The sequence below is a fragment of the Ciconia boyciana genome, chromosome 6 (genome assembly GCF_034638445.1).
Source record: "Ciconia boyciana chromosome 6, ASM3463844v1, whole genome shotgun sequence".
NCBI classification, from domain to species: domain Eukaryota; kingdom Metazoa; phylum Chordata; class Aves; order Ciconiiformes; family Ciconiidae; genus Ciconia; species Ciconia boyciana.
In genome coordinates, this window is record NC_132939.1 from 67,147,206 (window position 1) to 67,291,384 (window position 144,179).

The window sequence follows — 144,179 nt, forward strand, 5'->3', positions numbered from 1 at the left end:
ATTTCTCGTGGATCCGGCACAGCCCAGGTCAAATAGGCAGTGTAGAAAGGACTTACTTGTCCAAGAAAATCCGTATAAGCTCCCGACAGCTAGATCAAACTCCTTACCAGCTTTTCAAAGTAAGGGGGAAATTGAGCTGCCTGCACAAATTCTGCCCCTAGGATTATTCCAGGCTGGACAAACCCGGAGAGGATAGAAAAGCAGGAAAACCAGTCCATTTTCTCTGCCTGGACAACCCCCATCTGCATCCCGTGGAGCTCCTGGATGGATCCCCCATGTCCCCCCATGCCCAAATACGTCCCTGGAGGATTTGGAGGATCCTCTGGAGGATTTCCCCCATCTGCAGTGGAAAAGAGAGAGGTTGCTCTCTCAGCAGACAAATTATCCACAAATAGTACAAGCCACAGAGGTTGCTTCAGTTACTAAATGATTAAAGCGTCTAATCTCTGGAGTGATGAGGGTGAATATGGTTTGAAAAACGGGATATTTGGGGAGGAGAGAGGGCTCCTCCAGCATCTCTCGGGGGGCTGGGCCATAGAAGCCCTCCAAAAGAGCCCCAGATAAGTAAGACATCATTAATAAATCAATGACAGGGAAATGAAAATGGAAGTAGATGAATCAGCGAGCTGATCGGGTCACAGATGAAAAATAGCACATCTGCTGCTGCTTTCAGTGCATTAACAAATAAGGCCACTGGCTCAGACACACTAATGCTTGGAATAATGAAGCTTCAAGAACGATTAGAGCATAAATCACTTTTTTAAAATGTAGCCGGTCCCTCCCCGGCCATCGGGAGACATGTTTGCTGTATCCCACACGTTCCCAGCAGCTGCCGGCTGGTGCAGCAGGCAACGCCACTGCCCTGTTCTGCTCCCAGTTTCTATAGGGTTGACTCCCACCAGCTGAACGCATCGAGCCACGGCTAAGCCATACGTTAAATCCACGCCAGCGAATGCCTGCGACCTCCACGCTGACCCGCTCACCGGCTGGACGGGACCCAAGTGCCTTCATCTCTTCCCGCTCGCACTGATTTGGGGTCTTATTTGGATTGAAGAGGGCAGCAACCGCAGGCTGCAAAATAATCTGCTCTGTGTTATCAGCTTGGATTTGGGGAAGGGAGATGAAGTGACTTTTCCCTGGCTACATAAAAAAGCAGAGAGCTGGGAACAGCCCCAGCATTAACCCACAGGATTTCCCTGGGGATCTTGGGTTTGGGTGCGGGGACACGAGGGCGAAAGCGTTGCAGGTGGACCCACGCCACGTACTGCACATGGCGAGCTGACACTGCACAGCCACAGCTCACCAACTCCTGCGTTTGTCATCCTTCTCCCTATTCATATTTCCCCATCTCCCCGCTATCGATCACGGTGACACAGCCCGGCACGGCACCCCAAACGCTCCCGCTCATCCTTCAGCTCCATGCCAGCTGCCCTGCCGAAAACCAGCCTCCAAGGGCATTTTGGGGACACAAACCCAGAGATGCTGGCACCGTCCAGGCACCCACACCACGACCCACGGATGCAGGCGGGGGTCTCCCCTCCTGGCTGCTCCCCAATTTCTCCCCACCTCCTCCATCCCCTTCCCCGGACACCACGGTCACTCGCACGTAAACAAGGAGATCTATAAGCTAATCAAGCTACTTCCCCTCCAGGCTTGATAGAGAGACAGATCGTTATTGGTGTTTCTATTTTTAAATACACGAGAAGTGCCTGGATATTATAGCAATAGGGTCATCTGCGTCCCCGGCTTCACTGAGTCGTCACCCCCATTACCAGCGACTGGGGTGCGTAAAGGGAGGCACAGCCTGCAATTCAGCACCCAAAATATCAATGGGAAGAGGCAGTTCTTCAGCCCCCGAGGACAACTGGCCTGGACAACTGCTCAGGCTGTAAAAAAAAAAAGGGGGGAAAAGAGAAAAAGAGAAGCCCCAGGCTCCTGGCATGGGGACTACGGCGTGGACCACCGAGCCGCATCGCCCTCCATCCTGTCTGGGGACACGCCGGGGCTGGCCCTGGGGCTCATCCTGACACCGAGCTCCTCCGCTCAGCTCCGGAGCAACGTTCCCCAAAATGATTATTATGCCGCAGCATCGGCCGCACCGCCTGCCTGTAAAAACCAGAGCAATCAGAGCTTGCTCTTCCAGCCTCGTTAAATCACATTTAAACGAGGGCAGTGCTCTGCTCGGGGGTCGGGGGGAGCCGCGCTCTGCAGCCGCGTGCGGGATTATTGTACGACAAGATTACAGAGCCATTACGATTTTATACGCCGCCGCTATCCAATTACTTAAGTACAAATGCCTCTCCCGCATGCCGAGCGAGTCAGCCCGCTCACTCCCGTGCTCAGTTGCTACCCCTGCTCCTACCAGCAAATACGATTCTCCAGGCCGATTGCTGCGTGTTGAAAGCAAACTGGAATTATCAATTTGCAGGGAGGGCTGGAAGGGCCAACATCGCTGTCGCAAGTCAGCGGTGACGGGAGGATGCTGGGCTGGGGGTTTGCAAGGGGATGGTTTAAGATCAGGCGGCAGCGAAGAGCTGCTGGGGAATATCGGGGAGTTCCTGATCCCGAATGAAGAGGTCTGCTCTCGCTGCGAGATGCTGTATTTATTCCGGCGGCAGCTGCCTCCGTTTGTATTCATACTAAAAGGCAAAGGACCAGCCAGCTACATTCATTCATTAGGAAAAGCATCACGAAGGAGCCTGCTCGGGCTGCGATTACCTGTTCGCAAGCGATATTAATCACTGAAGCAAAAACTAATTATGTGGTTCACTAGTTTTCCCTTTCCCTTCGACGGCTCGGCCGTGAAACCCCAGACCTGATGGGCAGGGAGATGCGCTCTGCCATTGCGATGGCACGAAATGCCTCCTCCTTCCAAAAAGAAGAAGTCTGAGTGATTTAAGATGAGCCTGGAAGAGCTGCGGGAACACGACGGGGTTTGTATGTCAAACCCAAACCTCAGCTGCGATCGACCGGGAGATTTGCGCCCGGAGCCGAGCAGGGTTTGCACGTCACGAGCCTCCAAGGTGAAGCCCCACGTTGGTGTGAGCCGTCGGGGCTGTGCAAAGGGGTTTGGGGGGGGGAAGCCCCAGCTGACCCCTGTGGCCCTTCCCCACCGCTGGCTCCCCTGAGGGGGGACCCCTGAAACCTCCTCCATGCATCCGCTGCACAAAGCGGAGGGCGTACAGCTTACACGTACCCCAAGGCAACAGCCCTGGCAGCCCCGCAGCAGCCGGACACACACGGTTTTGGAGGAGAAAAAGTAAAATTCATATTTTTTTAAAGGTAATTACAGACACCCACCCCAAGGCAACGTGACCGCACTTCTGAATTTTTTTAAAGGCGCACTTTCATGTTGGGAAGTGTTTAAAAATGTAAATTTTGACGTAAAAAGAGCGCCTTGGGTGTGCTTTCAAAAAACGTCTGTCCTTGGAGTCCGAAAGGCTCCTCTGCTTGCCTGGTGAGGCAGGGCAGGGTGCTTCCAGCGGAGCGGGGGGCTGCTGAAGTGGAGCCCCGGCAAAGCAAGGGAAAGGGAAAAAAGGGAAAGGAAAGGGAAAGGGCAAAAAGGGAAAGGAAAAAAGGGAAAGGGAAGAAAAGGAAAGGAAAGGGCAAAAAGGAAAAAGAGAAAAGGAAAAGGAGAAATGGATAGGGAAAAAAGGAAAAAGGAAAAGGAAATCAGGAAAAGGGAATGGGGAAAAAAGAAAAGGGGAAAAGAAAAAGGAGAAAAGGAAAAGGGGAAAAGGAAAAGGGGAAAAGGAAATCAGGAAAAGGGAAAGGGAAAAAAGGAAAAGGAGAAAAGGAAAAGGAAAAGGGGAAAAAGAAAAGGAAAAGGAAAAGGGGAAAAGGAAAAGGAAAAGGAAAAAAAGGAAAAGGAAAAAAAGGAAAAGGAAAAAAAGGAAAAGGTCCAAACATTTTGCAATCCTGGAAACAAGGCAAGGATGGGAGCAGCAACAGGGACTGCCGAGGCGGCGCAGGAGCAGCGCAGCTCAGCTCACCTGCGAGCACTCGCTGAGGAGCCAACCAAGAGTGCCGCGGGGTGAGCGCGTTCATTCCACCCCTAAATGATTATTTTATCGCAGGAACGCTGCTCAGCGAGGCAGGGGCCCTGCCTCTGCCGCCTGCTCCCCAGCCCGCCTGTGCCAGCGACAGCCTTCCCCCGAAGAGCTCCCGATGTAGGTCAGAGCCGTGCATTAAACGCCTTTCAATATTAAACAAAACTAAGGCGCTGCGGATAACACATCTGGGGGGGGTTCTGCTCCCATCCATCAGCTTTGTGGGAAAGGCAGCCTTGAAAAAACACGGATAAAAGGCTACCGGGGCCTCAAATCTGGCAGAGTCTGAAGCAATACCAATCTGCCCTGCTGGTATTTGAAGGCGCTCGCAAGATATATTGCTCAGCCTTGTTCCATAGGATGGTGGGTTTGTGTCAATGCTGGAAAAACCCAAGACTTTGCTTTCTGCTGGAGCTCCGTGGGTTGAACGAGGGGTCCGTGTTTTCCCCGGCGAGGGAGGGTGCAGAGTCCTCTCCCCGTGCGATGTGTTACGCCGCTGCTTTCCCATTAACGCAAGTGCGATGGGTCCAGCGCTGCCAAAGCCCCAGGCATCGCGGGCAGGATGAATCCCCGTGTCTCCAGGGTGCCCAGGGGATTTGGGGAGCATTGACCAAGGGGAAAAGCAGCAGTGCCTTGTATCCACAAGCAATTGCTCTGAAATTGCCATCGAAGGGCTGCTGGCGAGCGCGGTCGGGGTCTCTGAGGTTGGGCTTTGCGAAGGAGAAGGCACTTTGTTCGGCTGCCGCCCGGTTTCGCCGCTCCATGCCCGCTCTCTTTCATTCCAGCTGCAAAAGCGCCTGTCGAAAGGGGTTTCAGACCCGATAAATCCAACCTCAATTTAGTGCCTGTTACACTCCGCAGGGAGAAGGACGCCCCCGTCCAGAAAAATGCACTCGCTGATTTTCATCCTTTTGATTTATAGAGCTTCTAGTTTAAGAGATGTTCCTCTCCTCTCCAAACGAAGCAGACACTGACAGCTCCATCCATCACCCAGGCTGTCAGAGGCCCAGTGCTTTAAATAAGCTATTAAAGTGAGATCTAGCTGGTTAACAGTCATAACAGACCAGAAATCAGAGACTTTACTTACTTCAGTGCCCAGTGAAATTAATTTCCTTTTAATGACCAGGGACCGGAGCGAGAGATCGCTCTGGTCTGGGAGATGCAAAGGTATTTCTGACCCCGGAGGTGGCCGGAGCATCGGCTATAAGCATCTGCCTGTGCTTGCTCTGGAGGGGGAATCTGTCTTCGTTACTGATGGCAAAGCCTAATTAACGGTCTCAAACACCCACGGAGCCTGGCCGGGTGAAGGAGGTGGCAGCACTTTCCCTGGCAGCTCTTGGGGACCCCTCCGTGACCCACCGGGGATGCGCTAGGATGAGAAACAGGGATGAATTGAAATGAGACGCGTACAACTTCACAACTTTAAATAACTTTCCTTATCTATTAACATTACCCATTCGGCTTTTTGTTTCCCTAAAGTAGATGCTCATTGCTTATCAAACGAGTGATTTTAAAGATGAAAGTTTTCTTGTGTAATTAAGCCGTGAACTTGTTTTGGTAAGCCTTAAAATTAGAGTGCTAAAATAATTAGTGCTGTTATCCAAAGTTTATTGCATACGTATGGCTAAAGAAAGAAACATGATCTAAGCGTGATTATCTAAGGAAAAGTCCTACAGAAGATTGAAATTGAACGTAGTAACTGTAATTATCTAAAAGGAAGTCTATTACTGTATGATAAAACTGTCAAAACAATGATGGGGGCTCCTACAAGTCATGCAGAAGATCAATAAAGCTAATCCTACGTCATAGCTTGAGAATTTACAAATTGTATTTTGACCTTAATTCATGATGGAGCCATTCAAAACATATTTAATAAATGGGTTGTAGTACTTCTTCTTAATTAAAAATTGAAACTATTCCTGCTGGGTGGGGACAAGTCCCACAGCGCTCTGCCCGGCAAAGCCCATCAAATCCCAAAAGCAACCAACATTGGCAGCAACATAACGCATTCCTCAGCATTTTGTTTTTCTCCCAGCTCCCCGCAGGAAAATCCCAGCACTTTGTCTTTTTTAGTGAGCCGGGCGTCCTTGTCATCTTTTCCCTTTCGATTTCCACCAGCCCATTTCATCCCTTCCCACCCCACCATCTGTCTTGTCCACCTTCGGTCCTTAATCCAATCTCCCCGCTCCTATCACCTTGCCTCCGCATCGCGGCTGATTTATTTCGGAGCGGCCGGTTTCTGCGCCGGGTGGGTCGGGACACCTGGAAATTGCTCGGATTTAATTTCCAGACCCGGGAGGGGAGCCGGGGGGGGGTTGCTGGAGATTTCCGGCAGGAATAGCTCCATGGGTCCCACCAAGACAGACCACGAGGGGGAAATCGGGACCCCAACCATGTCCCCATGCTTTTGCCTCTGGATAATTAATGGCCACCTTGGGGAAAATGCCTTGGGGGGAAAACCTGCTCTAAACCCCTTGCTTGGCTTTAAGCCACCCACCAAAACAAACTGCTTTGCCTTTATAGCATTTTTTTTACCTCAGGCCGACTGGTAAGTGTTGGTTCCCAGGCATTAAAACACTGCTTTTCAGCAGCAGAGACAGCTCGCTCACTGCTCGGTGAAGGTTTAATTCCTGCAGAGCAGCAAAGCCTCGTCTGAGCTGGTCCATCGGCCACAGGTACGTTGGTGCGTTGGGGCAGGGATGCCATCACCCCTCAGCTAAATGCACGAGTGGTGCCGAGTCCCCAGCCCAAACCCCCCTGAGGTTTGGTTTCATGGGCACAGACCCACCAAAGTTCCTGTCTTGATATCCACAGGCGAATATTAGGCTCCGCAGCCTCCGTTACCAGCCCAGCAGCAGGTGGAGGGCATGGAGCTGTGGGATGCTGCCTCCTCCTTGGACTACACACGGGAGAAAGCCCTCGTGTCCCCTCTCTGGGGACCCGCCATGCTGCCGCAGGGATGGGGGAGCACGCCGGGCTGCGGGGGCGATGCTAATACAAATTTATTAAGCTCAGAAGAGGTTATTTTTGGCAACCACCGAGGGCTGCGTTATCTCCCAGTTGCTCACTTGCATTGCCATCAGGGCACGGCCCCCCTCCTGCCGCTCCCCACGCTCACGGGAACAAGGCCACGGTGACCACGGGTGGGGCTGCTGGCTGAGCCCCCCTTTGGGGGGGATTTCTGCCTTCAGATGAATTTACGAAGCATCGCTGCGGTGAGCAGAGACACTGGGGAAGGACGTGGCCGAGGGACCCCCTTCTGCACGCTGACCCCATGGGCCAAGGCACAGCCGTGCCACAGGCGGGGATCAGCTCTTGCCCTCAAAGCAGCCTCCATCTCCATCAAACCAACTGCGACAAAAGGCATCCGGGACTTACACCGTCGATTGTACCCAAAGCAGAGCCTGCCCGGAGCTGCTCGCCTCCGAGAGCCATCCCTCCACGGGCAACAGGCTGGAGCAGCAGCCGCTTTATGATCAACTGGTGTGAAATGCGTAAATCATCCCGTGGGATTCTCCCTCTCGTGCAGGCAGGAGCGGTCCGGGCTCCTGCAATCCCCCCTGCTTTGGCAAAGCTAAACACCATGATCCCTGCAAAAAGGAGTGGTGAAACCAAGCACCGGGAAGAATTTGGGAGGAAGGACATGGCCAGGCCTGCAGTGGTAAATTCACCCTCCCTTTGCCCCGCGTTGGGCAACAATATTTGTTAATACGTGTATTGCACCCCCCCGCCCCCCGGCATTAATTACGTCGTTATCTATTGCGCGCTTCCTCGGCAGCTGGTTTTGCAGCGAGCGAGGGAAATCACATCCTTGCCGGAATTAAACAAGACACAGGGCCCTTGCCCGCCTTGAAATGAGTTTGTAAACAGGGATTTGGCTGGCATTTGCTCTCATCCAAGTAACGCTTCTGGGCAAAGAGTCAAGCCCAGACCCGCTGGGTCACACCAGCATCCCAGTCCCTTTAATACCCAAAAAAGCAGTTTTCCTCCCTCTGTTCCCACCACCGCTTATTCCCCTCCCGTACACGACCGATGCCATCCTGCAGACGCATACTGTCAGATCAGGGAGCTCATCTGGATTAAAACCAGCCTGCAAAGAAAAGAGAAAAGGGTTGGTTTAATTCGGATGAGTTCCCAGATCAGGTTTACAGTGCGGCCCCGGGAAGGTTTGCACCGGCACAAGGAGGCTGGTGCTGGGCAGCGGCCCAGGGCAAGGACAGCTCTGCTAGGCTTAGTTCAAAGCAATTGCAAAAATACAGCTTGATTTACCCGAGCGCTAAAGGTCGCCCAAGATTAGGGAAGAAACAAGATGTGAGGATAATCCAAGTCTACCAATATCTCTCATTAGAATTATGGAAATCTAATTAGAGGTGAGCAGGAGTATCGCGGGTGCCTGGACCGCATCCCGCCCGTTCCCATCTCCGTGGGACCTTCTGCCAGGGGAGACGCGGAGCGAGCTGTTCTCAGGGGCTCCTTCTTGCTCTGCTGTTTGCTGCGTCAAAAAGAATCATAATATAATAATAATAATAATAATAATAATAATAATAATAATAATAATAATAATAATAATAATAATATAAAAATAATCAAGGTCACAGCATGAGGGCAAACGGCTCCTTTTGGGCAAGGAGACAGGGCAAAGAGAGGGCTCAAGTGTGGCGATGGGGAGCGCACCCGGCACCGAGGGAAGCTCAGCCAGACAGTGATGAATGGGCAGGACGATGAAAAGATACAGCCATATTTATTACCACTGGTCATTTCTGACAGCAGAATGTTAATAAGAATACTAATAGTCAATATTTCTGCGGGAGAGGCTTCATCCATTTTTAGCAGCTTGCTGGAGCACAGTAGATGAGTTTCTTATGGGCTGTTTCTTGCGGCTGCCGACATGATGTGATGAAATCTGAGCTCCTCGAGCTACGGTACAGTGCAGTGGCACAACTTTATTGGGCTTTCAGAAATCCAATTTTACTGTGTCCAATATTGTGAGTTGATTAAACCTGATTTGAATCGACAAACGTCTGGGTGGGTGGGTGGTAGCTTACTGTGAAAGAAGGGAGAGAGTTTAATAAACAGGCTTGGGAGATAAAAATCTACTTTTATTCCAATAAAACTCCCGTGTCAGAAAGCTGATGGTAGCATGAAGGGTAAGAGAGAGAGAGAGGAAAAAAATAAGACGTCTCCAAGCCAATGAAGTCTTGATGATACTGAGAGTACAAGAGATTAAAATGGAAAAGCAGACACGAAGGCGATGTCTGGGCGCAGGACTCGTGGGCAGAGTTTGGGGACGAGGCGCAGAGCAGGGGGCTGCAGGGAAGTCCCCACCAGCCCTAACCGAAGCGGCGTGCCAGTATTTCAGTGTGGTCGGGGAAGGGTTGGTCCCGGGAGGGAACAGCCTCTGTGGAGCTCAGGACAAGATCAACCCTTCCTTCCACCTGCCAAAACCCAGCTGGGCTCAAAAATGGGCTGCTTTTTTGGTTTAAGGTGATGGACCACAGCACCCAGGGCACCGCCGATGCTGTGGAAGAGCCTGGGACGGCAAAAGGGAAACACAGGTGCCCTCCGCTCCTGTCCTGCACCTTCATCCAGGCTCGGACGGGGTCGGGATGCAGCTCTCGGAGTTCTGGGCATCAAATCCCACCCCCAAAATCCAGCTCATCTCTCACCTTCATCCCAGTGCAGCTGTCTGGCATCAGAAAATGGTGCATCGCCCCCAGACGTGCCCTCCCCTGTCCCCAGGAGAGCACAGGGTGCCCGACCATCCCTCCCGGCAATCCCCATTCCCCCGCGTCAGCCCTAAAATCCTTCGGTCCTGCAGGTTAAACTGCCTGAGCTGGGAAGATCCCCAGCCGGCTCCTGCCTTACATTTGTACTCCCCTTCCGATAAACCCAGAAATCCTTCACCGCTCGGAGCCTCGCCTGCATATTAACCGGCAGCAGTCGGTGCGCTATAAATTCCCCGCATCCCTCTCCAGTAGAGCCGTTCAGCTCTGTCAGAACTGGATATAAAACCTTCCCCCATGATTTAGGTAGGGGGAGGAGATTAAACACAAACTGAGCGCTCTGTGATAGAGTCTCTTCCAACAGCTGCCCAAAAATTGTGGGGTCCAGGCGAGCCCCTGCTCCGCATCACTCGCGCCTCGAAAACCGCTGCGAGGACGGGATATCGGGAATGTGCTGTGCCGAGCCGCGGCGCGGGGCTGAAACCATGAAATGCCGTACCTGGAGGCGAGGAGGGAGCAGATCAGAGCCCCAGCTCCTGCCAGAGCCTGGCATCGAGCGGGTTTTACTGCCCTGCAAAAATATATTGTCCTGTTCTCTGCAGCCGCGGGAGTCCTTATTATTCAGCCTGCATCCGTGCCGATGGCTCTCTCCCAGGCAGCTGAAGATCACAGCCAGGGCTGCTCGAGACGGTCGCTGTGACTTTTTCCATAAGGAGTATGTTGTCAAAACCTACAGGCTTTTTGCAAAAGGTTTAAAAGAATTTTACAGCCAGGGAGTGAAGATGTGAGCTGTTCTCAGTCATCCTAGAGAGATGATGGGCAGAGACGAAATCGGTGTCCGCGACGATGCTCACTGCTGCTTGAACAAAAGCAGAGTGCTTTTGTTCAAACTTCAAACTTTTGTTCAAACTTCAAGCGGTGTCTCCCATCGGGCTGGGAAACATTTGGCTTTCCCCAAATTTCTCTGCCTCGACATCTGGTTTGAACAAAGAAGAGGGATTTGGCTGTCCCCCCACCCCGATCTCCAGGATTTGGGCATCCCGTACAAGTCCCCTCGGTGCGTTTGCTAAGGAAGCATTTTGTGGGTGCATGGGCATCCCGTCCCCACGGCACCTGGCCGATGGGCACACCTGCCCCCACCCAGTAAGCCCAGCACATCCCAGCCTGGCTGCTTGCAATCCCACCTCTGCCCAAATTTTAATTTAATGGGAACATTGAGTACCTTGCATCAACCACAAAAATCCTGGTTATGTTGGATTTCGGTCTGTTTTGAAAAAGATTGCAGCCTTAGCACAAGCAGGTAAGGCAAAGCCCGGTATTTGCTGTTAAACTTGGTTTTTGAGCGGCAACCAGCCCTCACCGTGCGGCTCCCCACCGTCACCTGCATCGGGGCAGCTACTGAGGAACCCGGGCTAGCATCGTGCTGCATCTTCTCATTCGATAAATGTTACGTTATCACATGCCCTCTATATAAGACACCCAAACACCCATCTGGACAGTGGGTGACACCCATCACCTTTCCTTTACCGCCTCCAGCCGATGAACTCGCGTGTCGGGCGAGGACAGGGATGCAGAGGCACAGGGACAGCTTTGCTCAGCATCCCTGGACCCTCTGCGGTCTGAGCTTTTTATTTTTTTTTGCCCTTGACAGCCGAAGCAAAATAGCAACGTTATTCCGGGAGCTGGGGGTCGTTTATGCAGCCGTGACTCTGAGTTTGGAGAGACGCGATCAGCGCGAGCGCTTTTCATCGCCCCCCTCCCCACCTTTCCCCTTGGCTGGATGGGAGCCGGGCCACACACCCAAATGGGTGGACCAACCCCCGGGGAAAGAGATTACGGCCACGGGCTCCATCCCAGCCTCACACTTGTTTTATTGCCCTCGTGGCTATCATAACCTAAACATACAAAAGGATCAGCCTGTCCCTCCTTTTCCATCCTCCCCCACCCATTTCCCTCAACATCATATTTTCCCTCCATCACTTCCAGCTCTCTCCCTTTCTCCCACGAAGCCAGGAACGTTTCCGAAGCCATCAGCCCAGGAGGCTGTCCCCGACGGGCTTCGACGTGCATGGTATCGCTGCGTATCTCGTGACTACACGTGCATCCCCTGCAAGTGCAAATCCACCCGCGTCCAGGGTTCGGGGCACTCACGCCAACGTGAAACAGGAGCAGTTATTGCCAGGACCTAAAAACCGCGGCCCCGGCAGGGTTAAACGTACATGTGCAAACCCTCCCTGTCCCGTTGACGCTGTGGGTCTCTGAGTTACAGGAATAGGGATGACACGGATGCACCACACAAAAATCCCACTTGGGCTAAAGCATCTCTGAATTCGCGCGGGCAGCAGCAGGCAGGGCCCACAGGCAGCGCCGGGCTGCCCCGAGCCACCGGCCAAGGGATTCGCTCCCCAAAAACCAGCACAGGTGGTGAACAGCCCCAGATCTGTGTGTGGTTTTTAAGCATTTTCAAAATAAAACCATTTTATGCCAGGATGACTCAGAGCAACGGCCCATCTCCAGGACAAACGGTCGGCAAAAGACGTTTTCAACCCGACTTTTCAAAGTAACCAGGCTTTCCTCAGTGGCTCGTAGCTGAGGAATGGAAATCTTAAAACTGGACCCCCCGCGTTCGCTGTAAGGTGAGTGTTAAGCAAAACATTTAATTGCTGAGGGATAAAGTTCTATATTGGTATCATTTTGCTGCTTTAAGTGTTGCATTTTGGAGGGTCCATACTCAAATCCCTGGCAGGGAAGGGAAAACTAAATGAATCCCCCAAAATTTTGACCATGAATGCTCCAGGGCTCAGGTTTTCACCTCATCTGAGAACCTCATCTGAAACACATTGGGTTTTCCTGGGAAAGCTGCATCTTTCCAGGCACCGGCGAGCCAGCGGCCCCCGGCCCTTCGCAGCAACCCCAAATCCCTGCAGCAAACAGAGATTTTGCTCTGCCAGGGACAATTTTACACAATTAACAACTCTTCTGGCAAGAAGGAGCCGTGCTTATTGAAGGAATGGAAAAGCATCCCTGGCTCCAGCACAGGCACGGGATCGTGCCGAACCAGGCACTGCTCATCCGTGGCCAAAATCCCTGCCCCGATGGCAGCACCCCCTTTCCCCCCAGCATCCCGCTCTTTGCCGAGTCCTGCCCGCACAGGAGGTCACTCGCTTCAGTTTTTGTTTATTCCCTTATTCTGTTTTCCTGTCCCCAAATCCCTCAGCATTTTTTAAGCCAAATCAAAGCCCTGTTTTGGGGTTGGGTTTTTTTAATTACTCATAATTAAGTGATTCTTGGCAGGGAAGGCCATGGAAACAGCATTATCCCACAGACAGGAATTCAGCTAGGAATTTCCTCTCAGCCTCCTAGCCCTAAATCCATCTGGAAAAATATATAATCACTTTATTTATTACAACAAGTATTTCCTTGCAAATACAGCCCTCTCGCAGCACCCTGGGACCTTTATCACAACAGCCTCCAGCAAAACCTTGAGCTGCGCCTTCGTTCCGTTATTTGTTGAGCTCCACTTTTCCTCCTGCCACAGTCACCGGGAAAAACCCTCCGGATTTTTTTGGGGGGGTCTATTTTTCAGTGCGTTGGCTGGGGCTAGACAGCGAGAGCATCGCCTGCGCCCGCACAGGGCTATATATTGCAGGAGCTGAACATCTGCTGAAAGCTCAGTGCTTTCGGCCGCCATCTCCATCGTGCTGCTGCTCTCCTGTGAGTTACAGCTCGGCAGCGACAAAGCCCTCGCAGCCCTCGCTGTAAAAGCAAAGCGGCTTTGGCGAGGGGAGGAAAACAGTAAATCTCTGATGAAAATAACTAGGTGCGTTTCTTCTTCTGCCTGGGCTGACGAGGACCTGCAGAGCCGGGGACGCTCAGATGCTGTGGTGGCTCCGGCCGAAGGATGCTGCTCCGATGGTCTTGCAGCACCTCATGTGCCACGGCACAGGGTCTGGGGCTGCCTCGGAGCCCCGTTTCTCTCTAGGTGGGTGCAATGGCATTTGAGGTTACGGCAGGGTGCATTGGAGGGCACCCACTAGCACGTGCCCAAGGGTGTGCAGCGGGTGCAGCAGCCCCACAATATAAGGGCTGGTCCCACGCAGTGTCTTGACCGGGCTGTGTGTCCCCGTAGCTCACCGAGCCGCTCAAAGGTGCCCCAGTATGAGCTTTGCAAAGCAGCGCAGCATACCGAGAGGGGAGAAGCACAAAATCACTGGGTAGCCCATGCACGAGCCAACGAGTGCCCGTGGACTCAAACAGCCGCAAGCCCTCCCGCACCTTGACACCCACCCGTGGCCCCAGCATTTGGTCTCTGCACACACTGTGTGTTCTACACTCATGGTAGAGGTTCAGCCTTAAAAAAAGAATGATTTTAAAAGTTCACCAGCGATGCCTTTGGCTGTATTCCTACCAGCAGCTTAATCCTAGCGGAGTTTACACAACAATCATCATCCACACGGATGATCTCCACAGCTGCCTCCTACACCAACCCCAGGCCATGTGTTGGACCCAAAAACTGGAGATATGCAGGGAAACAGGGAAATCCAGCCTGTTCATCAGCAATCTCCTCCTCCCCTTCCTTTTTATTAAGACCTGCCTACAGTCCTGGGTCTCCAAAGCACCAAACCCTTTGAAAGCAGCAGCATCCTTCCCCCATGCTCCAAAGGGGAAATAAACCCCAAGGCTGCTCTTTTCTCACATCTCACAGCATTTTAGGAAGACCACATGGGTCTCCTGGGGCAGGTGAGGATGCAGCCAAGGCTAAAACAGCCCCAACGTCCCCTTTCCAAGCTCAGGACTATTACCCAGAAATGCTCAAAGGACCAGTGGAGCAGGTTTAAGCGGGTGGGCTGCTTCCCCAAACCCCAGCACATCTCGGGGAAACATCACCCTCCTGCTAAACCCACAAAACTAAAGAAACCGTGTTCATGTAGCTCCAACATGTCCCGCTGGGCCAGGTTGCTTTGAGCTCATCACACTCTCAGCTTTGCACTTGAGTTTAGCTCCACTTTTCCAAATAAGCTCAAGGAAAAGCCTGTATCCAGGACTGTCAGCTCTAAATATTCATAAGTCATGAGACTGGCTTCAAAGTCGGCAGATTTTTTAGAAACTCACTCATACATTGCTATTATTCAAAATTGTCTTAATTTTTTTTTTTTTAATGTTCTATATTTGGCTTTCTTTTGATGTATCTTTTCTTCGGGTTTGTGTTTCTCCCTGCAACCATATGGGCTTTAAAAAAGAAAAAGAAGAAGAAAAGATAGCTGTAATTCTGATACATTCACACAGCTCCAGATGTTAATCCTTAAAACAAAGCAGATGGGGGGGGAATCAGGATGAAGCCACAATAGCTGGTGGGAAGCTGCAGGAATCTGCCTCCCCACCATCTGGTACCCAGGGCCTCTGGGAGGTCCACGTCCTATGCTCAAGAGCGGTGGCAGGGACCGAGATGGGGTGCGTGTCGGGTACCTTATTGCTCTGCTGGATTTGCTAGAAAAGCAGGAGATGGCCACAAACCTGCGGGTAAAATCCTAGAAAAAAGCACTCTTAGGCAACAGGGATGCCTGTTGAATGAGTCAGTGCTGCTCCCACGAGCTGGCTGGGGAGACGGGGTGAATCCCCATTTCCCATGGCTGCATCCTGCACCCGGGACTGGGTAGAAGGAAAAGAAACTCTCTGGTTCCTGCTCCTGCTGAGGAAATCAGAGGAAAACCCCATGCAGCGACCCGGTGAGCATCCCCGGCGAGCGTACCGCTGTCCCCCCGCAGCACCCAGCCCTGTCCATAAGCTTCTCCATCCCCAGCCAGCGCTTTGCAGCACTCCCCAAATCTGAGCGACAATGGAGATGATCCCAGCCGCTGTGCCGGGTGTCTGCCTCGTCCTGCCATTGCTCAGCAAAATGCTTTGCATAATCCGATTAAATAAAATGGATGTGTTGCTCGGCATAGCGTGGGGCCGGTGGGAGCACCCAGCGAATCATCGGGGAATAAAAGCTACCGGGACTTTGATTGCTGCTGTAGTATTCTCCAAGGAGCAGCTTTACCTTGTAGATCCTGGAGTACATAGTTTGACGTTATCGCTAGGGAACAAAAAAAAAAAAAAAAGATAAAAATAGGGAAGTAAAAAGCAAATGCCTGGGTGCAGAATGCTTGTGCATTAACAGACTGGGTGAAGACTGGCATTTCTTACTGGCAGTAGTGGAAGCAGCAGTCAGTCATCCCTGCACATCACAGCTCCGCTCCTGTAAAAACCAGAGGCGAGAAACCTCCCGGAGCCAAGCAGCGGCTGACACAGTGCAGCAAATAATATCTAATTAGTTGTGGATAGCAAGGAAATTCTAGAAAAATAGAAAGATGGTTTAGGATGGATCCAGGATGAAATAACGCAAGGGGGGTCACCACCAGATGTCTGTCCCAGGTGGAAAACCGTATGCATTTGTGCAGGATTCAACTCAAAGAATAAAGAAATGCAAAACCAACTGGTTCCACTGGGTGGTTGTGCAAGAAATAAGCAAACACACATGCTCTCATTCTTAATGAGATAATGCTCAGGTTTACTAACAGCCCAGCATGCTGTAGAGAATAGAGAGACTTCCAGGAGGCTTTTGACTTCGAACACCCTGACATTTGAAAGCAGGACCGCAAAATATCAATAAACACAGGCTAAGTGGCTTACGGCATGGTCAATACTGGGCTCTGGCTTGGGGGAGCTCCCCGGGGCGGCGCGGGGATCGGCGCTGAGCTGCTGCCTGGGGATCTTGCTAGGAATGAGCTGGAAGTCTACCTGAACATCTCTGCCGATGGCATGCAGGGTGTCCAGTAACAAGGAAGGCGGGACGGTTATCGGAGCAAATGGGTTTGTCTGGCAGGCTGAGCACAGCCCCGGGAGTGGGGCTGATGGCAAGGGGGGGCTTCGGGATGGGGGGAGGCTGCCAGCCCCACGGCGTGGGGGGGCTGCAGCCAGGGGACCCCCAATCCCGCCCGGTTCAGCTCAGCAAAACCAGTAACTCTCATTACTTACCAGCTGCCCGGAGCCTTGCGTGGATGAACAGGGTGGTTGCAAGGATGGGATATGATCTTACATCTCTGTATCCCACTGAGGAGCTCAGCGGGGAAATGCATGCACAGATCTAGTAGAGAAACCTGAAAAAGTACAGAAAAGCATAAAAATGGTTTTAAAGCCAGAGAAAATACCATGTAGAAAGGCTCATAAGGATCTCATCCTGCTTTAAGCTTATAGGAAAGAAGATTGACGGTGGCTTGACTATGTCTATGCACCTGAACAAGAAGAAAAATCTGAGAGCTAAAGGACTTGTAGCCTGTTTTGAAAGAGGATGGTTGAAAAGCAGGGCCAGACTCGACGAAATAAGGAGGTACACATCATTCATGAGGAGGGTGAGTAACAGCAGGACAGCCTCCAAAGGGAAGTTCAGGGATATTCCTCTCAAAAATGAAGATGAGATGCAATCTTGGGAGAGATGCGTTGGTTGGACTCAAGCTCAAACCAGGCTGGCATCCAGCAGCCTGGGCTGGGTTTTTGATCCCTCGTGTCTCGGACCTTTGGATCACAGGTGGCCCCTAAGACCCGAGCCCTCCTGGGCTCAGCTCCCAAGCGGGGTCCCCTGAGGAGGGAGGTTTGGGGAGCACCACCACAGCAGGAGTGGGCACCATTGTAGGTGCCACAGGCTCTCAGCAGCCATCTCCTTATCCATCTGCTTTCGGACACACTAGCAAGGCGTTGTCTAAATGTGCTCTGCCCCACAAGCCTCTAGAGCCACCAAAACCCCAGCAAAAAGCTGACGACAGTGGCTCATCCCCCCTGGGTTCCCATCCATGTGTCCAGCTCCCCTCATTCCCTCTGCCCGCAGCATCCTGCGGTGCCCGGCTGCCGGCACTGGGACAGTTACTGCTTTTTCCTTTCCATACGGCCCTTCAACACAGCCTGCACGTTGTTTTTTTGGGAAACCAGTAGATCACTAGAACCATATGGAGCAATTGCTGGAAGGTTGATGGCGCTTTGGGTTTTCGCCCTGCAGGGGCTCAGGACAGCTTACATGGAAAGCAGGAGGCAACTCAACACCGGTGCATAATCCTGCAGTGATACTCTGTCAACAGGAACAAAACCACAGCAGAAACTGCTGATTCTAGTAAAAAAACCAACCAAACAAACAAAAAACCCACTTAAACCTCAACCTTTGAGACACACGAGCCACCCCTTACACCCCAGTACAGCTTCACCAGCAGGTGAAGACATGAGAGTTCAACCCTCATCAAACCTTTCTTGAAAGAAGAGTTTTTACAAGCTCTGGGGCTGGAAGCCATTTGTTAGTGCTGCTCGATGCTCTGCAGATCAGGGTCCCGAAGGAAATCTGTGCATCGGGCAGGGCTGCCAGAGTGAACCCTGGGCTACGGCATCCGTCAGCTACTCTGGTTTCCCATTACGAATTTATTCTTTCCTTTAAAAGCAAGATACCTTTTTTTTTCAGAGAAATCCGTCAGTGCGAGCATGTCTTCAGTTCAGAAGGGCAGGACCAGGCTGCTTTTGATCCTTGCTTGTAGAGCACAGGAGATCCAGAGACACAGACAGGGCTGCCGTACGCATAGTGACATTAATGGAGCTTTATCCTCCCAGGCTAAATGCAGCCATGCTTCGGAGAACTCCTGCCAAACCCCTCCAGCTCTGTTTCCAAAAACTTCCCTTAAAAAAAAGCCAGCTCAAGAGAAGCGTAGCACAGTAGTTTCACCAGCCTCTGCAGGGCATTTAGCTACATTTGCTGAGATAAGGGACCAGGGCCATATTTCCTAGCAGGCTCCGTGTTTATTAATTGCAGACCTTGAATACAAAATACGCCAAGTCCTTCAAATCTGCAAACAGTGTCTTGGTTCTCTTCCCAGCCAGTCTGGCATCATGAATGACCTGAAAAGGCTTCGGACTTTCGAGGAAATTTCTGGTGTATTTGCTGCCACATGTTTCCATCAGTAACCAGAACCACTGTGGAGTCATTGGCTTGAACCTCTGAATCTTTCTAGAAGATTTTTCTGTCACCCTAAAGATGTTTTCAGTATTTTAATTGATTTTGTTGTTCGAGATAAAGTTTAAAATGCTGAGGGCTGCTGCAGAACAAACCGCTCCCAACACTTCTGTGTGGAAGCTGATGGAGGAGCGATGATGCTCATTGCAGAGTTTACTCACACCAAACTGGTTGAAGTTTTCAGAGTGGGGAAAACTTTATCCAGATCGGATGTTTTTCTGTTTAAATCAGTCTACAGCAGTGGGGCATTGCATTTGTGAGCAAAGACCAACAAAAACTTACCTTCCCGAGAAACTGGATGAGACAATGCTTAGGATGAAGGCAAGCAAGTTGCTCCTTTGCCTTAAATACAACACCCTTCCACTGAGGCTATAAGATACTGACTCTTGACTGTATTATATTATTTAAATTTTAATATAAATCTCCTCTTCCTCTGCCTGCAAATTCTATCCAAGTGAAAAAAAGAGGTTTGGATATTTGTGTGCTTCCATATGCTGCAAGCCCCATGCAGACAGCTGCTTGGCACGCACTTTCTGACCTGATGGCTTGCAGCGAGCCTGCTCTACCCAGGACACACCAGACCTACTGCTGCCGAGTGAGTTGAACCCTGCACGGACAGTCCAAACCCAAAGTTTCTCAGATTCCATGCATGTTCCTTGCCTGTCTGCCCAGGCAGCAGGTCCCTGCTGCTCCACACGCGTCCGAGTCCTTTCTGCATTTGCTGCACCTAAGCATGTCCCTGCCTGGGGAGCCTCACCTTGGGTAGGAGAGCAGGAGCCCAGCCCCGCTGCTTGCTGTCCACGCAGCTCAGGAGCCCGTGGATCACTGCAGCGACAGCGAGGCAGAACATCTGGCCCACACGTGTGTTGGGAAGGCAAGATTTCTCCTTGTGCGTCAGGGACTGCCTGTAAAACTTGCTGTTCTCTGCGCTGTAGGCTCCTGGCTGTCTAGACATGTTCAGTTACAAGCACTCAAATCCCCAGCCACTCCTGATCTGGCTTGAAGTGACCCTCCTGGCTCTCCTCCCAAGGAGGGGCTGACTCTCCCTGCCAGAAAGATTCTCCCCAGCCAAGGGAAAGGCAGGAGGATCTCGATACGAAGGGCCCGGCCAGCGGACTGCGGTGGTTTATCCTGATGGGAAGGGAGGGGAGGGAGAAAAATCTTACCAGAGGGACAGCACTCCTGGAAGCCCATGGAGGGTGAAGGAAAGAGACACATGAAGGAAGACACTGGTTTCTGCAGGGAACATTCCCATTAAAAAAGGGGAAACATTTATTTTATGCTTGCAGGGAGAGGGGGCTAAAACCTTTTAGTCAAAAGCCAGATTTCTTTCACAAAACCCTTAAGTCTTTGTTTCAACCCTCCAAGCAGGGCTGGGTACCCCTGTAGTTCCTATTCTTTAGATAGGAAAGGGGAAATGAAAAACGTCTAACCCAAGGGTGCAGCAGGGGAAAGGCAGCAGTCAGACCTGCCCTCCCTCTTGACTTGCCGCCTTCCCTTGGGCTCCTTTAATTTTGTTGTCTTCAGGTGCCCATACAGCCCCCATGGCAGAGCACGGCCGTGGCAGCACTCTCCGTGCCTTTCTGCATGGACCTGAAGATTGCAGTGGAGGTCAAGGTTTCCAAACAGGGCAAGAAAATACACGTGTACATGGGAGAGAAAAAGCAAAGCAGTTTTTCCAGGACTATGAAGCAGGACAGAGGTGTGCCCGGGGCTGGGGAACACACACACAGGCAGGGTTGGCTGAATCACATCTAACGCGAGAGGAGACTCCACTTTGTACAGGCACTGCTTGGACAAAGCTCAGCCCAGTCCTCGTCTGGACCCTTCTCGTCAGGAGAATTACTTGGGCCCCATTCTCCCTTCCTCCACCCCTTCCCTGGCTCCTCACTTCTGTTTAATCAGAGAGAAATAAGGAGGGGAGGGGATGCGCCACAGACCTGAGATTAGCCAGATGTTACGCATTGCTCTCCCGAGCCTGCTGAGCTGGATTTGTGGTCGTAGCTCAACAGGCGATTTGGCCCAAATCCCGCGTGGCCCTTGAGGCCGAGGCCAAGGCCCAGCTCCTCTCCTGGCTAACACCTGGCTGCGCAGCTGCTCCGCAGAGCCACAGCTGGATCGCGGCAGCCCCAGCGCTGCCCATGGCACAGCTCCCTCGCCTTCGCATGGTGACACACAGAAGGACTGCAGAGAAACCATCCGTGATGAAACCCACCAGCATCCCTTTTCTGGTCCGTGGGCTCAGCTTGCCCCGTGGCCGGCGCGGCTCCAACCCCGCTCCGCGGTTTAACCCCAGGCTGAGGAGGGGAGTCGCAGTTGCTTCTCTGGAAAGGGCAGCACCAGTCCCCAGCACCTCACCGTATTTTGAGGGAGTCCAAGTTTAGTTTTAGGCTGAAGTACAGCCGCCTTCCCTTCCCTGCCTCCCTCTGCTCCTCTTGCGGAGGACAATTTCTACCAGCAGTGGCAAATTCCCTGCTCAGTTCAAAGGCCAGGGCCGCTGCCTCTGCAGTCTGCTTTAGCTGGAGTTTTAAGAATATGGCATTTAAGGCAAATACTCCACAAAGTGTATTTCTTTACATATATAATTATACACATGCATATATATAATTTTAAGCACTGATGTAATTGGGGTTCTACTGAACTCCTTTCTGCTGTTAAGTATTTCCTTATCTTGAGCCCGCCTTCAGACACGAGTTTTCAGCGAGTTAAAAAGAAAAGAAAAATCAGGCTCAGAGACACCTATGTCAAACTTCTGTCTGCCTTAGTTTTACATGAAAGAGATTTCTTCAGTTCCTCCCAAAAATATGCATTCATACAGCAATACCTTGAAAGGGAAAGAAAAGCAGTAATCACAAATGCTCTGGAAACCTCTCACAAAGATCATTTCCCAGCAGCACAAGCTGCAGTAAGAAGTGGAGTTTCACAGCCAGGTAACACAGAGGCAGGAATACACGCTCTCTTCAGCCGGGAGTGGGAAAAAAAAAAAAAAAAAAAAGACCACAGCATCTTTAATCGGATAGTTGGAAGAATGAGGAGAAAAGTAGCAAGGGAAATAGAATCATTAGGATGGTGTTTGGTCCTGTTGTCTTGCATGAAATGAACTGAGAACAGACTGAAAGCTGTAGGTTTAAATTAAAAACCCAAACTCGGTGTTGTCTGATAGAACTTGATACAAACCCCACCATTTGCGTAAAAAGCCCACAAAAGGTTACTACCGAGGGGTACTGTAGGGTTGCTTTAGGATCTGAGAGGTGACACTTCTGCACCCAGGCCTTTGGGGAACACCACCATCCACCCCAGCTCTGAACCCTCCCTGGTCCTGCCTTGATGCTCATCTCCTCCTCCGAGGATTAGCAGAAACCTCTCCCCCACCCACGTCCCCAGCAGAACTACTTCTCTTGGCTTGCCTCCAACTGTTTTAAAGCAAATTGGATCATCCCTACCTTTGGTCAGGTACGAACGGCTGCTCTTCACCCAGGCGCTGCTTCTCTTCAAGCAGAGACTCCCCAGTGAGAAACCCACCGTGTCAGAGGCTGGTCTGACCACATCTACCCAGCGCCACTTTGAGCACACTGAAGACGTCCCGAAATGAAGCTGCTCCCTACGCAGACAGCGATGGTCCCAGAGGAAAGAGGTTTTACTCTTCCGTTGGGGGGTGGACACAGTTACATGTAAATAAAATAACCCAAAGCTGCTCCTGTTCGCCTGGGAGCATCTTCCCTCGAAAGTATTTAGCACTCTTCAATTACAAGCAAGCCCGATAGCCAGCTGGCAGACAACCACATCTAGAGAAAGTTGCAGATATCCTTATTTCCCTTTCCTGCGTTCACGCCAACATTTTTTTTTTCCCTACTTACAAAAAAAGGCAGACAATTCATTTTAGCTCATTTTCAAAAATGAAGCTTATGTACTCACAGGGACTGCATACAAAAAGGGACGAATACACAGATGCAAACAAAACACTGAATTACCATTATGGAAATTAATTTTAAGAGTCACAAAGCATATTATTCCTGGAAATTGCTTTTATTTAGCAATTATGTTAACACCGCAAGAAGGCAGTTGGCATTGAAAACAAACAGTTCAATTTAAAAATCAGGGAAGTGAATTAACTGAAATTTCAGGGCACTCACACCTGAATACACTCCACTACCTTGAATACTTAAGAATCCTCAGTCAAAGGCTTAGGTTTTTGTTTGTTGAGGAGTAGAAGAAAGAGGACGAAAGAGTAAGAGAAACTGTTTATTTTGGAAGTTTTTTATATGTTTTTGCAAATCAAAGTTAAACCCTGACAACCAACCAGCAGCGAAAAAAACCGAAGGAGTCAGTGACAATACCGAGATAATATTTTAATTTTTTTAAGTTTTTTTTTCCTGCAAAATGGCTTGTACTTCCACAGGTACAACAGCAAAGAAATTATTTCAGTCCATTTCACATGGTGTATAAAAGACCAATTTTACAAATATACCCAGAAGTTTTAACAGCTGCTACCACTGTTTAAACATCGCTTCTCCATTGTACAGGGCTCGCTGTGTGAACAAGACTCTTCCTGCGGCCGTGCCACAAGAAGGAGCCTTCCAGGGGCTCTCCATCACGTATTTGATCCAAGAGGAAAGCGATACCCATCCCTAATCACCATGACACAAACAGAAGGGACTTCCAGGTGACTCGAAGACTGCCTTGCCCACCAGGAAAGTATGAACACGCCCCGTTAAAAGGAAATCTTGACAGCCACCAGTTTCGTCTGTAGTTTGGTTGTCCAAGCAATTCATATTTGTGTTCCGCTGCCAATACATGGAAACTCTGATCAACACAGAAAGTAAAGCTCTATCTTTACTACCTGCCGAGGCTGACTCTACTGTTCTTTCAAGACCAAAGCGTCTGCTGCAGTCGATGGGACTTGGTTTGCACAGGGGCTGCAGAACTACTGCGACTTCATCCTAGAAACTACCCCCTCTCCACCCCCACCCCCCAAAAAACAGCCTTACCACCTAAGTTTTTCCTTTTAATTCACAACACCAAGTGTGAAGCCTTGTGAAGAGTGCTTATAAAAATCAGAATAATGAGAAAATCTGTAAAAGGCATTTGCAACTCCAATTTATATTTTCCTTGAAGAGATAAGCCTGAAGGTATCTTTTTAATTCTCTTCCTTGTTTGTTTTCTTTCCAAGCTATATTTACTTGTTTACCTGCAACTACATGGATAAATAGGAAATGAGAGGAGCCAAGAACTCACAAGAGGCTGAAAACTGAGCAGACAAGGAGGAGGAGGAATCCTTGGCCAGAATACCGCAGAAGAGCTGGGCTGTCCACACCTATTTGGCTCAAGCGCCTAACAGACTTCTGTTCCTACCTGTTCCGATCAACAGCTCTACCTGTCGATTCCACTTCGCGTCCAATGCATGTTAACAACAGTCTCAGGGAAAACAAGACCTAACCACCCGTGACAGAGCGTTCCTTTACGGAGAACAGACAAGCGCAGCTCGTTTCAAAAGCGTATTTGCAGCTCAACTTTAAGCAAGAATAGGAGTCAAGCCAGGTCAGTTTTCCCACCACACTAAAAATGCATTTAAATGCCTCTATCAGTCCTCATGATGGCCAGATCACTACCAACAGTTCTCTGACCCCAGAAAAGTGTCAAGACTACGAGCTGGATGAACAGAAACATGACGGTCTTGGAGAAGCTTCCTTCCGCTTCCAGAAGAATGAAAAAATGGTGAGGAAAGCAATCAGCTACTGCAAGAGCACTAAACGGAGTGATACCACAGTTCAAACCCACAGTTTCTTTTGCATGGTGTGTGGAATTAAAAAATAAGTTAAGTTCTTTTCAGAGACTATTGCAGTTTCTCACCATGATACACTCAGCACCTCTGCTCCCCAGTCAGGCTCTGAAGCACAACCCTCAAATTCCAGGAACTGCCACTAAAACACCGAAGTGTTTTGTTGGGAAGATCACAGCCCTTCCATTTCATCCCGGAGCTTCCTAACAAACTGAGGAGAATCCTTTTTAGAGCGTGAACCAGGTCTGAAAGCGGGAACAGCTACAGTCACATTTCTGATCAGTTCCTGGCATGCCTTTGCTTCAAGGTGGGCCTGTCCCTACTGGAACCAACGGCTTTCGTCTCTTCTGAGCCCTGTTCCCACCACCACAAAGAAAAAAATTCCTTAATTACTGTGCCAGTACAGTACTATTGCTGTACCCTGAGGCACAAAGTGACCACACTTGAAAAAGATTCGTGATTAATGCAGTATCAGGCTAACTCTTTCGTACAACTTGGACCACGATTCAAAATAACACTCAGTCATCTATTTAAGACTTCAGCACTCTATCAAGAAGCTGCCAGGAAAAAGGAAAGTGTTACAGCTCCAGTGTGCATGGGTATGACAGACTTTTTTTTTTTTTAAGATCAGACTAGAAAAATACTTTTAGCTGTAATTTATGCAGCCAAAGCTGGTTTTGGAGCACTCAAATAGAATCAACAGTAACAGGTGAAAAAAATCCTTACAGAATACATTGCCAGCATTTGAAATGGTATGCAAGAAATATCATAACGCTGAAATCATGAAATAAACTTTCAAAACAAAGTTTGAGGGTGGTTCTCAAGTTTGCTCACTCCAAATAGTACCGGTCTTATTTATCCAGGAACAGCTTTCTCCTATTGAGTTACCAGACCAGTGAAGGTGTGCGTTTACTGAGACGAGGGAAGGAGAGAAGGGCTAGGCAGCCAAACAGTCCATCATTTGATCAGAGCAGCGTATGTGGCAGTAGTGTTTGAGAAAAACAATGCTACAAACTCTTCTGCCTTCCCAGTAAATCCAGCCCTGCGGGACTCGCCCTAGATTTGAATACTGGTTAATGGCAAAGTACCTGGATTCATGCAAAGGAACCGTGGAAGTTTGTTTCCAGATAAGAGGAGAGTTTTCCTTCCTGCAGTATTTGTGTTATACAGAATTGCTGACAGTGAAAGAAACAAAAATGTTGCTCAAAACACAGTCTTTTCAAACAGACACTTCCCTCGGATACAAACCATTAGCCAGTCTTCCACTTCATGCAAGCCAAACACACCGCAACCAGACGGTGTGCTAGTGTTTCCAGTGAGGACTCCTCTAACGCTGTACATCCACTTTGCGCAGGGTGTAGCTATACAAAGCTCTGAAGCAGCAATTAAACTGCAACAGCAAAGGAAGAAAGTAAAGAAGCTCGATAACGGAGATGCCTGGGAACCTGCACATTTACAATCCGTTTACGCTCACAGGGAGACTACGCATGCAAGTCCTGTTCAGCTCAGCTCAGCAAAACAGCTGCCACCCCAGACCTGTGAAGCTGTCGTACGCGGAGCTCGAGACCTCTGGCCACCAGCTTTAACACACAGCTCGTGGCCTTAACTCAACAAGGAACATTTCCTGAAAGTATGTTTTCATAGCATCTCTTGTGAGAAACGAAGTTAAGTATTTCACAGAGTCCAATAAGAACGAGGTGGAGGTGAGACTGCCTCTCACGGATGAGGTATATGCTAAATAGAAATAATGCTGCAGTATGCATATGGGACCTGAGGAACTTGTACTGAATATAAACAAGGAAGAGGCACCTTCACGTTTATGACAGAAACCAGGACAAGGAATTGAAGGCCAAAGGCGTTTCTTCCCAATCTGGTTGGGCTGCCACTCTTGATGAAGATTAGCCACAAGGTTGTCTTGTGGGAGTAAGGACTCGGAATACGGAATCACAAGAGGATCTCATTGAAAAGGCACTAGGAAGAAGCATATAGTTTTAGGTTAACAAGAGTCATCCTATTTCCAATCACTGAGTGGGACAAAAACTGTACAGTTTGGGATTTTTAAAGAAAATGCTGCAGAAGTTTTTTTTTTAAACAGCAAAAGCATAAACAGAAAAGTAAAGCTATTTTCAAATTATTAAAATGCTGAACATTTATACAGCAAAATTATATTAAAAACAGCAGCAGACAAAGTACGTCCCACCACCATTGGCAAGGGACATGTAAAATGTTTATAAGGTTAACTATAAAACAATTTTACAACCAAAATATGAACAGGCCAATTCAAGTATATATATACAGAATATATTAAAATCATATAAATTATATATTTATACAAAGGGCACAAATATAGCAAAAAGCTATAGTTGATTAAACAGAACTGAGCTTGAATGATCAATTTCATCTAGAGATGTTCTAATTTTCTCCCAATTTTTTTTTTTTTTTTTAAACCTGGATAGATTGATACCTCAGATACCAAGAGTACAGAAAGCAAAAGGAAAAAAAAAATCACAAATCAAAGAGTTATCATTCTGTATGAAATGAAACTAACAGTGGGCGGGGTACATCTCATATGAAATTCTGATTTAATTATTTCCATAGTAAACATTTATCAGCTCTCTCAAAAAGTCAGGAATTTCAAGTGATCCACTTCAGATGTACCACCCTGGTGCATATATTTGATTACATTTGAATGTTGTTTGATTTGCAAACATTTGAAAAAAAAAATGGATACAAACACATCTCAATCTGCAAAAAAAGGTGACAGATGGCAGCAAGTTGAAAACTGAACAAAAATACTCAGCTGAACTAGAAACGATGCTCTCCTTACAGCATTTTGGCTAGTAAGTGAGCTTAAAAAAATAACTTATTTTTAATTGCTTTTTTTATTTCAAAACATAACAGCATATAACCACAATCCGTTGAAGCACTGGAGAATCTAAAGAGTCCCATCTGTGGGCTTATATTTAAACACGAACCAAGTGCTCTCCTGAATTCAGGTCTATGTAAATAAGTTCTGCATAAGTTGTACCTAAACCTTCTGTCTTGCTGCGGCACTACCCCTTCATTAATGCAGTTTTTAAAGGCTCGCTACATCTCAATTAACCCAATGGTCCTGGGCATGCAAGGAGCAGTTAGGGCAAGCTAAGTTAAGCAGAAATAAAAAGGCCAGACTACACATATACAGAATACTGGCTTAAAAACCAGAACTAAGTATGTAAAAAAAGTAAAGCAGTTTCACCAGATGGGAGGGGGGGGAAGAAAAAAAAAAAGTCAGCCATATACCATACATAATGAACAGTGGATATCTATTACACTGAAAGGAAATCAATGCAAACAGGATTTCCTCAGTTTCAAGTAATCCTTGATGCCTTTTTGGCCAGCTGTGTTCTACCGTAATAGATATTTTAATAGCTTTTATACTCTACAATTTAGGCAGCTAATTTTTCTCTTACATATCCAATTATCTCTAGTGAACATTCACCTATGGTTGTCCACACATTCTGTATTAGCTCCTTGAGACACTATTCAAGTTAAATTATATTGCAAATTAAAGAGTTACATTCTGTATGTTCCTTCTAGATTTGAAAAATAGGTTTTAAAGGCTTGTCAAAGTTTAGAAGAAAAAACCTTTCCATTAAAAAATCTTAGCTTAAAAAAATCATTAAGACACCTTTTTCTGATCCAGGGTACTAATAAAAAGATTAGAAATATACTACAATTTGACCAAGAAGACTTCATGAATATGCTGCTTTTGAGCATGCAACACCACTGATATCTGTCAAGTTCCAGGTATCAATGTATCCCAATTCCACCACAGTCCCTCACGATTTCCTTGACAGTTCCCCATCCCCACCCTACCACCCTATTAATAACATTACAAAAAAAGGTAAAATCTAGAGTTAGTGGCAAAATCTTCACAGTAAATTGTTAAAGAAAATGTTATTGTGGTCATTGCAAAGTGATATCAGTCAATTGGACCCTGAAAAATTAGCTTGATGCAGTTGTGTTCCCCAGACAGTTGTGTTGCACAAAAAGGGCAGGCAGCATGAAATGCATGAGTACCATGAGGCAGTGGGATTTGAGACCAGTATTTTGCAGACTTCTCAGAGCACACATGTCCACAAGGGGTGAAAGCATGAGTTGGAGGACCAGCATCCACATAAAAGCCTGCTTCACAACCAAGCCAAAGAGGCACATAGGGGCCAATGGTTCTGCACATAGGACATTCCCGCTCATTGGCTTCGGTGTCACTGCGATGTCCCCAGTTGTGATAGCCATGAACATGACCGCAGCTGAGGTATGCCCAAGGCTGCTTCTCTTCTACCACATCTTTACGGTTGATGCTGGGAAATGCTAAAGTGTTTAACCCAACAGGACACTGTGGTCTGGCAGCGTTTATCTCCTGTCGCAGAGCTTCAATGTGTTTCTGAGTTGGAGTGTGAAACAGTCCATCTGCCGTTCTCCACAGAAGGGTGGCTCCGCACAGGTCAATGAGAGAGCCATCTTGTAGGACGTTGGTCTCATTTTCTACCTAGTGGTAGAACACAAGGATAAGTAGTTAAGCCTGAGAGCTTTCACAGACAACTGAGTTAGTTCTGTAAACGTGTCGTCTTTTTCACCAAATCGTTACCCTCCCTAACATGCTACCTAATTTTGTCTTATTTCCTTGTGGCCCCCCGTTTGTCCAAATCCATCTCTTATCTCTTATCCTATATTTAAAGATTATAATGAGCATGGGTCTCTTATTCTGTGCTTGTACAGGAGGTCCTAGATTTGCAACTGTTACATGCTATAGCAATACTAATTACTACACCCAGTTTTCCTTCCTGTAATTCTTTGGGAGAGGTATTGCATTAGTAATCACTAACTTCTTCACAAATACCCCCTACCTCTGAGCATGCTACTTTTTCTCTCTAACGTTAATTCTCTGTATGCCTTTGTCATGTTTAAGGTAAGTCACGATAGGCTGAAGAAACTTGCCATTCCCTACGGGCTGTATTAGCAGATTGCTCTCCTGGAATTCTTTGCCCACGTAGACTGGCAGAGGCTGCTCATGTAGCAAATGGTCTTTTTTGGACTAAAAACTGCTACCCAGGACAGACCAGCTGTCCTGCTACTCAGGTATCTTTTTTTTTTTGGCTTGTGGTGAGTGTAAAGCGTTTTGCAGAAGCATGAACTCCCACAGCATACCTCATCAGCTGTGAAAAACTCTTCCACAGATAACATTAGGGATAAATGACAAATGCAATACTAGCTACATGCGCAGGTACTTGCATACATTATTATTACAGCAGAGTGAATTACCCATTGAATTTCTCAAGTGACAAGTTCTGCAACTGAAGCCACACAGGCTCAACTTCTGAACAATTAACCACCCCAACTAGTTAGGCCCTTTATTTAATGAGGTATTCCATGCAAACACAGCTCCAATGTGCATTGCCTAAAGGCTTCTCTCGTCTGACTAAAAGCAGATACTTAAAACATTTTCAAGGGAATATGCCAAACACACATTGTACTTTGCGGAAATATTCTTTGATTTATTTTAATATCACAAACATATAAGCAACTTGTGCTATTGCTACCAGTTCAGTAATGATGAATATATATTAAAAAGGTTCTTTATGAAATTAAAGAGGAAAAAAAGACCTACTGCCTGGCTTTGTACATAGAAAATGCGTAGAAAATACCACTACGGCAAAACAAATACCCTGGACATTAAGTAGGTCACATGAAATCATCATGTCTGCCTAAGAATACTATGAATGACAACCAATTTGGCATTTACATTTTAATCCAGGTTAAATTCACAGATTAACTGTGGATCACCCTTGCACAAAACACCTAGATGGTACAATACAGACTACAGATAAAAGGTCACCAGTGTAAAGTACTTCCAGCAGAAAAATTCAGTGGTTCAAGTAGAGATGAGAGAAGCCTTGATTTGATGCACTTTTCAGATAATTCCTTCACAAACAGCACAGCAAAAGCTCTCTCGTATGCAATGTGTTCACTTCATTATACAGTGTGCATTTGGTTTTATGAACCCAATCAAAGAATACTGATCACATCAATACCATGTGCCTGTAATTTTATTTAAATGAGAATTCGAGTCATTTTGGATGCAGATAAGGGGATTTATTTGTTTTAGTATTGCCTTTCTTTAGCAGCACTAAAAAGGTGTTTTGCTAACCACGTACAAAGGGCGCAATTGCAACATCATCTGTCCCAGTCCCCGAGGCGATGTTTGCCTGCCACCATTAAAGTGACAAAGCAATTCATGTACTGCAGGCTGTCTACTGAAAGCAGAACAAAATACTCAAACTCCATTTTCCTAACCCCTTTAAGCAGTCAGTATTCTGCAAAGCCAATGGCAAAGTCGGAAAGTCAGTTCAGTGCAAGTATGTGGGACACCTCTGTAACACCATGAATCTAATGGGGAACTCAAGGTAGCAGCAGCAAAGCAACTTTGGCATGAAGAAGAGAAGGATACCCCCCCCCCCCGCCATGCACCCTTGCTCAGTCTTTAAACTAGCAGCTGGGTGATAAAGTTACAAAAGAGAAAGGGCATCTTCAATTGCAGTGAAGATGCCCCTTGAACATCCTCTCACTTCCTGAATCCTAACAAAGAGCAGGAGGAGTGAACCATGATGGCTTTCCAGGGCTGTAGGCAGCACAGCATCCTAACCTTCCCAGAGACAAAGAGGACTTCTGGGAAAGCTCATCTGCCCGAGCAGGAATTCGGCTGTCTGTGTACTTCGCTGGGCTACTTCTGTGTGGTGGTGGCTGACTTTTTTCTTTTTTTCCTTTGAGGGCAGGGGGAAGAAGGAAGAGTGATGATAGCATTCTCCACCCTCGGCTCCACAAACCTTGGGAAGGGCAAAGAACAAGAGAGCTATGGGAATTCCCTTCCATCTTCTATGGAGAAGTGGACACATTCTTTCATGGGAACCTCTCTCCTGGTTATGTATGCCACAGGTTTCTGGCAGCTGAAATCTCTAACTTTTGGTAAAGGCAAAGCCCATCCTGCTTCACTGGATAAAACAGGAATATACTTAGCAGGGCTTCTCTTCTCTTCCCTAGTGGCACGTAAATCAAACAGAAGTTGCGTTATCCAAAATTGTTTAGCATGCAAGTGGTCTCTTCCTTTTAAGACAGTACTGCAAAAGACGGCTCCCCATGCAGTAACTTCCAGATGTCCCCATGTCCCAGGAGAACATTTCAGAGATGGAGCTTCAAGAGCAAAGTTTATTTAGCTTTTACACTATGCTATTTCAGTTGGAAAAAAGTGACATTAGCAGAAAACTTTAAAGTGTTCTCCTGCATAAGCAGAAGCAGGATAACAGTGCAGAATCTACTGTAACACACATCTACTTAGATGATTTCAGTGCCCACTACCCAGGGATAACACTACTACTCTGCAGTCACCCTATGACCGCCTCCATTCAATGCCAGGAAGACAAGTATCCCTTGTTTTGTTTTCATTACCAGCTACTTTCAACTTACCAGTTTCCCCCTTTGTTGAGCAGATCTGGTTTCCCGGAGAGTGTACACATCACCACAGACTGATATTTCCCGCCAAACTCCAGGCTTAGACTCCTCAGTGAACCCTCCTTTTGGATGCATGACCAGCACCCCATTAGTTGTCAATCCATCCATGTGGCCATCAGGATTTTTCCACTTTGCTGCTTTTTCCTGCATGTGACAACCACCCCAGGAAAGAAAGAGTTTGTCTAAAAGTTTATGGACTAAAGTTTTACTAGCACTGTCTAAAACACAACATTTCCTCGCCAGCTGGCAGTGCTTAGGTACAGATTTACAAAAAAAGCATTTTTAGGAATACCTTGTGCCAGGGTGTTAACATCTTTTGCTTATGCATCTTCAATTACTATTCTATCTTAAATATTCTTATTTTTAACTCAGTTGAGTGCCTCTGACTGCAGGTCAGGTAAGAGTTAAGGCCTCAAAGGTCAGTAGCATACTCCTAACTACCATAATGGAATACCATTGCAATGGGCAGATCCTTTTCCATAACGCAACTGATACGCGCCTTGGTCTTCAGCGCTCAGAACTGCAACAGCAGCTTATTCACAATGACAATCAAGAATATATCAAGCAGACCTAAAGAAAACCCACTAACAGTTACTAAAGTAGAGTTTCATTGTTAAAGACAATTATGACCATGAGTCCATGCTGGTAATAAATCTGGCACATAAAACTGCAGTTTCTACTTAACACTGCAGCTGGTACACTGGTGTAATAAAAGTCTAATGACAGTATAAGTTATCAACTAGTACAAGGGAATTTGGGGGCTTGAAAATAACAGAGAATAAAAAACAGAGCTTGCTCGTACATAACATAGTTATTAGTAGTACTTACACCAAGAAATATATTTTTAGAAGAGTCAAATCCAGCTGCAAAAATCCTTGCTGTATATGGTGGGCTCCTGTCACAAACAATCCTGCATGCAAAACGGGATATGGTGCTTTGCGTAATCTGGGTTTCATCATTATTTTGACTTCCAGAAATAGTATCTGTCACTACAAAGTCTATGGGGCTTTCTGTTGACCTCCCAACCTGCAAAAAAAAATTTAAGATAATGGTATAATTAGAAAAAGCCATAGAAATGTCAAGCATTAAGGACACAATTTTGCCAAGTTAACGTGGATGACATCAGTGAACTACTGTCTACTGAATTTATGGATGGCAAGATCCAACCAGAGACTAATCTGTATTTTCACATTTGTCCTAGGCACAAATCTGTGCTGGTTTTGGCTGGGGTAGAGTTAATTTTCTTCATAGTAGCTAGTATGGGGCTATGTTTTGGATTTTTGCTGGAAACAGTGTTGGTAACACAAGGATGTTTTTGCTGTTGCTGAGCAGTGCTTACACAGAGTCAAGGCCTTTTCTGCTTCTCACCCCACCCCACAAGCAAGTGGGCTGGAGGTGCACGAGAAGCTGGGAGGGGACACAGCCAGGACAGCTGACCCCAGCTGACCAAAGGGCTATTCCATACCATACGGCGTCATGCTCAGCATATAAAGCTGGGGAAGAAGAAGGGGGGGGGACATTCGGAGTGATGGCGTTTGTCTTCCCAAGTCACCGTTAGGCGTGACGGAGCCCTGCTTTCCTGGAGATGGCTGAACACCTGCCTGCCTATGGGAAGGAGTGAAGGAATTCCTTGTTTTGCTTTGCTTGCGTGCACGGCTTTTGCTTTCCCTATTAAACTGTCTTTATCTCAACCCACGAGTTTTCTCACTTTTACCCTTGGGATTCTCTCCCCCATCCCACCAGGGGGGAGTGAGCGAGCGGCTGGGGGGGCTGAGCTGCCAGCTGGGGTTAAACCACATCATCATCACTGACATGGCAAGACAAATTTTCACTTACTACAGCTCATGTACATGCTTGCCCAACACAGCTGCAATGAATTGTTTGATAGAGTATTGTCAACAGCATGGAAGTATTATCACCTTGGTATTTCATAATCCAACCACAGCAAATTACTTACCACTATATTCTGTCAATTAAGAAAATACTAGCTTGAAATGACAAGTTTTACTCACACTTCTAGTTCCAAGTTAATTTGCCATGAAAATAAAGGACTTTTTTTAGACCCAGAGCTTGGTTATTTTGATACATCATAACAAAAAGCTACCCACCGTCATGTTTTCAGAATTGGTAGTTCCAGAATAGAAGAGTTTTCAGGTAAAACCCACAATATGATTAAATTTATTCCTAATCATGCATGTGCATGACTAAAGAAATGGAAAAACTTTCTTCAGCAGAAATAAAACACAGCTGATCAGTAGACAAGATTATTTTTCTATCTTGACATCTATAAATTTTAATTCTAAAACAAAACATCTAGGCATCTGGAACAGAAAACTTCATTACAAAATGGACAGAGGGATCTAACCGCCAACCAAACATACAGTGAGACTTTATCAATACTTCTACAGGCAAATTAGTGTTACACCAACTGTGAGCATAACTGGGAAAGTGGTGCTGAGGAACAAGGAGTGGAACAGAATATTAATATCTATAGACACCTTGTGATCAAACAGAAGAAAATTAAGAATATTCTTCACATGAAACTACCTTCAATATGAGGAATCGACATTTATATAAAATAACCTCCTCACTACACATGATCTCATTGGCCCCCAAGAAGTTACAATCTGCTTAGCTTCTTGCTCTTCAAAGCCAGCTATGGGAAGACACATATGGTTCCATCATTAACAAACATCTCTGCAAACTAAATTAGCTGTAAAGAAACATTATTGAAGAGTCAAGGAAAGTGGTATTATTACCACTTAACCCTCATCACAACTGAAGCGATAGCAACAGCACAGGGATCTCTCCTGTACTTCTCTTCTGCTTTCAGTTCTACTTTGCAGTGTTAAACTTGAACATGTCGAAATCCATGTCTTAAGTGACACATCCAGTTACGTTGTCCATATCATGGGTCTCAACCCAAGTATAAAACATGATGAGCTTACCGCAGAAGCACAAAGGAAATACTAAGAAAGGCCTAAAAGTCTGCACTTCGATTTTTCACAGAAAGTAAAGCGACTACTAGAATACCCAAGACAGTTTAGAAACTGTTTAATATGGGACATTTCTGATTTATATAACTTGACACGTTGAAGCTAAAACTTAAAGTTATATTCTTTTTCCTTTTACAGTATTATTTCTAACAGGCTTGTTTCCCATCCAATGCAATTCCCGCTAAGACTCAGCACCAACCAGCAGCAGGAAGCTTATTCATAACTTTTGACTATTCTCTATCTGTATGTGAAGTCTCTTAAAGGATAATCAATAACAAACATGAAAAAAATCTGTTCACAACAAGTTTCTGCCTGTTGCAGTCTCTTGGATCACTCTCTCAAAGCTTTTAGATGCAATTAGAGAAAAACCTGCCTTATTTTCCCTTAAAGGATGACAACACACACAAGTGTTTGCTCCCAGTCTTCCTCATCATACCAATCAGTCAACATGAAATCCAGGTATGTTTGGATATAAGCATTAAAATCTACGTACAAAGCTTTTATGTGTTTTTTTAAAATCTCTGAAATTACATGTAATATTTTAAGCAATAAAGTAATTATTTCTATATCTCATTTGTGTCACAAGTATGTCTATACAATGTCAAATATTTTAAGTATTTGCTTTTCTTTCAGGGTTTTTTTTTTCCCTCCTCTTGAGAAAGCCTTCTAGAGGATCAATCCCATGTAGTGTGCTACATTTCAACACTAGAAATTATTTTAAGAAGTTCCCTTCAAAACACAGTACTTTCCCCATGCTCCATATCAATTCAAAATTATGTGCTTGAGATCATCAGAAAAGAAAGCCCCTTGGGAACAAATAAAAAACTTGATGCTACCAACATTTACCCACCAAAAATTTTAAGTTATCTGATGTTGCAGTCAGACTACAGTCACTACAGACCTAGTTCCATTATTCAAAGCTACTCTTTACAGGACTTTATTACTCTTTTTTCTTCCGTTTTCCTCTATAGCACAGAAGACTATTCTTTTTAGTAATTTTAGGCTGTATTTTGTGCCTCTTGTTAACTGTGTCATTCTATATTATTTCACTAAGTTACTTCCAATAACAAAGTATAAATCTTCCAACTGATGCATAAGACAGCTTCTGTTGTCTACACCACAGGTTATTGTTAAAAGCTGTGTTAAAAGCCAGGCAGTCAATCAATTTGCTAGTCTCTACTGTCAATCAAAGAAGTGCTATTAAAAACGCTCACTCCTGAGACAACACAAAACCAGACAACATGCCAGCAGATCATTTAACAGCTGTAGATTCTTGGACTTCAACAGAATTTCACTCTGATGACAGGGAGAATTGGACCACGCATCTTCTGAAGGCCTGTTCTTCAGAAAAAAAAAATAAATTCTTCATATTGACTGTACCTGGTTTTTGTATAAACTTGTAGTTATTTAGGGTACTGACTAAACTTTTGGTTCCTTGTAGTGCTACGAACAGGTATAATCAACCCATTCTCGTCCAAACAAACTATGAAGGAACAGGTCCTACTCCAACTGATGCATCATCAACAGAATGCTTACTAAACTCTAAAGAAAATCTTTATTTTTAGCAGCATATAGATGCTGCAGCATATAGACTTGGGGAGATGCCAGATGGCATGTACATTAGTACATCCTGTTATTACATGAAGAAATCTGATCTATATGTCACCAGGACAAAGCTATATATTAGCATTTGTACATAAATTTCACTACAGAATTACATTAAGGAAAAAAAGAAAGTGCACACACAATACAGCAGAACAAGTATGGGGGGGAGGGAGATAAAAAAAGAAAAAAGCCTATTCCCAAAACCAAGTACAGGACATAAGAACAGAATCATATGAGATGTCCAGGACAACCTTCCACAGCAGCTGAACACCTGCAAGTTCCAAATCCCTGCAGCAGGAGGTTGTGAAGCCATTTTGTTAAAGTGATCCACAGCAGGAGATGTTTGTCAGGTAACTGAGCAGGATACAAGTAAGCAGGGAAGACAAGAACACCTATTTCTGCATTGTTTCCAGCTTTCAAGAAACAAGATCATTCCTGGTTAGCGCTTTAAGTAGTATTTTCAAACCCTCTTTTAAGAGTATGCTTATTTGTAAATAACTCTTCATGTTATCTTCAGAAAAGAGCTAGTAGAAGGACAGCAGGTAGGACTACTCCTGTGTGAAACTTCATCATGCATCCATTGAATATGCATATACCCTGCATGGTTAATAAATGTTGTGTGTCTGCATGGGGGGGTGGGTAGGGTACGTGCATGGTGATTTAAACCACGTATTAACTGCTAAGTTATATGCATGAAAAAATGGTCATTTTCATTTTATTATGGAAAGCGCCAAGAAAATTGGTATTTAGACAGCCTGAGCACTGCTCTTCAATGCTTTCTGAATTTCTTTACTGCCCCTTCTCCCCACATTTTCCATACGTGCCTCACTTCTGATAAGCGTCTACTCATGCTTCTGCTTGGTTATAAGCTTGGAAAGCATAAAACAGGAAGCTATTTTGGATTTGCAATCTTCAAAATTTTCCAGTTTGTTTCTGGAAAAAACGCAGAATACAAGTCACCGACACAACATTTCTCACTTTTCCCTTCAAAGAGAAGGACTGACAACAGACTCTCAAAGTGGAAGAAAGAAAAAGGTGGCAGCTTTTTTGTGAACTGTGAGTCTCCCTCATTTTCACAGGAAATCAGCTCTAACCCAATGGATTCAGTCCTCACAGGTTATAAATGGTACCCTGACCAAGAAAACAAAGACCTCTGCCATCCCTTTTCCCTATTTTAGGTCCCACTAACAACCACCATTCTAAGCATCTTGCATTCCTAACTATGGTTACCTTAGCACAGTCATGCAGTGCTACTATCCCATTTTACAGAGGGGAAGATTGAGATAAAAAAACAAAACCAAAACCTCAGTGATTTGCCCAAGATAATACATGTTATCAGCAGCCAAGGAGGGGTCTCAAGATAATCCTGTGGTCCAGGCATTATCCCTCCCTTTTCAGCTTCCACATCCTTACCAGTGTTCTACAAAAGCCAGGAAAGCACATTTGAAAAGAAACCAGCAAACTTCAAGGACTGTCTATTCAAACAATGCTTGATCAACAGTAAGGTTTTACTCTGTGGATCAATAAAGACAACGTGGAATTTGCCATCATGTACCACAGGGCAGCACAAAACAGCCCTCAAGTAACTCTTCTCTGACTGCCTACAATCAGATTACTGAGAATAATTAAAACCTAATGGCTTATCTAAATAATGGAAACCTCTTCAGCTGCTGTCTGGCATCACTTGAGCAGCAAAATATTGCCACAGTCTACCAGACTATTCTTTTTCCCATTCTCACGGCTATCAGACCCTCTAGGCCAATGCTTGCAGTGCGATTCTCAGAAGAGAGCTACAGAGAGTGGAAGCATGAACCAGGACACAGTGCTTGAGGTGAAGCTGAGATCAAGTCACAGCATGACAGTCTACACATCTCAAGACAGAAGAAACAGCCTGCACTGAAAAGAGGAATTTTAACAATACGGAAGCCTTAACCCTGACACATTAGCCGTTTGAGGGGGCACCAGAAGGATGGAGACACTCTACCAACACAAGATTCAGCTCAAAAAGTTTTATTGTTATTAAGATGGGATAGTTTGACCTGTTACAAGCCAAACCAGTCACATAACTACATATGTATGGCAGATAATTGCCTGAACCATAGGCAACCTCTCACAGGTAAATTAGTACATGGGCCAAAATTAGGGCTTTTGTGATATTTCACCAGGCACCCGAGAGCTGCTGGAAGGAGAAAGCATGATCTGTGCTTGTAAAGTGGCAGTAAGAGATGTGCACTCCAGTGCCAGCCGTGGAAGTGCAGAAGGTCTCCGGGTCAGGCACCGCAGCCCAAGCTGCCTCGGTGTACTACCCTCTGCAAACTCCTCCTCTATGAGCACCAACGGATCCTGAAGGGAAGCAGGGGAAGATATGTTGTTAGCTGGGCTACGCTATTGCTTAACCAGCCCATTCCTCACTGAGCCAAAACCCTGCTTTAGATCCAAAGCATCCTTAATTAGCTCCCTTAACCTACTGCCTTAGACAAGGGTCACTTGAACTGTGGTCTGTAGAGCACTGCTTTGCCTACGCTGCATCTCCTCACCTCGGGCTGCTAGATTTCGTTACAGTGACAGCTAAGCACCTCAACCTACCTAATTCTTTATCAATATCCCCCCCACCCCCCCAGTAAAAGCTGTAACCACCACTAGGATATTATGCAATCAAGAAAAGCGCTGTCTATACAATACGACCAGAAAAGCAGCTGTTCTGCAACTCTTCTTTATTCATTTTTGTAGTGTACACAAGTGGAAAAATTCCAGCTTTCAAAAATGGTTTTTCAAAATTTACATACAGAAAAAGTTTCACTGGAGCTACTCAAGGCACAAAAGCACCTTGCAGAGATAAACAAGTATCACACAGTAACCCAAAAGGATGGGTTACATTTTCCTTTGACTAGTTAACATAGAAAATCCTAGTTCAGTTCACTCTGGCTGTGTGATCCTTTTCTAACTACCTATTCATGAAGCACCACATGAACAAGACTGGTTTTTATCAATTCCTATTTAGGCCCAATTGTTCCAAAGTCACACTAGAAAAAATTTTATATAGAGCAAAGAACAGAAGCCACGTGAAGCAAAAACATTTTCGTCTTGAGAGCCATTTCCTCTTCTGTCAACAACACTCAACTGCTGACCCTTCTAAATATGAATGAGGAGGGATAACAATTCATGATAAGATGCTCTAATTACAGAGGTCACTGACAAGACAGACCCAATTAGTCTAGATCAGAAAAGGTTGCGCGTGTTTGTTTTCCTCTGAGCTTGAGGTTTAAGTTTGTACAAAATTTCTGCTCTCTTATTATGTATAAAAATAAGCATTGCACAAGAAAATAACTTAGGTTACCAGAATGTTAGATGATGCAGAAAAACACAAACGTATACATGGGAGAGTGAAAACATGTTGGATAGAAGGTAGCTTAGAGAAACTCAGCACAGTCCCCTACACCATTTGGTATATATGCACACCCTTCAGGAACAGTTTTCTTTATCATCCTATCACCAGTTTGTCTCCTTTAGTGCACAGCTCCCATATACCTCTCCCTACCTTTGCTTTTACCTTCCTCCTTCCCCATCCCATGACCTACTCCTATCTACTTCCTTTTCACTCCAGCTACTTAACTGGAGGGTTCTTCATGTGCTTTCATGTTATTCATAAGCTTGTGCTTATTCATGAATCCAAACACAGCACACATTTCTTTCTAGTACTATTTGTACAGTTGCTACACTGTCCTTGGAGAAAAAGCAGAGTACAGTGAAAGCAGAAAATATTAACAGATGCTGGCGCTGGTTTGAGAAGAGAAGACAACGCAAAATTTCAAATGCTCCCATATTAATGCAACTGGGTTCAACCATGAAAATTCCACAGATCACAGAGAATACCCAGAAGGATATAATGCAGAACTGTGGTTCCATATGTTGCTTTTAAAAACCAATGCATATATTGCATAGAGTCTTACCTGAAACATGTCTGTATCTTTATCATGAGTATACTCCACGACAACAGTCTGGTTTCTGGATAACGTGTAAGAGATACTGTGCTGACCTTTACAGCTGATTGCCTGTTGAATAAAAAAATATGTCTATTACACACAGCTTCCACATAAATATTATAATCAAATTCATTTCACTATATAAACACCTTTACTATGATCAGGAAAAGCAGTGTATCATAACATTTTATTACAAGGCTGGGTAAACACATACAATAGGATTTTTTGGTTTGGTTTTAATGGGAAACCCCAAGCTGCACTTGTTTGTTTCTAGTTTGAAAGTACCTAATACCTACCATTTTCATAGTTTAAGACTCCAAACACATGGTTTTCTCTCTGAAATTATACTAAGTTCCTAACCCTCAAAGGAACTTGTACCCCAGCAAAGACCTGGGATTTAGGGTTCTTTGGTTTGTTTTTCTAAAAGCAAATAAGCAATGCAATTGATTTCCAGTTAAAAGTGCCAGGATTTCAGAGGTAGGGATACCATTACAGTTGAGCAGATTTCTAGCTCTATCAAGTAGAGCCTAGCAGTTTTATATCGATTGTGACGAAGAGCGAGCACTTTCAACCTGTTTTTCCTCAATTAAAGAGTACTTCTTACTACCTGCCAAAGGAAACTGATTCTCTATAGAGATGAACATAGCATCAAAGACTAAATAGCATTTCAGTATTTAAAACAAGACTAGAAGAGGACAACTCCTGTTATTCTGCTGTATCTGACTAGGACCAAATTCTTTACTTGTTAAGACTTTCCAGGTTTACATCTCTAGGTTGTCCTTCTCAAGAAGGTTTTACTAGTCCGGCAACTACTTCACAGAGCAGAGACATCACCCCAACACAGGAGTAGTCCCAACTCAGAAAGAAACCGTGAGAAACAGTTTTCCTTGATAAACACAGAGCATAGTTGCCGTAGCAGAGAGCCGTAAGAAGGGGCAGGGCCCAGTGATCCTTTCAAAACCTCTGAGACCCCACACAAAATTTTTTGTGGCACTGATGATCGTTTCTCAAGCTGAAAGACTAACACTCACTTCAACTGATTAAGGGGTGTCCAAGTGTAATTGCACTAGCTGTACAATGTAAATGCACTAGTAAAAGCTTCAGGATGGAGGGAAACAAGCTGAGAAACTAAATCTATTGGCTAACAGGGAAAGATATATAAATGTAAGGTCCATATAACTGCACACAATTATGAAAGGTAATGACTGTTGCTGCTCAGAAAACACTTTGCAGACACTGAAGTATTGAATTAATAGGTTAATTAAAGCTTTCTCCAGTTTTCTGCTAAGGGGGGTAATTTTCTAGAAGAGGTTCCCTCACTAGCTCTGTTCCTTCGTGCTGCTCTTGACCTACAAAATTCACAGACAGGGATGATTAAACTAAGCAACTAAATATATTCTACTCATCTGTCATCTCTCACAAAAGTCTAAATGATCCCAAAGCTACAGATCAATTATTAAACAAATCATTAAAAGTCTTACTGAATGTTGGAGGTACTAAAAACACCTATGTGCATACTAAAAGCCTACTAAGGGTTAGCAAAAGTATTTGACACAGAATTATTGAAAAAAACATAACAGAAGAATTCTTTTTTGTAAGCCACGTGCATTTACAGCAACAGATTAGAGACTACTTTTACAACATGCCTCTTGCAGAAAGCTCTTAGCAGCTCCAGTGCCTGCTAAAGATTTAGGCTTAGGTGGTAATACCTGGAGGCAAAGGACTGGGCAAGATGACCTTTCCCAGTCCCTTCCAGCACTTTTTTTTCTGCAATGAAGCTTTTAGAAAAACTTCAAGCCATAAAGTCTAGTTTCCCTGATTTTGTTCCAACAGTTCTAACAACAGCTGAAACGTGAGGTAAACATATTTGGTAATCAGCAGTAGACGGATTCTAAATTTCCCAGTTTATAGTGTTTTGTAATAACCATTACGCAGGCACACAGTATGTTGCAAGAACAGACAGCATCAAGATGCAATTCAAATGAAGTCACTAACACTTTGTGACCTGCTAGGACACTGAACTGTAGGTCTGAAGCGTGTATCAAGAGCTTCTCCTCTATGCATGTTTGACACCTAACAAGGAGATCTCAAGCTCTGAGCAGGTCTCAGGTGTTCCTAGAATATAAATGAAAAAGTGATGAACAGGAGACCCTTACACCTTGCATTTTAAGCATAATATGGCAATAATCAATTTAAGTTCATATTATCAGATGATATCATTTCAAACATCAGAAGGTAATAGCTTTCACACAAAAAATTTTCATTCATTTCCACAAAACTGTGTTGCAGCTGCAGATACAATGGAGGACAGGCCCATCGGCAACTGTTAACGTGATGGTCCTGGCTTCAGCTCCAGCCAGCCTGTGCAGCACTGACCACTAGCAACTGGGTAAAAGTCCCCGACACGGATGTGTGCCCTAAGCTTATGCTCTTGTCAGACATGATACTGGATCAAACGGAAACTTTGGTGAGACCCAAAACTGAAAGTTTTAAGGTCCAATGGAAAAACCAAGGGGGGAAATGTAAGAACTCCCAGAATGACTTAGAAGGGTCATGTCCTACTCCTCCAGAACCTAGGGCTTAGATATGTTAATAATTCCCGTTAGGTTGACCAGGGTCAGTATCTCCTCTGAAATATTAGGGTAGGACATAATCTTTTTCTTTTCTGTGTGTGTGTTCCTTTCCCCTCCCAAGTTTTCCTTCTCATCTTATTTCCCCTCCTCTTTGTTTTCCACTATTTAAACCCAGTTATTTTCAGTGTGAAATGCTGCATCTCATTTCCTGGAATTGTGTAATCATTTTTTGAAAGAGCTAAGAACATTATGAGAAACGTTTCAACTTGTGTGCTTTCACAGTCTGCTCAGCACCAACAGTTGCTCCAATTCAAAGACATTTTACAGGCATTTTAATTGCTGATCTCAAAGCAATTGGCCACTTCCAAGTAAAAAAAAAAAGTAACAGTATTTCAGGAACTACACAAACCAGAAGAACTATCAACTATGACTATGACAAATGAAAGGTAAGTATCTTAATAAAACAATATTGTAAGCGGAATGCAGCCACAAGCAAAATCATGAAGGATTTTGACAGCTTGAGGAGCTACAGAACCCCACTACAAGTCCCAAAAACGTCTGGAGACTGATTGCCCCAACCCTCTTAAAATTGGTTTGTAGCAACCAAAACAGTGAGGTTGCCTTTTTACTGCTTTTAGCATTCAAATTCACAGAATTTTTTTCTACCAGTAGGATTTCCCCCCCCAAAAAACTTGATGCTGTCACATAATTGCACTGCTGTGGCAACCAAAGGTGTGAAAAAAGCCCTGACTCTCACAAGATGTACGGCAGCATCACAAGTTCTAGCAGACGACTTCAGAGTTTCAGGCTGGACACCACCACGTCCACCTTCCCAGGCACGAACTAAAACATGAAAGAACAAAAACCACTAAGCCTTACCTTCTCTATCTCTTCACCTCCACCCCAAGGCTGCCAAGGTCCACCAGAGCAATAGTGCATATTTTCAAAGCTTGTACTCAGAGCCCACCAAACTCTTCAGTGTGTGGGCCAACATCAGCTTAATTTGAGAGCAGCTCTCTCATATCTTTTAGGTTCTTAAAAGTTTAATGAAAATCAGCAATTGAGCACAGGAAAAACACCCCACTAAATTAGTTCCCAACAGAAACAAATAGTGGAAAAACCTCGCTAATGTACATAGCCTGAGCCTGCCAAACAAATCGGAAGCATGTGGCTCCAGACTGGCCATAGCATATGCCACCTCTTGTCCAGTAGGAATGCTGGTGGGGAGATACAGGCTAGATTAATTCAGCTGCCTACACAACAGTTTGTTTTATACAGTTAACTCTCTCAAGCTGCTGAATTCAAGTAAGTCCCTTTGGAGGAAAAAGACAGCAAAGTGGAGACTAACTGACAAAAACCCTGTGAAGGAAAAGAGGGAACAAACAGCAGCAGCAAGAGATTCTTCCAGAATCATTCCACTGCTAGTGACTCTACGTCCACAATGGGGCTGAGGGATTTTAAAAAGTCCAAATGCCAAATGAAAACAACAAGGGAAACCTGAGGTGCCATATTCCACTTGGCACGAAGGGACAGGTCTCCCCAGCATCTTTCCAAGCCAGAGCTCATGTTTGCACAGTAATCCATCCATCTCCGTAGGGCTTTCAAGTTGGACGACAGTGTGCAGCAGCTCCAACAAGTCTCACTATATGTTGAGCCAGTTTACCCTCACAGGAAGGCTCCTTTCCTCCCCATCGCTCAAAGTAAACGCCGCAGCTACCCCCACTGCGTGGCACTCCCGCTGCCTTGAGATTTGCATTCCAGTGATTTAGGGTCAGCACAACTGCCATATGTTATCAGAGACTGGCAAGAGCTGCATCTGAGAAGCCCCGCTATCTCACCCCCATGCGAACATGGCCTAAGCAATTAAAAAGAAAAAAAAAAAGAAGCTTTGCTAGTAGCTCTTCAAGTTTTCAGTTATATCCTTCCCACTGGTTGGAATTACACTTGGCCTTGGTTTTTCCCCTGCCTCTTTTACACACACTTTTCATTCTTGCTCCTTTCTCTCTGTTTTGAGAACAAAACCTCGTTCCAGCACTCTGCACTCACAATCAAAGCAGCAGCTAAAGATTACGGCTTACAAACCTGTCAGGTCTCAGAGGAACCAAGATCAAATAGAGAATGCTTTCCCAGCAGCAACACTGCAACCGAGCCAGCCCCTGGAACATCCCAGCGCACCTGAATTCTCTGCTTTCCACTTCTTCCCCTGGAAAGGTAGCTGCCATCAGTTTTACCACCATTTCAAGAAATGAGAAAGTAGAATTCCCTCACCCCACATAAGAACACCTTGCAGCTAAGGGGAATAAGAATACACAAAGGTTTCATTTAAAAACCAGTATTGCTTAGTACTCCAATTTTTGTGTGTGCATGTGTGTGTTCCCTCCTTTTTCTGTATCTTTGCTAAAAAAAAAAGCAATCTTCAGCAGACTGGACATAGGCCCAACCGACTGGCAGCGAGGCACACCACCACATTTGCAAACATACAGCGTAACCCAGGAGCGTGCCCTGCACCGAGTGCCACCACCCCCCGGAGAGTGCCACCTCTCCCCTAACCACTGACAGCATAGGTGGCTACTGTCCTGGAAACCAGCAGAAAGGTCAGTACCTCTGAAAAACCATAACTGCTTCCTGCTGCACAATGACAGATTAGCGTCAAACACATCGCCAGAAATGCCTTTATCGACAGACAAGGAGGCAAAACAGCAGCAGACCACCCCTTCTGCAAGAGCATACAAAAAGCCTGTAAAATCATCTGACCTAAGATGGAACTCTTTTTCAAGAGGTCAACACTGGTATAGTTAGATTTCTCCAAGTGCAACAAGAAAACCCACATTTTCCTTGCAGTCCTTTTTTATGGGCTATTATTTGAGAGCTCTGAAAGCTCCTGTTTTGCACAGTGATAAACTAGTGTATATTCTTAAAGTTTGTCTTCTGTAATAAGGCTGCCACTGTTTTGACCAACAACAGACATAAGGGTCCAGCAAACATCCTGGCTTAAGGATCAAACCTGAAGAAAGGCTTGCAAAGTACACGTTGTTTTCTTTTTCTTCCCCCAAAATTATACTAATTGTTTGAGTAAGAGATTCTGTATTTACTACGCAGACTTTACACCTACCCTCAGCCAGATGTTCCCTATCTAGGAGCATCTTCTGCTGTGCCACAGCTCTCTCCCCCACACAGACACTGATAAAGCTCATTTCACTTAGTCATCTTCAGCCCAAGAGTTCAAGAACGGGTCAGGAGCTCACAGCACGACTACATTAACTTAACACTATTATGTCAAACCTTCCGTGTAATAGTGTGTTCGTGAACTAGAGAAGCAGACCCCAAAATTCTCAGTGTTTAGGCTGTTGCTTACAGGCTTGCAGGGAGCAGGTCTAATCCAATTCTAGAAATAGAGACTTTTGCCGCTTTCTTCTGGTCTGCAATGTTTCCAAGAAAATGAAAAAAAAAAAAAAGAAAAAAAAAGAGCTCTGCCTTTGGAAATTGAAACTTCACAGTTCACTTATGCCTAGCTAGATCCCCAAAGATCATGAGAGGGACTTAACATTATCATGGTTACCAACTCTTCTGCACTATAGCAGAAGTGAAGGCTAAAATCCATTAAGAAAGAGGCAGATGTCTCACAGGAAGGGCTGCTCTATTAGAATAGGAGTTTTAGTTTAGTTAATTAGGTTGGATTAGGACAATAAAATGATTTATGTGAACACTTTAGTTTTCTTTGTTGGTAGTCAAGCTGACCGACACCACACTGACGTGTTTAAAATTAATGACAGCAGTGCCTTCATGAGTTAAATGCTTTCTTACTTGGCTGCCGGCCTTCCATTTCTTTTATAAAAAGAGAACACAAGCAACACTCAGGGACGTCAGACAAAAGATCTTGCAACTTAAGAGAAAAAGGAAGCTTTAGCTAGCAAGGAAGGAATCCTTTTAAAGCAAAGAACACATCACATTTCCACTGGATTTTTGGACAGACTGACTGCCAGCGCCAGCAGACATTAGGTTACTGTAAGAAAACACAACAAAAGCTCATGATCATGACACACTGACATTTTGCCTGCCATCAGAAAAGTGTGTCCACTTAGGAAGTTACCCAGCAGATTATAACAAATGTCAATTCATGTAACATTAAGTAAAGACTGTTTGCAATTTTACTGTCTCAACTTAAACCCAACAGTAATTGACCAGAATTACTGCTTCTGTAACACTAGATTTCAATAACACTGAAAATTTACACTGACCTCTGGCTACTGATACAGCTATTATATCCAATTTTCCTCTAGTCTTTTGCAAAGAAAAAAACAAAGATACATTATCACGGGAACCTTACAGGCTTCAGGTGCCTACAAGAGGGGCTGAAATGACTGTACCAACTGGAATCACAGGCCCAGCTGTTGAACAAGTCTGCATCTGCTTCCTGCACAGCTCCGTACAAGCCCATCCTTCAATGTTCTTCCTTCCTTTCCTTATAAACAAGTGTCTACATCAGAATTGCAACAACATCTACGCACACATTTCTTGAATACCAATGCTAAGACCTTGTCTGTCTCTAATGTTTCAGCTGTCAATATTCTCTTGACAACTAAATGAGTGCTAGGAAATGGTCAAAAGAGACCAAGAGGCAGCAAATGCAGGTAAAGTAAAAGAATATGCCACCATAAAGAAATTAATTAAATTTTGTACCAACACTTAGTGAGCATTTCTGACAAAAAATTTTAATACATAAACTGATGTTGCAACTACCTACAGGCAAATTATTTATTTTTCTTCAGTACGTGGTAAACTGAATAGAGCAATGCTTGCCTTCTGAAAAACACCACTCAATTGTAAAAACATTACAAATTCCTTAGTGGTTTCAGATAGTTTTGTTCATTTGTTAAATGAACCAAGCACTAACAAACAGACTGGGGGAAGTTAAAAATGCACATGGAACAAGTAACTGGACAACAGATACTTGACATTTACCAAAACAGTTTAAAACTATGTATGTGTGGCACTGTCTGCAGTCCCACTCATCTTAAACTAGTTGATGCATGTAACTTGCAGGCCACCTCTCTTCAATCCACTGACTGCAAATCACCGCCCCGAAACTCATGGTACAAAGGCTCAGTGCCTATGCAGAAACAATTTCAGCAAAGAGCCTAGTTTATTTACACTTCAAGCTTTTATGGCTTTCAAAGCATTCACAAGTTTGTTCTTATGTACCCTTTCACGCTGAGCTTGGAGATTTGAGGGGGAGGGGGCAGAAGGGACACATTTGTCTTTTGCATACATCAAAGCCATCTGCTACAAGTGCACATGGGAGGTTGTGTGCTACTACTCAAGCAATTTACCATTTATCAACTCAATAGGCAGTTGTTAAAGGATTTTCTCCATTTGCTGAATTTGTGTTGGTGTGCAATTTTAGACAACTGGACAAGCGCACAGCACCCTTTCTCCAGAAGGGGCATCAAAATATGCCATTGCCATAATTCTCTATTTTGGGTACTGCAACAAGTAAGGAGGCAACAGTCTAAAACTATTTCTAGATAAGCTACTGTAAAGCTAGGTAGGGGTTGACAGACTGCACGCTGTTATTCTAGGGAATAACAGAGTGTAGGCTACTCCTCAGACAAAAGCAAGTATTCAAAATGCATCTTCAAAATGCATACTGGGTGTCGACTAAATTGCACAGATTAAAGTTAGTGGCCAAAACCATCATTGTTGCAGCCACTTACTAGACCCAAGTCCTACCTCATACCTAGGACTCCTGACCAGCTCTGGTAAAGCAACCCAAGTTGTTCCACTTCATAATTCAAAGTATTAAAAGCAGCTTGAAATAGGTGCCAGTTTATACTAACAGGCACAGCTATATGATACAGTAGCTCAGGAATTGTTTTGTAAATCACAAACTTTTGGTGGTTGTGAATCAACACTTTACCTACCTAATCCGTGAACCATTTTCCTCCCAATCTCACCTTTTAGCTTTTCTAACCCTTAAAACCTTTATTTTCCTCTTCTGTTTTCCTCTATCTGTGTTCAGTAACATTATATTGCAAGTGATCTTTCATCCATCTTTGAAATCAAGTCCATAGTTTTCCTCCTTTAGTGAGCTTGCTACGTTTCCTCCCCCAAGCAGATGAGAGCTAGAGACAGCTCAGAGGCGTAACACAAAGCTGCGGCAGCGTCAGATACATCAACCGCCCACAGCATAAATCATTTAACCCAAGCTCCAGAATCCTCCTTTGGGCAAATTATTGCCTGCACGTTGCTGCTACGCTTTCTATCGCAACTGCTCCGGAGCTGCTTGCTGTAGTCCTGTGCTGAGGACACATTTCACTTGCTTTGGTGAAATAGGAGACGTAGGTGTTTTATCACTGTCCTGAACTGAGTTTCAGCTATTTGATATGTGACCTTAACTGATTTTTGAACAATTGTTTCAGACTGTCAGTACATGCATATTCCTCATATTCTTCTAATTTTGCCGTTCATGTATTGGTAGCCAATGATAATTTATTCATCCTTTATAAAATAAAATAAAAAAAAGAAAAAGTCATCATACTACAACTTCTCATTTACTCCACCAGGTATTCTCTTTTAATTACCTCAGCTGATCACTACAGAGTATATAGAGATCCACCCACGGTATTACAGGTTAGATTTCCATGTACCTGTCAATACAGATTACAACTGAAAGATTAAGATACTTTTGGAAGACACATCTGTTCCTGTTCCAGCTTCAACCCACCATGCAGCCATACCACTATCTAAGAGAGAAATGCATATGGGCATGAATTTGTAAAGTGTTTTGCAGAGTATTTTATAGCCATTTGTGAAAAGGAAGCAAAACAGCCCAGAAAAGTAGGACCAAAAAGTTGAACATATTCCTTCTAGGATACTGCTTTGGAACAAGACCTCTCACAATAAATATACTGAGCGTTGAGAGTCTTCTATCTGCAAACAGGGAAGAAAGAGATAAACAGCTGAACTCTGCTGAGAGCTACTGCTCCTGGTCATGCTGCCAGGACGATGGTAGTACTATGGCTCACTACCTTCGTATAATGGAACTGGTTCTCATTTCCACAGTAAAGCAGCCTAAGAAACCTTCTTGTTTAAAAGCAAGAGAAGCTGAAGAGACTAGCAGTCCACTAAAAGAGCCTTTGCACGAGAGACAGTTCAGCTACAGCCACTTTAGGGAGAAAGGGACTAAATGGTCGACTGGAAAAAAGCCCACTATACCGAGAGCTGTGTTGAATATGATGTTCACTATACAAAGATCACAAACTGAAAACCAGTAAGACCTTCCCTGATGTGTGACCTTCTGGAAGCAAAACTTCTGACCCCAAAACTCCTGGCATTAGTTCACTAAGGGTAGTATTTCTTCTGGAAGACTACGAGCCTATAAATTTAAACATGAAGGCATAAACATGATTTTGCCACTGCAGCTGGAGCACATCCCCCAAAACTCTTGATACACCCACAAAAATATCAGTAATTAGAGAAGGATGCAACAATGTTTGTAGCTGAACATTCTGGTGCCAACAGTCTACGATTCATTTATATACATCAGGAACAAAAGCAGCAGATGCCTGGCTACACTTATGTATTTGTATATGCCAAGCACACAAAATAGCCACAAATTAGAATCCTTAACTAAAAACCAGACAAAAAAAATATAGTGATAAAGTCCTCTCAAGGGCTTCTATCAATACACAGACTGAAAGATTTGTACACTCGGCGCATCAGCAGTGAATGCTTCTGTGAATCAAAGCACCCATGAGCACCAATCTAAGCCTGCCTGCCAAAGGAGAGCACATAATAACAAGATGAGAAGCTGCATATCATTCCGTAGCTTCCAGAACCCATAAATTCAATCTGACACGAATCAATTTTACATTAAGACAGCCAAAGACTCTCCAGACAGTTACCTTAACAGACCTGTTAAGCAGCTGCACAAACATCTCTCAAGAGCAAAAAAAGAAAACCCAAAAAAGATGTGAACTTACTCTTGCCAAAAAGCCATTTAGTGCTTATAGAAAGAAGTTACATTTTATAAAGCCCAACAGGGGACAGAAGCTGCTTTCTAGACTTCGCACTATAGCCAGAGTATTGTCCTAATAGAAAGCACTCTTCGATAGAACAAGCCCAGAAGCAATCAGATTCCTTTCTGTTGGTCCGAGATTCCTACAGAAATTGCAACAAGTCATCGCAACAAGCTGGACTTTGTAGCATTTTCCTTCACCGAGACTGCCAACAAAAAAATTCCTGCAGAATAGTTCAACTGGTACTTGAACCAAGTTGGACAAACATTACTGACAGTAGCTCCCAGGAAAAGCAAGTTAAGCCCACCTTTCAAACAGAGCATCCTTACTGCAAGACATTTTGGGGGCGGAAGGCACAGAAGGGTACATTTGTAGGATCTGTCTCCTACATGGATGAAGGTGGTTGGTCTGACCAGCAGGCTCCCAGTACGCTAATACTCAAGTAGAAGAAATAGCATGCAAGTTGGTAGCATGCATCCCGCACATGGGAAATGATCACTTCTGGGTTTTTTAAAGTCCTATGAGTCTACAGTAAAGAAAAGTATTCCTAATCTTTCCAGTTATCATTCATACATATTACCAAGCATCTTCCTGTGTAAAGTTCAGAACTCACTCACATTCCTTATACACAACTTAGTATATTTAAAAATACACACACACACACTGTTTGAGCTGTTTATCTGAGCTGCTTAAGTGATTTAAGTCAACAAGATAACACACTAAACAGCAGTCAAAATGCAATTCTGATTTATGCTGCTGCACGGGAGTTGAAAAATCAACTTGCTAACAAGTGGGAAGCAAGGAGCTTTCTTCATTATACGTGCAGTTGTCACGCTCACTTCAAAACATAACTGACTGTAAGCCCCTCCAGTGCTGTCTCTGAATCTGTTACAGAACTGAAAACAAGTCTGGCCCTGATTCCCAGACTTTTTTCTTTTTAAATTATCCAGGGGAAAAAAAGACAGAGCACCACTTCATGCAGGAGATGGCATGGCTCTGGGAATATGCAGTAACGGTACTGCCTCTCCATCTTGCGAGCTGAGGAGGACAGTGAGAAAGCAACAAGTACATATCCCTGTTCTCAGCCACCCACATGAACTATAACAGAGTGTTAACAACCAAATTGAGGATTCATTTATCAGAATGTTTTGTCCCCGGCTGTCACGCCAAAAATTTTAGTCTAAGCTAACAGCTAGGTTCACAAAATACATTCAATACCAGTACAGGGAGGTTCAACTGAAAGCCAGGTATTTAACTTCAGCATCTTTGTCTATTTGCTAACTTCAGTGTGGAATACCAGACTGGGGAAAATTTCAGTATCAGCAGTACACTACAGAGAAAAGCAAGTATAAAAGAACTGAGAGCTCTTAAGCCAAAATATGGGTCATGCCTACCACTAACTAGCTTCGATATCAGAGCGGAGCCAAACAGAACTTTTATAAGTCAGTCCATCACAAACAGTCGCTGCTGCAAATATGCCCCCTCCTCAGCCCCCACCCCAGCGCAGAGTGCTCTACCCACCCCATCATTCAGCTAAATTTCAAACCCCAGGGTGTGAAAGGGTGAGATCAGGGCAATTAACACCCAGGAAAATTCAAGCCTGTAGACAGACATTTGACAGAGTAGCCACATCTGTTTCAATTCTATCAGATAAAGACCACCACAGCCCATTGCTAGTCTGAGTTGGCAGCAAAATCCCTCCCTCTATAGCTTTGGAATGGAATAAATTTAGCTTACTCTAGATTGTACCGAAGGATATTCTGCAGCACAATGCCCAGTGTTCAGAGAAAGTAATTAGAGGATTAGTCGCCTCTATTGGTCTCAGTTCCTGTTATTTTCATTGTGTTCTCAAATTCAAATCTTCTGTCATTTTTCAGTAAGATTGATTCAGACAGAGGGGAGGAAGGAAAATTTATGTCCCTAAAATTTGAATCTATCATGCCAGCTTAAAAATTCAAGCCACAAAGATCTGTTTCAAAATTTATAATACTGGAATTTCGTTTTAGCAGGCTGTGCTAGATGCACTCATATCCAGAAGTTACCACTTATCTCTTCTGCAGTTTATTAAAATTTAAAGCAAGCTTTACAGGCAACTTGCTTTATATTCATATGTAATGTTAGATAAGAGAACGGCTCATCAAAAGCTATGCACTTCATACAACATGATTTTACCGCTGATATGACCTGTTTCCCTCCCTCCCCCAAACACACATGCGGGCTCTCACAGAAATGAGCAAGGCAGAACTCCGTCCTATATTAACACATTTTTTCTATATGTACCTTTAGTAATAAGGTCCAAGTTATCTGAACATACGGTCAAAAAGACTTTTTTTTAAAAGGTACAGCACAAGGTTAGAGTTGCAGTAGCAAAATTATGGGATACATCACTATTTCTATGAAAAATACAGACTAGTACACAGTGATGTATGGGATTTGGGGTTTTATATTGAAGGAAACAAATGCTGAGAAACAATATTAAACAATGCACTTACCAGGCCCACAGTGTAAATAAGGCATGGTTTTAATTAGGGCTATAGAGTATCAAGTGCTTCTGAGCGTAAAGCAGCCTACATTTATGTGGAGAATATAGAAGGCTTGCAAAATTACATACAGCAAAAAGCACTTCAAGTACCTTCCCCCCCACCCCCCCAGCATGCCTGGGTACAAGTTCTTTATATAAAAATTAATCATGTTTCCCAGTATTAACTGATTTAAATCATGTTTTTAGTTTGGTGTCTTAAACTACTTGGTTTCTTAAATCAGTTGTTTAAACCAGGTTTTAACTAGCTGGAAAAATCTTCACCGTGTCGAACTCTTCTCCTGGTAGAGCTGTGAATCTCAGTCTTGTGACAGTTAAGAGTATTTAGTACTCAGTACTATTAGGCTGCCCGTAATAAAGATGATAAATGAGTTCAAGATTATTGCTTACATTTAAGAATTCATAAATTTACCTATACGTTTCTGAGTTTTGATAGCAATATTTGACATGTTTCAGAGTCAAACCACCTCACCAACCACAACTTTACAAGTTTACCAAGAAGTAGGTAAAAAAAAAACAACCAAACAACCTCCTCATTATTTTATTTCTTAGCCTTTTTTACTGCAGCACAACACAAATGCAGCGTGAGGAGCCTGCGAGACTCCCCTGTATGACACCACACTGCCTTCAAGTTACAGCTCTGTGAACTTCCAAAAGACTTTGCCCCAAGTTTAATGTTCTTGACTGCTGGCAAGACATTTATTGTTTTCCCTTGCAGGCAGCACGCGAGCTGGAAATTGCCAGTTAAAGAGCATTGGTACAGACACCTACACATTTTGCATACAGCTGAAGAGATTACTGCTTACTCACTCTTTGCAGCCCACGACCACAACTGTTGCCAATGGAACAGCTTGTGTAGAAGTTCCCAAACCTGTTTGGATGCGTGAGCTGAGCTAGCCGATACCCATCATTTAATGCATTTTTGACAAACTAACCAGTTTGAAGGACAACCTCTTTCATTCACACAACTGGTCTGAAGCTTAGTCTGTTGACTATGCACATTACACAGGTTTTTAAGCTTATTTGGCACATGAAGTGAATACATACTAACTGCGGTGTATTACAGACCAACATTCATAAAAGTTTCTGAGCTTTGATGACTCCAGCATAAAAATTATGCTGCAGATAAGAACAAAAGGTTCCCTTCTGCCAGCCCTCTGCCAAAAAGCCCCACCACCACTTTCCAGAGAACTGCCGCATAAAAGCATTCCCAGAATCGTCTAAATCATTTGCACTGTCCCCTTTCTTGTGCACCCACCTTCACCTCCAGACTTACCTGCCCTTTATGTTCTCTTGACCAAATATCTAATGACAGTTGTTGCATTATTTGGAAAATAAATGTATCACATTATGTATAGAGAATACATAACTAAAAACATTGAAATCACACAGCTTTGGGTCAAACGTTAGTCAAATTCCAGTACACTGGATGTACAAATGGCAAGTGAAGTCAACTGCGTATGAGTGAATTAGGAAGCGGCTATCTACAAATGATCAGATTATCTAATGCAGCAGTAGAAAAATCATGAATAGGCAGTGACTGTGAAGACCAAATTGCAAAAACTGATCAGCTACCACTCTGCTGAGCTAAAAAAGTAATTTAAGAATAGTTAATGTGGGAATCTGCGCTGAAACCAATTGATTCTTTCATAAGATATGAACTGTAAAGCTACAAAAAACAGCAGGAAGCCTAATTAATGACAACAGATGAAAATGGCAATCCAGATCAAATGCCCTCTAAAAAAATAATTAAGAACTTACATATTTTTAGAGCAAATATAATAAATGGAAATCCAAAGAAAATCCCTTTAAAGTCAATATAACTGAAGAATGTATTCAAATTCACATTTAATATATAACTGAAAAAAGCTTATCAGTTTTCATAACAACCACCCAACAAGCTAGTACAGATTCACTGATCCTTAAAAACAAGAACTAAATAACATAGTATTGTTGGAGAAATGCAGACCACACAGAGTGCAATGCCAACACAAAAATTCTTTTAACGTACAGATTGTACACAAATAGTTAGCTTTGCTTAAAGAATTGCTTTCAGAAAACTGTAGCAGAACCCCTATTCAGTTCTATAAACATGTAAGGAAGGGTGTGAGTCTGTCTCAACAACCAAATGCACTCCCCACCCGCAACATGACTTCGAACAACTTACTGTCTCAGCATGTCTTGTCCTATCGAAACATTAATTTTTGCATTGACTCTCCTATGCTTTATTAAATGTCCGAGAACGGCATTCATTCATTAACAGAAAGCCTAGTAAGTGAGGTAATACGTAGAAAACATTTCACAACTAAAAGGGTTTTTTTTCAGCTACATTAATCTATTCTGCTATATCAACCTCTATTATTATTATTATAGCTATTATATATAATAAGTAATTTAGAGCACCTTTTATCAAAGTATGTCATTTTGGCCTTTTAGTTTCTGGACATGGCAACTGAGGTAACATTATTTTCACTCAAGAGATTCGCCCTCTGACTGTTAAGTTAGGTCAGCAAGTATGGGTAACACAGGGATTTAAAGTGATGGCGGAAGCTATAAACCAAAATTTATGGTTGATTATGAACACTTCTTTACACTACATACATTATAATTCCAAATTTTACAATTCCACAGATTAAATACAAACTTCAGTTTGAGGATTTTTTGGTATTGGATTTTGTTATTGAGCCTCTACAAGAGTAGCAAATAATCTCTTAAATCTCTGTTAAAGGTGGACAGCATCTGCTTTGTCTAACAAAGCACCGGAAACAAAAAGCCCCCACAGCTGAGAGGGTTTCTCCACATCCACGAAGGCATGGGCTTTTACCTCCTTCCCTGCAATATGATGCTTCTGCAGACAGAGCTGAAGCTACAAATCACATACGGGCAATAAAGCTGGTATCTTCCTTTAATCTTCCAAGAGTAATGCTTCTCAGGTTTTCTATCCACATTGTATACACAGATACTACTCTCTCTCTCTCTCTCTAAGCACTATAATTTTCTACACCTAAAAAAAGAGTCTCAATTTTGGCATTTACTCACAAACAGCCCTAATTTGTTTTCACAACATCCATCACCCTCCACATCCAGTTTCGTGCGTTGCAAACAGTGGCTCCTATAACATACAAGAACATTTTCCACCATTCTCAAAACACCATATAGTTACTGCGACACAGCTTAACTCACCCCCCACCCCAACTTTAAAGAAAACAGTGACCACCTGCTTCAAAATAACCAAATACCTTTGTGCACTTAATATTAATTTCTCCAAAAGAGCACTAAGTAATTCAGAGTTTAAAAATCTTAATTATCATTTATCAGCTCCAATTTTACCCTTACCAGATATCTTCCAATTTCATCTAGTTGTTGCTGCATTGGTTTTTAAGTACACTGTGTTTGGTAATATCTTCTTTTCTTGTACATGTTCTTGTAAGATCTTTCAATCTGCTCTATGCTAATGATGCATTTTGATGATTTCATCAAGATATTAAAAGTCATCTTCCTTACTAGCTTGCACCAATAGTTAACTATTCTCCTAAAAAGCATCCCATTTGAATTGGTTTGGCTCCAGCTTCTAGCTCTCGTTACTGATTCTCCTGCTAGAACAGAATGCCTTTCAGTATCCTGTATTTTCATGGCCGCAGGATGCACGCTAACAGAGCTCAACAGTCTTTGAGAAGCAAAACAGACTGTTCTTCAAGGAGCTTCAGCTTTCATGCAGCAGCAAGTTAAAATTGCTAGGCAGTTGCTACAGTTCAGAAGCAAATTTGTGAGCCACTTTCTGCCATGGAAATAGCAGTTTCTTGAGTAGCTGTGGTGAGTAACTTGTAGAATAGCTAGCTTAAGCTGCCAGTTTTCATCTGATGCTATACAAGTCAAAGTTTCTCTATTCCCTCCTTCAAATCAGTTTTGCAACTCCTGTTTGCATCCTCGCCAGTTTTTCAAAATCCTTCTGAAAACCTGACAGCAGAACTGCACACAGTATTTCATCAAGCAGCCTCATCAACATAGACTACACAATGCTACCATTCCCTTACTCCTTCCCTTTTCATCCAAGCCGAGAATTCAATTACTCCTTTTTACTGACTGTAGAAAACTCTGGTTTCCAAGATACAGTCCCTGTTGCAATAGCTATAGGCCATACTGAAACCCTGCAAATACTTAGCTTGGTTATATTTTGGTTACAGCTCGATTACAAATAACATGCCTTTTTTAAAAACCCATATCACCAAGCCACCTAGACAACTCCGTGCAGTCTATGCAGCCACCTTTATTTTATTTACTCTTCTGACAGTTGAACTGTTACAAATTTTGTCAAATGAAGTTTGTGGGTTTTGGTGGTTTGTTTGGGTTTGGGGTTTTTTTTGGTTGGTTTTTTTTTTTTTTTGGGGGGGGGGGGAGGCAGGGGTTGTTGCTTTTTTTGAAATTTTCTTTCATATGATGCATTTAATGCAGCAAATTACTTACCTCTATGGAATCCCATTAGTAATCAGCTCAGGAATTTAAATTTCCCAAATAATTTCTTGGGATTTAAATGAATTAATAGCCAGCTGATAATGGTTAAGATAATACCACATAGTGCTCCTTCCCATTTCTCTCTTCCTGACTTTTCATACTAGAATATCATTAACTAAAAAAAAATAATCGTAAAGAATAAGGAAAACACAAGTTATCATCAAGCAACTGTTGTACCATCCTTGTATACAATTCTCACTTCACAGCATCACACAATACTGTGGGACACCAGCAGTTATTTTATCCCTCCTAGTTAAAAACAAGCAAGCTTCTTCACCTTCACCATAGTGACAGCACAGTTAGACTGTTAGCACCAGGCAGCTGAACCACAATAACGTGTTTAGGATTATATGCAACAGGGTATCGATACAGCTAATGGGACAAACTTGCATGCTGAGGTCCTGTATAAATCAGTAGATTATTGACAAACGCACGTTATCCACATAAATGTGTTCACTAGCACTGTATTCCTCTCCTGTACATTGAGTTATAAGAAATTCAGCTCTGGTCTCTCATCATCCAGTTTACCTTTTCACACTCTTAGCGGACCATTAAAACTCTTCAGGAATTCCCCACTGCTCTAATACCAGCAATCAATTACCAAGCCAGTGTGCGCTCTCACTCTCTCTCAGGCCTCTTAGAATTCTTGGAAACACACCCATTTAAAAGTGTTTTTTTCTAGTACTTACTCAATAGACCAGGACTCACTTTATAACCCTCCAGTGAATAGACACACACTGTTCCGCTTCTCTCCCCAAATACAGGCAACAAGTAGGTGTGAACAGGGATGAAAAGGCACTGAAGAGGTGCTGTGCAAGCTTCATCATGCCCACCTACCTTTGGGAAGGAAACAGCCAGGCTCTCTCATGTTCCTAACAAACTTAAAGAATGCCTTGTTACTTTAACTATAGGAAAGACGCTGTAAGGGGCCCAATCTAACTGAAACGGATGAGGAACTAGATCATGGCATTCATGCTATGCTCCTGCCCCCTTCCTCAACAAACAGGAGGAAGGTAAGTAGTTTAGAATACAACATTCCCCCTTTCTACTTCTCCATACACTTTCTGAAAGTGTCCTTTATTATATCAGCATTTCATTTACGCAGATCATCAGCGAGTTACAGAAATGCCAAAGTAAGTTTCCTCTCAAGTGATGACTTACAGAGATTCCTCACATTATTATGTAGGCAAGCAAGGAATGTCTTTGGACTAGAACCTGCCGAATGAGTTTCTCGCAAATGCTGCTGAGCACACTTACCATAGACAGTTCTCCTGGGTGCTCTAAATGGTCTTCAACCCAGATGACAATCCCACTTGCAAAAAATTAGAGTCATTCTTCATATAGTCCTGTCTTCCATTAAATGGAAGAAAATAATGCACAACACCAGAACGTTTAATTCTCACTGGTCATGGTACATTTCCCCCCCCCCCTCCTTGCTGAGGGAGTCTGAGAAAGCCAGGATTTGCATGGTGCCAAATATATATATTGATATATTCTCTTTTAAGAAAAATATTTTGGATAGACCACCCCTATTTCTAACAATAAATATTGAACAATAGTTAACATTCATTTTCCAGGCATAGACAGAGTACTGTGAATTGCAAACAGCAACTTAAGCACATTCTTTTCAAAAGACTGTAGACATTCCCTTAACAAGGAGCTACAAATGCATGTATAAACTATTCATTTCCCCTGACTTGCACTCAACACTTAAATGCTGGCAAAGATATCACCATATACACTATGTAAAAAGAACTATGCCCCCCTAAAATACCTAAGCAAATAAAGAGCATTTAATTGTAAATTAAAAAATTCTAATATGAATTATATAGAGTTTAATCATTTGAAGGGTCTTGGAATATCAGGTGCCCAACTGACACATATTCTTACACAGTGGGAAGTACAAGCATCAGACAGTGTTTGTGTCTATAACCCAATGCATCTTTATTACAGTCTTGTGCTGAGGCTTAATCTTGGATTTGATAGCTAAAATTGCCAAATGAAAGAAGATTTAAGTGTTATGAAAAGACAAAGCACTACCTGAAGAGGACGATGGTACTATGATGCATAACTAACAGCCTGGAAGGTCTGAAGTATTTAAGACTTGCCCTCAGGGTTGATGATCAAATCTAAAACGTCAGGAAAGCCTGCTTAAATACACACTATCCCATCAGGAAATTGTTGTTATAGCAAAAGGTTTTAAGAGTTCAAGTATTAAGTGCCTGTCAAATTGTATTAAGCCATATTAGAAATACACCAGTTTAAAGCCATTTCAGAGATTCAATTGTCCCTGTCTTTAGCTGATAGCAGTGAATGAGCTGATGCAGCAAAACAGTCGATACTTTTGCTACATTGCTATCAAACAAGGAGGTTTAAATACTAGAAGGTCTGTCAGAACTCACACAGATTCTCCTGTTGCTAAAAGAACAGCAAAAAAGGGTGGTTAAGTGTTCCATCTGCAGGTATGAAATACTACACACAAAAATATTTGTTGTGTCTGCTGAATCCTGAATTTCACTGTGCTGGGACACAGAAGCTGCTAAAGAGGAGCCACTTTAATGAAGCCCCACAGGAGTACAAAGATGGAGATAATTGCAGCTTTGTATCACTGCACATCAACCTGACTAACTTCTGTTAGGAAGTTCAAACGCCATTTCACAAATTAATGCAAGATTTTATTTTTTTTTTTAAGTTAAAAACAAACAAAAAACCCCACACAGCACTTATGGAAAAGGCATTCATAAAAGAACAATGCGCTTAAGTTGTAAGAACAAAAGACAGACATTCATCCTGGAAGAAAAAAAAAAGCTGAGTTGTTACTATGAAGCTTCTCCAGTGCAAACGCTACAGGAAAAATGAGCTGAAATTCTGTCCAGATCTGGAAAGACTCATTTTATTTGTGACACTAGGAGATCACAAATCAGTGTTCTGCTGCTAGACACGCAGATAGATGACTGACGCTTTCTGCTCAGACTACCTTCCAAGCAAAATAATAGTTTTGAGGAAACAATAGCTATGAAAGAACAGCATGTATCCTACATTTTTCCCTTCAGTAGCAAAAGGCCTCAGTACCAAGGAAAATATAAAAACAGCAGAAGAGTTTGAAGTCAACTGTAACATGTAATTTTTAATGCTTGCCTCTGTGCATCTCACTTAGCAAAACATATAAAGTAGTGATTTTTCAGTATGAAATAGTAAAATGAAGAGATAATCTAGTGTAACTAATATTCTAATTATAGAAGCATGTTTATTACTCCAAGATTCCCCTTCACCCTTCACAGAAACATGAACAGCAATGCAATAAAAGCCTACAATTTCCTGCTTTACAAAGTTAAGACCTATTTATTCACGAAGATTCAAAACTAGGATTCAATGAAGATTTTAGCATTTAAGCCAGAACCACCAGTGTTCTGAACTACTTTAATGAACACAGGCATTGAAAACAAATGATTGAAAGAACAATTTGTAGTTCTACATTTTAGATTATTAAAATATCTTTTCCAGATCTAACGTTATATGTGAATATTCTGTCAACACATCCCCTCACTTTCTGTTGCTACACTGCCGTAATTTGTGTTCAGAGACAAGGAAAGAAACTTGCTATGCCAAAAACAAGTTTCTCAGTTTGCCAGCTCAAGAGGAAAAAAATAAAAATCCAATGCCACCAACACGGAGCGATGGATCGACACGGTGCAAGTGTTAGTGGTACGAATGAAAACTGGGACACATCCAGTCTCACAACTCCTGAGCGTACTGGACTATTTTTACTTTATGTATTCCAGTAGGAACAAGGCTCTACAACAGTAGTGAGTGCTAAGCACAGCGCATGTAAGTTTTATACATTAAACGCAAAATGAGAAGGAAAATTCTCTTTAAAAAACCCATGAGTACAGTTTTAACATTTTTCTTTCCACAAAAATAAACTGTTCAGCAATGTTTTTCTAAAAAGCTCAAAGGCATCTCACCAATATCAGTCATAGGCCAACTAGAAAAAAAAACAAACCAAGACAACCTCAAGACTCCTGGTGTCCCTTACTTCCCAGTGACAAGAGAGCACTGAGCAGAGGAGCAGCACAAGATGGGTAACTGGCAGGGGATGGGAGAGGGGAGGTGTGTTGGGAAGGAGAATAACTGCAGAAGGGCTTTAACTCATCCTTTCAAACCAATTCATTAAATCAAAAGCCCACTTCTTTAAGCTATGTATTATATCTATTTTCATAAGATGCACAGGAGATTATGCATAAGGGAAAAAAGACAAACTGCAAGCTTCTTTATCAGCTTATTTCCACATTATATGTCATCGTCTCATGAAAAGTTATTAGAATACATTCTTCCAAAATTATGTCACAGCCTGATCCTGTATGTCAGTTATTTCAGAGTTTAATGCAACCCCCTCAGCCCCAATTTTTAATGCTTTAAAATCTTGGCAAAGTTAGTTCCTAACTCCCAACCTAACAACTTTGCAGCAATTCACCCGAAACACCACAAGTCTTTGCTCGGTTACACATACAGCCAATTAACCTGCATGCTTGACGAGAAGACGACCTGCCTCAGAAAGGTATGAGTCTTAGTTTCTGCCAAAAGCACTTTAATATAACCACAATCCCTATTTTAAAGGCAAGGTGTTTTCCCTGCAATGTGAAGCACAACATACACTCAGCCTAACTATTAACATAGAACTACTACAGCAAGGCATAGTCATAAATTAGATTAATATGGCACTGACAACATGGAGACATTCAGTACATTTTTGGCCTTTCTGCTCTGCATGCAGTTGTTTGCTGTTGACAAAGTTATGTTAGTGAATTCCAAAGGTGAATCTTATTCCACTCCAAGTCTTCCGCTAGCCTACATGAAAGAGCATTCAAACATCATACTGGCTATAGTTAGCAGGCACTAGAACAGATTTAAATGTGTCTGAGATGCTTCATGAAAAAGGGTTGCAACTGTAAATTGCATGCCCCCCCCAACAGGTTCTAAGTTTGCTTTAACACTAATCATCTGTTTCAGTAACAAGAGGAGTGTGGTATCTAGACCAATGCATAAACAAAAAAACAAACCCAAAAATAAAGGAAGTGCATAAGCAGCAAGCCATCACAAATTAATGTGAAAACTTTGGCCAGTCATTGAAATGAGACTGAGTCCTTAATATTCAAATGATGAGGTTTTCCATTTTAAAGAAAACCTACTTTTTATCATCATTGTCCTTCAAATACATACTGATACACAATGGGAAAAGCTATACAAATGATACAGAAGAGACATTATGTACCTGTAACAAGTGTTCTAAGTGCTCTCTCCTTCCTGTTAATCAAGTCTGAGAAACACAAGACTGAGACAATCCTGGAACACTCAATGCACTGATTAGACAGAATTGAGGTATCTGTGATTTACGAACTTTTACTAGTACTAACAACTCAATTCACAAGTTGGCAAGTGAAAGCCAAGAAAGTACTGCCTTTAAGACAGAGCATTCAGGGCTAACAAAGCCAGCCCTAAATATGAGCAGAGCTATGCACAATTAACAAATGATTCTGGGTATGAAATTTCCTTGAAGAAAGCTTCCTTGACTTCAAAACAAAGAGGATCTGAACCTTGGCAGTACAGAAAAAAATGACTCTGCAGACACTCCTTGAGCATTTGGCAGAAAAATTACTGAAGGACAACAGATTACATGAGGCTCCCAAAATGTCAAACATCCACTGTACCCAAGTTGCTAGAGTTCCTTCTGGAGTCACCTTCAGCTGGGGTTAAATCAGCAATTAAAACACCTAAACTGGTAGGACCTACCGTACGCATCAGATGTCTTAAGCTGCTACCGAGTCAGTGGGGCCTTCACAAAAGCAGTTTGCTCTAAAACAGGCACGTGCTGCTCAGCTGAGCCACCTTCTAGACTCTACTGACATAGAGACTAAACCTGCATAGACAAGGCTTCAGCATCTTGACACACACAGCAAGTGTGTCAACAGAGGTGTCAGTCTCAGACTCAAGCCTGGCCTTAACGGCCCTGACATTCCTTTGAATGACCTCCACAAGTAAGAGCTGCTGAAACAGCCAGGCTGCTGAAGAGATAGGCTACGTCCACTGTATCTACCTTTGAGCACTGTTGTGGCGTTTTCTTTTTATCTAGTGCAAAGCGGCTTATTCAGAGCAATTCTAGGCAGGACTGTTACACTTACAGCTGGGAGCAAGGCTATTTGGGTATCAGAGATCGTCTAATTCATGTTAATGCTCTGCCATCAACGCTGCAGCTAAGCATTACGTGGCAAACGCTAGAATAGAAAGGATTACTGCTTTGCAAAAGCTGTAACGTTTGCTTGTTGAGGCAGAACTATCATCTCAGCATTTGCGTAGCCCACAATCCTACCTGAGGCAGAGGTACTTTGTTACATTCCAAAATCTTCTCCTTTTCAGAGATTTGTTTGAAGCCACCCAACCCTTTGACCAAGGAGGGTGCCTCTACATCCCTGTTCCAAAGTGGTTTAGTGCTTTTAAGGCTAAATGTGGCTGCACTGCCACCAAGTAAAACAAATTACTACACTTCGGTCTCAGCATATTCATACTGCCACTCTATACAATGGTGTTCCCTCTTGTCTTCTCTATTTGATATGCATATATGTATTTTTATTTATCATTATGCTAAAGTTTAATCAGAGTATTTTCTACACAGAATTCCCGAGTGTTTACTCACGCAGTCACAGAGAAAAATCAGGGCCCTACTTTTTCATCTTAGCAAGTAAATCTTCATCTGGAGAGAGAAAGAGATTGCAGGAAGGGAAATCCCTCCTTAAGGTGATGGAATCAAGTGATGCAATGCCACTGCTTCACCACCACCATCACACAAAATGTCAACTTTCCAAAGCATTAGACAGTGTTCCACATCAAGAGTTTACAAAATGAGGAAGACTGGAACTAAAGCAAATCGCAGACAGGACAGCAGGAAGTATGCAGATACTGGTATAGAGGGAGATTAATCCTAGAGCACTAAGGATTCGAAATCAACTTGGATGTTGCAGAGGTTTGCAGGGGTGGTGCAGGCTGATCTGTCAGGATTCGGGGATGTTCCTCACGCCCACTCGCCAGGAAAAAGCCTTCTGAACTTGAAGGTCTGGAATTAAACCCCACAGTAAACAGGAAGAAAAGCATTCTGCCAGAGGGTTTTAATAACAGATTGTAAAGAAATAGTTGTTGTCCAAGATCCAATATTGGAACAAAGTACAAGGTATAGAACATATACTCCTGTTTAGACTTAGTGAATGAACTCTGTACCCAAATTTTACTGTAACAAGTTTTATATCCATGGATCTAAAGCCACAAATTATCTCTCTCAAAAAATTCCCGTATTCTTTAATTAACAATTGGAATGCTTTCTTTATTCCCAATCCCTAAAATATTTCCATGGCAAAAGACATAAAACCAGGTTAGAAAAACAGCAGTAAAACATACGTTGCATCATCTAAATACGTACATTACATAGGTATTGGACAAAAACACTTCTAGGAAAGTTTTGAATTAGCGTAATGAATGGGGCTACCTGAACTCGATAGCCTGATCTTTTCACAATCTACTTGAGACCTTGGGTAAATTCACACATCCAAAGGAACTTAACAGATGCTGCAACTTCTTTCCTTTATGAAATCCTTTCTATTATTTCCTGAATAAAAAAAGTTCCTCAGGAAGAGTCCTGTTTTTTATATCCATCACACAGTGACACAGTAATACTCTCAAGTCCAGCAGTATCTGCTACTATATTTTTAACCAAGGAAACTAGAGTTAGACCTTCCCAGTAACAGTCAACAGCATAACAGAGTGATATTTTAAGATATTTTAACATGGACTGTCTCTTGCACAAAACTGCAAACATTTTGTTTTGACTTACAGTTTATTTATTACACTCAAGCAGCAATAGAGTCAATTTTTGTGACAAAACACCAAACAATAAGATTTCAGAAAGCTTTGAGGGGGAGGGATGAGTTAGGAAGAACACTTTACAAGCTATTAGAAGTGTCGCAATCCAGCTTTCCAAGGCCAACTTTTCATTTGGAACAAAATAAGAGCAGCTGCCCATGCTGAAGCGAGGGCAGCTTTGTTCCTGCCTGCCTCCCACCTGGACCACCAAGGCACTGCCTTATTGCTGACCTTCAGCAGTGGAAGATTCTTTGGTGGGCTGAAGCAGACAGAAAGTGGTGTGGAAAACCAAATGCTAGCATAAGAAAACAGGGAGGAGGAAAAATTTCTGTGTCTTACACAGTAGTCTATTGTCTGAAGTTTATAACAGTAAATGTCATTATATGAAGGCTAACAGGCAAAAGTAATCCACAAAGCCCTCCCCAAAGTTCCTTTCAGTCCTCTGTCCAGTTTTTGTGGGTTTGCAGTCACTGTCCTATTCAATATTTCCTCTAAACCTGCTTTGTAGAAAATTCAAAACTAGTAAGGTCTGGATATACAAAGTACAGTGCGATCAAACATGCAACTAGAGAAATCAGCCCGTAATGGTTGAATATTTTTTTGGCCATTCATGCACTTTTTTTGCATTCATGCAGTACAGATAAAAAGTTTTGTTTTGCTTTAATAACACTCACCAAGCATTCTAAAACCTCAAGCACAAAACCCACACCTCTCCCTCACCTTCTCTCAACCACATGATCTCCTTAATTACCTCTTCTGGGATTCTGGACTCAGGAGGAGCCTGCATGTTAAATAGATGCATAGTCAGAATACTGTGAAGGAAAGAGTTTCAAAGACAGAGGTTGGTTGGTTATCTGTGTGAATAGCTTACATCCACCCATACAGTGAGGGACTCCAAGCAGAACTACCCAAAGACCCAGCTGTGCGAAAGAGTCTCCCAGAGTCCACACTTGAGCCAAGGACTGAAGGACAGCTTTTTCCAAGTACAGCATCTAGATATTTCAGCAGTAGCGTTGCGTTATGCTGGTGACATGTAACTAAAGCCAATCTCAGGAGCTGAACCATTCTTTAGGAATGGTTCAGTCATCTCAACACAAGAGAGACCACATATCTCCCACTGACACAGCTAGGAAAAGATCACCAAACCTTTAGCCATTTGTGGTAGAGATGGGGAGTTGCTGGTCCTACGAATTTAGTCTTGTCAATACAAGATGACAGTACAACTCATTCTAGAACACACATACCTTATAAAGACAGGGAGGGAAAAGGTGGAATAATCTAATTCAGCTGAAATTAAGCTTCAGCAACAGCAGCTGCTTCAGAAGAACAGTGTCTGGGGAAGGGAACAGAAGCTCTAATCCTCAGAGGCTGCAACCCCTACCCAAAGAACAGCTTGTATAAAGAATTCTCCAAAGAGCTGGAGAACAAGCAAGCAGCTACAGGTTCAGAAATACCCTGATCATCAGGGATGTAAACATGTATGCCCTGGTCCCACAAAGTCCTGATTCCTAGAAGATGACTGATCCTACAAAATAAATTATCTCTTCAGTTAAACTTAACTGAGATTTGAGATTAACTAGTAATAAAAACCAGAAGTTTGCCTTGCTGCAGAGCAAGCATAAAATGTGTTTTTTATCACCAGGATAGTTCCAGGTTCTTTTCAGATTCCCCTGCTCGAGAACAACATCCCTCAATGAAGCTGAAGAGTAATGTTTTAGACACAAGAGCTATCCAAGCTGCAAAGTGGGAGTGCTTTGTCATCTAAGTCTCCCATCAGCTGAGAAGTCTAGGAGGAGAAACAGAATTGTGCAGCTACAGGTAATTACACAACAGGCCCTGGAACCAAAGTTTCTTTGGTCACATGGAGGCCATGAAAAAACTAAATAAATAAAAATCAAACCTGTGTTTGCTTCCCCTTTCCTTACCCTGGGTTAGGACAAAAGAGAAAGAAATGTATGTCTCAGTATCTTAAACCTCGAAAACAGGAATGGTTCCCAGGGAAGTCTCTGGAACTACAAAAGTGGTAGTTGGCAACATCCAAGGCTGAGCACGCAACACTTCTGAATGATCCCAGTCCAAGACAGATCACTGTTAAGACACTGGTCTCATTCTCATGAGCAACCAGTCGAATGCCAGGCCAGTAGTCACTGGAGTGAGAGTTCCAGGAGCAATATGCAAATCTGACTTCAGTGCACCGAATACAGAGTTTTTCAGCTCGACAGGGACTGATACCCCTCCTTGCTTGCCGATATCAAAAAGCAGAGGAGAAAGCATCCATCATTTCCTGACTGTGGTGAACTCAGCGTAGGAGAGATTCCTCTGAGCTCACACTGATATGGAGCTGGAGGAAAACAGAATACTGTACAACCAAGCAAGTTGGCAGTGCTGGGCCTTTAATGAGCTTCCTCAAGTCAAAGCGATAGGCATCTGCTGTTACTGAAATTAGAAGGCCAAAGTATATATTACCATATGCATTATCTCACACCAGGCATCTGCAGAGTCCAGAACTTCCTGAAGTACTGGCAGAATCACTATGGACAAGAGACATATGCAGAATTTAAAGACAAGTCTGTACACAACACACGCAGTCTTGCATGGAGGTCACGTAAGTACAAACTCTGATGTAGACCCAATGGCTAGACAAGCTTGTTTTCATGGAAGGACAGCTCATGAGATGATCAAAAAAAAGATAATGATCTTGTAGAAGCAAACCCATAGTGCTAAAGAATTCTGAATTGCTCTTATGACTGCCAAACACAGATAACAGAATTTCTGCACACAGCGCTAAAGAGCTTGGAGCATTCAGTGAATGAAGCATCACCATAAGCACTTTGCTGTGGATACATCCCTTCAAAAGAGATTATCCTGATAAAGTACTCCCTGTTTTCTCTTAAAATCTTTGTGAGGTCTTTGGTGTTGAGGAGGAGCAAAGCAGCAGGATCCCAAAACAAAGTAGTCCTGCATCTAAAAGAAAGCATAAACACGTCTCAGACAAGAGACGTACAAACAGTGGAAAGAGGAATCTTGTAGTCTCACAAGTCAGTCACCCCTCTAGTACTTCACTTAGCAAACAGATAAAATGACTCATTTTACAGATGTAGTCATAAAAGACTCCCAAAAAGAAATATTTAGATTTTGTTCTTTCCATCAACAAAATCTCAAAGCACTCTGGAAAATAAGTATTTTCTAATTTGTAAAACAGGAATAACAGCTGTTTGTTTCTTTGAAAAGTTACTGTTGGCCCATGAAGCTTGAATTGCTTTCAGCGTTTTCAAAATAATTGCCCCTCTCAACAAAGCCTTAGAGCATAGGAGTCTCATCTACTCTTTGATATAGTTCCAACTCCTCTGTTCCAGGAAAGCTGTTCCATACTGCTGTGACTGAGTATATGCTACCTGATTTTTCCAAAACACAATACTCCATCCATTTAAGACAACTTTGGACATTACAGTTTGAGATAACAGGAGAAGCACATACATCATTAGTTGCATGTTCCTCTTGTCACCACACTTTCTTCTGAGCATGAAACAACCTATATATATATGTATATATGTATATCAGTAGCAACAAATACTCCAAGACCTTCAATTTCATTGAAAGAGGGTAACACAAGAGTAAGATGCACACTGCCTTATGCCCCTTCATAGTGCCAGAACATCTGTCTTCAATTCTGTGGTACAAGTCTCAGTCAAGGACAAGGCTCTGTGTCACATGGGCTACAAAACTACATTTTATACAGCCTAGAATCCAACTGTCTGTCTCTATAGCAGCTTTGCAGTTCAAAGCTAATGTGAAAGTCACACTTCAGACTTGTGTAAAGTCCTCCCATGACAGAGATGATGAAGCATGTTTCCTAAACAGTAGCTAGGAATTCCTGTATTATAGATGCTAACAGTCCCAGACTCTAACAGTTGTATACGAGCCCCTGAACTCATCAGGCTGTTCATACTTGCGCTGCAGCACAGCCCACCCAAACACCTGGAACACAGCAGCAGACTGTCATCACTTTTTAATATTCTAGGGAGGTTTTCACTTCATAATGTCAACTTGCAATGATGTGTTATCCCCGACAGCAAGTTCAAAAGGCAGTACCACCATGCAGGGAGAAACGTTACACTCAGTCCATGCAGCTTCATTTGATCCGAAACCAGTTTCATGTTTTCTCCTAACTTTGAGGAAGCTCAGACCAGCCCAGCTCTCAGGAGACATGCACTTCTAAGACCAGATCCATTCCAGCCAATTAAGAGTCCGAATAGAATAAATGTGTAACAGGACAGCGCTTCACCACTACAGTAGGTGGTCCAAAATTTCCACTCTAAATCTTGAGGAATGGTGGGGAAGCATGCAGAAACCAGGCCAATTGAAACAAGTTAGCTTCATGTAGCATGACTTGTTTAAAACTGAAGTAGTGAAATCGTTATCTTTCAGTGAAACGAGTGGCTCTCCTACCTGCAGTACAAATCCTACCTGTAGCTTTTCCAGCAGCACAAACAATTGAGGACATTCCCTAATGAGCAGCAAAGGTTTGCAGCACCTGACCTTACACTACAGTGTTCGAAACTCAGCTGAGATACAGTCTCTACTTAGCTCTCCATTTCCACAAGTCTAAACTCCCCCAGGTTGTATCTGACACAGTAAAGGAAGTTGCAAACTGACAGATACTGTGCAGTGGTGGGTTACACAGCCTGGCTCCCTGTGGGAAGTGAAGTGGAAGCGTATAGGGAAACGCAACACTCCTGAGTTTCTTAACACTAGCCCTGGTGATCTGCACCTTCCTCTGCTTTCAAAGGGCACCCAAATTCAAGTAGAATCTGCTCTAAATCTTGATTTATAGCAGATGTTGTTTAAAACAGAGTTTACAAGGAAAGCATTTTTTGATCTTTTGTCTACCCTCTGAAGGGAGAGCATGAAAACAAAAAACAATGTTAAGTCAAAAAAACAATTGTTGTAGTCCTCAGCAATTTTTAATTCCCCTTCCTTCACTAAACATCTGTTTTTTGTTAGAAAACACTGTAAAGTGATTTTCCAAAACCTTTGACATGCATTCTGCTCAATAGGTCCCAAAAGCTTGGGAAGGAGAGCTTCAAAGTAACAGTTGTCATTTATTAAGCCCTACTAATGAAATTGGTCTAACTATTTTCTTCTGTCTAACCATCCCCTACTATTTGCAAGGGGATAGGGACTTAGCGTGTTAAGGTGATGCTCATTTAATAGAAGAAAAGGACACTCTACACTGAGGAAACTATTATTCAAGTAGACTCAGTCTGACAAGCCAAGAAAAAGCTGCCTCTGCACAACTCAGGACTCTCAAGATACCTATGTGATTAAGTTACTTCAGAACAAATTAGTGCTCCATGAACTGATTACACTATAAATAAGCCCAATAGGAAAGAGAGAAGCCACTGACAGACACAGTACCCTCCTGACAGCAGCTGAGCTCTACAGCTCTCATCCAGAATGAACACCAAAAAGCTGTCAGTGCCAAAAGGATTTCTGGCCTTTTTACTCAAAATTCATAAAGTATGTCAAAGCAGATGCAATATCTACAGTAGATAACTAATCACAAGAATCCTACACTTCCATTTTCTCTCGTCACTCAAAGCACAAATTGCAGCTCTCTCCCCGACCTAATAATTATTCGTATGGCTGCATTTTGTTCTTCTCCAGTAGCAGCATGAAACTTGATTTGAGCTGCAGGAACCCAGGCAGTGACTATACAAGCTGCTGTTGAGATAGCACAAAGCAGAAGCCAACTCAGCAGGTAACTGAACTTGAAGTCAGAAAGATCTTCCCCATTCAGCTTGAAATAGTAATTTCACAGGGGAGAAAACAGGTTGTCTCTATCTACCACAGGTTACCAAAGGAAAACTTTGATCCCAAGAAAGACAGGCATAATAAATACCAAGGCATACCACCATAAAAAGATATTAAAGATGGGGTTTTTGTACTCTGCAACAATTCAAAAGACATTTGCAATCTTCTATTAAGTCAATATTAAGAATGCAAGTGCTCAGGTATCAAAGCACAATATTCACTTGTTAGAAAGGAGTACTTCTAGTGCTTGCTAGTTCTATTCTCTTGCCCACCGACTCAATAGTTTGGAAGGTCTCAAATACCATACATGCTGTTACAACAGAATTCATTCATGCTTCCAGAGTAATCCTAGGGAATCCTGAAGGACTAATGTCAACAATTTGTGCTTCCTAATGCCATACTTCAAGTAACTCAAATGCACATGAAGCTCCTTCTTCATTTTTCTAACCTTCACACCCATGGAAGTAATTCCAAAGCATTAGAAACCAATAAAGAAATCTAAATGCATACATAAAGAGTCATGGGGGACTTTAGTGTTCATTATCACCAGTAACCTCATAGTTAATGCCAGCTGCCAGCATCCCCCTCATATGGAACTGGGGGAGTTCTCTCCCACAGTTCCACAAAAAGAACTCCTGCAACTAACAACCTCCAACAAGGAGTTAGTGATGGCTATGAAGAGGAGGAAACAGGAATGAAGATCCACCTGTGTCTGCACAGGGGGAAAGTGTTAACCTAACAGCCCACTGAACCAACAGATTGGATGTGCACGGGAAGATGAACATCTCTGCTTGGCAGAAACTGGGATCATACAGTTTTATTTAGACAGGGCATATTATTCACCTACTTAAGATCTGTAAGAACGATATACTGTCCTCAAATATTATTCTACAGAGATATTAAGCTGGTTTTGTTTTCAGTTACAGACACCCCTTTCCCTGTCAGACATCTATACCCCAGACTAAAAAAACCCACAAACCCCCAAAATACAAAAAACCCTTAAAAAACCTCCCATATCTCCCCCCAAAACCTAATAAACTCCAGTTTAGCATCCCATCATTCCCAGGTGATTATTCTGAAAACTTACATCCCCCTCTCACTTGAAGTTCAGCACTCACTGGAAAATTTCTGCACAAGTAAACCTTGTAATCATCTCAGACACCAGCAGACCTAGACTTGAGTTCCGCAGCATTAACTATTACATGTGAAAGCAACAGTTAAGACAACTCAACCAAACAAAAGAAACATTACAACTAACTTTTTATTTTGTTAAATAGCTCTAATAGCTTGAAAATAAAAATCAACAATCTTAGCTATGTGATGATGAGCTAGTAGCAAACTTACACCTAAGAGTTTGGGAGTCAGAGGAAGGTTTTCACAGATCATACAATCATGACGGATGGTAGTCTTCCTCTTCATCATGAAACCCAAGTCAATGCAATGAATGGCCTCTCCTGTGACCTGATGGTTTTGAAACAAACTCTCTAGTCCAGCAAAAGGGATTATTAAAATCTCGAGCAAGGTTCACACACAGTTAATGAACAGGCTCACACTTCCCCACCTCAGACATGTACACACAAACAAGAGACAGCATAAGTTTTAAGCTTCCTTTCTTACAGGAATACCAATTTTGACAATGCTGGAAAAAGTCTGTCTCAAACAAACAGCTTGAGTTTTTTAAAAACACATGACACTAGAAAATTCCCTGAATGGTGCCTAAGCATAGAGTTAACAAAACAGGTTTTAAAGTCGAGTGCATAATGTTGAAAAGATGCATGCATATTTTATCAATACTCTGAAAAAACTTGAGACTTATTACCCCATGCAGTGGTTTCCCCCCAAATACACCCATATACCCTCAGAAGGCCAAATAATTCTAAGTTTTCTTCGGCACCTCCAGAAGGCAGAGTAGCAAAAAACAAGCACTCCAGTGGAAAAAACAAAAGGCACTGATTCATATGCAATTAGCTCAGTTAAACTTACTACTGAAACCATTGCTACTCCAGCTGTCCTTGATACCTGCATAGCAGGGACAAGGGAACATGACAAGCATCATCTTCTGAGCTATTGCCGTTTTCAGGCTGACACACTAACTTAAAATTGGTGACAGTTACAGTTCTTGAGCTGCTGCATTAATGGAATTAGCACAAAACCAGCTATGCACCTTATTCAAGCATCCATGCCACAGCAGTGACAAAACAAATGGAGCCAGACAGTGCTTTACCCACCTCTGCTAAATCCACCACTTTAAAAGCATCAGTACTCTGAAAATAACATGTTTCTTTCTGTTCAAAAATTCAGTTTACACAGTGACAGACAAGCAAAGCAAAACAGAACCAGTATCTGAAGAGTTAGAAGGGAGGATGTAAAGGTAGGAAACTTGTTAATACCCTGTGCAGCACAAGCTCCCACTGTTTTATCTTCCTTAAATAAGAGTTAGACTGGAAGACTGAGAGCAGAACAAAACTTTTGAGGTCAAGTTGCACATTATTTTCCAAGAACAAAGCAGCTCACTTTTCTCTGTTAGTCTATGTTTCTGGAATAATTTACAGAAGTTGTATGCAGAAGCCATTCCTAGTAAAACATATTTAGGCTTTGGTGTTTAAGATGTTAGAAAAGCCTACGAAAGCATCTTAAAGTGTAAATGTCCTTTCTGTGCATCCGAAAGAGCACTAACTGAAATCCACTGCATCACTGTTCTGGCACACGGCCACCAGCCTTGCCCCAGACAACAGTATAAATACACAGAAGCTCTTTTATAAGGGTTCAGAGAAAGTGCAAAAGAATCCATCCAACCTGCCATATCTACCCGAATCCAAATCCTCAGAGGAGGGGCTTTAATATCTCAGACCCTGTGCTATCTTTATAAGACCACTAATTTGTACAGCACACATATTTTATCTGCACTACAATAACAACGCAGATGAACATTAACCAGATACCTTGTGGTGTCTGCCAGGTGTTTAAATATTTTGCAACTCAAATGCTGAAATACTATCTGCAGTCCAAATGCTTAAGATCATCCAGTGAGAACATGTGTATATTTCCATCAGCTATGTAAAACACATTTTTTTCATTTGTTACATTTTAAGTAACCTGAGTTACCAACACACAAACATCTACGACAGGCATTCTATTTTGAAGGTTGATTTAATCAGGAAGATTTAACTCACAAATGCTTTCATTTTGAGAACAGGAACACTGCAAAACATTTACAGAAACATTTTTAATCCGAAAGGCTACATATTCATCTGCACTAGGCAGGCCCTATACAATCTTCAAAAAAAAAGCTCTGATATTGTGTATTTTGATAAGTTTAGGTGTATACTGTGTATGGTATATATTATAAAAGAAAACATAATCCTATACCATGTACTAAACAATATTCTGCTCTTGGTCTAAGTTAGACAACACACTTACAGGGTCATGGAATAGTTTGGGTTGGAAGGGACCTTTAACAGTCATCTCATCCAGCCTCCCTGCCATGAGCAGGGACATCTTCAACCAGATCAGGTTGCTCAGAGCCCCATCCAACCTGACCTGGAATGTTTCCAGGGATGGGGCATCTACCACCTCTCTGGGCAACCTGGGCCAGGGTTTCACCACACTCATTGTAAAAAATTTCTCCCTTATATCTAGTCTGAATCTACCTTCTTAGTTTAAAACCATTACCCCTTGTCCTATCTCTACAGGCCCTGCTAAAAAGTCCGTCCCCATCTTTCTTATCAGCCCCCTTTAAGTACTGAAAGGCCACAATAAGGTCTCCCCAGATCCTTCTCTTCTCCAGGCTGAACAACCCCAACTCTCCCAGTTCTAATAATGTTCTATGTTCTCTCCCTCCCCCAATATATATTTTGGTAAAAATGATGTACACCTCTTACAAACCATCCACTTTTGTGAGTGCCACCACAGAACCCCCCCCTCCACTTGGGCCAGAACTCTAGTCAATTTTTGCTTCTAGGAAAAAGGGTTTGAGAGAATAGATAGGATGACTTTTTGCAGCTTGAAATATGTTCCACCACCAGAATTTTAACCTGGACAGTTCTATACAGTAATATATTACTACATTAATATATTTACTTTACTGCTTTTCCTCCTTCACCTACACTAGACTTCAAGCAAAAACATACACAATATCATTATTAGCAACAAAAATGAAAGGTCCAGAGGGATCACTAAGTTTTTTATACCATGTCAGTTATCTTCCTGAAGAGGAAAGAGACATACCAATCTTACACTCCAGTGAGAAAGAAATTAAAATACTTCTTGTATTTGCATCACATGACTACTCTATGGCTCAGATAAAACCATCAGCATTGACAAAGTCAGCTGTCTGAATGAGGGCAAGAAAGGGCAGATTATCTCATACCTGAGGTTAAAGACTATTTTAAACAGGTAACTGGATTAAAATGAAAGATATATACCCCTAGAAAGAAAATCCACTGCAGACTTTTCATTAAAACAAATATACCCAACTACCACAGAACTGACAGCAAGGTAAATCAGCAGTAATACGAGAGTTGTTCTCCACCCAGATCATGAGAAAAACAGGATTTGCCCCACTGTCACATACCTTCGATGCTTGGGGAGTAGAAATCACATGAACAGTGCTGGGCTTAACTCCATTTGCCTTAGGTCGCTTATAAAGGGCAAATCTGCTTTTCCTGCGTCCTCTGTCACCGTTAGGGAGGGATCCATTATACCTAAAAATGAAGAAAAAAAGTTTGGCATAAAAGACCACCAATTTGGAATACAGAAAAGGAGAGCAGCAATTTGGTCACAATATCCTGATGTCATCAAATGCATGGTCAAAACCAAAGAATGCAATGCAACCACGGTAAATTTTGTTTCTTGAATTATGAGCATTCAAACATTCTTTCCCTACCAACAGTTGAAATTTTATTCATCATTAATACGGTCATCAACTACAAATGAAATACCAAGTTGTTCAGCCACAGAAATACTTCTTCACCGCTAGAATTAAAGGAGTTTGGGAGAAGAAATCTTAAGTCTTCTCTGTAATTTCAGCACATGGGGAGTTTTAAGTGTCTTTACCCTACCACTCCCTTCCCCACATCTCATGCAGGAATGGAGATGACAAGAGGAAGAACAGGGGCGATTTGGAAAAACAAAGTAATTTAGGGGCAAGTCAAACTAAGTGAAAGGGAATTTTACTCTACTCATAGGGGGGTTTTTTTAGTTGTTTTTTTTCCTTTTTTTTTTTAAAACTCTAATCCTAAAGGCTTCATCTATTATTAAAGAAAGAGGATGCAAGTGTTTTTAATTTATGTGAGTGTATCTGAAGACTTGCTAATGACTTCCTTTATCAGGTGTAACACAGCAGCCTTTGACAGTTCTTTCATCTCTCTCTGAGGACAGAGACCCAACAGATTAATTATTCAGAGAAGTCTTAAGCCTCAAGGGGACATAGCTCCTTCCCCAGGGAAGGAATCAACTGGAAATTTCTTTGCAATGCATAAGCATTAAATTCGTCACCACCCCACCCCGAAGATTTAGGACAAGTAGATGCTTCTCATCACAGCACTGTCACCTGTAACATTCTTGGTAACTCTCGGCTGGTCTATGAAGATCTCAGGGCTTTACTTTACTGCACAGAAGCTGCTTCCATTCCCGATCCTCAGAGATTTCAGACTTTTGCCTGAAGAACTACAGATGTTATTCCACTTATAAAATCTCATTTGTCTTACTGGTGAGGTCTATTCTATACTGATCGCATATATCCCTCTCCTACAGTCTTTATGATTAAAAGCCAACATCGTACTCAGGAAAAGAATCTGAAAAGGAGAAGAAAGAGGAAGATTTAAAAGGTGACTAACTCCCTGCAAAGCACAAGAGGTTTAAAAAAAAAGTTAGGAGAACTCATTATCTGTTTAGAGATACACTTAGAAGTAGTTCAGCTCTACATCCACCACACTATCTGCAGACTAAAATCATTTGTTTGTAGCCCTGCAGAAGGCTAATAGTCACTCGCTGCTCAGGCTGTAAGAGCAGTTCTATGACAATCGCTGACTAGGAAAAGCAATGCAGTAACCCAGAATCTTTTTTTTCTTATCATTACATTCTGTCTATGTAACCAACTAGTTTGTGTAATAAGAGAATGCACTTGGAGAGCTTTGTATCCGTTTGCAAACAAATGAGAAATGGGTAGTGGATGGAAGCGAGCAGTCTCATTGTTAAGGCTCAGCAGCACTGCCCTGCAGAAGGCTTACTGCTTACTTCAGGCAGGGAGCACCTGGTGTCACACAGGAAGAGTTTAAAACTTCACATGCACAGTCTAAATACCACTGATCTGAACTGCAGGACCGGTGAGTGTTTGCAAGCACAGACAAGAACAGATTTAAGATTGAAATAATCTCTAGAACATAAAAACAGGCGCTTTTTTAATATGCATTTAATACATGATGCTAGAGACACATAAGTTGTTAAGACCTTTTCAGCTGGGCTACAATTGAACTCGTTCTCTCACTCCCATTTTCCTAGGAAAGACTACTGTATCTTTCTGGAATATTAAAAGAGGCTCCCCAACACAGCAGAAAACCAACAGGAATAAATCACTTATTTCATGCCAGGCCTACTCGTACCCTGGAAACTTGTTATTAACCCTACACAAGAAGAGTAGCACTCAGTTAACACAGCAGGTCCTCATCACAAGAGACCAATTCCTAGAAAGATATATCAATACAATCCACAGGCAACTTGTATACCAGCCCTTAAAACAGGAATGATTTGATTCTCCAGCTTGTATCTTCCCAGATATATACACATGCTTTCTTTCAAAGACACTATATTACCATGAATATGCCAGCAAGTTTTAACTTGCCTGAAGACAACATTCTTTCTACAAGTATTTTTATCTGAAAAGCTGAGAAAGCAATAACTCCTTCAGAAATAATGTATAACTAGTATCATCACTAGCTTTATATTCTGTAATTAAAAGTTTTTGTATTTGTGTAACTGTTAACCAGTATTGAATTGAAGTAGTTCCACTGAAAGTTAAAACCAGGCTAGTGGGGTTATTTTGTTTGTTTTTTCTCATGTTCACAAAACAATTGTAACTGGGAAAGGCTACTTGATTCATTTCAGGTCTCTGTGGGATTTAATTATCTTTTAAAAAAGAGAAAGAAAGAAGCCACTGAAGGTAAAAAGCCTTCTGGAAACTTTAAATAGGAAGGAAATAAAAGCAAAGTGAAAGTTTAATTCATTCATCCTGATTAGCACCAACAAGTTTTCATGAAGGTTTTTTGTGCCAATTTCTAAATGTCGTTTGCACAAAAGGGCAGGAGGAATTGAGTGGTAGTTTTACTATTTGTTATGCTTTAATTATAGACCTGCAAGTCTTATTTTGATCTGACACTGGTAAAAAGAGCTAGGACAATTACAAGGCATACGTATGTGCTTCACAGGAGAAAAAAAATTAGTGTCAGAGAACTTGCCTCCTTTCTCCCCACAGCCAGCAAACACCTTCATTTTTTTCTAGGCCAGGACTCTCAACTTGTTCACCACAAACCAGCCCTCCCCATGGCACTTGGGCCACACCTTTCCTTGCCACTACCTAAACAATCTACATACCAAATGAACCGATACTAATGCCATGGGACCTTGTCAGCCACAACAGGACCTGCGCCCACCCACTCACCCAGCATCTCTGTCCTGGTAAATGTGCAACTAAGATTGCTCTTGAGGCAGCAGACCCACGTTCACTTCTTGGCAAGTCCCTGCCTTTCTAAACTGAGCTGTCCCGCAGGACACAGTGGGTTTCAGCACTCAGGAGGAGGAACACAGGCATGTCCACCCACACCTTGCCGAGTCAGCTTTTCTAAGCACAGGCACAGGGAGCTATAGCAAGAGAAGCAGCCCTCTCCTATTCTTCATTTTTCTCAACTGTTCAACTGAGCGGTGCCTGAGTGAGAAAGAACTGCCTCCTCCCAGGCAGCAGCAGGATGAAACTGCAAAGGAAGAGGAGGGACAAGGACTAAGGCCACAAATTCCCCATCACTGAACACTGGGAGACTCCGACCTTCCCCATAGAGAATGGGAGCTTCAGAAACAGAACAGAAGCTCCCTGTTGAATCCTCTCACAAGCCCTCTCCACAAGCATCGGCCCATTTCCCTTCACCCTGCACCCTTCCAATAGCTCCAGAAGCCTGATGCAGCTTAGGGACCAGCACATTAGCATGCCAACTTTTTGCTTCACAAGATGGCCAGCACTACCAAAAGGCAACCTGCAGCTGGAACTCTCCTCCACCCCACCAAAAAGCCTAGAACAAATGTTGTTTCCAACTAATAAAACAAACTAGAAAAAAAAAATCAAATTTCACAGAGACAGAACAACCATTTCTGAGACCATCCTGCTCACATGCAGATCTACAAGGCACTTCTGAAGTTCTGCAGATGTTCCAAAACATCAGACCAACGCACATGGTAAGAGCAGCCCTATACTTTTTCCAAATACTTCTCGGTGACAGCAATACTGGGACAACTAGCATTATGAAACCTCATGGGATAATTATCTCTGCTGATAGCACTATTCCTTGCAAATAAGGGAGTGGTGCTGGCATAGGCTATGGGCACCACAATTATCAAAGCCAGTTTCCTACCGATTTACATCAAACAGTTGAGGACTTCGCTATACAGTGAACTGCAAACTCCAATTAAGTTTTTCCCATGGTTGGGATGTGTAATGAAAGCCTCTCGTCTGTATGGATTCATGGCTGTCTGGAGAGCAAGACCACACACACTCTCTCCCACAGTCTGAGCACTGTGGCAAGTTCCTATTTTCTACAAGTCTTGTAGGAACCTACTTGACTACTTCAGAGATCATCAACAAGTTTTGAATCATTTGTGGGATGGCTTGTTACACAAGCTTTTTTGGTTTGATTTTTAAAAGGAATCAGGCTTAGCCGGTGGCAAAGAGTAAACGAGACCTCTGTTATTTAGGACAAAAGCCCTAAAAATCTTGACCTGCACCTCGAAAAGTTAGACTTCAACTCAGGGAAGTTACCCCCAAAATTAAGGGGAATATCTACTAGCTACCAGACACAGAAGCTGCTGGATGTAGATGATTTTCTTTTTTTTTTTTTTACAATACTATGAAAATACAAACCATCAGAAAACTTAAATACTTCTCCATACCTATGCAACCTACCTCCTAAAAGACGACAAACTGAACAAGTCTTAATTGTCACAAGCAATATTTCCTCTGGACAAAAAGGAGTAATTTCACTTTGCTTTCCTCACCTACCGTTAACAGTTCTATTGCGCGCCTCATCATTTTTAGATGCAAACCATCCCATTTCACAGACTCAGCTTTAAACAGATGACATGCTACAGTTCAGTTGTTACCATAGCTCTAAAGGGGGAGAAAAAGCACATCTTTGCTGTGCTAAACAATAAAGCTGCGGAAGTATTAGCAAGAGTTTTCACTGTGAAGTCAGACTTGAGTGAATTTTTCCTTTTAAGTACATTCTGATTCCATGTTTGGTATCATACAGTAGTATATACTCAGCACGTATCAAAAATTCAGTTTGTGCTTACACCGTATTTTTACCACCACTGAACTAGCGTGGGCCAACACTGCTGCCAAAAGCAGCAGTCCCACCTTTCATTTGCTATTTTGTTCCTGCTACTTCTCTCCCTGGTTCACGTGAAGGGGAAACAAAACCAGATTTATGCTTTAAATTTAGTTTTAAACCACATCAATTCCTCTCTCTGCAGTGCACTGCAAAGCCACAGAAGCACTTACATCAGCAACCAGGGAAAAATGGCACAGAGGGCAGGAGAGATTCCTTTGGAAGTATTGCAAGTCTACAGTTATCATGACATCTACAACATAGAAGTCTAAAGATACATTCTTCACCTTGACAATATCCAGCCCCAGAGCTTTTCACGACTGTATGCTGAAGTCCTGACTAACTGGAAAGCCCTCTTCTGCTGAAGCAGCCAACATTTACTCCCTTGAACACAGATTAAAAGGAAAAAAGCCACATGCCAGGTTATATCAAAACGCAAACAGAAAGCTTCAACATATGCAACACTGACAACAAAATAAGTGAACTTGTGCCTCCTTTTATGTTATACCACTGCCAGTATTTCATCATACTCTTTACACCACCCCACTTGAACAATTCGTTTTGTATCTAGGAGAACTGATGTACTATTTCAGCAAAATAACTTGAATGGTTTGGGATTCTCTTTTTTTTTTTTTAAAGACAATTATTTATTCCAGTTATATTTTTCTGTACCAGAGCTTCATAAAACAAGCAGTTGCTGCCTGCTAATTATCTGAGAATTTCAGTGAAATAGGACAGTGAAGTTATTCTCAAACTTAATCTCATTGGGAAATGCTGCCAAATAGGAAAAGCAAAAGGTAAGTAGTACTTCTGTACCAACAGGACTGGTTTATTTTCTCCTTTGAACTCTATTCTCTGGTACTGTGTACCAGTAGTACAGATATTAACTCAATATGAATTTAAGACTAAGCTTAGTCTCCAGCTGATTACTACATGCATCAATTTCTGTCTCAGAAGCAGCCTCTAACACCAGAGGTATTGTTACTTGTCAGCCTGTTCCTGTGGTGAAGTTTTGGCAGTGAAGCCAAGACTACTTCTTGAACAGAGTAGTGCTCCACAGATGACTACAACAGATTACAACACCACCACTTCATGTTGAAGTTTCTTGGAGGTTGGAAGGAGGGTACTGTTGTCCTCATCATCATCCCCCCGTACTCAAAAACTCATTCTTCAGAGGTAGCTCAACAAGCCTAGACTGACCAGAAGGTTCCCTTCTGTCTTTCAAAGATGCACTTTCCCCATTGCATCGCATGTACCTTTGGCTAAGTGTACAGTTGCTTCCTCATCACAGAATGAGAGAAAACAGCTAGATGGAACTTTAAAGAGCCACCTAGTCCATCCCCAACTCGAAGGCTTGATCCAGCCCATCCATGACATTTCCATTTCAGTTAGTCTGGAAAATCCTTGTTTCAACATTTTTAGAGTTAAAACTCTCCCCATGCATGCAGCAAGGGAGATTCAGGTCAAAGCAAGTCTCCTGCACTTCCTGCCAAATCCACCAAAGAACCTAAACACCCTCTTCTCTTTTCCTTTTCACAGCAGGCTCACGTGCTAGAAGATTTGATTCCCGTCTGATTTTTCTTTCTTTCTGAAGGAAAACATTTTAAGAAGTTACAGCAGCAAACTAAAGTAGCCTTAAGTAGAGTTTTTGTTACTATAACAACTATAGCAATGAGTAACTCATGGGTAAGCAAAGGGCTTCCATCCTTTGAGTAAGAAGAGCCACCGATCCAAGACCTTTGGTTTATGCAACCTTGGAGGAAGTCCTGAAAGACAGTCCCACCTCAGACTCTGCTGGCTAAGACATCTCTATAGGCATAAATGCCTCCTAATCACTACCAGCAGTACAGCTTCATGAAGTAGTCTTCCTGCAGAGCAAGAAAATCCAAACCAGCAAGTTCCAAAGTCCCAAATAATCTCATCTCTTTCCCCAATTAAGAGCAATGTTTTTGCATCTGTGAACTTGATTATCCATGAGAAAGGTATGTTGGAGTAGTTAAAAAAATGCTGATTTTGGCCACAATTATTTATATATTTTTTGAAACAAGTGGTTGTTCTCACAACTTGCATCTGTGAAGTCATTTTACTCTCACAAAACAGTTTAGGAAGTATTCCCTTCTCCAGTACTTTTGGAATACTCATTGGCATAGTGATCAATCCTGTGTGTTCACCACAAGCCTTCTCTCCCCCAGCACCAAATTTTAGCACTGCCTGCCTCCTTTGCTGCCACCTGTACAGTCCTAGGGCCTTCAAAGACATTGCAGTGGTTCAGGGAAATGCAGCCTGACCTGATAACCCCTACAGTTATTAGGCAGATTTTTCAGAGAAGGCTGATTTGCATTACTGGCTAGTGATTAGGGGTTTTTTGGTTTTTTTTTTAGCTACCCTTCAAAAGTTGCTCCTAATTGCTCCTGCTACCATTAGGAACCTAGCAGTCAGCTTGACCAAAAGCTGTATACTATGCTTATGGTGCTTTTATGTTCAAATACAGCCAGCCTCTTTCTGATCAGAATCAGAAGTGTGGATTAGCTGAACACATGGCTAAAAGGCTATGCACGCCATGGAAAAAAAAAACAAAAAACACAATCAACAAACTTTCAGAGGCACCTACAACAGATCAGATAAGCTAGAACGTACTTCCCTCCTTCATGGGGTATACAAATTAAGTAGAACCTTATCTACTGAAAACACCGCAAGAAATCACATGTGAAGTAGCTGGGGTTCTCCAGGGTGAGCTTACTTCTCCCTTGGCATTCTGGTTTATGGGGAAAAAGCCTGTTTCTTAGGGGAAAAAAAAAGCCTGTATCTGGCCTCTTCTTGTTCCACCACCACCCCCTCCACCCCCCGCCAAGTGATGAAAGGTTCTGGTACACTACAGTTCAGATTAATTCGTAGGCTGCTTTTCAAACTATTCCACTCCACACATTCCCTCCACTGTCACCAGGACTACCCTGCTATTATAACAACTGGAACACAACAGTTAAAAAAAACAACCATCAAGTTTGTTTCAGGGAGAATATTTATAGAAAATACAACGGACTAATCCTCATGCATGTTTAGCTTATGTAATAAGCAATTCAAGAAAACATACACCTGATCTATATTAACTTCATCCTATACAAAAAGTTGAAGGATGCTATTGGCTTGCAAATAACAAACCAATTGTTTAAGAACTGCTTTTAATCAGCTTTATTTACACTACACATCCAGTTTCCTTCAAAATCCCCAAGCCTCTCTGCTATTTTGATACTCTTCCTGTCACTGATGTGGGGAAAAAAGTTATAGAGCAAGAAAATATGGAAGCAAAGTAGCAAATACAACCAGTCTCAAAGTGAAAGGCACAGGAGTCGGGGCTTTATTACTCTATTTGTAACATAAGACAACTGAGATCCTGTCAGGAGCATAGTTTTGACACTCGTGTAAACTAGCTGGTATTTCTTCTGGGGTGGGAGGAACTTACTGTAGAAGCTTCTTATAACTCTCTCTGACCATATTTTTCTGAGCAAGTGGTTTGTTACTTGTCCCAGGTTATTCTTCTGGAAAGTAATTTGTTATTTCTGCTTTTGTGAAATCAAAGACAGCAGACCCTTGCCACCACTTCTGAAAGATGTAAGTTTCTGTAGAAGTTTCAATTGGCATTGTAACCTTAGTTTAATTAAAGAAATTCAAGATCTTCAATTGCATGTGTTAACAACATGTGGAAATAGGTATTTCGAGAGGCAGTAATGGAGGACATTTGCTGCATAGGCTTCTGCAAGACAACTAAATAAGCAGCACGAGAGTTTGATTAAAAGCTAATATTCTAGAAGAGCCTAAAGGAGCATACTGATGCAGACTACTAGAGCAACAGGATAGGCTTCAATTAAAGTAGTCAAGTAACGTGACAGCTCCAAACAACTTAATAGCTGAAAACCTATATGGGCAGCCCAGTTAAGCACTACAGCCAGAGAAAGGAATGATTATAGTCTCACCTACGACACAGATTTCTTCGAAGCCATCCATAACCATGATACTAGTAGGGAAAAAGAGCAGCTACCTTTAACAGGAAAAAACCCCACCCAAACCCCACATTTAAGATACTATCATACCAATTCCAATATAAGTAATATGGCAGAAGAGCATTAGAATGCAAGGGGTTTTCCTTTTAGAATGCAAAGGGTAAGGGAATCTGTTCTTTCATATAATGACTTCCTTAACAATCCTTATTTCCAACATTTTACTGCTCCCCCCAGCATTCATTTAACAAGGAGGCAATTTTATTCAGTGCCTTAAGCCCATCTCCAAAGCTGTCAACTAAAACCATTCACCACTGCATAAAACCAACAATGCTAGCGCACAGCAAAATACAGGGTATAAACTAATCAAGTTCATTTCAAAGCATGCTTTTTATTCTAGCTAAAAGAGCGTAAGAGGTGGGCAAAGCACCATCTTTACAGAATCTTCTTTCCAACCCTAAACCTCTCATACTATAGACGAAATGCTATTCATCTGAGAACTATCTATAATCTAGCCAAATGCCACTGAAATTGTTTGATACGGCATTTTGTTAACCTAAATACAGATAGATACGATAGAAAGCGAGATCTAGCTTTTACTGCATTCAAAACAAGTCAGATAAGCACAAAGTCTCTTGCAAAGGGAAGTACTATGCACAGCTGGGGTTTGATGCAAGGGGAGAAAGAAGTGAAGGAGGAAGACTGTTTATCCAAAACACCAGAGGCTTAGGATCCACACACTTTCATTTGGAAACAATTTACAATCTTCTCTTAAATACCAAATTAAAAAAAAAAAAAAAGGCTGAAAGTGTCAAAACTAAGACAAGTTAGACTTCATATAATGCAAGAGGACAAGAGACCTCAAAACACACCTGCCCTGACATACCAAACACCAACCTAGCTATTTGTGCTTCATACATAGTTCAAGGTGCAAAAACAAGCCGTTTAAATTTTAGTCTGGGGAATGAATAGTAATAACACCATGTTACATCTGAAACTTCACTACATTAAACATTATGGAGAAACTACATTTGATTCAAAGGACCATTTGGGCCATTAAAAAAATATGCACAATTCAGACAATTCATTTCCTAAGCAATCAAATGCTTTCCCTAACATGCTATCAAGGACTATGTGACAGTTCACATTTTCATAAGAAAAAGTGATAGCTTTCTTATAACTTCAGTTATCCTCCAAATACAAGCAGTTGTAATATCATTTTTGTGACTCCACAGACAAGAAGTTCCAGGATGTCTGTTACTTACAGCTTTTTCAAAACACTCAAGCATGACAAGAATCTTCTTAGGTTTGTTCCAATATCATTTAGCACAGAGGAAAAGATGGAATTTGCATCCATTTTGTGAATATAGCTGATCTCACAGGCAGCGTACTAAATAGAAAGTAAAGCACTCAATGACTGTATCCTGACCTGCAGCATCTGTGTCAAATCCTATCAAGTTTAACATCCCTTTTATTTTCCCAGGGAAAAAAGACAGCCTTACAAATGCATAGCCCCCTGTTCAATCTGCTTAACAGAATCCCAAATGTTTGCCTCAGACAGAAAATAAAGAATTGGGTTTTCTTCTTTGTAGCACTTGCAAGCATTACTGCCTCTCTGAACAGAGCAGCTTCCTTAATATCACTGGTGCTGCATTATCGACTGCAGCACAGACCGTCAAAGGCAAAATAATCTACCACACAGCCTGCTCCAAGCAGATTTAGAGCAGGTAAATAAAGAAAAAAACCCAAAGAGTTACCTTTCTGCCTTCTAGCACCCAGCAAGATCTAGAGGTTGAAAGTTTCCAGATGGAGGTTATTTTAGAGGGCTGCTGCACTACCACCTAGTTGGACCAGATGTACCAACCTAGCCGAGAATCATTCTGTGGTTCGGTTTAGCATGTAGTATTCAGCGTGAATTATTGTCAGAGGTTCCCGCTTTTAATTCTTATTCTCCAAACAATATAAAAAACAAAAAGAACAGGCATTCTATGAGGTAGATGTAGAAATAAAACCAGCAAGACATAAAGAACACAAAGAAGGCTGGAAGAACTGCACAGCACTAGAAGTCTGGAGAGCACCATGAAGCAATGCAGCATCACACCCAGAACAGCTAGCAAGGAAGCCAAGCAGTTCCTATTCTTTGGTAACAAGCGTGTTACATGCCCTAAAAACCATACAGGATAAATTTTTCTTCATACCCAGTTTTAAAGAACTACCTGAAACCTACCCGATCAGTGTGTGTACCGTAAGTACACAAGCATCACAGCACAGCTGAAGCCGTGGGTTTTTTTTTAAGTCTTAATAAACCAGAAATTAACAGTGCAGCAATGCAGAGAACTAGACTTCAATATATCTTCTTCAGACTTAAAACACCCTGACAACTTACTAATCCACAGCAACCTTGGGTGTTTGCTTTTATCATAATCCATAACAAAGTTAATCAGTCACTTCTAACCAGGAAAATATTTTGCAAGGCTGTTAAATATTTACTGCTCGTCAGCAAAACTAATTCTGATCTATATAGCTTTGCGATAGCAAAGTGTTTCAGTTTTACACTTTTTCTTTCCTTAAGAGGACTTCCCAAAATGTTACCTCAAATAAACATTGAGCCTTTACAGGTCTTGGAACACCATCACAAATATTTAAGAATTACGAGGTATTTGCACGCACTTACCGAGAATGAATCAAAGTCACAGAAGTGATGTATTCCTGAAGTTTTTTATTTCTAGATGCTCAGAGATTCTGATCTCTAGTAAAATCTCACTCTACAGCTTCTTGCAGCAACTGCTTGAACAAGAGATTTTGCACTACTATGGTCTTCAGATGGGAAGTTACGCCGTTCTCGGTGATGCAGCAAGACACACATTTTATGCAAGTTAACTATGCAAGACTGTGTTTATATACAGATGCAACCACTGAAACCCTAAAGCCACACTGAAGGCTCTGTAGAGGTCAAGTTTCTTGAAGGACCAAAATTTTCACTTAGTTTATTTGCAGTGCTAATCCAGCCTGCCTGCTTCTGGTTACATACTCCACGAACTGAAGTTTCATAAAATTTGCATTTATACATGCCAACAGATATTAAGTAATGCGCACAAGTGGCACAATGGTTTGTAGAACAGAAAACAAGTTTAAAACCACATATAGTTCTGCCTCAAACTTTTTCCTTTGGAAATCCAGCTCTTCTTAGCCAAAACCCAGAAAGACAGTCAGCATACTATTACTATTTTTGTTCCCCAGCTTTCAAAAAAAAGCCACCCCATATGCTTCTCTATTTATCTGAATTTCTTTGATTTTAAAGGCAAGGAAGCCCTATGGGGCAAACCGGACCAAGAAAACAGAGGATCTGTTTAAAGCAATGTTTCCCAAAGTACAGGCTGTAATTCCAAACAGCATTACAGGACTTAAACATAGCATTTGCAATCCAAATGGAAATTCAGCTGTAGAAATAAAGCCCAAGACTGAAATTGGAAGTGGATTCCCCAGCAAAGCATGTCTGAAAAGAGCTAGTTCAGAGACATAGAAATCAAGTAACTGATTACAGCTGGCTGGCTCAAGGGATTCCCTTTTGCCCTAACATTTTTATACCTGACACCACTCTTCATAAGGGCACCTTGGCCATGATACACTGTTTTCAACTGAATAGAGGAGTAGTACGATACAAAGAAATTTTGCATCCCACTCCCCTGCCAGTGCATGAGGATGCACAAGTACATATATAATCTCTCCCCTTTTTATCTGGGTTTCGCAGATACCTAAATTCTCACCTCTTCTCCCTCTCCCAGCTAAAGATACTGCACACACATTTTAGAGAATACAGAGCACATTCCCTTGCTAGTCTGTCAATACTTTAGCATTATACCCATAAGAATATCTGTGAAGGTCTCCCACAACTGTTTTACTTTCCTCTTACAGCCCTATCAAAAGCAGAGGAAAGAGCTACAGCATTTGCTTCTATTATGTAGAAATCTCTCAGGCGAGAGATGCCATCGCTCTACCACCTTGGAGGGTAGCAGAAGATAAGAATGACATACAGAAACACTCACATCCTATCAGTCTGTTTCAATATCTTTGTCTGTAAAACTCAGAAGTAAATCTTCTGGAACTGCCCATTATAACAGAACAAGCCTGAAGTCCACTAGAAAGGCATTCACATCTGGACAAACTCCAAACAAACTTCTCCTTTCAGAGTTTTGGCCAAGGACAAAAATCCTCAACTAAGCTATTTTACAACCACTTGGAAAGGGAGACTTTTCACATCCAAGAAATTTAACGTTTATGTTGAGTAACACAGAATACTAGTTTTAGTTCTGAACTGAGCTCATACATGAGAGGCAAAAGTATGAGCCTGCTAAACTACATGGGACATTATTTGCAATTCCTGAAACAAAGTTCCAGGTTGTGTTCAAAATGCCTCCAAAAAGCTAGTTATCCAAGAAAAGCAGACACTCAGAGTTATTCTTCAGGGACATCTTTTTCCACTGAAAAAGCAAAGATGAACTGATCCAAAGCAAAAGTACATACCACCACCAGACCTATGTTCTATACTGAGTATTTCATGAGGCACACTTACTTAAGGCTTTTCTAGTACCCCAAAAACAAACAGAAATTTTTTCATCCCAAGGCACTGTGCTGAATTGTACATACAACACAATGAACATTTACTATACAGAAGTCTTATTCGCAAACACCTGTGACAGACCTTATGGCATGGCCCAGGCTGCCACTAGGATTACAACACTCTTCTACATCCGAACCTCTTCCCCATAGTTAGTTGCAGTGCCAGAACATTTGCGTCCGTTCCCATTCACTCAAAGTTGACATCCCACTATTACTGCAGGCAGTAGGGGTGAAGGAATCGTAGTGACAAAGAGAACAATCAAAAAACAAGGGATTTTCATAAGCCAGAGAACCAGCAAAGCATGATTTCCTCTGGGTACATGTCTTGCAGTTGGATTCCTTCTTTGTCTACTAAGGTGACAGCTCCAATTGAAGCTTCTCCTCAGAGGTGAGAATCATAGCCACATGGATTCCCTGATGTCTACCGAGGCGGGGGTGTGTGGGGGCTCATTCATCACACAGACTCTCCTCAATAGAGCTCAAACAGCATTGGGAGGCTTTGGAACAAAATCAGTACAATGCCATACTTCATTTCCAGTTACAGACTACAACCTCACCTGTCACTACATCTTTCTGTAAATCACAGAGTATTCATCAGAGGCAGATGGAAAATGACTGGAATAGGGAGCTAATAGTGCCAGCAGAGTCGGAGGATGCAGCGTCCTCCCACAAGAAGACTGCCTAGACAGCCAGGAGCAGTAACTACCTCAGACATCCGACTTCACTCCAGCTGTTTGGGTCATCACCCCAAAACTGACTACCTTGTTCTGCCCCTACCCACCATCTGCCCTTTGCAGCCTCAAAGAGGCATCAGATCCTTAAACAGTTCATCCCACACCACTTACATACAAGCGGTTCCAGAGGCTATGAGCAGTTACCACAACCAGTTTGAGACAGGCACTTGTTTAGAACTTCTCTAGGTTTTAACTAGGCTTAATTTATGCCAAGACAAACTGCACACCTGAACAGTCACTACCTGGACTTTTTTTTCTTCTAAAGCAAAGAAAGATAAAACAAAACAGACAATAGGAAGCTGAAAGATCCTGTCAAATACTGCATGCTATACCACTTATTTTTTTTTTATTTTGACAACAGCTGTCAAACCCTGCCTAGGTCTGTACAACAAACAAAACTCCTCTTTCTCCAAAAACGGGCAACAGCATATGTAAAACCTAGGAGTGGAAGAAGGAAGAAAATGAAAAGTTTAGATTATCCCTAACCAGACCACTCTTTAGACTTAGTCATGAATGTAGGTGGGAAGTTACCTTCATTTAAGTGAACAAAAGACTGCTTACAATCACTTACATAGGCTTCACTTAGTTCGTGCACAAGTAGGAAGGGGGGAGGAGGGAGGTCACTTTGCACATCTGGTTTTAATGAAGGAGTTGTTTTTACAAATGAATACACTTATTTTCTGGATATTAAAGAGCATCATACATGCTTATCTACCAACATTTCTTTTAGTTTAACTCAACTAAGTGTTTTGCTCCCTTGACCTATGCATGACAAACTCATCTTTAACGAATTTCTCTAACTCTACATAGCACGAAGCATCACACTTTTACCATCTGACATATTCATAACAAATTTCATCAGTTCATAAAACCGAGACAGCTGGTTTTTCTCAGCTGCCATCTCTGCCCAAAACTTACAAATCAGCCCCATACGCTTTCTGGCTTGGGTCTGAATAGAGTCTGCAACTGGAATCTAGCCAACTCCAAATCCAGTTCCTTCCTTCCTGCCTGCCTGCGCTGGCTACAAAATGCCCAGCGGAGAAAGAGCAAATCACTTTTGCCACAGAAAAATCTGCTTACCCTTTAACAAAGTATTATTTTACAATTGTTCTCTCTATGCTGAGAGATTTCCACTAGGTAAAGCCTTAATATAAACCAGTCTCCTCCAAGGATTTTAAGGTGCAAACTAGCAATATATGATCAGAGGCCAATTCCTGAATTGAATTTAAAGTCACACTGCACATAATAAACTAGGAGGGTACGCTGAGCTTGACTTAGACCCTGCTAATCACTTAAACCCTGGCTTTGCTCACAGAGGTAACTGTACTTTATATTTTGTAGTCTTCCTACATCCTTACATGGAAAGGTGTTTGCTGTATTACACTAGCCTCTGCATGCTGGAAACTCAAAACTTGCAATAAAACTAGACATATAGCACTCAAGTATTGCAGCTGGAAGCGTGATTGTGCAACTAAAGAGATAAGGCAGGGCTGAGCCAGCAATGTAACAGCAGTATTTTATGCTCAAACATTGAAAGTAAGGCACAAAACAAGAGTCAAAAGTTAAGGCTCTTTCCCTCTGACAGCCAGCAGACTGTGAAAATACTACCAAAAAATGGCTTATTTATCTCTCAAAGGCAAAAGGAATAACATATTTAGAGCTTTTGGGAAAGCTCTGTCAAAGTACAGGGGCTCACTACCAAATAGGGTCATTTAAGAAATGCTTTTGGAATCGTGGAAAAAAATTGCAGTGCACATCCCTAAAAAAACAAAAGAGTAGTTTGCAATCTGTACCCTGGCAAGGGTAGCAAGACATCTTACCTAAGAAAAAAGAAAATCTCACCACAGTCAGTAAGACTAAAGCATTGCAGCTTCCACAGACACTGCCCATGGAAGCACGCTCCTGTAACCTCTAGGAACACCAGTACTGTCCCAAGAGCAGCTGGCCTGCCAGGGGTGTTTAAAGGCATCTCTCGTGTTATAGACTTTTCATTAGTCCAGCGAAGACCAGCTAAAGACAAGAGAGGAGTAAAAAACCATGCAAGACTCATCCGTTTGGCTATTGCCAAACTTCCTTCTCCAGATTTAGCTCTGAAGGAAGAAGTTACTCAGTGGCTCAAGTCAACCAAAGCTTGCCTCCTCATAGATCTGCCCTAAGACCAATTTGTTCCATTTGCCTAATTTACTGGTAGTTTTTTGGCAAAAATCACTGAGGTACTCACAGCCCATTTAATGAAATCTTCTGGCAGAATCAGATTAGGAACACTCTTATGAAGAAATCCTCTGTCTCCACTGCTGTTCTACCAACCAGAGAGGGTACAGACCTGCAGCAAGGCACTGGAACTTCTCCCATCACACACATGGTTCTGAAATAAGACTTCTGCCCGCAGCCTCTGACAAAAGGCCACACACTAAACTCATGAATTCAAAACTCACTCCCTGATGCACCAGGAAACTATTTCAGCAAATTTTAAGATCCAAAAAGTAATTCAAAGTAGGTTGTACACATCTGTTAGCTGAAAGGTTAGGACAACTAATACATAATGAATCCTACCTAGTCTAAACAATTCCTCTCCAATGCCAAAATGATTTTTGAACCCAAGTATTGAGATTCACAGCTGCTTGCTCTCAAAGATCACGCATGGACAGGAGGAAAGCAAGTTGGAAGTACAGCAACATTTTGCTTTATTAGTCAATATTCCATAAAAAACACGGTCATCTGTGAGATACAGAACCCGGTCACAGGATGTGCAGGGAAGCAGGAACCGTACAGCTCTTAGTATCTTTCAACAGCTCGGTCTTTCCTATGAAAGGAGGACATACACACACTACTGTTTCAAAGGCTACTACTCCACCATTACTAAATCAGACATCGACAATCAAAATAAAGTCATGCTGTTGCACATGAAGAAATACAGCTGTGCTTATATCAAAGTTTCAGCCCATTAACTTCTGTGTCTAGACTAAACAGTTCTTTCACTCTTCCTAAAGGCACGCGCTAGAGAGTTTGCACATTTGGTCTCCAGTTTATTTGTAATACGCAAGAGGAGATTTAAGCTTTTATATGCTTCAATTTGTTTAGTTTACTTTCATACAGTGACTAATTGTCTTCACAGGCAGTACCACTTTGTCTTCATCCATGACATTCACATGCCTTAAGAGGATACACCTCCTCAGTTTGAAGCCTACCTGTTTGTTTAGGCATTACTAAAGCCATCCAGTTTGAAGTATAAACTTGTTTCACGACAGTTTATGAACTTACTGGATTCTAAAATAAAGATAGCATACATGTTCGAGGGTGCAGAGTAATTTGAAAGCCTACTAAATGCATCACTGCAGTTGAATACGAAGATTGCCTTCCAAAAGTGTTTATCTGTTAGAGAGAAAGACTATGCCAACACTTCTCCTTTGTCCTCAATTCCCTGAATGAGCAGAGAAAACAGGATAATTTTGCAACAACAGCGAGCAGTTAACATGACAATAGTCAAGGAGAAGACCATAACGCTTCTTGGCCTTCTTTTTAACTTACTACAGCCCAGCTATCTCTAACTTTTCTTGCTTGTCCCCATTCCTTGGGGGGGGAGGGCAGCATAGTAAACTCACATTTTAAGTTAGTATTTGTCTCGCTGTGCAACTGGCTGCTTTCATGTCTGTTTAATACAATTAGTTGCTACACAGTAATGTAGCTATATAATTGTTGATATAAGCCATAAATACGACAGATGAACATTAGGTCTTTATTGCCAAACACTTCATAAGGGCACGCGTGGCCTTTGTACCATTCCCTAGCATAGGAAGTCTTCTGCTACGTTAGATTAGGAACAGTCCCACATCTACTTCATCCTTCTTGAAGCATGCTAGTTTTACCTCCAGTGAGGTCAGGATACGCAGTGTGCCTAAGTCCAATATTAAAGATTATATTGTTAAATGGGGGAAAAAACCCACCTAAAGCAAATAACTTCCAGAAGCATGAAACAGGACTTGCTTACTTTCCCTCCCTACAGGAGAAACAAATTGCTATTGATAGAAGCATGCCTAATAGGTCCTTCAGCAATCGGCACCTTCATATCATGCCTAATCAAATTGAGTTCATCTCAAAACCACTTTGCTTTTAATACAACAAACCCTTCAGCATTGTAGATGTTGTCTGTATCCATTTTCACAATTGCTGTTTATAATATCTCTCACCTATACGACATTTCTGTTGCGAAACAGAAGAAAGCTTTTAGCTGAATTATTCTTTCTTCGCCATGAGCTAATAACTGCTGCTACTACGAAGCTGCATACACACTTCTGACTGACCTCACAGGACTTCATATTCTAGCTTTGGAAGAACTGAACAAAACTTCAGTGCAAAACAGCTGATACTTGCTATTTTTAGGAACAGAAGTTATACTAATCAGAACAAGTAAAAGCTGCACGTAGACAATGCAAGCCCAGTGTCACCTTGTTCACATACCATTCATAACCCATGTTAACACACTGTGTCCTCCTGCCACACAGCCCCTCAGTAACAAGTTTTCAAAGACTGAATGTTTATATTACAACTGTTGAAGCTTCACTGTGCAAAGATTTCCTACAAGGACCGTCTGCTTGCATCTTAAGCTCTATTAACTCTAGCCAACAAGTGCTGTTTGTGGGAAGGGCAGTAGAAAGCTGTTTATTTTGTAGAGTCAGTCAAACCCAAAGACCAGTTACTCTCACTGCTGAACTCCCAGCACCACGATGCCTACTTGGACGTTAAGAAAACCCCACGAACAGCTTCCTGCCTGCCGCCCTTCCCCTCCCCCAGTCTGTGCTTGGTTTTAAATCGCATCACCAGAAGTGCACCCATTATATAGTCATCAACAGTACACCGAGAGCCAGCGAGAGTACTTGCACAGGAGGTCACATTACAAGGTTAAATGTACGAGTCATCACAGAAGAGGCACATCTGGTCATCCAGAGGATGCACAATGGCCTACCGCAGCTGAAGAGCTGCAACAGCACTGCGCCAGCTCTTCCCCTGCCCTCAAACCACACTAATCTGCTCCTTTGGAAGCGCCTACTGCTCTTGACTGTACTACTTGCTTAATATGATGACCGAGACCTATTCTAGGCCACCGAGTAACAGGATTAAAACAGTCTAACACCAGATGTTACTTACAGTTTGCCAGAGAACATACGAATTGGTCCCCCAAAGTACGTGAATGATGCTATGATCTCAAGACCCAGTACTAACCTGCAAAGCTACACCAGTAGATATCTAAAAGATATCTAAGAGGCAAAGGTAAGGGAGGCATAAAATTCTGAACTGCTTCTTATCAAGAGGGAAACAAGTCATCTAAAAGAAAAGCGGGACTCCTTCAGTGCAGTATTAGCATATGCAGGTGATAAAAGTGAAAAATGCAAGAACACCATTTAGTGCTGTATTTATAAAACAAACAAAATGAAAAGCTTTGCTTTATGAGTCTTTCTGGAAGTGGGCATGCTCTCTATGCCAGCATCCCCATTCCTGTCCCTCAAGGTTTAAGCTTGTGACAAGTCACATGTGAGCTTTTCAGGGGTGACCTTGAGCCGGAGTGAGAATAAACATAAGGATATTTGTTGATAAAAGGAAAAGCATCCTCAAAACAAATGAGATTTAAACTATCAAACAGTACAAAGAGAACAGGATTTGACAGCACAAAGTACACCTGGAAATCAAGTAGAGTTTCTGCTTCAAGCTGGGAGTTCAGACCGAATCCTCCTCTACTTCACTTGCCTTGCTGACCCCAGGACAAATAAGCCACAAGTATGACAGTGCAGAATAACCAAACACAACCCTAGATGACATCATGAAGAGTACTACTAAGCATGAGGTAAGACTGCAACTCTACAACATGCCAGAGGAGTCTCCTTTGGAAGGTTTCAAACCCATACTCATCACAGATACTCCAGACAAATTCAGAACCAAAGCATGTGCAGACAGTACCAACAAGAAAAACGACACGGGACAATGGCTGGTTCAGCCTACCTAAACAGCTGTTGCCTATGGGCATGTCTATAGTATTTTGCAAACAGTTGTAAAACTTCTCTGCTCGCACTCTGAACTAATAAACCCGACCTTCAGCAAGGCATGTTGGCTCAGGCTCAGTGCCGTACCATGCTCACGCAGCTTCTCATTAGCTTAGAGTACAGGAAAAGAAGGTTTCATCTTCTCAAAGTATCAAGTTGATACGTGCTATCACTACTGAGGAATAAGGACTAAGCAAGTTAGAGATCAGCATTAACTCCATAATAAATGAGTATAAACCAGCCATAATTTAGTTTGAACTGGATAATAAAAAGTTCCTGACTTCTTAGGAAAAAATCTGTTCTCGAGCAACCTTGTAATCATAGCTGAAAAACAACCTGCTGTTAAGATGGAGAATGAACTAGCTTCAGCAAGATGCTGCTTTCAGCAACAAAAAACAAATCTTAATAGCCTAGAAAGCAATTTCTAGTTTTATATGCATATTTTTAAGTAGAGTCAAGTGGACTTTCACAGTATCTACTAATTTATAAGTTTCAACTGAAAATGGAAAACTATGCATCCCTGATTCTGCCAAGATAGGGAAGGAGCAGCTATTTGCTTCTACAAGGAAGTGTATCAGTCAAAGGCAACAAAGTCTTACATTTCTCAGGCTTGTTTACTCAGAGTAAACAGTCTGTTTCCCATATTTTAAGAAAAAAAAAAAGTCTTCCACTTCTACATGTGTGACCTACTGCCTATACATGCCAAAGGGATTACAGTTTAACTTCCAGAATGCACTCAGTTTCCTTTTTATAACAAGCATTAAACATGCAGATGTTTGACGCTCTGATTTGCTTCAATAAATATAGATTCTAGCTTCTACAGTTTGACGTTTCTGCTCTCCGATTTTACATCGGTATCGAGATGCTGTGAATAAAGCCTACAGCTGGACACAAATCTGCACGCAGAGAAAGTCAAAAGTACTCCAAGGAATAGGATAGTCGCAGAGAACCAGCTCGGGTATGTTTTCTTTCTTAGCTTAAATGAAGCAAAACCTTTGCTCCATCCAGCCATACGCAAGCTTTCACTGAAAAATCCACGAATCTTTCCTCAAATATAACCCTTTCTACTATTTTTTTCTACATTGCAGTTAATGTTCTATTCAGGCACAATACTTCTGGTGTTTGATTAATCTACTTGCAAGCTCTGAACTGGCACTGATCACATATTCTCAATATGCAGCACATAAGATCCATCATAAACTAAGCACAAGACATAAAGGTCTCCAAGAAGCCACTGTCAATATCAAATAAAAAAAATAAATCAGTTTCTCCAGAACTGCAGCCTTCCAGCTATGACTGTTGAAGCAAATGATTCTCAGAGAGAATCATGACCTTGAACGTATTTAACGGGTGGCTACCATTATTTGCTATAGACGCTCCTTTAAATGAAGTCTGCAGTACATTTTTAAATAAGGCTCAAAAGCAGAACCCAAGTCACCTGAGCAGTTGCGCTAATATATCTACACCATATAGTGCAGACATTTACAGAATCATTAAACAAAGCTTCAGCTTGATATTGAACAGCAAATCCATATAAAGTCCAATATAAGTCCCCGGTTTAACGCCACAGCCAGGATGACCCTCCCTCTGCCTTCGGTCCATAAACAGAAGCAAACAGCTACCAAGGACAAGCAGAGATACCATATTGCGTCTGCATTTGTCAACACTACTGGAATACTGCATCAGCTTCTTCCTGAACTGCACAGCAAGAGATTAACAAAAGAGTTCCATGAAAAGCCAAACAGATAAGTTAAAAACTGGAAGTGTGCTTAAAAGTAGGAAACACTTCAAGGAACTTTATTTAGCCTATCAAGGAGGTAGTGGTTAAGGAGCAACTTTGATCCGTCAGAGAAAGCCTGTATGAGAAACAGGAGTCTAAAAAAGGACGTCCCTTCAGATTAACACAAAAAGACACATTTCAAATCTAAAATTTGCTCCAAGTATAAAGTGGTCCATCAATCAGAACAACTTCCCAAAAGTTACTGTAGAATTTATCACTGTAAACACAGATGAGAATTTTATTCTATTTTTTCAAAAGGTTAAATTTAAGCAGAACTACAGCCTGTTTATTTGAGGATGTCCAACAGTCCACATTAAACAAAGCCCACATAATTCATAGGGGCTTCTTTGGGCACTGCAGCCTGTAAGTTAACATTCATTTATTTTCATTGTTGACTCTGGCAAATTCATACATAAAATACTGACAGTGATTTCAAAGTGACCACTGTAACAATACCGAGTGACAGCCCTTAGTTTTGTATAGTTAGATAAAAAAAAAATATTAGATTTGCAAAACCCATTAAGTCTGTAAGACAAAGTCTTCCTCAGCTGAGGAGACGCCAAGGCTGCACCTCCTTGCTAATTTAGAGTAGCTAACAGAAGCCTTGCGTTAATAAGAAATATTACACTTCTATGCACACATCTATTAGAAACCCCATCCAAAACTCCTTAGAATTGGTTGCAATACACCACATTGAAAGTATCTAATGTCTGGTACAAAATCCTTCCATCGCTAGAGAACTCAGCCATCGACTAAAACTTATGTTTCTTGGGTATTCGTCCTCCAACTTACATCATTTTAATCAAGTGACTTTTCTGAGAAGTTAAAGCTGCCCGTCAATACCATGCAGTCCCAAAAGAAGAGAGATTTAACAGCACCAGGCCACTGGCACCTGCCTTCAGTGAAAGCTACCCCACGCAGCCAGGGACCAGCACACCAAACAAAGCCATGCTGGTGTGAATACCGTTATTATATTATAATAAATATTCTTCAGAGTGCAATTCAAAGTTGGGGGAAAAAGCAGTACTGGGAGGAAGGGGACATGACATACACCTCAAGACGCTAACCAGATACCAGACAAGCCAAATGAAGGCTACTGACAAAAAACCTACTAACACCGCGACACTCTATTCAGGTACTTGTTACTGTATTCAGTATCTCCTTCAAAACTCCCTCCAGCCCCACGTTCCAAGAAATATACAATGGGCCATTACTTTGAGAGGACTTCAAAAGAAGCTTTTTTTTCTTTTCTTTCTCAAAAAAAATTAGAATATGAATGTTTCTGCTTCACGAAGAAATCCATAGCCTTTTGTGAACAGATGATGCTCCGAGCAGATGCACACAAGCAGATTCACAATCAAGCAGATGATCTCTTCTTTACCAGCCATCTTGACCTGTCTGGCTTGATTTACATAAACTGTTTTTATTCACTACCACATCGATTATGTAAACCTCAACAAAATCTTAACCAAACAGGCACTGCCACATCACTGACAGAAAATACATAATGGACCACTGGGAGAAGGTTATTAGAAATGTATTTGCTGCAATGGCTGACTTCAAATGCCTTTGGCTTTACCCTCTGATCACATTAATGCGCAGACAAGCAATCACAACTATTGCGAGACAATACAGGAACGCATTCTGGTGGGAGAACTACCTACTGCCAAAAGAACGCCTTCCCCTTGATTTAAAGGCCAGGTATACAACCACCCTACTTTAATACTGCGAAGACAGAGTAAGAGCAAAAGATAAAGTTTTGTCATCTTAGAAAACAGGACTCTCAGCAGTTTGGCAGGTATGCCAATTTCTTTGTTCATCATCCTTTTCACCTCCTCATTTGAAAGTCTGCAGCTCAAGACAGAAGTTATTCATCAACATCACAACCAAAGCTTTTTTTCCTTTTTTTTAAACCCCACAGTGTCTCAAAACAACTTTTTTTTTTTTTTAAATCTAGCTGTGAGATCACTCTATTAATTTTAATCAAGCAGTTGTAACATGAGCTGCGATGCTATGCTTCTGCCGGTCCACAGGTCTCAGTTTCACTATAGGGAGGAGAGTAGATTTACATTGTCTTATTTAAATGGAACTCCAGATTACAAGACATTAATACAAAACAGGTATTAATAATTTTTTTTAAAATACTGAACAGATGCTTAAGCTGTTCCAAGAGTTCCTAGTCGCAAATGTTGAGTCACCAAAGAGAGAGAGATGTATGTTTGTATTATTTATGGCACTACATACAACATTTAAGACATCTCTGATAGGAAATGCAGTAATCAACTCCTAAAGCGTCAAATGGATCCTAAAACCCCAATCTTCAGTCCAAAAATGGAAAATGTAGTTACTGTAGTTACTGATGGACTGCTTCCATCACGTCTACCTGTCTCCACATCACATCCCCAAGCACACTGTGTCAGTAAGCTGTGACAGCCAATGCCCTGTTGTTTCAGGGCAGACACATACTGATCAGAGAGATTCAGCTGCCCGTTTGCAGACTTCTTGTTCAGAATCGTACTACAAGGACAAGAGGATTTGTTTGCTTTTTTAGTACATGTAACACCCAGAAGGTATAACCTCAGCAGTTTTAGAGAGCAGCTGATACTCAAATAAAAACTAAACTCCGTCATATAAAGTTTATTTAAATTTTATTGGCATGTTTCAATACACAGCAGTGAAGATCAAGACCCCTGGCAGAAGCGATAAGCTGAGATCAATGCATTTCCATATTAAAGGAAAAGCACACCACTTTGCTAGGTTAAGATCAGAGCCAAAACATTTCATACTTCTGTACTTTCAACTGCCGCTAAAAATAGTAAAGCAACAGAAAGGAAAATGCTTCCAGCTGTGCACAAAAAGCCTCTGCAGCACAACATCAATTTATGCACTCTAATTTAATTAAAGATTCAACATTATACTATGACTTTATTGTTAGAGACAGTGTTGCACAGCTGAGGTTACCCTCCACTTCCACAGCTGAAACGGTAAGAACGTTTCTTTATTAAATTTAGTTTGATATGGATGTTTCTCCCAAATCAAGTTACTCGACTTCTTAAATTCAAGTCTTTCAAGTGCCAGCTATGCCACGTTCATGGTAATAGCTGTATGTTATTCCATGGTAACTGTATCTTGACCTAGTCTTGTGATAAGAAACATTTAGCATCCCTTAAGGAAAAAAGCTACACCGTTGGACACACAAGTACCCAGTCTTGACTGCTCTTTTAATCTGCTCCCAGAGATGCAAACACTTATTCTGCAGAGGTGAACACTGCTCTTTATGAAATGACTTGACCCAAACAAAACAAAAAAATCCCGAACAAACCAGAATAAGGTTTTCTACGACCTTGCAGCAAATACGTAACAGATTCTGGGGGAGGCTGAATAACGCAGCAAGGCTGTAACTGTTCTGCTTCACAGCTGGCTTGAAACCTTTCTGTTGTATTGATTACTAAAAATTATTCCATTAACCATATGTTTCTACATATTCAACTATCAAAATCAAGCGTCTCCGATAAGGTTCACAAGGGCTCTCAGCAAGCGCGGCTTAGATGCTTCTCCCTCGTCTGCTTCTACGGTGTTCAGCAGAAAGGCTTCAAGCTTTAACAGCAGGGCAAGAACGTAATACCGAGCGGATTACTTGAAGATCCGTATCAAGCTGAGAAAATAAACATTTCCACCACGAATCTAAGTGCTTCATCCTCCTTCCCCCGCCTCTCCTCCTCATTCCAAAGCCGTCTCCCCTGCAGTCTGCACGGAGGACGCCGTCTCTCGGAGCGAGGGGAGAAGCCGCCAGGGAGAGCTCAGCAAGCGGCTGCGGCGAAGGAGCGCGCCTCGGTAGCACCTGCGAGCGGCACCGGCGGGAGGACGGGGCCGGGGGTCTCCCCGCGGCCTCGCCCGCCAACTCCGCGCTCCCCCCCCCTCCACCCCGCACGAAGTTTCTCTCCACCCCGCCGCGCCGGCCCCGCAGGCCCCGCGGTCACGGTGCCCGACAGCCCGCCGCCGGCCCGCCCTCCCGCCCGAGCCGCGCTCTCCCCGCGGGGAAAGTTGCTGGCGGCGGGGACGAGCGGCCGCCCCCACGCAGCGGGGCGAGGCGCGGGTGGGACCCCAACGGCCGCCCCGCGCGCTCGGGCGGGAGAAAGGCGGGAAGCGCCCCCCCGCTCCCTTCGCCCCCGCCGGGGGTCTCCCGCCTCCGAGCGTTACCTCACGGGGAGACGCGGCCGGCGCTGAGGGGAGGGGGCGGCCCCGCCGCTCCCCCCGCCCCAGGACGGGCCCCCGCCGCCGCGCTCCCCCCCCCCCCCGGCGCCCCTCCACAGCGCTCACCCCAGCACCACCAGCTCCCCGTACTTGACGGGCTCCTTGTTAGGCGCGCAGTGCTCCTCCTGGCTGGGGGAAAACATGGGGCCGCCGCGAAGTCTCCCGCCGCTACAGTCCCACCCGCCGCGGGGGCGAGTCCCGAGCGGGCTCCGCGCTGCGTCCCGCACTGAGCCGGCGGCCGCGCGACAACGGCCACTACACCGGGGGGGCGGGGGGAGGAGCGCCGAGGGGGACGTACCAACTCGCCGCGGCAGGGGGGCGGGAGGAGCAAAGCGGCGCCCTCCCCCCTGCCCGGCCACGCGTGGCGCCGCCCCCCCGCTCCGACTCACCGCCTGCGCAGGGGGCGCGCCCGCGGGGGGCGGGGCTCCGCGCCGCTGCGCTCCGCCCCCTTCTTCGCACCCTCCCCCTCCCCTCCCCTCCCCCCCCCACGGCCCGCCAGTGGTACGGCCTCGCTGTGTTATGTAAACATAGAGTAAAGGGGACGGGGCCGCTCTTAAAGGGGCCGCGCTCCGACGGGCGCAGCGGGGGGGCAGGGGGCGGGGCTCTGGATCACCGAGGGGTCCCGACCGCTGCCTGCCCGCGGGGGGGGGAGAGGGGAGGTGTTCTAGGTCACCTTGACCGGGGGGGATGCTGGGTTCCAGATCACCTGGGAGACTGGATCACTGTGTGGGGTTCTAGATCACTTCCTGCCCCTGTGGGGTGTCTAGATCCCGGGGGGGCTTTAAGACCCACACCTGCCTGGAGGCCTGGTTCTAGACCACTTGGGGGTCTGGGACACTTCCTGTCTGGGCTCGGGGTTCTAGATCACCTCAGGGTTCTAGATCATCTTCAGGTGCTCCAGGCCACCTCCCACCGCTGGGGGGGACAACACTCTAGGTCACCTCCCTGTGGCTCTAGATCGCTGAGGTGCTCTGGATTCCCTCCGCGGAGCTCCTAGGTCACCTCCTGCCCCGGAGGGATGGGGCTCCAGACCACCACCCACCTCCGACACCTTCCCCGCAGTCTCTAGCACGGCAGCCTCACGCGATGAGGCCACTATCAGCTTCTGCGCTTGTGGCCAAGGAATGTCCGCTCTCCTGTCTCTCATCCCTAGATGAGGACAGAGCTGCAGAGCCCACCTTCCAGCCTCTTCTCTCCCTTGTCTTCTTCGGAGGCCGCAAAAATGCCCCCCCCCCCCCTTGGTTCTTCGGGAAGAGCTTTACAAAGTCGGCGCTTCTCAATGCTCCGACTCATCTCTCCAGGAGCGACCGCCATCCCTGGCATTGCAGGTCTGCTCCAAAGTGGGCCAGGGCTGCTTTATTCCTTCAAAAAACTTACTTTCCAAAAAAAAAAGGAAAAAGTCTGGAATGAAAGCAGGTGACCGCGGTATTCCCGAGCCCACGGCTCCTCCCTGAAAGCCCCCCCCTCTCACAGTGCTCAAGCGCAAACACATTTTCACTCCATTTCTGACAAATTTGGGTGAGATAAGGCATTACGTCAAAAAATCGGTGGGCAGACAGGCGTCCGGGGGCATGTGCCCAGGCATCAAGGCCTTGTGCAATGCAAAACCGGGCTAAAAAGGCATCGGGGTGCAAAAAAACCCCAAACCCCAAACTTTCAACACCAACTTCCAGGGACTTTCCTCCCCAGCCTGCCGCTGCCTCGGCATCTCCCCCAACACTCCCTCCACTCGGAGCTTAACTTCCTTTCTCCTCGGTACACGGCGCAAGCACAAAATTGACAAAGATTAGCTCGACATCGATCCGCGTCGAGGATGGAAATTCTCATTAGCTGCTATTTGAGGTCTCCAACCTGGGAGCCCGTTAGCGAAGACAAAAGTAATTGCAGCGGCCGCCATGCTGCTCCTGGCCTTCACCAAAAAGCATTCCCCGGGCTGGCACGGTCAGACTCAGGATCGAGTCCTGCTCCTCCTGCCGAAAGTTTCCCTCTGCCTGAAATTGTATTTAGCTATTAATTTTCCCGGTAATGTTATTTTTCTGTCATTTCTGGTGAAGAGGTGAAATGGAAAAACCCAGCCAATCTCGCAGGGCTGCAAAGTGGAGATCTTCCCAGGGGCTGTGTGAAGAAGACAAGATTTTATTAAAGACAGAGAGCTGAATTATTACAGATTTATCTTCTTTATTGCCCTAACAAAATAGAAAAGAAAGCCGGGCTGTAAGTCACTGTCAAAGAAAACAAATACGGCCCCGAAAACAGTGTGAAAAACAAACCTCCTGGCTGCATCCTCTTCAACATCTCCCATTTCTTCCCCCGAAAGCAAGACCTTCGCAGCAGCTTGGCTTTCGCACGGCATAAACAAACTTCAATACTCCTCCAAAAAATGCTCCCACACAGCTCGACTGGGCTGGGCTCCCCGCAAGTCAAACCTCCCAGTAACGTGGCTGGATTTACAGCACCTTCTGCTGCTCCCCCAGCCCTGCGCGGGGACGGAGGGAGGAGGAAGGACCTTCAAGGTCTGATTTTGCCCCTTTTTCCCCGCTTTCTCATTTTCTAACGCTAGGCTTTTTGGAGAACGGGCAAAAATTGCAGAGAGCCTTGCATGACTCGATGATCTTAAGGGTCTTTTCCAACCTACATGATTCTATGATTCTATGGGGGGGGTCCTAACTGCAAGGCTCTGCACCCTTTTGCCAAGCCTGCGCATTTTTTTTTTTTCAGCGTGCAAACCGGCACGTTTGCTGTATTTAAATACAGAAATGCAGAAATTATTAGCTACAGAAAATGCACCGGTTTGTATTGCTGAAAAATAATTGTGCAGGCCTGGATAAAAAGAGCGCAGTGGGATTGATGGGGGGGATATTTGCACTGGATGCAGTCGTAGGAGGCGGATGAGCTGCACCAGGTTGAGGAGGCAGCCCCCTGCTCTGTGCCTTTGGTGGGAGACGGCGAGATAAGCCCTGCCACTTGGGTTCATGCATTATTTTTTTGCCTTGGAGATGTACTTCATCTGTACACGTGCAGTCTCTTCATTCTGCATCTCCCCGCGGGGTATTTTAGGCTGGCAAGAGAAGAGGGAGGCTCAGCCCCAGCCCCACGAGGTCTTTCAAGGGCTGCTGGGGCTTTCTTCCCAAATGGTAGGTTTTCTCGTTGCAATTTCCAAGGACCTATTGCTCCCAGCACTGGAAACCTGCTTTTAATTTTTTACATTTTTAATTTTTGACCAATGAAGCAGAGCCAGGAGCAGGGAGCAGCTTTGCTGTGCCTTGCACGGCTCCCCATCCAGCACAGATCGCAGCCCCAAACCCCAGCACCGCTATTTCCTCCAGCTCCAAAACTTCCTTTTGCAACTGGTGCAAGCAACGCTTGGCTGGCATTTTTCCCCAAATCCATTGAAATAATTGAGAAACGTACCCACAGCTGCATTCCGTTATTTTTCAACTCAAAATGCTTTGCGGTCTCGGATTCGGGATGGCTCAGCATGGCTTTCCAGGGCGGTGAAGGGAGGTTTGGTTGTTTTCCTCCTGGAAATAGGAATCGCAGATAATTTGTCGGAGCTCCTTCCCGGCAGCATCGGCGCTGTGAGAAGGAGTTTGCTCCCAGGTTTAGCATGAGCAGCTGCTTGGCGGGATGGAGGGATATCCAGCCAAGCCAGAAAAGCCTTAAAAATCAAGGTTTGAAAAAATCCCAAACATGAAGCAATCGTACATGCCCATTTATTTTTAAAATGTAATAAAAAGTTATTTTAAATGCAGGAAGATTAATAAGGCTCTAATTCAGCAAAGTACTTACAGATGTGCTGGACTCTCAGTACTTCAGCGCTTTTATGAATCAGGGCTTAGGGACCGGGCTTGAACTACAGAGAAAGTATTGAAAGATGTAAATGGCCCTCGCATCGTACCTGCGGCTTACACTGCATGTGAAGCTCACGGTACACGGGATCGGCGCATAAATAGGGATAAAGGTTTCTATTCCCAGACCTATATTATTGCTGTTAATAGAAAGGTTTCCAGGAGCAGGGTCAGGTTTATGTTCAGCCATTGGTGCAGATGGTTGGGGCTTGGGAAGTTGACCTCTGGGGTCGCAGCAGACTGGCTTTGGTGCTCGAGGGGAATAAAGCCCAGGAAAGGAGAAAAACTGTCTCAGCTCCAAGGTTAGGATCAACCAGGTATCGCCTGGGTGGGTGCAAACCTCTCAGGCTGGAAAGTCCCCAGCTCGCAGGTGACTGAGGCTCTTGAGCAGCCACCAAGTGGAAGCAGCAGAAGAAAGAGTTGTAGATGTTTTAAAATTAGGTTTGGTAAATATACCACAGGAAAAATATGATGCGATCGCCCATAAAGATGCAATACTGAGCTTAGCATGTTTTGGGGACCCTTTCAGTCCTGTGTTTCAGGGGTTCAGTGCCTAACATTGACTGGGCTAAAATAGATTTGCTTTTTTTTTTTACAACATTTGGGAAGCTGTCTATGTGCTTTGGACCTGCCGTTGTCTTAACTTTCCACCATGCCATGTCATGGTCCTGATTCACAGTAACACCGAAAATTTAGAAAGGGAAATTACATTAAAAACTAAATGGAAGAGCTAAAAGGATAAAATACGTTTAAGTATCATGGTAGCAGCTTAAAGATATGTTACAGACTCCAGCTTAACATGTAACACTCCTTAATAAAGACCCTAAAGGATTTTGAAAAGCAGATAAGTAGCAGAGTGAAGAAGGCTGTTAGGAAAAAACCAGATAGCCATCAAAAAGCTACGTCCAAATGAGGAAAACAGAATATAGCATAAACACTGGCAAATAGAAAACCACAATAAGGCAAGTGAAAAAGATTTTGCAGAACAGTTTGCCAGAGGCATAAAAATGCACGTAAAAACATAGCAGAGACAGAAAGTCTACCAGGGACTCGCTGGGGCCGGCAAGCAGTGGAAGCGTGAAAGAAGTCTTGGGTGAAATAAAACCCTGGTGGGTCGGGTAAATGAGCCCCCCATGTGTCTGCAGTGGGGCAGGGGCTGGAGACTCCCACAGCAAACCCCTCTTTATCTGGAATGGGCCTGATGAACTTCTTAAATACAAGTGTCACCGACAGAGATTTGGGAATAAACAGGTAAACGGAGAGAGGAGCAAATTGCCGGTGTGAGATGTCACTGGCCTGAGACTTGTCAAGAGATTGAAATATAATTATATGAATAATTAACCGTATTTGTCTGCAGCGGATGAGAAATAGCAAACTTGATGCTGGTTTCTGAAGAGGCAAGTTTAAGAGCTGTGGTCCAGTCGCTCTGACCTGCACTAGGCAAAAGAGAAAATAAATCAAGTATATATAGGTAAATATGGATACATAGGGATGTGTTTGGCAGATCTGATACACCGGGGAAAGGGCAACAGGGGGCTTTTGCAGAAAGAAGTCGAAGTTTGTAATGCATTCACATCCTTCGAAGCACTCGACGAATATCATGAAGGTGGTTGAATGTGTATCATGTACCTGGGTTTCATGAAAGCTTTGCCAGCGTAAGAGCTGTCAAAGCAATAAAAGTAGCATGAGATAAAGAAAGGGGTTCATGGATTAACGGCTGACTACAAGAGAAGCCAAAGGCTAGAAATAGGTTCTCATTTTCACAGTGGGGAGAGGCTATTGCCGGGATTTTGTGGTACCGTGGGGCCCTGGCCAGGCAGCTGACTTATAATGGGAAAGTTTGCTGAGAAGCCAAAAATTTTAAGCTAACTGCAAAGACTTATAGAAGGACCCAGCAAGAAAATGTCCAAGTAAAGCACATAAGAGAAGATGACCTTAGCCATATCTGTCTAATGACTGGCTCTAATTGAGCTATTATCATTCAAGAAAGACATCCTGAGGTTTTACAGTCGCTATAGGTCCTCTCGAAAGATCAGCTCAGTGATCAACCTAAGTCTAAAAGACAAATAAAATGTGCCAAGAAGCTTCTGTATGTCTTTTCCGGTGACATGGGTTATTCTGGGTGGATGGTCCGTATCCCTTTTGCTATGGGGCAGAGCCAGCGCTCTGCCCCGTGCCCCATAGCTCACCCATCTTCCCTGGAGCACCAGCACTGTGCACTCCCTTCACAGCTTCTTTATTGAAGGACTTGTGATAGCTAAGGGGGAATAAACACATTTTGTATGTGTCTGCCAAAATCAGAAGCACTGGCAACCCAAATCTCAGCATCGCCTTTCCTGCCCTCTCCCCGGGAGGATCCAGGTCCGTCCGCAGCTCCAACCCCTGCCCAGGACCTGCAGCCCAGAGCCAAGTCCCCTCTAAAATCACCGCCACCCTCTGGGCAGGATGCTCTCCCCCACCCCAATTGCTCGTCTGGGAATGGACTTTCTCTTTCCAAGATGTTGCTCCTTTTCCCTTTTACATTTTGTCTCCATTTGAAAGTTAACATTAACACAGTAGTGGGAGGTAGAGGATGGCAAGTTTCCCTAGAATTTACTTATACCTAATTTAGGGTAAATTCTGCTACTCTGACCTTCATCCCAGCAGACAGCGCTGGTGAGACTGGTTCCCCGGGCTTGGACCACATTATCCTACTATGGGAACCATCCCTGGCAATGATGCTCACCACCCCCCAGGAGAGCAGCTTCAAGAGCAGATGGCTGGGTCCCCATCCACAAAGACATATTCAGCCATCCCATAAATCAAACAGTCTTCCCCCATCGAACGTAACAAAAACACCCAAATCATTGCAGGATATAAGGTAGGAGAGGAGCTCTGCTTTTCAAGTGCTGAAGCTCTGGCAAAGCTCAGGTGCGCGGTCTCAGCCTGGCTCTGGTTTACCATACACCAGCCTGTGTACGAAGGGCTCCTGTTGCGAGGGCTTGTTGGCGAATTGCACTGATCCCTGCGTGTGCTGAAAGCCTCATCGAGCTGCTGGTATCACACACCCATTTTTTACCAACCAAGGAATCCGTTTTTCGAGGGATGCTCGAGGAGCACCGGGATGACGGGAGCTCCGCTATGTCAGCACTGTGAACCTCAGACCCAAAACTTTCCCAATTTGCAGGCGCCGAAGTATTTCACCCACCAGCAAAGCGTGAACACCCCCAAACCCACTTAAACATCATTTTCACATATTTCCGCTACAGAGAATGAAATGCATTTTAGAAATTATTGCGTATTAGAAACGAGAGACGGTCCCCTGGCTCCCATTCAGCCAGCAGATAATCAGCAGGTTTCAGCAGCATCCTCCACATTTCCAGCACGATCCAGCCCGTGCTGGTCCCAAGCAGGATTCAGCTCTGTGGCCAAAAGCACTGAGCCGGTGAGGGCCCATCACCTCATCTCCCCGAACTCCTCGGCACTGCCTATTCCATCTTTGCAGCACTGATACATGCATATGATTTTAGAAGAGAAGAAAAACACCGTTTTGCTAAGGACTATAGGCTCTGCGGTTAATAACTACTTGGGAGTTCAGACTTCACCGGCGGTAAGACCTAACAATTAATCAGTTTGCTCCTCTGTATCTTGTTAGAGTAAAGAAGGCTGGGTCATATATGAATATGTTAAAAGCAGCATTGGCCTTCAAAGTATATACATCAGGAAAGCCTTCTAACTACCTCCTAGCATTTGACATTTTTTTCATTACTATAATTTACTAAGTGCACTGCCAGGTGCTCCTGGCAGGCTTCCAGGAGCCAGGCGATGGATAAACTCAGAAAAAAGGCTGTCGCTGCCCCCGAAACCTTGAAATCTGAGCATGAGAAAAAAAAAAAAAGAAAAAAAAGAAAAAAAAGAAAAAAAAGAAAAACCAAACACCTCACCAAAAAACCCGACCACCGGCTGGGCGCAGATGTCAGGAAGATGCAGCAAAAGGAACAACGTCCTGCGACATCCTGTTAAATCAATGTGCAACTGCGGCTCCCGAAACCCCGAGCGCTGCCTTCCTCCCGGTCGTGGGAGCTTTCGCTATATAGATGGATAGAGATGGTCGCTTCTCCTACGCCTGCTCGGTACGGGTAATTAGTAAGTCGTTAGCTTTGTAAACTGAAAGGCTCGCTGTTGTCAGGATCGTCCGAGACGCTGGTCGAGTTGTCATTATTATGGGCTCTTTAGCAGATGGATGGCCGAAACTGTATTTCACAGCAATAAGGTAATGGCTGAGAAATGCAATTCTGGTAGCCCCTTGATTGCTGCTGGCTTTCGCTGGAATTGTTAGGAGATGAAGATGCCTCGTACCTCATCAGATAATGCCTTTCCTTAACAAAGGAGCCGAGTTATCTTGGAAGAGGTTGAGAGCTCCTCGCCTTACGGAGGGGGAAAAGGCACCATTATGTGTTGCTGAGATTTACTAGTTATGTTAAATTAGGGAAGATTTTGTATGGAAACACTAGAAGAAGCTATGAAAAGATTGCGAGACTTTTTTTACAAAAAGAGCACACATATACCTGCTGCTGCCATTAAGAGACAGAAGATGAATGAAAAAAGCGTTTGAGCTGAAAGAAAATCAACATGAATTCATTGCTAAGTGTTAGCAATCATATATATAGCATACATCCAGCTACAGCAACAGAAAATACATTATTGAAGGAATAGAAAGAACAGGAAACCACTTGCTAATAAAAATCGCCGTCTGCCTTTTGGAATGAAGGACTCCCCATTTCAGACGTTTTAGTCAAATTGAAGCATCCAGGAAAGCAAAAGCAACCTTATAAATCCACATCTGGACAGTAAGGATCCGTGGAGCTTGTGGCAAAATCTCATTGACTTAATAGGTGAAGAATAGGGTCTTACGACTCTGGTTCTCCAAAGGGTGAAAGCAATGCGAGGTGGCCCTGTGGCCGCATTTACAGCCCCCTGCCAAGCTGATTATACGACAAACATCCCAAACCCGCTCTGAGAAAAAGAGACACGTACCATTTTCTTCTCTGCGGGCTGTTAAACCCACTGATTTCCAGGCACGTGATGAAGCCGACGGTAGGAACACGCTGACATCTTTATGAGGAAGAACAGGCTGTGACAGCCCTGTGTGTGAGCGGGGAGTTATTTTGTGTTTTGTTAGCCTGATTTTTTGGGAACAGATGGGAACAGAGCCATAGGAAGCCTCCTCCTTCAAGAACTGGCCCAACTTGCAACTCATTAGCGAGGCCCTACACAGCTAAACCCTCTGCTTGTCCCATCTGCAGCAGCCAAAACCTCGGTGACCTGCAAGCCCACCACCTGGGACCCCCAACCCTGCCATCACTGCTTATAAATCTTTACGTTTGAGACACGCAGCCGATCGATAATTTCAGGATGCAAATGGAGCATATGGAGACTATAGCAAGCAAAACAAAGGCAGAAGCCACGGGCCATTTCCATCATCAGAAAGAGAAAGAATTTCTAATTATGCAAAGGTCATTGACTGAGCGTGGTCCTACATTTAAATATTTCAGTGTGCGACTGCCTGGATCTTCTCAGAAATGTTTGTGTGGGGGGTAAATGCCCCTCTGTTTTTTTGGTAAAATAGGGGAACACAGAAAAAGTGCAGACATCTCTGTTTCATGCCACATGAGATCTTCAAAGCAAACTCAAGCATCTTGGGGGCTTTGGGCTTCTTTTTCCCCCCCCTGTAGTTATTTATTCATGCTTTGACTCCTAGCTACTCCACGCAGTTTCCAGCATGAAGTCGAGATAAACACTTCCGCCTCCCAAAATTGGCGTCAGCTCTGCGCAGCTCTGATGGATGCAGCGACAGGAGCTCGGTGCTGCAGGGTGTCACCTCCACCCCGGCCACCCCATCACCTCCTCTGTGCCCACAGGGCATGGCTGGCATGCTCCGGGTGAAGGAGACAAAGTCTGACTTTTTTTTTTCCCCCCCATCTCCTCCTTGCAAATGCGTAACAGTGAGAAGTGATATTGTCCGCAGGTCCGTGGGGAGCACAAAGCGATGGCTGTACCGACCTCCTTATAAAAATTCAAGGCTGTCCTCATTTTTCCTGGAGGTTTTGGTGGTTTGCACACACATAGCTTTGTTGTTGCCCCCCAGCCCCAGCACTGGCCGGTCCAAAAGCCTCCAGTGCCAACCCAGCCCTGCTGCCCACACAGAAACCAGCAAATTCTGACATACCCAGTCAAAACTTTGACAATTAGGGACAAATTTTGAAAATTCCTGTTTGGAGAAAACCCCTGCTTTTCTTTCCAGCTACGCTGCCAGTTCACGACTTCAGTGAAGCTCGGTTGCTAGCACTGGCCACTCAGCTTTTCCCAAAATCAAGCCCTTGAAGCCTCTCTGGCCGGCTCCTCATCACTGCAAGTGCAGGGAAGGGTGAGATGCTGGGCTTCCCAGGAAACTACTTTACATGTGTAATTTGGAGATTTTCATTTAAATATATTCTCTGTGACCACTGAGGTCCCTGGCTGGAGTCTGTGATTTTTAAAAAGGATTAATGCTGTGGGAGCCTTCATCCAGATGCCCCCCAAAGAGGTTTTGATCTGGTTGTATGCTCAGTACTTTCCCCTCCTAAACCTACCGCTTCGAATCCCATTTGCTTTTCTATTTCCAGCCTTTTTTTTTTTTTTTTTTTCCCCTTTCAGGCATTTAAATGCTGAGCTCGCTACAGGTATAAACCAATTTTTAAAGAACCCTCTATTTAACAACCTGACAGCTTATATTATATTTTTGGGGGGAGGATGGGTGCCCACGGTCACGCAGGGGAATCCATGTTCCTGGGGAAGCCTGAGCTCGGCAGCTGGGACGTGTATGAAGGGTCCTTGCCTCTCCCCATCGCCCGGTGGCATTTTTCGGATTGATGCAGAGTCGTTCTACTCTGTTCATCTCTGAAAATTTGGGATTTAAGCGATATTTGGTAGCAAAGAGTTACACTGTTGGTAAATACGGGGGATGTGCTGGGTTTCTTCCCTTAGCCACAAGCAGGATTAAGGCCGAAGAGCTCCTTCCTGCCAAAAGCAGAGAGAATAATCCTGTCATAAGCTATTAATATGGAGCTGTATTGGCACTTGGCAGCGAACCACCAAGCCCACAAAGTTGTGTTTAATTTGCTGTTAGAGGACAGACTGAGTCTTCTTCACTCAATTATACCGAGACGATATTTCAGCACCGAGCCCTGGAAAAATGCCACCGCTCAGCTCGCCATGGCCCCGCATCCCCATTCCAGGGTTGCCAGCGTTGCCCATCCCCCGCTACTCAAATGGAAATTTCAAGATCTCCTGTTTGCCGAGACGGCCCATGTGCAATAAATCAAGGGGTTTGCCGTGCCCGCCGGTGCTGCCGTGGGAAGCAGAAGGTGCTTCTCCCTCCGCCTCCACCCCACCAGCCCCGAGAGCCAGCCCAAGCCCTGGTCCCCATCTCATTTTGACCTCATGTTCATGGCAGAGTAGCAAGAACAAGCAGAAATAACCCCGTGTCCACCCAGAAAAAGGGCCAGGGTGGATTTTTGACTTTCCACAGGGTTTCTTCGCCCTCCTCCCATCCCAGCCCGGAGGTCCCCGTGTGACCGGGCTCCCCACCGGCGCTGGGCTTTGCCTGGTGCCTTCCTGCCTTTCTCAGCTCCCCGCCAGATGCAAAGCCTTCCCTCGTCATCCAGGATGTCGTTTTCTATTTTTACTCAAATCCCTTTAACTTCTTGACATTTTTAAGGCAGCAGTCTGGAGGAAATAGATTATCCCGCTGGTGGTACTGCACGGCTCCAGTCCTTAGTTAAGAAGATAAAACTTCTTCTTTTCAGGGTTCATCACATTCCTGAACTGGCCGCAACTCCTAACTCACAAAATAAGGAATACAATGCCCGTAAGCTTTTGTTCTGTAAAACTTTATGATTAGTCATCATATCCTTCATGTAGATGGGGAACGACAAGAAAGGAACATCTCTTGTTTTAATATATACAGCCTGGGAGACAGCTATAGCCTTTTATCTCAGTTCTTAGAATATCTCTTGGCTTGCTCAAGTCCCGTTAGGGCTAGGAAGCTGGTTAGCTGCCCCAATAGACAGCCTCCATTGCACGGTGACATTAAAAACAGGATACAAGGATGCACTGAGGTCTTTTACAATCTGCAATGACTGAAGCAGGGATCGCTGCTGGTATTAATTCTGTCCTACACTCTCTGTGTAGAATATGAGCTCGATATTTCCTTTATTTTGTTCTGCAACTGCAGGGCCTAATCCTGCAATTTTTTTTTTCTTTTTTTTGCCTATTTCAAACAAAATTGCTGTTAGGTCCCACTTTTTCTTTGTTTCCAGCACATGGAGATGTGCAGAACAACCACCACCTTAGGAGTATTTCAAGGCAGCAAGACGAGAAACTCCAGAGCGGCTCTGGGGAGAACGCTCCCACGTTCCTGAGATTCCTCTTCCAACGCGCCACAGACAGACTCACAGTTTTATTTGCAAAACCTGGGAAAGCTTCCAAATCCCAGCCTGTAAAGCCTTCCACTAAAAAAAAAAAACCACAGGAAAATCACATTTTCCCCTGCCGTGGAGCAAGAGACCCTTGCAAGCAGCGAAGCCCCTGCAGATGTGCCCCCGTGAAGCACAGAGTGCTGTGAGCGTTCACCGCCGATGCACCGCTTCCCAGCAAGCGTGCGGGGCCCAGCATTTCAATTTGCAAGCACAGCTCTGGGTTGTGTCTCCAAGGATATCGTGCTCTTCATCTGCAGGAAAATTCAAGATGGGAATAAACAGTGCTTGCTGGGAGCAGGGTCCCTTGGCTGAGCTCTTGCACCGATTTTTTTGGTGTCAGTGCCTCCGGCGCGAAGCAGCGGCTGAATCCCGTGCACCCAGATGACAGGCTCCTGCACTCGCTTCCATTTTGCCAGCAAGTGGAAAAAAGAGAAAAAAAGGAGTGTTTCTGCTTGGTGAGGGTAGGACACATGTAACCCCTCACATCTGCAGCCAAGCCAACGTGGGCGAACACGTCCCTGCAAGGTTTGATGCCTTGATGCGAACACTTGGACTGATGTAGGCAGCGGCCGAGGAACTCCTGCTAGTGGCATGACTTTGCAGAGATTTTTTTGTAGCAGACATTTGACTTTTGCTCCTTTATGTTTTATTATCCTGCTGGAGATCAGAAAAACCATTGACCTTGAAAGCGCAGTTACCCTTCTCTCCAAGTGCTCCACTTTGTCTTGGTCAGTTACTGTTAGTGACACCACCAGAAGAGAAATAAAAACCTGAACCAATGGATATTTCATTGTTTTCACCTAATTTGGCACATCCTGAGCACTCATTCTGCTGGACAGGGAGATGGGTGAACTCCACCTTTCCAGATCTGATCTACTCCAGCTTGCTGTAGCCTTTCCTGGACCCACACACTCTCAGACCCAGGGGTGACAACTGCCTGACCAAAGTAAGGCAGATGGGTGGCACTGATGGACAACCTGTTTTTCAAAGACAGGATGGTCACAGAGGAGCTGGGCCAGCGCCAGAATCGTCTGGGTCTGCCTGTTGGGCTGCGCAGCCTCACCACGTATAAGCAATTAGCCTTCGTGCAGAGAGGTCTGACAGACCCCGTTTTGCGAATGCTGAAGTGTTGACACTTCACACCAAGGCGCATCTTGGGTTATTGGCAAAGAAGAGAATACTCCGTTAATTGCACAGGGTTTCCCCGTCAGATCTTCCCATTGCTCTAACTCAGCAGCAGCCCGGCGCTGGTGTCCATGCTCATATCTGCCATGGAGAGCATTCATTTAATGGTCAATAAGGCTACAGTTTGTTTGTAGATAATCGAAGGCAGCGATGGAGAGGGTGGACAGACCTGGCTGAGGCGAGCAGGGTGAGGCTGGACTCGGCAGGTCCTGGGAAAGGCCAGTGTCCAGACCTGGCTCTGGCAGCACCAACGCCTGACACATCTCAGATCCGAAAGCTGATCTTGTTAGAGGACCCTATGAGCAGCCCAGATCCACAACGCAGCCGGGAAGCAAGATGACAAAAATATTTTTTCCTGCCCTGTGTCTCTTCCGCAGCCCTCTCCACACCCAAACCTTTGTTGTGTCTGGAGCTGGTACCCAGGCACCATCCCGCTGAGAACCTAAAGGCTCCCATCACCTCTTGGTTATCATCTTCGCTGTTTGAATGCAGACTATGTAGAAAGGGTGAAGGCAGGTGCTTAAAGGTCCCCCAGCCACCAGTGTGCCCGTCTCCCATGGGAAAACCTTGGTGCCTTTGAAAGCCTCCCCTCCTGGGTGCATATATCACTTTTGCTTTGAACTGGAGCTGCCTGACAAATAGCATGCTGGGTCCCCCCCACCTTCAGAGCAAAATCTTTGCCATTGCGCTTGCACGTCGCAGCCAAGCCCTGCTGAAGATGTTATCAGGAAAGGGAATGATTTGCTACTGGAGAATGTACTTGTGCCTCGCAGCTATTCGGCTGCACAAATATGTGTAGTGTTGCCGATAACTCACCAAGGGAAGTCTGGAAAACGGATTCTGCAATGAGATAATTCTGCTTGTAGACTCTTATTTTATGTATTTCTGTTTCCTTCCTCCTTCTCCACCCCCCACCTTTTCCATTTACATCTAAATGGGAGCTTTGTTTTTTCTGAGTCAATATTTAGTCACTTGTTCCTTGTTCAAGCCTCCTAGCTCAGTTTCTCAGAGCGGAGGCATTCCCAGGGGAGAGCCAGGCCTGAGCGAGATGCCGAACCCAGTGCCACGCAGCTCCTCCAGGTATTCACAGTCCACGCTTGGAATTACTTTTACATATGGGTTTGTAATCAAGTGAGCCAAACCTTCTTATTACAAGCACCCAGAAATAAAAGCCACATCCTATATACTGATATCCATGATACCTGATACAACAAAAATCCAGGATTGAGTCCACCTTTAGTGGTGATTTGCATCGATGTCACCGGCAGACTGGAATTTCACATAACTTTAGATAAAGAGACACTTCCCAAAGACCCTTCTCAAAGAAGGATTTATTTCTAGCTAATCGTTTTAGATCCTCTCTCTTGCAGAGACTTGCGTTAACTCTAGGAACAGACAAGGGAACCCGTCCATTAACAGATTGATTTCCATTGAGGTATTGGCTGCTCTTTGTCCAGCTATTGTCAGACCAGCCGATGGTGCTCGGTTGATTTACAAGGTTTCAGGGCTGATGGTCATTGCTTTTTCTTGCTTTTTGCATTGAAGCTACAAGTATATATAAGTTTGCTTCTGGGCTTCTCTAGATGCAAAAGTATTATGGTCTTATCTGCAAGCTGAGCTACACCAGGTGGAACAAAAAGCTTGCTGTTATTTCAGTATAAGACCCTATTACATCATATGCTCTAAACTAGATTTAATTTATGTTTGTAAATAAGCAGATACATTAAGCAGAAAAAAAAAGATCTTTTTAGGCTTACATAAAGCATCTGCACAGACCTACGCTGAAAAAAATACAGGTTGGCTTACAACCTATAAACACGGTAGTTTTTCTAACCAGAGACCCAATAGTAGTTTTTCAGTTCCACCACGTGAAGAAGCTTGTAAAGTGAGACCTCAGACTGATTTCACCAGACCTAATTCACACAGCTGCATGGACTTTTTGGGTTTGCTTTGTTTGTTCCAAGCCTGTTCTGCCTTTGCTCAAGTCAGCTGGGAATGGGACTTGGCTGTATGGCAGGAACCAACTTCCCGGGGAGCAGCAATGCCTGAAAACCCAGGGATGCAGAGTTGGGTGCAGCTCCTGGGCGAAGACAAGAAAGTTTCAGCCACCTTCTTACTGCCTTGCCTGCATTGCTCGGCGGAAGTGCCCTCACCTTATGAATTGCCAGGAAAACAGAAATACTGGAGGGGTTATGCAGAAAAATAGATTCATCTTTGGTGGGAGAACACCAAGAGTTGTCCAGGCCACAGATGGTCCCAAATTACCAGCCCATACGACCACCTGGGTGGAGGTGGGCTTCACTGTGACCAGAAAAAGCAGGGGAGAGCTTGTGGGGAGAAAGGGAGGGGAAGTGCTGCCAGACACACACAAGGAGCCGTTGGGTGCAGGCTACGTGTGATGGAGCCAAGGAGGTCAGGAAGATTTGTGAGGTTTTCAAATCATAGAATGGTCTGGGTTGGGAGGGACTTTTAAGGATCATCTAGTTCCACCCCCCCTGCCACGGACAGGGACATCTTTCACTTGCTTTGAGCAACCTGACCTTCAACACTTCCAATGATGGGGCATCCACAACTTCCCTAGGCAACCTGTTCCAGTATCTCACCACCCTTGCTGTAAAAACTTTCTTCCTTATATCTAATCTAAATCTAACATCTTTTAGTTTAAAACCATTACCCCTAGTCCTATCACTACAGGCCTTGGTAAAAAGTTTCCCTCCATCTTTCTTAGAAGCCCCCTTTACGTATAGAAAGTCCTCAATAAGGTCTCCCCGGAGCCTTCTCTTCTCCAGGCTAAACAACCCCAACTCTCTCAGCCTGTCCACATAAGAGAGGTGTTTCAGCCCTCTGACCATTTTCGTGGCCCTCCTCTGGACCTGCTCTAACAAGTCCATGTATTTCTCATACTGAGGACCCCAGAGCTGGGCGCAGTACTCCAGGTGGGGTCTCATGAGAGCGGAGTAGAGTGGCAGAACCACCTCCCTCGACCTGCTGGCCACGCTTCGTTTTATGCAGCCCAGGAGACAGCTGGCTTTCTGGGCTGCGAGCGCACATTGTCGGCTCATGTCCAATTTTTTGTCCACCAGCATCTCCAAGTCCTTCTCCGCAGGGCTTCTCTCAATCCCTTCATTCCCCAGTCTGTACCAATACTGGGGATGGCCTCAATCCAGGTGCAGGACCTTGCACTTGGCCTTGTTGAACTTCATGAGATTCGCGTGGGCCCACTCCTCAAGCCTGTCAAGGTCCCTCTGAGTGGCATCCCTTCCCTCGAGTATATCAGCTACAGCACTCAGCTTGGTGTCATCCACAAGCTTGCTGAGGGTGCACTCAGTCCCGCTGTCTATGTCATTAACAAAGATATTGAACAGCACCGGTCCCAGTACAGTCCCTTGAGGGACACCACCAAAAGATCTCCATTTGGACATTGAGCCGTTGACTGCAACACTTTGGACGCAGTCATCCAGCCAATTCTTTCTCCTAGGGAACAGATGAATTTGTGTTGGTAGATGACTGTTGCAGACAAGGTGTGAGCAAAGAGGAGGGAGCCATGTCCTGAGGCTCCTTGCTTAAATAACTGGTGGAAAGAGGATTTTCCAGACATGCTCTGCACTGGCATGCCAGCCCCTTCCCCAGCCACCCCCGGGAGGGCACAGAGGCACAGACACCCATCCCCTGCCTCGCTTCCCTCTGTGGGCCCCCTCTCTGATGGCCAATGCCAGCAGAGCAATGCTTCCTTTTCCCTCTTTTCAGCATGGCCACCTTTCCTCGGGACATCAGCATTTTTCAAAGTGAAATACAGGAAAAAACCCATTCCTACACCCTCTTCCCATGGGGAGATTTATAGCAGACCGGAGTGAGATGCACCCATTTCCTTCAGCAGAGCTCTCCCAAGCATACACACACAGTTTTATAGACACACATATTTAATTCTGACCAAAAGTAACTTGAATCCAAGTGACGTGATTTAGAAACATTAGGTTGGCACTTGGCTCCAAACCCCTTCTGCCTCCTCAGCCATAGACCACAGCAGGATGATTTTGCAGCCGGGCTCAGTGTAATTCTTCCGCCTGCTGTCTTGAAATCATGCAGAGATTGAATTGTATAACAATACTGTTTAAGCACTAGCAAAATGCACAATTTGATTAATCTCAGCAATGCGCCGACTCCGAGATCTAAAAAGACAGCCATGTGCATTTTAACAAAGTTAAAGCCCAAAGCTTTTCATTACATCCTAATGGATAGCAAAGGTCATTCTCCATTTGATAAATGACGACAGCACTGCTGCATTTGTCTTCTGGCTGGCAGCGCTGGATTCCTGTGAAGTTCGTGCTAATGAGATTCCTCCTACCACAGAAACGAAATCCGCCAGTGAGGCACTGGCACTGGATTTATTGTGAAGGTACCTGTTCCGCATGCACACAACAGGATCAATGCAACTTCCTATCTCGCTGGCGAGGTGCCCGCAGCAGCTACATCCTGATGGAATGACGTTGTCCGTGACATAAATCCCAAGCGGTGGGAACTGACTCTGCAACTCGACGTATTTCTTCTCCCCATGACTCAGTTGAGCAACATTTTTCAGAAGGAACAGGTATCAGCAAAGAATTAAAGGGTAGATTCTATATTTCCCCCTTGGGAAAAATGCCTAAAATAAAGCTGTCAGGCTGAATCCTGGAGGGATGATATTTATTTTGCTTGCAAAACCACTCAGCAACATCCAGAAGCCACAGAGTTCCCAAGCTGGACCGTAAATTAGCAGAGATGTGTGCATGTGCTTAACGTTGCTCTTGCATCTTGCACGGTGAGAGGTGGATGAATTAAAGCTGTAGGAGATGTAGGACCTCTCTTCCAAGAGCGAGGTAGGAGCCATGGGGAAAAATGAGACCAGACAGCAACATGGAGAGTGAGAACCTTCTGCAGAGGAGAAGGACGTGGTAGGAAGCTTGGGGAGCAGGCACGGGTGCTGTAAAATCCCCAGAAGAGCAAGCACTGTGTGACAGCCCTCCTCCTTCTCCTCCTCCTCCTCCTTCTGCTGCTCAAGGAGCCCAGCAGACCGTCAGGGAGGCAGTGGGAGGAAAAGCCCAGGAGACAACATCTCTGGAGAAGAAATCCTAGCTGGAGTATCAGCTGCCAAACTGGGCATGTGTCCTGATTTCAGCTGGTAGAGTTAATTTTCTTCCTAGTAGCTGGTACAGTGCTGCGTTTTGGATTTAGTATGAGAATAATGTCGATAGCACACTGATGGTTTAGTTGTTGCGAAGCAGTGCTTACACTAGCCAAGGACTTTTCAGCTTCCCATGCTCTGCCGGGTGCACAAGAAGCTGGGGGGGGGCACAGCCCGGACAGCTGCCCCCAGCTGCCCAAAGGGCTATTCCATACCATACGGCGTCATGCTCAGCATAGAAACTGGGGGAGTTGGCTGGGGGGCAGCGATCGCTGCTTGGGGACTGGGTGGGCGTTGGTCAGCGGGCGGTGAGCAATTGCATTGTGCATCACTTGTTTTGTACATTCTTTTATCATTATTTTTTTTCTCTTCCTCTGCTGTCCTATTAAACTGTCTTTATCTCAACCCACGGGGTTTACTTCCCCCCCCCCCGATTCTCTCCCCCATCCCACGGGGCGGGGAGGGTGAGCGAGCGGCTGCGTGGTGCTTGGTTGCCGACTGGGGTTAAACCACGGCAGCATGACTAACGTCATCCCTTGTCCCAACTCCTTACCCCAACACCATGGGTTTTGAGGGCTGTTCCAGCAAGCAGACAGACTTTTCCAAAGACATGCTGCTTCTTCACAAGCATGCACAGCCCCCTGATTTCTTGGGCACTCAAATGTCCACCTACATAACCCCTTCTTTGAGACGGAGACATCCACCTGTAGTTTGGCTCTGGAGACCCCCGTTTTTTCCAGCTGCCTCCTTCTGCAAAGGCAGGACAGTCCTTAGCACTGCTGAGTGACTTCAAGTAATTGGGAATGCTTCAAACACAGGGGTTTGTCCTTAAATTACACAGCCCATTAACAAGCTCAAATTAAAACAACACTATTAGCAGGAGATCTGAGGGAGAAGGTGGCTTCAATTTTCATACAAATGACACGTAACTGAATACCAGAGATTTAATATACAGATAATAGTCCTTCAAATCCAGTCTTACCAACCGCAATTGTTCCAGTATAGACAAAGGCCCCCAAAATCTTGAGACTGACACTGAAAAAATCAGCAGATTACAGAAAGCACTCCCTTTTTTTTTTTTAATTTGACATTGGGGTTTTGAGATTCCATAGTTTGAAACTGCTCAGTACCCACGAAAGATGAACTTTCCATTTAAATAACCCATGCAGGGCTGCTTTGCAGGTAGCGGAGGAACTGAGGTAAGAAGCTCTGGGCAATCTGTTGCCCAGGTACCCAAAAGGCTTTTTTATATTTTAATGTGTCAGATAACACCTGCGTTATTCTCCCTAACCAGGACAGTTCGTGGACAGCAAGAGGTGCCGAGGAGTCACCCAGCCACTAGCCAAGCAACGTGGCTCACGTGCGCCCACCATCTTTGGGGACGGTCCCTTGCGGCATAGGATCTAGAACATGAGAGAGGCACAACACGGCCAGCACGCGCGAGTCACCTAGGAGCAGGAGTGGTTTTAGAATGGCTCGCCTGTGGTTCTCGTCTTATCCTGCTCTCTTTGCATCTGCTTTTTCACCATCCGCATCACCAGCAGCATCTTTCGAGGCCCTTTGTGCAGAGAGAGGACCACAACGAAGGCCTTGCGCTGCCTTGAATGATCACACACTTCTGCAAAACCCCATGACTTCAAAGCCCGAAGCATCCCTGGTCTATATGATGGCCAAGACAGGGCTGAGCATGACCCCAGGGGATCAAACAAACTCCTCAGTCCCAAAAGCAAAGGGCAGCAACTGTGCTCAGAGCTGACACATGACGAGCCCTGCTGACCACCAAGCCCTTCCCATGCTGGGCAGCAGACGTGCACACACAACAGCTCCTTTCATCCTGACCTCCAAAAGCCGTCTCCTTTTGGGCGGCCACACAGCCCTCTCTGTCCGCATGACTTTGCCGCCTGCCTTTGCCTCCGGACAGGCAAAGAAATCACCGCAGTAAAGTTTAAAGGGCTGCCAGCACCCAAAATTCCTACTTATTAGACGTAATCATAATCCTATAATAACAATATAGTACATTATAATTTGCAAGGGGGGGGAAATCTTCGTAACATAAATTGCTTGCCTCTCTGATTCACCAGCCTGGGTGCAATTATGGCACATCAGTTATGTGGTATAGACACTTCATGTGCGAGCCAAAAAGGGAGAGGGCTTGGTATGAGTTTCGCTACCCTTGCCTGCGGTGCAGGACCCGCTCAGGGAAATCTCAGCACCCACCAGACTCAGCCCATCGTGCTTGGGGTCATTATTTGCACCCCAGAAACACAAAATGTCCCACTCACAGCCCAGGAGTCACCCCTCCAAATAAAAGGAGCCAGGAAGACTGCAAAGACCCCACAGCCTAAGCAAACCAAGGGACCAGTTTTAAGTCAGAAATGTACATTTTGGTGCACGCTCTCTGACCGAATTGCTGCCGCCGCCGGGTTGCTCCAGGGACAGGCTGCAGCCGGACCCCCCCCTTCCAGGCACGGCCCCGGCACCGCAAGGATCGGCTCAGCAAAGGCTCGCTCCAGGTGCTGCAATGCTGCGGCAAGGGCTCTTGGAACTGCTAGAGCTTTTAAGCATTAAAACACAAATAAGATTTACTGGAAGTTGCTGCAATTTCAGCAAGGCTGAGTTACAGGGCTCCCTCTCCACCAAATGCAGATGCTGCTATAGGAACTGAATGCATTTCTTGGGGGGGTCTCCTTCGAACCCTCAGCAGACACCTCCACATTTCCTACGCCGGCACTTTGTCTCCATTCTGGGCTCTGCTAATAAAACACAAGGCTGCATTTAAATATGAAGCTGTGACAGTCCCCGGGACTCGTTAAAGGTTATCACGGCTGAATTACTCATCCTGGAGGGGAAGGCGGAGGGAAGCAGCTGACTCACATCACGGCAACATGGAGAGGGGCCGGCGAGACCGGAGCCCTGATTTTCCCCCGGCACGGGGCTGCTATATGAGCATGGGCCGTGATTTTCCTCCGTAACTGCTCTTTTTCCTGACTGCTCTCCAGAAATGAAGCTCTGACAAGCACAAGGGACATTTAATTTCCCATATGTGTGTGTGTGCGTGTATCTACATGGGGATACGCCTGCTTTTCCGCCTGAATATATAACAACAGTGGCAGCCTCCGCATGCCTCGCATAGCCTAGGGGTCTAAGCCTCTTTCCGAAACTTCCCCCACGCATTGCACATCCCATCCTTACCCCAGCTTGTTTCCTGCTCTTTACTAAGGGAAAAGCCAGCTGACAGGCATGTACATAAATCGCCCCAAAGCCACGAAGCCTCTTATCACAGCTAGAAAACCCCAGTCAGCCTAAAGGATGTGCCAGAGCCGTCTCTCTGCCACAGGCAGGCTCAGCCCAGCTCCCGGTTTGGTCCAGGGGAGCCTCGGCTCTGCTGCACGATGGGGAAGGCAGGCTGCAGGCAGGCTGCAGGCAGGCGTGCTGCAAAAAGGTCATTTCTTGGCAAGGCACTGGGTCGGAGCTCTGTTTTATGCCTTCTGACAGCGTTACCCAGAGCATCCAGATGTCCAAGGTATCTCTGGACAAATGGACTCATCAAATTGACCGCTTCTTTCATGGTTTAGGGCTTGGCCAAGCTGTAAAAGCAGGTTCCTGGGAGCTGCTTTTACCCAAGCCTGACCTTGCAACCTTGATTACTTTATAGCAGCCATTTAAAAACATCCACCACGTTCACACAAACACCATGGGTAACACCTCCTGGGAACGGCCTGGCTATTGGAGAGCTGGGAGAGGGCTGCAGAGAAGATGCTTCTTGCTTTCCCTATGAAAGGCAGCAAATCCCTCTCCCAGCAAAGCAGCCGTTCCTTTTTTTCCAGCCGTCTGTGTTATTTTTGTGTCACGTTGCTAGTTAAAAATACCCCTTGCCAGCAAGAACAGAGTTATTTGGGGCACCCTTGTTTATCTTTGTTTGGAAGGAGCGCACGCCGTCGTCAGCTGCCTCCTTCCTCCTAAAAATCGTCTTCTGCAAAAAAACATTGATCCTGTGCCTGGTCCATGGCCCTGGAGAGATGCTCGTGGCCATGATGGGCTTTTCTGGTGTCACCAATGAAAGAGGAGAAGGACACAAGTGCCCGTCAGATGTAGGGTGTGGGGGAGATCTCCCCAGTTTCTTCCCTGGACATCAAAGGTTGTGGCTTTTGAAGGGATTCCTGCAAGTACACCCCTGGCTGCAGAACAAACAAGAAAATAAGGGTCTGGACATCAAGGCGAGCAGCCTGGGAGGTCTCTGCTCGCTGAGCATCTCCGCAGCACTAGATGCCCCAAAGACCTCAGGAGCTGGCTGCAGTGGGAAGCCAGTAATGACCATAAATAATTTGTGGGTGAAGCTGGAGCTGGCCACGGAGCCAGCGCAGTCCCAGACCCCCCTGCCTGCACAGCCGCCACTTCAGAGGGAGAAACAAGATGGGAAGGGTCCTCCCAACCCCTGCTGTGGGCATACAGCAAAGGGGGTGCCCAGGAAACCCAAAGTCCCTTCGGGATCCTGAACAAAAATAATTCGAAAGGGATGTTCATTCGCAACCACAACCGATTGCTAATTGCGGCCAGGGAGTATCACCCGAACGCCGCTCACCCAAACAGCATCCTGTAACTTGTTAGGTCCGGCAAAATTATCTCCCCCGCTCCTTGGCAATCCTTGGTTGTTTTTATTTACTACAGGGCATTTTAAGACCCGAAAGCATTCCTGGGGAAACTGTAGCACCCTGTGTTCAGCAGTGCCGTGCCCTCATCAATGAATCAGGCCTTTCTTTTCTCTCTCCGACATATGGCTTTTTTTTCTAGGCTAAAGTAATCGGGGAGTAAAAAGTCTGGAATCTAACCGCAGAGAGTGCAAAAATATTTAAACAAGCTGGTTTAAATCAGGGCTTTGACTTGCTTTTGTAATGGCCTCTTTGGTCAAGGCTTGAACGTGCTGTTGCATTTTGGAGCAGAAAGCAGAGGATGGGTTTGCTCCGTCCACTCCTGGAGTGAGCGCGGAGGCAGAGGCACAGCCTGCAGTCTCTGATGTTCCAGAGAGAGAAAGGAATTCCTTTAATCCTCCTTTTTTTCAATTATTTTTTTTTTAAATTAACCTGCACAGGGGTGATTTCAATCCAGCCTACGGTCAGCCAGGCTCCCACTGCTCAGTCCCCTCCATCCCGCGGCTGCCGCTGCATGTGGGATGGTGTGAAGGAAACCCTGCAGCACCAGAGGAGACACCGACCCTCCCAATGGCTCCTGTTTCTTAATTTCTTTTTTTGCTTTCCTCTGTTTTCCACCTGTCCTCTTTCTCGGCATGCTCAGGAAACCCGGCAAACCCAAGCCCTGCACCCAACTAGGGCTGGAGCAGCCCAGTCTCCCTGCTTTCCAAGGTAAATAATGACTTTAATTAGGAACTATGTCTAATTAACCATGCGGAGCTGATGACTCAGCTGACTGTCAAAAGCCTTTTTGCTCTGGTTTCGAGTTTTCGCAGCTTGACCCTGCATCTGCCCCTGTACGCATTAGTGCAGACCTTGAAGCCTGGGGAAATACGAGTTACACTAGGTCCTTCAGGATGGCCTCGAGCCACGACATCTTTCTGAGAGAGGTGGGCAAAACCCCTCGTGCAGGGGACTGCCAGCCTCCTGGAAAGGAGATTATTGTTGTCCTCATTTGAATCTGAAAAAGCAAACAAGCTCTGTTGATTCAGACATTACATGTAGACTCGGGGTGGTAAGTAATGCAAGGTTTGCTCTTTTTATCTGCTTGCTCGGCAAATCAATTGGAGGACTCGAAAAAGTATTGTCATCATAAACGAATGAATTCATTAATGCCCGTTGTTTGCCTTCGTGTTTTAATTGAATGCAAAGCAAATATACATCCAAAGAGCGTTCGCTGAGACAGTCAGACCGAGTCAGGCAGGACTGAGATCTCCTGCCAGTTTTAATTTGTCTGGAAGAAAGAAGGGATGGAGACAAAGAGGTGGCAGGACCTCGGTGAAGATGACCGGCAAGCTTGGGACTTGCATCTCCTCTCCTATGCACGTCCTGAGGGAAAGAAATTCATCTTTTGGACGTGCTACCCGAGACCCCCACTCCTTGGGAGTCTCAGGAGCAGAGGGATGTGTCCGGCTGAACTCCCCCCCTCGCAAAGCCCGTTGTCTTACCAGTGGGAGAGATTTCATCCCGTTTAAAGCTTCTGGACAAACCACTACATGTGAAAAATGTATTTCTTTAAATACTCTGTGCACCCTCTGACAGCCCTCGCTGTACTCCCTTTCCGTGAATTACCAAGACCCAGCCAGAGTAGCTGTACCGGTGGTTATATGCGTTCAGCAAATATGTTCTTTGGCACCGAGCTGAGCGGTTTCTTTGCAGCACTTTTGATGTGCAAAAGGGGAAAGATGCAAAGCGTCAGCTCCCTTGCTGTCACACGGTTTGAGGAGCGATAACCCACGGTCCCATCCAGCCCCACGAGCCTGTGTCGGCGGCGGGCAGGCTTGCAGCCGTCTGGAGCATGCCGAGAGGTTTGTGTGTCCCTCTCCTCGAGCAGACCTGTCTTCCAGGCATCGGGGAGCAGGGTCAGATCCAGACACGGTGCAGGATCCAGCTCTTGTGCCCTTCTCCGCACCCCATGGGTCCTTCTGGGACTGCAGCAGCGAGAACGGGGGGAATGCATGGCATTTGCCAAACATCCAGGTACCTGCAACCACGGCTGGCTGGAAGGCATTGCAGATACTGCTCTTAATAGACTTAAAATCTTAAAAGAGTTGCTTTCACCCCACTTGCTGAGCAGCAGAAATGTCCCTTCTGCTGTCCCCATGATAAGTCATCTTGGCACTGCCCCTGCGTGGTTACATAGGGATTAATCTGGCCCCATATAGTGCCTGCCTCAAACTGAGCTGCCGCCAAAACCAAGCTCATTTGCACATATTTATCGTCAGAAAAAAATAGCCGCTCACTGATCCAGAACATTCATCTCTAAATATTTACAAAGCATTATTTATCCGAACGAAAGAGACATTTTTCTACTCAACAAACCAGGCATATGGTAGCGGCGTGCGATAGGAGATGAATTGCGCCGAGTAATTCTAAACAGATTTAATGCCAGCAATAATTATTTTTAATCAGACAGAAAGTTCCCTGGGTGATAAGCGAACATCTAGCATTTTAAAGTAATTGCATCGGCCCACATCGTTGGATACTATTTCTTCAAATATACTTGTTGTGCCTTTTGATACTTCAGTGCAACTTCAACCCTGCTTTCCATCTCCCTTGGGGATAAAAAAAAGGAGGAAAAAAAACCAAACCCGAAGCCCTCTGTCATTTATTTCAAGCATGTCTTTTAATTACAGCACTGCATTTAGATAGTGTACAAAATATTCCGGGCTGGATGCCTATTTAACAGACTCCCCGGTTGCTGCTTGAAGCTGCTCGGCAGAACGCTGTGAATCATTATAAAATCTCCCACTTCAGTACGTACTGAGGAAAATGGAGAACAAAATGTACCGACAGAAAACATTTAAGAAAGATGACACAGGAGGAGGGATTTTGCCAGGCTTTAGTTTTTCAGAGGAGTTTGAAAGATGCTACAGATGAACCCAGCAGGTTCCCGGCCCCGAATCGCTCTCCCCTGTGCCACAGGTCGAGGTGTTTTGTGTCACCCGCCTGCCCTCACGCCAACACCCCGCAAAGCTCACCAATACCCGTCCAGGGTCTCTGAGCTCCCGGGATGTTTTGTTATGCTAAGAGAGCGCACCTAGAGAAGCTATAGAAACCTCTGGCATCTCTTGCAGTCAAACCATAGAATCACAGAATGGTTGGGGTTGGAAGGGACCTTTAAAGGTCATCTCATCCAACCCCCCTGCAGTGAGCAGGGACATCTTCAACCAGATCGGGTCGCTCAGAGCCCCGTCCAGCCGGACCTGGAATGTTTCCAGGGATGGGGCATCTCCCACCTTGCTGGGCAACCTGGTTAATTTGTTTTTAGTGGTGGTTTTATGCTCTCTGCTTGTCACCTCCCGGTTTCGGCTGCGGGGGAAGCGAGGAGGAGGTGTTTGCCCCTGGAGCCTGTGTCCCTGCTGGTGCAGAGTCCCTCTCGCCCCGTGGCACAGCACCTGGGGCTGCTCGCGCCGGCACCCGGGGGGGGGACGGCAGAGCCGTGCTCCCGCACTGGGACCGGTGCCTTTCCCCATAGCCTTGGGACCGTGACCCAGTGCCACATTTGGGGCCTCTCTCGAGCCCCGGGCAGGCTGGCATGGCCACAGTCCGGTGGTCCGAGCTCCCTCGCTTCTTGTTTTCAGCTGGGGAGGTGAGGAGCGACGGCAACGCGATGCCAAGGACAGGCTGAGCTGGAAACACAATCTCTCCGCCAGACGGTGGAAGGAACAAGATCTGGGGAGGTGAGCAGGGTACACAAATAAGGCTAATGGCATATTAATGAAAAATAAGATCTACCTGGGAACGGCTCGTCCATCTGCTGAATAAACCCCGGTAACAAGCTTACCTGTTGCCCTCACCTGCGCTCTTTGTTACACGCTGGGAGGGTGCAGCAGCCCCCGGACCCTCCCCACCGGTGCTGAGCTCAGGATTGGTCCCCTGCCGCCGTGAGAAGAGCAAATCCCCATGCTCAGCCCCCAAAAGCAACATCTCAGAAAAGATTAAGTTATGTTTCTGGCAGGGCTCAGGGTTTCCAAGTCCCCTACAATTACAGTGACAATTACAGGGCTGCTAACTGCTGTAGTTGGCAGTCAGGAAAGCAGCGTAGGGTCTGCTGCAATTTAAGGGTTTATTCGTGTAGTTTCCAGCTTAAGGGAATTTCGATTCCTGCTGAGGGATGTAACAAACACTGGGACCTCATTGCCTAAAGCTGCACAGACGCACTGCGAGGGGTAGTCCTGGCCCTGTCAAACCCACAGCTAAAGATCAAGGGTGCAGGAGAGGTGAGGAAAAGCAGCATGGGAGAGTGCATGGGACAGCTTTTCATTTCTGGTCCAGAAGAATATGAGTCCAAAAGGAAAATGTTTTGGGTCTGATATACTCAGAGATGCTCAAGGCATCAGTCTCCTTGTCCCAGAGAAAACTTATCCAGGAGAACCACGAACATCTACATCACCTGGGGACATTGGGCTGTAGATGTGTCTCAGAGCCGAATACCTCTTCCAGGGGAGCAGAGGAGTTCAGGAAAGCCTTCACAGCCTCTCTTGGGGGATCCAGCACAGATCCCATAAAGACAGATCCACTCCATACCTCCAAGGCTCTCCTTATGTCTGTTAACGTGTTTCTGATAAACCAGAGGAGGTGACCACCAAACCCAGGAGTGTGGCTGATGAGAAGCAGGCTTTTCATCTTCAATTGCATGACTGGTAACAAAAACCATCTTATGCAGCAAAATCTATCCCCTGCACGTGAAAATTGCTCTAACCTGCTTCTAAATGTGATGGACATCTCTGACCGTCCAGCTGTTGGCATTCAGAAAAGATAAATGGGATTTTGCTTACATCCCCAGAGCCTTTGTGCTCGGCTGGGCTGGAGCACACAGCTGGCACGCACAGGCTGAGCTGAAACACAGTTGTTCCAGCAAGTAGGAAGCTCAAGGGGAATCACCTTATGCCTCTGAAGTAGCATCATCAGGCTGAGAAGGTCTAGGGCTTGAGGTTTAACAGTTGAGATTATCTTAGGCAGGAAAAAAACAGCTGCTGCATCCCGAGGACTTAGCCAAGTGCGGGGAGATGACTCTTGACTTGTTCATCACCGTGGCCAGTGGCAGCCCTGGGTGCTGGGTGCTCCTGGGGAGAATTTTGGGAGTTGCTGGGAGGAACTTCCTCTGCAAACTTGGGTTTGACCAGAAATACACCCAGGAGAGACTCACTTGCCCATGCCGGTCCCAGCAGGACACTAGACATGAAACCTGCCAAAAACCTCCACCAACATTGACCTTGACTTTCAGACGAACCTCAGGCCCCCAGGGCGTGATGGTGGGTTTTGCTGCGTTCCCAAGCAGCCAGGCTAAACTTTGCGATGATGCACAGATTTACTAGCGCAGAGGTGAAATGATTGCTCTTTATTGCCGGCATCAAAGCTGCGCTCTTCCAGCGTGCAGCGTTATCAGCAGTTCATTATCCCTCCCACCCGCCCGGCCTCCTTGTCCCGCCGTAATAAGATGAGCGGCAGAAGTCAAAGGCACCATTCTGGGGAAAGCTCTCAGGAACTGTTCATCAAACTTGCCCTTTTATAATGAGAGCCATCTAATTTACATGCTCATTTAACGCTATATCCTACATCTGACAGCACGTTCCAGGTACCTTTTTCCTTTATCTGAAACCCAGCCCATTTACAAAACCAGCATTTCCCTTAAATCGTAATTGGGTCACTGTGACCCCACATAAGCTTTAGCAAACCCCTTTGTGTCCAAACAGCACAGCCTCCCAAACGTTTTATCCAAACACCCTCATCATGAGGTTAAGCATATTCCAGTCCAACAAATTAACAGATCTGCAAGCTTCGTCCAATTAACAAAACTGAAATGCCTAGGGGAAAAAAAGAGGGAAATCATTCCTAGGTCTGTTCCTGCTGCGGAACAAACACCCTTTCCCCTGGTGAAGCCTCTCCCGCTCCCCTCATATGAACCGTTCCAAAATCCCAAGTGTGGCTGGCAGCCCGCAAACCACCCCACCAGGACCTATCCCAAAAAGCACCAAGAGGACGTTACGATTCATCCATCTGGAGGCTCCCAGCTTGCAGGAAATATTCAGCCTAACTGGGGAAAAAAGTCAATTTTGCCCATTTCTGGGCTGCTGTTTTATAAAACACTAATGCAATATCATGCTTCCCATAACAGGAGCAGTACACAGCAGCTCAGAGAGCTTTTGCGGTGCCCCCACTCCCCCACGCATCCTTCTCTCAGGCAGAGCTGAGCATCCCCCACCACGAGCATCCTTCATCCCAGTCCCTCCGAGCTCCCCTGTCCCCAGGGCACAGCACCCCGCAGCCTGCAGCCCTGCTTGCCCCACTTTTGCCATGTCCCAGACCCCACCAAATCCTCCAGTCCATGCCTGCCTCACCAGTTGAAGCCATGCTGGTTTTATCACCCTCTGCACGCTCCTAAAACCAGCCCTGGGACCCCCCAGCATCGCCGGGGCATGGCTCGGCTGCCCAGCCCAGCTGAAAGGACCTGGCTCAGGCACGCCACGCACCCAACCCGTGCACGGGCTCATGAACTTTGCTGAGCACTCGGGAACTAATAACGGCGTTTCTGTTATCGCTCTGCTCATCAGCACATGACCCACGTGAGCTCATTTACGGGTGGCTTTGCATTGCTGCCGCTCCTTTGTACCTATAGCAGGGACCTTGCCGGGAAGCTCCCATGCTAATCCCGCCATCCAGCTCAGTGCAAGGAGGCGTTTTCAGATATTCCTTTTTTTTTTTTTTTTGCAAATAGCATGGGATAAGCATGGAAAAAAATAAAAAATCGTGTGGTGCTATTAACAGTCCCTACTAATATCACCACGAGCACAGGGTCACCGGGATGCTGTGGATGCAAAGTCAGGGAGCTCACGGTAAAATGCACTGAAAGGGATTTCCCAGCTCAGCCCCCAGTTTGCTGCCGGCAGAAATGGCCCTGTCAGATCTTTCATCAATTTAACAAGCTCTGCCTCAAAATTAGTTTTCAGGTCTTTCACCCCCAACAATCCTATTAGCCCCAGTCGTCCCAGGATCCTATAACTGTGTGCTTATCTCCTTTTAGATTTATTCCTGCCCAGTTCAGAGCGATTTGTTTTTCTGCTGACATCGCCCTTCGAGTTAAATCAGTTTGCTTCCCTCCCTGGTGTTTACATTCCTGCTGTATTTATAGACAGGCATCACGTCCTCTCCCAACCTCCTTGGCCAAACGCAGAGGATATTTTTCATCTCCTCGCCTTCAATAGGCCCCTTTTCCCCTGCCCTTCCCAGCGACCCTTTGCTGCACCTGCTGCAATTTAAACTCAGCTTTTTGGGGGCAAAGACCAGAACTCCGTGGCACATTCCCAAAGAGGTTTCCCCAGCGTTTCGCAGGGCGCTGAAATATTTCCTCATATCTATTTTGCTTATTACACTTTAAGGTCACATATTCCTTTTCCCCAGCAGCTTCACATATAAGTTGCACACAGCAAACGCACCGAGGCCTTTCTCCTCCTTTTAATTTGCGGTCATGAGCCCTGAGTGTAGCAGAAAATCTGCTTCATCCCCCAAATTAATGAGCTCACCCTTTGCAATATGGCATTTTGCCCATATTTTATATCGCCTCTAACCCATCCTCTTGCTTTCCCAGCCCTTCCCCAGCCCACAATAACAACACTGACCCTTAAACTCCTGCTGTAGTCTCCTCTCGGCACACGGACGATACTTCAGGGAAGGCAGGCAGACCGCAGCCGCCGTGTTTTCCTTGCCTAGAAAGTCTGCTGCCTTTCAAAGAAAGAAATCGGGTGACGGCGGATTGGCCTGGCATCATCTATGGCGAAACCCGTGCCACCGCACGTCCTGGTTCCTAGCGCCTGCTGACAGCCAGCAAGAAGAAACACAAGGCAGAGCGTCTTCATACAGGGTTCTCTGGCCGGGGATTTAATTTTCATATAGCTCATTAACTCACCCAGCAGCGAGCTTGCTGCCCATACTTTATAACTCCAATTATTCCCTCCTTCCCCTTTCATCCCGTGGCCTCCCAGCCTTGCAAGCTCAAGATCATCTCCATGACCAGCTCTTTTTTCCCCCTTTTCAAGTATTTTCTGTTCTCCAGTTAGATGATACCACCTCTGCCTTCTCTGTCCATAAAGGGCTACATTAAGTATTTGATGTAAACACTGCAGGGAGAAATACTCACTCCATTTCAGGTTATTATCTCACCAGAATACCATATATTATCTAGCAATCTCCAGCCAAGCAGGGGGTCCACTGTATCACTGCATTATCTTGTTTGGAGCACACAGATTGCTCACTACGTGGTTCTGCCCACAAAGGAGGATACATAAAAAAAACATATATAGAAAGCGTCCATTTAGGCTGCTGATAATACCCTGGTGGGGAAAAAAAATGAAGCAATTGCTAATGGCCCGGGATTCGTCACAAATACACAGAGTCTCCCAAAGCCTGACTTGAAATTGTAACGCTCGGTGCCTGTAATGCTCTATGGGACTCTGCACACACGCGTGTCAGCGAGGGGTGCTGAGCTTCGCAGCAAAAGGCAGAGTTTAAACGTCAAAGCTGTTTGAATGCATCAGGGGGTGGCACCTCTCATTGTATTCCCTCCTGGAGCTCAGAAACTTTGCACAGTTTAAAATCCGTTTGAAAAATATTAAATGTGTATATTAAAATACATAAAATCCTTTAAAATACATTATGTTAGATATCTGGCACCGTGGTCTTTTGCTGCGACATGTTTCCTACCACCGAGTGTATCTCATTGCTTTCAGCATGTTTAGGATTGGCAAGTCCCGTGCATTTCAGGCCAGTGGGTAACAGCGAACCAAGGATGAACGGCACTGCTGAGCTGAGAAATACCCGTATCAGCCCCATCCCCAGCGAAAAACAACCTGCCTCCGTGGTCTCCGCCACTATGGCCGGGGAAAAGTCCTGCTGGTTGGAGCAACATGGAGCCACTTGAGACAAAAATCACGGCTCCCCTCTGAAGAGGCATCAGGCAATGGGGCATCGCTCCCTGGATCTGGTGTTTCTCAAGGGAAGGGACCCCACGAGCATCTCTGCTCTGGCAGAACACACCACAGGGACTTTACAGGGATTTTGTAACTAAACCGGCGTGAGTCATTTATGGATTTAAAGAGATAAGAAATTTTTCATGCCCATGGTAATCAATTCCTCCGCTCAATTAGCCTTGCAGATCTACAAAAAGATGGCTCTTATTTCTAGAGAAAAGAAAATCAGTGTCTCGGCAGCACAGCTGCACTCGTGGACGCTCGACACAAGATGCGTCTGCAGCAGCGTGACGGGCACCAGCCCTTCGCCCTGCAAAGAGCGACAGGATCCAGGTGCCAAGGAGGGCAATAAAGTGAGAGCAGGGGCAGACGAAGACAAGGTCCTGCCCTAAGGCTAGGAAGGTGTTGTAGTTATCCACTGAGGCAGGGACACGTGTTGGGGACTCAGTGCCTGTCCCCAGTCGACCACTCCCAGGCTTCACCCATCGTTTGCCTTTGCTGGAGGGAATGGCTTGGAAAAATCCACGTCCCATGTCCTCTGGGACTATGGCTGGGGACAGAGCAGGGGCTGCGGCTTTGCCTCCAGCGAGCTTTGTGCCAGGAGAAGGAGGCAAAGCGATTTAACCTGCCAAGTGTGAGTTGCTGGGGCACAGGGAGAACTTCAAATACAAAATAAATGCTGGGAAGTGTTTCCAGCTGCTGCCTTGCTCCCCTCCTGGGAGCCAGGTCCAGAGGGACGGAGCCCAGCTCCAGCCACCGGCCACCAGCGCTCACCCATCTCTGCCTATCCTTTAAGTCCCCAGGGTTTTCTTCACCGAGCCAGGTCTCCCCTCCAGTTTCTGTTTAATAAACTGAGCTGGCTGGACTTTCTAAGGCTGGGTCTGTGCTGCTGGACAAGAGTCTGGGACACTGCAGTGTCCCCAGGAGCAAGCAGCACAGCCCAGGGCACAGCCCTGGACTTGGAGCCCGCTGTCCCCGCCATGTCCCTGCTGCTTTTTGGCAGGGTGGCGTGGGTCACATTGCAACCTCAGCCACCAGCCAGCCACAAATGCAGCGTTTTCTGCCAGTTGCAACAGTAATGAATAGCAACCCGAAAAAAAAAAAAAAAAAGAAATAAAGAAACCCCTGAGCACACAGAGCCCGTCCCGCAGCCCAGAGCAAAGCAGCCACTGCAGTCCCCTTTGCCTGGCAGAGAAATAGGGTACAGAAGCAGAGGAGGGAAAACACTGGGGGGGTTCTGACTGCTCCCGGACTTTCTTACACCTTCCCCAGAAGCATCTGGCCACGGCCACTATCGGTGCAAGATGCTGAAGGAGGCAGACGGGGGCTTAATCCAGCATGGTGGTGTTCACGTTCCCATGCAGGGCTGATCTGACCCCTGCGGACATGTGCGCTCTTATTTGATTAATCAGAGATGATTCCTTGCTGCTTTCCCTCTCTCTTCATCTTCAATAGCAGCTCTCCGGGAAGACAAAACCCAACGTGTGGCACAGCAGCCAAGTCGGGTGTTTCTGTAGGAGCGGAGCATCTGTCCTCACTCCCTTAATCTCCTGCATTAGCTGCACAGAGGTCAGGGATTAGAAAAGGTCTTGCTCTGCAGGCGCCGCGCAGCCTGGAGGTTTCTATCCCTATTGCACAGCCCGGCTTTGTACGGTCCTAATACCCTACAGCAGCTTAGAGCAGTATTTCCCCTGCACCAAGCATATTTTACTGCATCTGCTCTGCAGCTTCTACTTGGCTATGCCAACCTGGAGAGGTGATGGCAACCCCAAATCTCCCTCCCCTCCCCGCTAGGAAGTTTTGCTTTTCCTATATTCATCAGTATTATGTCGTCTCACCATTTGCATCCTTTGGTCCCAGCTCGGGAAGGGAAAGACAGGGATCCCGAGTGCTGCTGGGCTGACCAGGCAGGTACGTTACTGAATCATCTGGGTAAGGCTGGAAAAAATCCCTGTTGCTCTAAGGGATGGAAACCGGCAACCCTCGGGTGCTCCGTCCCTCCTGCGAGGCTTCATCCTGGCGTCTAATAGCGAGAGGTTAATTATGCTTAACCTTGAAAGCAGGAAGATTAATATCCCCACCAGCTCGCTCGTTATCAATGACCATCGCAATTCCAGGTTCTCTCATTTTCCATGACAGACACACACAGCTCCTTCAAATGGGCTAAACCTCGGCCTCAGTGAATCCTGGCAGTGGCTGGTTCCTGTACTGGGTCACCTTTTATCAGATCTGACACCTCCTCAGCCCCTAAAAACCTACCTGAAAAGCAGGCGATGCCCTGCCCATGCCCTTCTCCCACATAATCAGCAGCAGCCCTGTGTCTCTACGACTGGGCTTGGGAGGGCATCCCCATCCCCCCATACCACTAACTTCAAAATCCAGCCTCAGATTAAATAATTCTGAGTTCAACAGAGAAATAATTGGTGCCACTCCAATTGCAAGCTATTGCTTTCAGTAATGAAAGCCTCTGTTCCAACCCAATTAGCACGATACTCCAAAAAGGCAAAGGACGGCACTATTATAGCCCGGGGGGAAAAAAAAAGCAGATAGTGTAATTGGATTGGGGGGAAAAAAAGAAAAAAAAAGGTCACGAGGACATCATAACCTTATGGCAGACCTCACCCCAGCTGTGTAATTCTGGATCAGGCGGACAGCATTTGAGCAGAGGGAAGAGTCGCCGAGGACGCTGCAAAAAGGCGTCGTGCCCCGCGACAGGGATGCCCCCCTCCCCGTCCATCCCCACCGGGATGTGCCCCAGGAGCCGAAACACCACAAATGCCTCCCGCCCGGTTCTGGGCACCCCGTAGCGAGGTGTGTCCCCAGGGTGGGAGGTCTGGAGCCTCAGCTCCCCGCGTTATTTGAAATGGAAAGCTAAAATCCGCAGGGCCTGAGCCTTTAAACACCTCCCCGTGCGAGCAGCCTCGCATCGGTAACTATCACTCAAGGGCTGCTAAAGACGGCTTCGACTTTGCAAAGCTTCGCGCTTACGTGGAGTTTATCAGGCTGTAATCCGGGCTGCATTGCATAATGGCTTGCATTACATGTAATCCATACGCTAATACGTTCTGAGCGGGAGCCAGCGTGGATATTAGACTGTTTAGCTTGGAAAAACAACACATCCTTCTGCTGGAGGCTGGCGTGTCCCTAAAGACACGCTTAGGGAGCTGCCTTCATAAAATAAACCAAACCTGGGTGATTCTAGGCAAAAAACTACTAGTGCATATAACAATTCCTGTATGTAAATGTATTGGGAATATTAATATATAGCTATACAGCACATAGACCATATATAGCACACAGATCACATATAGCTGACATCCAATATAGAGCACATAGGCAATATAAAGCGCATTTCTGTGGCTGTGTGGAAGGACTTGTGCAGGGAAGGAGTATGAAGGCAGGAGGGCGAGGGCAGATGCGGTCCCCAGAGCAAACCCTGACCACAGGTCTAAGGGGATTCAGAGCAGAGACCGCAGAAAAAATGCAAAAGCAGCAAATATAGCTAAAAAGCCACCCGTGGCAAAATAAAGCTGACCGGATTTATGGATAGTATTTTAAATTAAAGGCTTTGCAAAATGCACGGGGTTTGTGTTTTATTAGATTTGCAGCCAGAAGCAGAAGAAAGTCACGGCAAGAGGGAAGAAGGGGAGGACTCAGCGCAACTTCCCAGCCCCACTCACCTCCCATCGCAGGCGCAAATCCATCCAAATGCAAAACGAATGGGCAAATGCCAGCGCTTTTCTATAGGTCACCTGGGAATGAAGAGCAGGAGATTTCACCTCCTTTGAAAGATATGTCACAGCTGTGGCAGCTTCGTGTCGGTGCCTTGGGGGACAAAGAGCTTCTCCCGCCCCACCTTCTCCACAAGCGCGACCTCGGCATCCAGCCTGGTTTTCCCCAGGTTGAATGCAGTTGTGTGTCTTCATGGTAAACATATTTGCAGCCAAAAAAGCCCAAACAAATGGTTTTGCAATCCCAGAAGCTAATTAGCATTTTACAACCTAAATTATCTCTTCCACCCCTACCCCAGTTTTCCAATACTCTTGTTTCATCTTGCTAAGAACGGCTGTGTTGGCTTTTTTTGCTGTTCCAGAACCAAGTCAAACTTTTAGACTCAAGAAAAAATTCTTAATTAACTAACTCATTTGAAAATAACATTCCTCATGATTTTTACTGAGTGAATGGATTTCACGTGACATTTCACACACCATTAAAAGTGAAGAATTTTTGACCAGCCTGCTGACGGTTTCTGTTGGGGGTACTGATGTTTTGCTTATGTATATGTATACTCCCATATGCCAGCTATTACCATCTGGGAAGAGCTTTTTACTACAGTAGATTTATCACACAGAGAAATAAGCACAGTTGTCAACCTCTCTAATAAAGATGAGAGTTGCGGCACAGATCTAAGAGCAAAATGCTGCCCCAGATTCCCTACTAAGCTGAATACTGTCAGGTTTCTCCTGTGTCTATATTTCTGTTCCCTTTTCCCAGCCAGAATGAAAAAGAAACTGTGAGGCTGAAGAAAAAGGACCGATGTTGCTTAATCTAGAAAGAAAAACGGTTTTTCTTTGCAAGGAAACCCACTTGGTGAGTCGTTCGGAGATGGTCACAAGCATGGAGCTGCTGGTACCAGAGCTCAGCCCACGTGGGGCTGCACAGCATCTTCTCCACAGCTGGAGAAGGATTTCAGGCTCCAGAAGAGCATTTCCAGGCTGGTTTTGAGTAGCTCTGAGTGGGAACTGAGTAGCCTCTGGGCTCCTAATTCACACCTGGCCACACTCCCAGCTGGTTTGTAAGGGCAAACGAGCCCTAAAGCTTTAGGTCTGATCTTCCCAGCACCAACATCTTTCATATCTGCCAACCAACCATGAAAGCAGCATCATGCAGAAGGGTATAGTCTACCATCAGTCTTCCTTTTCTCTCTTTTTTTCTTTTTCTCTTTTCCTTTTCCTTTTTCTCTTTCTTTTTCTTTTTTATCTTTTTCTGCTTCTTTTTGTCTTCTTTTTCTTCTTCTTTTTCTTCTTCTTATTTTTCTCTTTTTCTTCTTCTTCTTCTTTTTCTTTTTCTTTTTCTCTTTCTCTTTCTCTTTCTCTTTCTCTTTCTCTTTCTCTTTCTTTCTCTTTCTCTTTCTCTTTCTCTCTTTTTCTTTTACTTTTTCTTTTACTTCTTTTTAAATTTTTCTTTCCCTTTCCCTTTTTCTTCTTTTCTTCACCCTTTGCTAAAAGCAGATCAGCATCTCTTTCCCCTTCTGCAAAGCACTGCGATATCCTGCTGAGAAAAGCCCTTTGCCAGGTGCTGATGTGTCTGTTAGTACCAGGTCCCAGGTTGGAAAATGCCTAACCTTAAACACCCATTTAAGGCAAACCTGTTCAGCAAAGCACTCGAGCGCTGAAATCGCCAGGACTTCAGCATGTGCTCAACTCCTGCTCTAGAGCCAGGGCTTGCACCGCCACGGAGCCGGAGGAGTCCCTGGAAAGGGAATTGTTTTCCTCCCCTTCACAACGCGGTGCCTGAGTATTTCGTAGCCCTGGATGAAGTGGTGATGGCACCTGTGTTTGAAGAAAACATCTTTAACACGGGGAAGTTTGTAGCTCAGGGCAAAAGCAGCAGCAACGCTGCCTGCCTCCGCTTCCCAGCCCGCTCTAAACCTCTTGCCCAATTTCAGGCTGCTCAGAAGATGCCAGTATCACAGAAAATAATAATTATAATAGAAATAACCTCCCTCTCACGCTGCACTTCGCAAGACTGTGACTGTGTGTTTAATGGCCATCGTTTATTTAAAAGGCTTCCAGTGGGCAGCTGTATATCTTCTGGTTTGCTGCACAGAAGTGTTATCCTTTCAACAGTGTTTGCCCTTTGTATTCCCAAAGCCATGAAATCCTCTCTCCCGCTTCCCACAACTCTGTGCAAACAGGACGGCGGTCGCAAACATTGCATCGTTAGGGCACTTAGCACCGCTGCCAGCTCTTGAAGCTGGTGGAAAAGTGCTTTGCAGGCACTTTCCTCTTCTGCTGGGCTAAAGCAAGCCTGGGCGAGAGCCGAGGGTCTGCCATGAACCCAAGCGGCAATGGGGAATACCTGCCTTCGGATAGGCAGCGTCATCCGATGGTGGCCTACAATCACATCCATGCCTGCCCTTTCAGACAGCAAACCTTGCCAGAAATGGCATTATAAATTCAATTTAACAGTTTAATCTTCTCTTTCTCTCTTTTTGCAAATTAAGAAGGGCTTTCTTAAACTCCCCAATGATTTTCCTGCACTGTGGCCAGTATACTGTCCCGGTGTCTGCGCACCCTCCTGCCACTGACTTCAAAGGTGGCGTGGCTAAATGGGACATGACATAACTCAACATAAACCCAGAGCATATGCCCAGTGGGTTACCTATTTTATTTATTTATTTTAAAGCCCTATTTTACTGGTCCATTAGTCACACACATGTAAAACAGGCACATTTCTTGTGACTGGTTAGCAGCACGGACAGAAAATTATCTGTCCTTGGCTAGCAGCAACAGCTCTTTCTGCCCAAATTTATGTCAAATTAGCAAATCTTCCCAAGATTATTTCATTTGTCGAGCTTCTGTGGCTGAAAACACAAGGAATTTTGTGAAATGTAAACTTTTGGGGCATGACGTAACTCTGCTAGGACTAAAAGTATGGGCCACTGTTGGATTTCAGCTTGGCTTCCCTCCAGGTTAACCCTGGAGACCTCACCAGAGGCCCCAGGAGAAACCCTAACCGCAGGGATGTGGTCATCAACTCTTCTTTGGCCTCAGTAGAACTGGGATATCATCCCACGTCCCTTAAAGATGTTCCAACCTCTTGTGAATCCTGTATCGGCTTGATTTGGGATTCCCCTGATAGCTCCAAAGCTGACCTCCTCTGGTGCCTACTATGGAAATATGTTGGGAGTTTTTCCAAGGATGAGGCATCCCATTTGGCATGAGCTTTCCAAAGGGCTCTGGCACCTGCAGAAACGCAACTTCTCAGGAGGGCTCAAGTAGCAGCCATGCTGAACTCAGCCCTGGTTATCTGGGGATGGCTGGAAAACATCTTACCTCCACTAAAGCTCAGAAAGGCCATGGAAGACAGAAATCAGGCTGCTGGGGCTGAATTTGGAGCTGATTCACCAGGCACGGGAGAGAAAAAGCCAAGCACTCGCTGGTGTGTGCGGCCAGCTTGCCAACTGAGCTCATCTGTGGCAGCAAACGGACAGAGATTTGCAGTAATTGAATGGAATAATATACTGTACAGCAATTTTAAATATTTTTCATTCAGAGATAAATGAGGCTGTAATTAAATGGTGTCATTTAATGTACTTCCCAATAGATACGGTAATTGCTTCTTTTAAGAGGCAGCATGGTAATATCTACTAATTCGTAAAGGGATAATGATGCTAATTTAACCTAGTGGAGGTATAAACAGCCATGCTGTGTATCACACCCCAGTGCAACAAACCCAAAAGTTCACTTTGATCACAACAGCAACATTTTGTGCATCCTCTAATCCCCCTCCTCCTCCCATCAAAACCAGCTGGGAATTAGCACTGATGTCAAGGGGAGAGACGTGGGTCTTGCTCCTTTCCTGCCCCGAAAGCTGAGGTCACCTTCTCACAGGAGTTTGTCTTTGAGGATGCAAAAGGGAAAGGTGACACCTTACCCTTAGCTGTCTTCTCTGTAGCTCTACAAGACCACCAGTTTAACCAGTATAACTACTGGGAGTTTAATGCCAGAGTTTGCGAAGAGCCTGAAAGAAACCTATTTGGATTTGTGGCTTATGTGTGGCACGGGGCTTATCCCAAATTACTCACACGTATCTTCCCCTCCCCAGAAAATCCTGCTGCCTGAGTAGAAAAAGCATTTCCCAAAATTTTAAGGGCTACCTGTAAATGTCTGATACCGATCAGCTCCTGGAGCCCCGCGTGTTGGATACGACGTCTCCCTTCATCTCCATCCCTCGCCCTGCTCCCTGCTGGGTTAATTCCCCTCACTGAGCTGCCCTCTCCTTTCATCCCTGCTTTAATGAGCTAAGTCGTAGTTAACGATGCTCCTCTTTAAAGCAACAGTCGGAGGAACCGGGTTAATATTCAGGGCTGTTCTCTCAGGCTCCCTGCAAACTCAGTCTAAATCGACAAAGTACATTTGCCACGAGCGCTGCATTAGTGAAGCAGGTAATTCATGACATGACTTATATCTGTACCAGCAAAAGGAGCCCTAGAAACACTTTTGATTTTACAGACAGCATCACTTCACTCCAAACAACTTGATGTTTACCCACCATCGATTTTTCTGCTTTTTTTTTTTTAGTTCACAGGCTGAAAGTTTATTTTGCAAACAGAGCAGCTAAAGACTTGTAAAAAAAAATATATATATATATATGTATGTATGTAAGTACATACACACCAGGCGGGGTATCTGGGGACATTTTTGCAGCTAGCGGCACCCAGTGCCTCCAACACAAGAATCAGGATGGCAGGGTCGAAGCTTGCACAAGGTGAACCCAAAAATATCTCCTGTTTGGAGAGGAGCCATGGTGTTTACTGCAGCGGCTGAGGAGGAAGGATGGAGAACAGCCCTCACTAGTTAATTTTAACAAAGCGCACATTTTTCTGGCTCTATCACGGACTTGCATATTTTAACTCCTCTCTTCTGTTCAGCAGCTAAAAAGAGACTTTCATTCCAGTTTTGGCTGCTGCGTCTCGTTTCCCATTCCCGGGCTGTTACACAGGCGCTATTCTTACAGCCACC

At 44.7% G+C, this 144,179-nt stretch overlaps 1 protein-coding gene across 1 annotated transcript; it reads right to left on the reverse strand.

Moving 5' to 3' along the window:
- Positions 1-22,819: 22,819 nt before the first annotated feature.
- On the reverse strand, positions 22,820-103,330 carry PELI2 (pellino E3 ubiquitin protein ligase family member 2). The gene is made up of 6 exons (XM_072864898.1): positions 103,150-103,330; positions 76,649-76,778; positions 40,679-40,780; positions 32,956-33,153; positions 32,083-32,271; positions 22,820-29,110 (listed from the first exon to the last, which is right to left on the reverse strand). The coding sequence occupies exons 1-6, from the start codon at positions 103,224-103,226 to the stop codon at positions 28,544-28,546; spliced, it is 1,263 nt and encodes a 420-aa protein (XP_072720999.1). The 5' UTR covers positions 103,227-103,330; the 3' UTR covers positions 22,820-28,543.
- Between the last annotated feature and the right edge of the window lie 40,849 nt (positions 103,331-144,179).

What these genes read in the sequence shown, in the direction of transcription:
- PELI2 (XM_072864898.1), bottom strand. Translation starts at nt 103,226, where the DNA reads ATGTTTTCCCCCAGCCAGGAGGAGCACTGCGCGCCTAACAAGGAGCCC. An exon ending in AAGATACAGACATGTTTCAG is followed by an intron (nt 33,154 to 40,678) that starts GTAAGACTCTAT and finishes TTTTTTTTGCAG; the next exon opens with GTTGGGAGGTCAACAGAAAG. An exon ending in CTCAACAAAGGGGGAAACTG is followed by an intron (nt 29,111 to 32,082) that starts GTAAGTTGAAAG and finishes TTCTACCACTAG; the next exon opens with GTAGAAAATGAGACCAACGT.